Source organism: Rhinoraja longicauda, chromosome 14 (genome assembly GCF_053455715.1).
Source record: "Rhinoraja longicauda isolate Sanriku21f chromosome 14, sRhiLon1.1, whole genome shotgun sequence".
Classification (NCBI taxonomy): domain Eukaryota; kingdom Metazoa; phylum Chordata; class Chondrichthyes; order Rajiformes; family Arhynchobatidae; genus Rhinoraja; species Rhinoraja longicauda.
In genome coordinates, this window is record NC_135966.1 from 43111093 (window position 1) to 43251985 (window position 140893).

At 43.1% G+C, this 140893-nt stretch overlaps 1 protein-coding gene across 1 annotated transcript; it reads left to right on the top strand.

Moving 5' to 3' along the window:
- Positions 1–8201: 8201 nt before the first annotated feature.
- Positions 8202–113598, top strand: lcp2a (lymphocyte cytosolic protein 2a). The gene is made up of 22 exons (XM_078411225.1): positions 8202–8517; positions 14132–14194; positions 29603–29649; positions 36428–36493; positions 45210–45241; positions 49566–49609; positions 49724–49928; positions 55296–55393; positions 60309–60390; positions 63005–63076; positions 67253–67278; positions 74707–74726; positions 81910–82017; positions 86955–86982; positions 87131–87143; positions 92188–92247; positions 94302–94437; positions 95885–95925; positions 98933–99033; positions 101249–101323; positions 108111–108266; positions 112742–113598. The coding sequence occupies exons 1-22, from the start codon at positions 8395–8397 to the stop codon at positions 112865–112867; spliced, it is 1722 nt and encodes a 573-aa protein (XP_078267351.1). The 5' UTR covers positions 8202–8394; the 3' UTR covers positions 112868–113598.
- Positions 113599–140893: the final 27295 nt, after the last annotated feature.

A 140893-nucleotide genomic window follows, 5' to 3' on the forward strand; every position in this document is an offset into this window, starting at 1 on the left:
AATAATAACTCATGAATTCTTTAGTGCTGTTCGGTTCATCTATGTCATGCATGAGCAACAACCTACCCTGCTGAGAGCCAAGAATGAAGGAGAACTTACCAGGGACAGCGAGGCTTTCAACAGCCACTGGAGTGAGCAGCTTAAAGATCTACTCAACCAAGATTCAGTCTCAGATGTGTGTGTTCTTTACTGCATCCCACAGCACACTATTTGCTATTATGTCAGCAAACTGCAGCCCAACAAAATGTTAAATCACTGTAGAACAACAAGCCTATGAGCCTGACAAACTCATTGCTAAAATACTAAAACATGGCCAAAAGACACTGTCTGAAATCATAACTTCCCCCTCCCGAATCTAGGATGAGCATGCCAATGGATTTCAGATGTTAGAATTGTCACCATATTCAAGAAAGGAGAATAGTCCATTTTACGGTAGTTATGGTGGAAGCCCCTGACTGTTTGCTACAAAAAAGTCATGCGAGAATACCCTTCACCTCCCTTTCCCAGGGGCTAAGTAATCTTTCCAGAGTCTGTGGAAATTCTACGTTTCAGGAGGCAAAGTGGATATATCACCACAATGTGATATATCCCAGGAAGGTGTTGAAAACACCACAAACCATTACGCATGGCTTTTGTGACTTCCGATAAGGTCATCAACTCCATTAACATGAGAGGGAATATGGAGAATCCTTCTCAAATTTGGTTTTCCTCATTAACCCTCTACACTCTACCTGTTTAATGATGTAGAAATAAAGAACTGCAGATACAGGTTAATACACTAAAGGACACAAAGTGCTGGAAAAACTCAGTGGGTCAGACAGCATACCTGGAGAACATGGGCTAGTGACATTTCAGGTCAATACCATTCTTCAAAATGATTGTGGAGAGGGGAAGAAAAGTTGAAAAAGCAGTGAAGCATGACAAAGCGTGGCAGGTAATAGATCGACATAGGCAAGGTGGAGATTTTGACGAGTTATGGAGTGTAAAGCCGGAGGGAGGAAAGTTGGGGGGGGGGGGGGGGGGAGGGTGTAGTGATGGTGAGTGAAGAGGAGAAATAGCTCACGAGGCACAGGAGAGAAAAGTTAGTGTGGGAATGGGCAGGGTTCCCAAGGTTTCTTTGACACCATTTCCTAAATCCGAGAATTCTATGATCTGCATGGAAAACCAGTTTCGAAAATTCACCTCTAAATCACATACAATCCTGACTTGCAAATACATTGCCATCCATTCATTGTCATTGGATCTATATCCTTAAACAACCCACCCATTAGCACTGTGATTGCATAATTCTGACTGAAGAATCTTTAATTGCTCATGTATGTAAAATTGGGAAAACATTTTTCCTGCTCTTTATATGTAAATCTTGCATAAAAAAATGTTTTTCAGCGTCCATTTCCATAAAAAGTATCTGCCATTGAGAAATTCTTACTGACATGATTTACTTCAGCATAGATGTATTTTTTCCATTATATTCCATGCACATGATGATGCTATCAGAAATTGGATCAGGAGATCATCTCCCATGACCTCATGGATCACTTCACAGAGCAAGAAGCAAACCAGATAGTAACCAGAAAATTCATGATTTAAAGTAAAGTAAAGTGCAGCTGCCAAGAACCTTAGCAGCCAAGAATCTGCTGGGAATCCTGACAACTGTGCAGGACTGGCAGCTTTCTGTAGACCTGGTGAAACAGTTGAAGTTCCCACACCACATCGCCATGACCACCCTGAGGCCGGACATCCTCCTGGTCTCAGAGGCGACCAAAAACATCGTCTTGTTGGAACTGACAGTGCTGTGGGAGGACCGTCTGGAGGAGGCCCATGAGAGAAAAAAGACCAAATACGAAGAGCTGGTCATAGACTGTCATAAGCAGGGCTGGAAGGCAAGGTGTATGCCCATCGAGGTTGGCTCTAGAGGTTTTGCAGTGCAATCGCTCTACAAGGCCTTGAGTGCACTGGGCATCACCGGAATGAAGAGGAGAAGAGCCATCAAGAACACCACAGAGGCAGCGGAGAAAGCCTCGAGATGGCTCTGGATCAGGATAGGAGGTCCATGGGGAGGAGCGAATGCCACCTGAACACAAGTCGTGGTCCGATCAACCACTGCTGGGTCGCCCCGGCGAGGGTGTCTGATGTTGAAAGACCCAAAACACCCAATGACCCCAGGTTACATCACTGATGATGTGTTCAGTTGCATCAAGAGATGTATTTATCAATTAAATGATTTAAAGTAATCTCCATTGAGTTATCCTTTGAATGAAGACTGACCACCCAGACTGCAACAGGCAACACTGATATCCATGTCCCTCACTGTGAAGTAATGTTCATCTGTGATTGCTCTAGCAGTCAGCCTGCTGGCCCTGCCTTGTACCATGCGAGCTTCTTCACACAATACTGTGTGAATCACTGTGCCTTCCTCCTGATTTCCCTGCTCAATCCATTTTTCTCTCATCATTTGTGATGCCATCACGGAGAATACAGTTTAATAGTGTTAACAATCAATCTGAAGTTTGGCTTTTACAGCAAACCCAAATGGCTGCTTATGCATCAAAAAGATTTGAAAACCAACTTCTACACATCAATGTATGCAGCTCTAACAGAAGAGATCTTGAAAATTTGCCATGGTTAATTATAATCCTTTCCAAAAAAGGTCTTGAAATGCCACCACCGGGGGGAGATGCAATTGTGGCGTAATGAGTTTCTTCCTTAAATGTGCACATTGGAACTTATTGAAAAAATCAACAAGACATGCATATTGACAGAATGTTTTTGCACAGGGGGTGGTGAGTATCTGGATTTTTTGGATAGGAATATGAATATGGTGGAAATGTAGGGATATGGATTATGTGCAGATAGATAAGATATGGTCATGTTTGGTACAGACATTGTGGGCTGAAGGGCCTATTCTTTTGCTGTATTGTTCCCTGTTCTATGTTCTATGAGGATACCAGGAGTGGGAGACATTGCCCAGTCCATCCCAGGTACTGACCACCCCACCACCAAAGGGAACATATAGGAACGTATATATTCTTTTTATTCACAAAATGCTGGAGTAACTCAGCAGGTCAGGCAGCATCTCGGGAGAGAAGGAATGAGTGACGTTTCGGGTCGAGACCCTTCTTCAGACTCAGCATCTCCCGAGATGCTGCCTGACCTGCTGAGTTACTCCAGCATTTTGTGAATAAATCGATTTGTACCAGCATCTGCATCTCCCGAGATGCTGCCTGACCTGCTGAGTTACTCCAGCATTTTGTGAATAAATCGATTTGTACCAGCATCTGCAGTTATTTTCTTATGGAACGTATATTCTTGTTCAGTCTGAAGGGTCTAGACTCGAAACGTCACCCATTATTTTTCCAGCATTTTGTGTCTACCTTCGATTTAAACGAGCATCTACAGTTCTTTTCTACACACTAGGAACATATAGGAGGTGTGCCTCAAAAAGGCAGCTTCCTGGTCACATTGTCATTTTGCAACAATCATCGGGGTGTAGGTATTGAAGCCTAAAAACTGTGACCACCAGGTTCGAGAGCAGCTTGCAGCTCAGTGGCACTGTGGTAGAGTTGCTGCCTTACAGAGACAGAGACCCAGGGTTTGAACCTGACTATGGGTGCTGTCTGTAGGGAGTTTGTACATTCTCCCTGTGACTTCGCGGGTTTTTTCCGGGTGCTCCAGTTTCCTCCCACATTCCAAAGACATGCAAGTTTGGAGGTTAATTGTCTTCTGTAAATTGTCCCGTGTGTAGGATAGAACTAGTGTGAATGGGTGATTATTTGTCGGCACAGATTCTGTGGGCCAAAGGGCCTGTTAGAGTCATAGAGTGAGTGATACAGTGTGGAAACAGGCCTTTCGGCCCAACTCGCCCACACCAGCCAACAATGTCCCAGCTACACTAGTCCCATTTGCCTGCACTTGGTCCATATTCCTCAAAATCTGTCCTATCCATGTACCTGTCTACCCTTTCTTAAACGATGGGATAGTCCCACCCTCAACTACCTCCTCTGGCAGCTTGTTCCATACACCCACCACCCTTTGTGTGATAAAGTTACCCCTCGGATTCCTATTAAATCTTTTCCCCTTCACCTTGAACCAATGTCCTCGATTCCCCTACTCTGGGCAAAAGACTCTGTGTATTTACCCAATCTATTCCTCTCATGATTTCTCTCATATACCTCTATCAGATCTCCCCTCATCCTCCTGCGCTCCATGGAATAGAGACTCAGCGTACTCAACCTCTTCCTAGAGCACACGCCCTCTAGTCAAGAGCAACATCCTCGTAAATCTTTTCTGAACCCTTTCAAGCTTGACAATATCTTTCCTATAACATGGTGCCCAGAACTGAACACAATATTCTAAATGCGGTCTCATGAACGTCTTATACAACTGCAAAATGACTTCCCAACTTCTATACTCAATACTCTGACTGATGAAGGCCAAACGGCAAAAGCCTTTTTGACCACCTTATCTACCTGCATCTCGACCTTCAAGGAACCTTGTACCTAACTGCACCTGTTTCCTTACTGTATCTCTAAACTAAACTAAACTAAACTAAACTAAGCTTCTTCCAGCAACCAACAGGATCATTACACAACACTAACCACTACATCAGGCCTGTGATCTTCTGTGAACTGTATCTTTCGTTACATCATGGACTGTAGTTTTGCTGACAAAAACTATTATCAACATGGCGGAACGGAATTTAACTCAGGAAACCTTCCACAGACAGATTCCAAACAGGGAGCACAGTTCACAGAGAGGAAACATGCAAACTGCTAGAGATCCCACAGTGATACTGCATATCATACCTCTCCTGAGCTCAATGAGAATGGAACAAGCAATCAAAACCACATTAGCTAAGGTCCTATCATTGATTATTTACATCCCTGGAGAACATGGACAGGTGACATCAGTCCTATCATTGATTATTTACTGCCAGCAATCCTGATGAAATTGTGAGAGACCATAAAGCACACCTTGGGTCTCAAGCCCTATGAAATGATGACTGGACGGGCAATGCGACTCCCTTATGGAGTAAGTGCAGGTTGCTGTGAATGAGGAACATTCATAGAGGGATGAAATCAACATTATAGGGACAAAATGACCCATTATGTGAAGGATGCTTGTAACCAGCGTAACATTTTCAAGTCCTGAAAAAGACAGCAGCTACACCTTTCTGATCAGGACATAGACATTATGGAAGGATGCAAGAACCACGGGGTTGCTTTTAAAAATATTATAATGATATCTTAAATGTTTAAAATAATGGCTGAATAATGTTTGTCAAATCAAATTAAATGTTGTTCACTCATTCCTAAGCTGAAAACTACACTACTTGAATCTCAAGTGCAAAGCCATAAAAAATGACTGTGGCGTCAGAGATGTTCTCATTCTTCAGGAAACGGGGCTTCCCCTCCTCCATTATAGATGAGGCTCTCACTAGGGTCTCTTCTACATCCCTCAGCTTCCGCTCTTGCTCCCCCTCCCCCCACTCGCAACAAGGACAGAATCCCCCTCGTTCTCACCTTCCACCCCACCAGCCAACGGATCCAACAAATCATCCGCCAACATTTCCGTCACCTACAACGGGACCCCACCACTGGCCATATCTTCCCATCCCCTCCCCTCTCTGTGTTCCGCAGAGACCGTTCCCTCCATAACTCCCTGGTCCACTCGTCCCTTCCTACCCAAACCACCCCATCCCCGGGCACTTTCCCCTACAACCACACCAGATGCAACACCTGTCCCTTTACCTCCCCCCTTAACTCCATCCAAGGACCCAAACAGTCTTTCCAGGTGAGACAGAGGTTCACTTGCACCTCCACCAACCTCATCTATTGCATCCGCTGCTCCAGATGTCAACTTATTTACATCGGCGAAACCAAGCGCAGGCTCGGCGATCGCTTTGCTCAACACCTAGGCTTGGTCCGCGTTGGCCAAACTGGTCTCCCGGTGGACGAGCACTTCAACTCCCCCTCCTATTCCCAGTCTGACCTTTCTGTCATGGGCCTCCTCCAGTGCCATAGTGAGGCCCACCAGAAATTGGAGGAACAGCACCTCATATTTCGCCTGGGCAGCTTGCAGCCCAGTGGTATGAACATCGACTTCTCCCACTTTAGATAGTTCCTCTGTCCCTCTCTTCCCCTCCTCCTTCCCAGATCTCCCTCTATCTTCCTGTCTCCACCCATATCCTTCCTTTGTCCTGCCCCCCCTGACATCAGTATGAAGAAGGGTCTCGACCCGAAACGTCACCCATTCCTTCTCTCCTGAGATGCTTCCTGACCTGCTGAGTTACTCCAGCATTTTGTGAAATAAATACCTTCGATTTGTACCAGCATCTGCAGTTATTGTCTTATACAGGGCAGATGCTGGATTCTTGTGCAGAACGCAAAATGGTGGAGTGACTCGGCGAGTCAGGCAACATCTCCAGAGGACATGGATAGGCGCCGTTTTGGGTTGGAACCCTACTTCAGAACCAAAGACTTTGAAGAAAGGTCCTGACCCAAAATGTCACCTATTGATGTCCTTCGGGGATAGTGCCTGACCCGCTGAGTTACATCAGGACTTTGTGTTCTACACAAGCAATGCCTAGTACATTCTAAAATAAATTAGAGGAATCCTTCAAATGGAAGCTCATTTGCATCATATTCCTGTTATATATCCAGAGACCTGTGACATTTTAAGTAATTTGACTTTGGATGTGGAGATCACTAATTGTCTTGAACTTACTGCCCATCACAATTGAATATAGTTGTTGTTTCCTGGCCTTATAGAGTCATAAAGCAGGTTGGAAGTATAAAGATTGGATGAGTACATTGGCTTGGTGATAGGAACAGAGAGGTGTGTAGAAATGTCTTCTGACTAGAGGTTAGAGTGCTGGAGTACCACACGGATCAATCCCTTTGTCGTCTGTGATATTGCCAACTTGGAACGTATGAGGCATGATCAGTAAGCTTGTGGATGGTATGTAAATTGGTGTGCTATAGATAGGGAGGAAAGTTACCTGAGCCTACAGCAGGATTTTGATTAGATAGAAAGGCAGGTAGAATTTAATCCCAAGAAGTAGGGCGGCCAGTGCTGCAGCGGTAGAGTTGCTGCCTTACACCGAATGCAGCACCGGAGACCCGGTTCGATCCCAACTACGGATGCTGTCTGTACGGAGTTTGTACGTTCTCCCTGTGACCTGCGTGGGTTTTCTCTGAGATCTTCGGTTTCCTCCCACTCCAAAGATGTACAGGCTTGTAGGTTAATTGGCTTGGTAAATGTAAAAACTGTCCCTAGTGGGTGTAGGATAGTGTTAATGTGCAGGGATCGCTGGTCGGCGTGGACCCGGTGGGCCGAAGGGCCTGTTTCCGCGCTGTATCTCTAAACTAAACTAAACTAAGTATGATGTGATGCATTTTGGGAGATCAAATAGGTATAGGACATATACAGTAAATAATATGTAGACGCAAAGAACTGCAGATACTGGTTTACAAAAAAAAGACAAAAACTGCTGGAGTAACTCAGAGGATCAGGCAGCATCTCTGGAGGAGTGATGGATGATCTCTGCATGGGCTGCATTTCAGTTTGGGACCCCTCAGTAAATACAATAAATTGGACGTTACGGAATGTTGAAACAAGAGACCTAGGGGTTCAAGTCCATTAGTAAGCTGAAAATGACAAAACAAATCGATAAGGGTGTGAAGAAGGTATGTGCTTGCTTGCCTTCATAGGTGAAGGCATAAAATATAAAAGTTGGAAATCAATTTCTCAATTTCCCCAGTTCCAATAAGAGCTCATTGAACTAAAATGTTTACCCTTGTTTCTCTCTCCACAGCTTCTGACTGATTTTCCCAGTATTTCCAGCAATTTTTGTTTTAATTTTAACTTTCCAGCAACTGCAGTAATCATTAAATGTAATCATTTGTTGAATCAAGAATAATCCCTTGTATTTATTCTTGCTGGACGTTGATCATTTTATGTTTTGTGCAAGTGGTTGAAATGTCCAACTACCACATTTTGTTCAGCCAAATATATTCAGTTCAAAATCAATAACCACTGAATTAATCAGTTTCTCAAAGCAAGGACACTGTGCTTTTGAAAAAATGAAAAAGGACAGTTTCTGATAAACTTCCTCATGATTTCCACAGAATATGAAGAGGAAGTAACAAAGGAAATTAGTCATCCATTTCTACAAATAAGTCTTTTAAATAACATGACAGAGGACAGCGTACAGTTCCACTGAATTTTTTTTTTGCTGTATCTTATTATTTTAAAGAGAAGCAAACGTTTACCATACTGAGAGCCCTATTTGGTTTATTCATCTATTGGCACGCTACACACTTCCGTTCTAGATTCTGTGAAGGTTGTGGTGTATGACAGGAAGAGAAAAGGCCAGCTATTTTTCTCAGCTGTATGCTACAATATGAAATCAAGCAAAAAATAACCAGCCCAGCAAAAATGGCTTTAAGGAAAATTCCAAATCGTAATGATGCACTTCAATGGTCCTCAGCTTATTTGGCTAATTACTTCAGAATGGTAGGTAGAACCAAACAAAAGATTTTCTTCTCTCTCTCTTTCACTTTCTCTACCTGCCTCTTTGTCAATTTCCGTGTAACAATCTGCTTTCAGACTTTTAGACTGGATATCTAGCTGAAAAGTAATATCAAAATGAATATTGTTTAACCATGTGGGATCAGTTCCTTAAAACTTAATTTTAAAAATATTGCCCCCTTGGTATAATGTGATGTGGTTATCTACAAATTTTATGTAAATGCCTTCCATTATCATTTGTAAAAAGTATTTGTGAAGAGCGGCATTGATACTCATAATCCATTTCCTTTGAGAAGATGGTGGGACCTCCTTCTACAGTCCTTGTGTTAGAAGAATACACAGGACAGTTGGGTCAAAAACTCCAGGATTTTGATCCAGCAATGATGTCAGATTAACTAAATGGTTAATACTTTGAGTGGAGAAGTTAGAATCTCATATTACAACTGTACAAGACATTGGTAATGACACAATTAGAGTACTATGTACTGTTCTGATCGCCCTGCTACAGGAAGGATGTCATTAAAATGGAAGGAATACAGCAAAGATTTACGAGGATATTTTGGAGGGTTTGAGTTATAAGGGGAGGATAAATGTTCCGGAAGATTTGAGTTATAAGGAGAGGCTCGATATGCTGGGTTATTTTTCCCTAGAACATTAGAGGGTACAGGATGACCATATAGACATATATGTGCAGATGAGGTGAATAGCCAGTCTTTACCTAAGGGTCGGCAGTCTAAAGCTAGAAGGTATTGGTTTAAAGTGAGAGAAGGAAGATTTGAAGGGGACATAATCCTTTTTCACACAGAGGATGGTACATATGTGGAATAAGCTGCTAGAGAAAGTGGTAGGGGCAGATACAATTAAAATATTTTAAAGACACATAAGGTCATAAGTGACAGGAGCAGAATTAGGCCATTCGGTCCATCAAGTCTACTCTGCCATTCAATCATGGCTGATCTATCTCTCCCTCCTATCCTCATTCTCCTGCCTTCTCCCCATTCCCCTGACACCAGTACTAATCAAGAATTTATCTATCTCTGCCTTAAAAATATCCATTGACTTGACCTCCACAGCTTTCTGTGGCAAAGAATTCCACAGGTTCACCACCCTCTGACTAAAGAAATTCCCCCCTCATCTCCTTCTTAAAGGAATGCCCTTTAAATCTGGGGCTATGACCTCTAGTCCTAGACTCTTCCACTAGTGGAAACATCCTCCTCATCCACTCTATCCAAGCCTTTCATTATTCGGTAAGTTTCAATGAGGTCCCCCCTCATCCTTTTAAACTCCAGCGCGTACAGGCCCAGTGTCGGCAAACGCTCGCCATATGTCAACCCACTCATTCCTGGAATCATTCTTGTAAACCTCCTCTGGTCCCTTTCCAGAGCTGACACATCCTTTTGCAGATATGGTGCCCGAAATTGCTCACAATACTCTAAATGCTGCCTGACCAGTGTCTTATTACATTGCATTATTACACAGCATTACATCCCTGTTTTTGTATTCTAGCCCTCTTGAAATAAATGCTAGCATTGCGTTTGCCTTCCTTACTACCGATTCTACTTGCAAATGAACTTTTTGGGAACCTGCACCAGCACTCCCAAGTCCCATTGCACCTCCGATTTCTGGATTCTCTCCCCATTTAGAAAATAGTCTATGCCTTTATTCCAAGTATCAAAATGCATGACTCCACACTTTGCTACACTATATTCCATCTGCCACGTCTCTGCCCACTCTCCCAACCTGTCCAAATCCCTCTACAGAGTCCCTGCTGCTTCTACACTATCGGCCCCTCCACTTATTTTCATATCATCTGCAAACTTGGCCATAAAGCCTTCAATCCCCTCATCCAAATCATTAATATACACTGAAGAGTAGCGGCCCCAGCTCTGACCCCTGCAGAACTCCGCTACTCACTGGCAGCCAACCAGTAAAAGCCCCCTTTATTGGCTTTTAATTGTCTTTTAAATGATGTGATAGTGCCTGCCTCAACCACACCCCCTGTGCAAAAATGTTGCCCCTCAGGTCCCTATTAAATCTTGCCCCTCCCCCCCCTCACCTTAAATCCATGTCTTCTGGTTCTTGATTCCTCTACTCTGGGTAAAAGACTGAATTTACCCTATCTAATTCCCTCATGATCTTATACAGCTCTATAAGATCACTCCTCATCCTTCTACGCTCCAAGGAATAAAGTCCTAGCCTGCTCATCCTTTCCCTCTCGTTCAAGCCCTCGAGTCCTGGCAACAGCCTTGTAAATGTATAATATATATTTGAAAGGTTGACAGAATCAGAAAATGGAGACTAATTGCCCCAAAACATTAAAATTCTATTTGTCAGGCAATTACCACAAATACTTTTTAGTGAACTTACATTGATGCCTTTCATATAAACTTAGATATAGAAAAATCTGACGTATGCGCAACTTATTTCTAACCAATGGACTGGGTCAAAGATTCAGCTCTCAAAATTATTTGGACCAGGCCTAACACAGGCTCAATTATAAACTAGCCAGTGCTTGAGGCAGAAAGGGAGGGGAGTCAGTCTACCCCGCGACAGGAGGGGGAGGAGTTGTACAATTTGATATGGAACGAACAGTTAGAGAACATAGTTCAGACAGGTATTATAAAGGCATTTAAAAGACATTTGGACAGGTACATGAATGGGGAGGATTTAGAGGGAAATGGGACAAATGCAGGCAAATGGGACTATCTGAGATGGGACATCTTGGTCAGCATGGATGAGTGGGGCTGAAGGGCATGTTTCTATGCTGTATGACTCTGTGATTCTATGACTTTATGTTAAGCTAAACAGTCAGAACCTTTTTCCCAGGGTAGAAATGTCAAAGGTTAGAGGATATACCGTTAAGGTGAGAGGGGTAAGATTTTTAAACAGAGGTGGGTTACTGGAACATGCTGCTAGGTGTGATTGTGGAGGCAGATACGATAGTGGCATTCAAGGGGCTACAGGAATATATAGGGAATGGAGGCATCTGGATCCCTTGGCATCAAGTTTAACTTGGCATCATGTTCAGCACAGACAAAGTGGGCCGAAGGGCCTGTTCCTGTGCAGTACTGCTCAATGTTCTAATGTCTAATGTTCTAATTTTTACGGTAAGACCAAAACTGTACACAATACTCTTGGTGTGGTTTCAAACTTCCAAATTTGATAATTAAGCCCTCTCAAAATAAGACAAGTTGAGGCCAGTTCATTGGCTATATTTAAGAGGGAGTTAGATGTGGCCCTTGTGGCTAAAGGGATCAGGGGGTATGGAGAGAAGGCAGGTACAGGATACTGAGTTGGATGATCAGCCATGATCATAATGAATGGCGGTGCAGGCTCGAAGGGTCGAATGGCCTACACCTGCACCTATTTTCTATGTTTCTATGTTTCTATGACTAATTAACCATTTCCTCTCCTAATCTCCATCTATCTCTGCATGCTGTTTTTCAGTGTCTTGTGCACCCTTGCACCTAGATCACTTTCAACATTAACACTACCCAATCATTATTTAACAAATATTCCACTTTCCAAAGTAAATAAGCACACATCTTTCCATATTATACTCCATCTGACATGCCCTACTCAGCATTCCCCTATCCCCTTAAATAATCCTTACATTCTCTTGTTTCTTCACAATACCACCTGGATTAGTATCAGCAGAAAACCTGGAAATATATCCCCGTGATGCATTTTAGTACTAATGAGGCTAGGACATCCACCATAAATGGTAGTCCTCGGAAGTATTGAGCAGTAGAGGAGCCTTAATGTACAAATTCATAGATTCTTGAAGGTGTAGCGCAGATAGACAAAAGCCGGAGGTTATGCTCTAACTTTATAAAACAGTGATCAGACCTCATCTGGAATAGTGCATACATTTCTAATCTCCAACAAAGGAAAGATGTGATAACACTGGAGAGGGTGGAATGAAGGTTCACCGGGATGTTGCCTGGAATGGAGTGTTTCATTTATGAGGAGAGACTGGAGATGTTAGGCCTGTTTTACCAGCAGTGGAGGAGGTTAAGCGTGGACATGATTGAGGTGCATAAAATTATGAGATACCCCTGGTGGGTCACTGCATTTCCCCTCTATTCAAGATAGATAAAACTAGAAGACAAGAGGGCAAAGGTTGAAGATGAGGAGAAAGAGATTTAGAGGAGATCTGAGGGGACTCTCAAAATACACCACCTGAAAGAATGACGGAAGCAGTCTTAAGAAGCTTTTGGCTGCAGATCTGAATTGCCTATTTGGCCCACATTTTGAAGGCTGTGGGCCAAATAGAAACATAGAAAATAGGTGCAGGAGTAGGCTATTCGGCCCTTTGATCCAGCACCGCCATTCAAAATGTTCATGGCTGATCATCCAAAATCAGTACCCTGTTCCTGCTTTCTCCCCATATCCCTTGATTCTGTTAGCCCCAAGAGCTATATCTAACTCTCTCTTCAATATATCCAGTGAATTGGCCTCCACTACCTTCTTTGGCCGAGAATTCCACAGATTCATAACTCTCTGCGTGAAAAGGTTTTTCCTCTTCTCAGTCCTAAATGGCCTACCCCTTATTCTTAAACTGTGAACCCTGGTTCTGGACTCCCCCAACATCGGGAACATTTTTCTTGCATCTAACCTGTCCAGTCTCTTAACAATTGTATGTGTTTTATATGTTGGAAAGTAGAATTAATACGGATGAGACCCCACTATGTATGCTAAATGGAATGGTCTGTTTCCATGCTGTATGACTATGATAGTAAATCATTGATTGAGATTGGAGCAAAAGTATTAGTTATGCAGCATCCCACTCATCACAGCCTGCCAATTTGTGAACGAGCCATTTATTCTGCTTTCAATAACAATTTTCAGTTTATGCTGGTACATTAGCCCCCATTCCATTTACACTAACTTTACTACCCAACTTCCTTTTTGGGACATTATTGAAAGCCTTCCAGAAATCCAAATATGCCGCATTCATTGATTTTCTCTAGTCCACTGGTTGCATCCTTAAATAAATTCTACAAGGTAGTCAAACATGAATTTCCTTTCATAATTCCATGCTGACTCTGCTCAATCCAATTATTATTTTTAATGTATTTTAGAAAATAGGTGCAGGAGTAGGCCATTCGGCCCTTCGAGCCTGCACCGCCATTCAATATGATCATGGCTGATCATCCAGCTCAGTAGCCTGTACCTGCCTTCTCTCCATACCCCCTGATCCCTTTAGCAAAAAGGGCCACATCTAACTCCCTCTTAAATATAGCCAATGAACTGGCCTCAACTACCTTCTGTGGCAGAGAATTCCACCCTTGCATCCTTCATTATATATTCACCTATTAATCAATTTTGACAACATTGTGAAAAGTGATAGTGATTGATTTTCTTAACTTAATTAGTGCATAACTATCCACTATTCATTGCATTTTGTTGGGTAATTACTAGATCCTGCCTTTATTGAGAGAGATTGGTGCAGTTCCTCTGCTCTTTAAAGAAGCTTTCCCTCTGAACAAATTATCTTTGCTGCACAATAGATTGCTGTGAGCCATCGACCTGATGCAATGTTCTCAATACATTGAAATGCCTGAAAGCTAATTTTATTATTGTTTGTGCTCAATAGCTGGACTGGAAAGATTGTGAAAAAGTTATAAAAAAGAACAATATCAATGGGCAGAGGTTTTTGGTAAGTAATCAATTTACTTTTAGAGCAGATTGGAAATTTTAATTGCAAAATTAATTTTGTCAGGGGGGAAATCCCCAGACTGAACATGACCTTTGGTGGCATCCTCACAACACCAGCATAACCTGTGACAAAGATAGCGGACTGGTATGTACCAGGCCAGTGAAGATTTCCATTGAGTCGGAGGCTATCCTTACGTCAACAACTAGATTCAAACCCTCCATCCCCCAACTCCATTCCATAAGCTTTCTCCAATATTCAAATATAGAATGCAGGAAGTGATGTGGAAAGCATGGAGAAGCGAGTTGGAATATAATACAGGACATCACTCTCGTTGCTGCACTAGCAATACTCCGTTCTCAATACTACACTAGCAATACTGGAATGAATATACGAACATTAAAAAAAGTTGTTTGTCCAAATTGTAATGGAATAGCCTTGAAGAAGGCCCTGAATGAAAGACTGGATGCTTTAAGTCTTGCCCACAATAAAGCCCAACAGAAAAAGGGCTTAGAGAAAGCAGTACAATCAATTCTCCCACCTTCTTACATTATCTGCTGCAAGCATGGAGAGAAATTTAGCTCAACTACACTGGGTGATGCTCAACGTGGAGTTGACCACAATATCTCCCAAGGGACAGAAGCTGCCACCAAAATATTGGAATTACAGTTTGAAGTAAAATCTTGCATGAGCCATTGTGTTAGGCAGGTACATGCATATGAAAGGTTGAGATGGATATGGACCAACCGCAGGTAGGTGGGACTAGTTTAGATGGGGCATCTTGGTTGGTGTTGGCAAGTTGGGCCAAAAGGCCTATTTCCATGTGATATGACTATTTAATGTTGATGAAGGCTGGATCGAGCTTTGCGTGATAGATTTGTATGTGGGATGCTGAATGAGCGAATTCAATCAAAATTACTGAACACACCAGCCCTTATCTTTCATTTGGCATGCAAAACTGCTTTGGCCATGGAGATGGCATGTCAAAGTGCACATGAGTTTCGACCAACACGTGCTGGCATAGTCAGCAGTTAAAAGACAGTTCCAAAACACAAGCATGACAAGACAGGGAAAAGGTCTTCACAGCAAAGTTCTGGGAAAAGCACAGATATGTGCTATCGATGCAATGGTCAACACAAAGCAAATAAGTGCCAGTTCAAGGACTCCAAGTGCTACAAATACCAAAAGAAAGGCCATATTGCATCAGCATGTAGAGCCATCACAGGACAAAGCAAAACCAAATGCGTGGGATTCACAACCTTGAAGAACAATCAGAGAGTAATGAACTTGGGAATGTATGGCATCTATACTACGAATGGTGGGTCTGGAAAGGAAGGCTTTTAGACAAGGGTCAAAGTGAACAATCAATACATTACTATGTATTGATACCCCTGCTGAGTACACAATTATAAGCAAAGACACCTATGAATCCAAGTTTAGCAACATGCCTATCACATAAACAAACGTTCAGCTGAAAACGTGCTCTGGAGAAGTATTGGGGACATGTGGAGAGATAGTTTGTGATGTACAACACAAAGGCAAGACTTTGAAGTTGCCAATAGTTGTCGCAAGTTATGTCAATAGGCCAACGTTGATGGAAAAAAATTGGCTCCGCTTACTGAAACTGGACTGGAATTCTGTATTCCAAGACGAAGTGCAAACACAACTGGATCATTTGTTGCAGAAATATCATGCTATGTTCAATGACAGCTACGCTGGCATAAAGGGTGAGCAAGCACACATCAAGATTCGACCCGATGTGGAACCTGTCTGTTGTAGATCGTGACCAGTGATTCGCTGAAAAGTAAAGTGGAAGCTGAAATCAAACAGTTGGAACAAAACGGTGTACTGGTTAAAACAGATTGCAGTGATTGGGCTAGTAGTGTTTCCGAAAGTGGACAACGCAGTGAGATTGTGTGGAGACTACAAAGTGACCATCAACCAGACAGTAGATGATGAACACTATGCACTACCAACCTCACAAGATTTATATACTGAACTTGCTGGTTCCAACGTATTCTCTAAGCTAGATCTGTCACATGCATATGCTCAGCTAAATGTTGATCGTAAGATGCCTGAGCTGCACCCATATAGCCTCACTAGACAAACCGTCCATAATGTCACCTTCAGCTATTGCCTTGACATCCTCCTTAACCAACAATACACCATCTTTTACCATCTCTCCTGAAGCACCTGTATCCCAGAACATTGAGCTGCCAGTCCTGCCCCTCTCTTAACCAGGTTTCAGTTATGACTACAACGTCCCAGTCGCACGTATCTATCCATGCCCTAAGCTCATCTTCCTTACCCATCAGGTCTCTTGCATTAAAATATGTGCAGTTTAAACCAACCTTCCTTCCTCGCTCTCTGCCTTTCTCCTGGCTATTCGCACGCACCTATCCAGATGGGCTGATTAGTACATTTACAGACAAAATGGGTGGTGTTTCGGATAATGAGAAAGGTTGTCAAAGTATACCGTGGGATACAGATCAACTGCAGAAATAGGTGGAAAAATGGGAGGTAGAGTTTAATCTGAGGAGTGCAAGGTGTTGCATTTAGAGAGGTTCTATGCAAGAGGCAAGTATACAGTTAATGGCAAGACCCTCAACAGCATTGATGTTCAGAAAGATTTTGGAGTCCAAGTCCATTGCTCCCTGAAAAAGGCAAGACAAATAGCTAGAGTGGTGAAGAAAGTGAATGGTATTCTTGTCTTCATTGGTTGGGGCATTGAGTACAAGAGTCAGGAAGTTATATTGCACCTTTATAGGACTTTGGTTTCACCACATTTGGACTATTGTGTGGAGTTCTAGTCACCTCATCACAGGAAGGATGTAGAGGCTTTGTAGAGAGTACAGAAGACGTTTACCAGAATGCTGCCTAGAATAGAAGGTAATAGCTATAAGGAGAGTTTGGACAAATTTAGATTTTTTTCTCTGGAACATCAGAGTCTGAGGGAGTTCCGATAGAAATATATAAAATTATGAGAGGCATAGGTAGACACTCAAACCTTTTTTTCCTAGGATGGAAAAATCAAAGATTAGAGGGCATAGCTTTAAGGTGAGAGGAGCAAAGTTTAAAGAAAACGTGCAGGGCAAGTATTCTATACAGAAAGTGGTGGGTGCCTGGATCATGCTGCCAGGGGCGGTGGTTTCGGCAGACAAAACAGTGGCATTTAAGAGGCTTTTAGCTAGGGACATGGGTAGGCAGGGAATGGAGAGATATGGATTACATACAGAAAGAGGAGACTAATCTAGTTTAGAGATACAGCCTGGAAACTAGCCCTATGGCCCACTGAGTCCGCACTGACCAACGATCACTCCGTACACTACAGTAGTTCTATCCTCCACACTAGGGCAATTTACAGAAGCCAATTAACTTACAAACCTGAACATCTTTGGAATGTCGGAGGAAACCAGAGCATTCGGCGAAAACCCATGCAGTCACAGGGAAATATACAAACCACCGTAGTCAGAATTGAACTGGGGCTCTGGAACTGTAAGGCAGCATGCCAGCTGTCCTACTTTGCTGCTAATTTGACATCATTTTCCGCAAGGACATTATGGGCCAAAGGACTTGGCCCTGTGCTGTACTGTTCTTTATTCTATATTGAAGAAAGCCAATTTCAAAAGAAAAAGAATGCTTAAGTAAATTGGATCCACAATTTAACAGGCAAACCGCTGCTTTTAAGGAAGAAATGGTTCAGGTTTAAGGAAAAAATGTTTCAGGTATAATTAAAGCACTTTCATTTGAGGGGCAAAGAAAGAACAAAAAACCCTGAGTTCTTTGGATGACAGAACACATTCAGGGGCTGTTTTGCATAAGTATCAAGTTGTAATTTACAATTAAAACACAAAGTACGTGCTATATCTCCAGGTTAAGCGCACAACTAAGAAAACCTAGCCCAAAGCCAAAGTATTATCCAACTATCTAACTGAATATGCCAACTTATGCTAAGGACAATAACAAACTCCATATACAATAAACAGCTACCTACGTGTTAACTAGCTCATTAAAAAAAATAAAAAATCCTATAGATGCAAGTATATCATTGGAGTTATCAAGTGGGCACCTCCCTTCACACGTGTTTCATTGAGTTAGGCCCACGACACCTCGGGAAGGCTCAACAACTAGTTCTGGCATCTCACCACCGATGCCACCAGTATCAGCTAAATAAAGGAGGCTGCAGCCAATTAACTCACTCTAACAAATGCTAAACGCCTGCATCCTATCTTCCACTTATCCTAGCCCATCATTAAATTTGTAACACCACAAATATCACCCTTGCATAAAACCGGGATATACTTGCACAGACTACATTTACCAAGAAATACACATACTTCATGTAATACCTTTCCTTTCTGCCCTAAACTGTCACTATTTCTTCTCCACCAAATCCACCTACTGCCTTGCTCTGCTGCCTCTGACATCTGCTTTACAGCCTGACGCAAACTCTGTCGACAAATTCCTAGCTCTCCAAATAGTGACGTGGTCGATCTCGCTATGAAACCTCTACAACCCACCTCTACCGGACATACTCTTGCTTCCCATTCTCGCTGCTCAACTCTGCTGCCAACTCTACATATCTACGCTTTTTCCTTTCATAAGCCTCATCCACTAAGTTCTCCCAAGGCACCATCAGTTCTATAAAATACACTATCTGCTAACTAACTGACCATAACACTATATCAGACCTCAAATAGTACTAATTATTTCCTGCGGAACACCAAGCTTTCCTTCCAAATCTACCTGCTTCTCCCAATATACTCATACATCGGCGAGACCAAACGCAGACTGGGCGATCGTTTCGCGGAACACCTTCACTCAGCTGAACCAACCTGATCTCCTGGTTGGACACTTTAATTCTCCTTCCCATTTCTACACAGACCTTTCTGTCCTCGGTCTCCTCCTTTGTCAAGAGTGAGGCTAAATGCAATTGGAGGAACAGTTTCTCATATTTCACTTGGGCAGCTTACACTCCAGTGGTATGAATATTGATCTCTCTCAGTTCAGGTAGCCCCGGCATTCCCTCTCTCTCTATCCCTCCCCCACCCAAGTCACACTAACTTCTTAATTTCACCCTACAAACAGCTTACAATGGCCTGTTTCCTTTATCATCATTACTTTTTTGCATATCTTTCATTCATTTGCCTTTATCTCTCCACCTATATCTCTCGTTTCCCTTATCCCTAACCCGTCTGAAGAAGGGTCTTAACCTGAAACGTCACCCATTCCATCTCTCCAGAGATGCTGCCTGTCCCGTTGAGTTACTCCAGCTTTTTGTATCTATTCCCCAATCATTGGTTCCCCGTAACTGGCCTAACTCATACCTGTCTGAAAACTTCCCTCCTCTACCTTTCTCTCCCTCACGGACAAAATGAATTGCTACATTCTCAGTCCTGATACCTACTGAATTCACCTGTGCTCTTCTCTCAATTGCTGCAGCTATAGATAGAGCTCTTAAGGACAGCTGAGTCAGGGGGTATGGGGAGAAGGCAGGAACGGGGTACTGATTGAGAATGATCAGCCATGATCACATTGAAGGGCTCGAAGGGCCGAATGGCCTACTCCTGCACCTATTGTCTATACAATAGACAATAGACAATAGACAATAGGTGCAGGAGTAGGCCATTCAGCCCTTCGAGCCAGCACCGCCATTCAATGCGATCATGGCTGATCACTCTCAATCAGTACCCCGTTCCCGCCTTCTCCCCATACCCCCTCACTCCGCTATCCTTAAGAGCTCTATCCAGCTCTCTCTTGAAAGCATCCAACGAACTGGCCTCCACTGCCTTCTGAGGCAGAGAATTCCACACCTTCACCACCCTCTGACTGAAAAAGTTCTTCCTCATCTCCGTTCTAAATGGCCTACCCCTTATTCTCAAACTGTGGCCCCTTGTTCTGGACTCCCCCAACATTGGGAACATGTTATCTGCCTCTAATGTGTCCAATCCCCTAATTATCTTATATGTTTCAATAAGATCCCCCCTCATCCTTCTAAATTCCAGTGTATACAAGCCCAATCGCTCCAGCCTTTCAACATACGACAGTCCCGCCATTCCGGGAATTAACCTAGTGAACCTACGCTGCACGCCCTCCATAGCAAGAATATCCTTCCTCAAATTTGGAGACCAAAACTGCACACAGTACTCCAGGTGCGGTCTCACCAGGGCCCGGTACAACTGTAGAAGGACCTCTTTGCTCCTATACTCAACTCCTCTTGTTACGAAGGCCAACATTCCATTGGCTTTCTTCACTGCCTGCTGAACCTGCATGCTTCCTTTCATTGACTGATGCACTAGGACACCCAGATCTCGTTGAACTCCCCCTCCTCCTAACTTGACACCATTCAGATAATAATCTGCCTTTCTATTCTTACTTCCAAAGTGAATAACCTCACACTTACCTACATTAAACTGCATCTGCCATGTATCCGCCCACTCACACAACCTGTCCAAGTCACCCTGCAGCGTTATTGCATCTTCCTCACAATTCACACTACCCCCCAACTTAGTATCATCTGCAAATTTGCTAATGGTACTTTTAATCCCTTCGTCTAAGTCATTAATGTATATCGTAAATAGCTGGGGTCCCAGCACCGAACCTTGCGGTACCCCACTGGTCACTGCCTGCCATTCCGAAAGGGACCCATTTATCCCCACTCTTTGCTTTCTGTCTGTCAACCAATTTTCTATCCATGTCAGTACCCTACCCCCAATACCATGTGCCCTAATTTTGCCCACTAATCTCCTATGTGGGACCTTGTCGAAGGCTTTCTGAAAGTCGAGGTACACCACATCCACTGACTCTCCCTTGTCAATTTTCCTAGTTACATCCTCAAAAAATTCCAGTAGATTTGTCAAGCATGATTTCCCCTTCGTAAATCCATGCTGACTCGGAATGATCCCGTTACTGCTATCCAAATGCTCAGCAATTTCGTCTTTTATAATTGACTCCAGCATCTTCCCCACCACTGATGTCAGACTAACTGGTCTATAATTACCCGTTTTCTCTCTCCCTCCTTTCTTAAAAAGTGGGATAACATTTGCTATCCTCCAAGACCTTCAATACACTTCAAGACCTGGTTATGCTGTCCGGTATACCGACCCTGAGAAAGACTAGTCCTACATCCTGACAAAATATGCCTCAACATTGCCACCTCTGAACACAGGGGACATGGCACATCCCCACCTACCCATTGTTTGAGGTTCTGCGGTGATGGCAGCACATCATAAATAGCCCTTAGAAGTAAACTTACATGACCCACCTCCATGCACCACAGGTCCCTCCAGCTAAACCTCCTCTTTTCTACACTTTCCCAGTTCACTGTCCCTGCGTAATCTGGGCTACTGCCCTTATACATCTCACTGCTTCCTCTTGCCGACATACCTGCAATTTCCTCCTCTCTGTTGGACCTGCCTGACTCCACACTGGTTTCTCTGTGCTGAGCCACAAGTCTCCTTTCCCTTGCTGCACCCTACCAATAATGTCTAAGTGCTGCTTGTGCTTCTTGTACTGCCTGCTTAGAGTTCCACTTCCTCTCTCTAGTTACACTTGGCACCAGATTACTACCCAAGGTATCCTTGCTCCCTGATAATTGCAACTCCAACCTCACCTCAGCACACTTAAACTCCTCTGTTAGGCTAGACAATGGTAAATGGAGAATACCTTTCCCATATAAACCCACATTACTAAGGCACTGTGGAACTCCTAACCATTTCCTAATATATGAACTAACCAATCTCTCTAACCTTTTCACCTTCGAAATTGGCACCTCATGTACAGTCAATGGCCACATTAACCTCGGGAATAGCCCAAACTGCAACTTGCCTGGAAGCCCTGACTTCTCTATCCTTTCTAACCCTTCAATAACATATTTTCCACATTGCTGAACCAGTTCAGTGTCATCCAACTTCCTGTTATATCACCGACCCGAACTTTTAACTGGTTTCTCCATTATAGACGGGATTTCTTCTTCATCTACATAAAACCTCTTTTCAACTATTTTACGGCTTGCCAAAGAAATACTCCATGATTTTCTAGGCTTAATCTTCAATAATGCCCATTTAAGATTATCATTTATCTTCTCTAATAACTTTCTTGGGCAAGCTATTGTTGTGGCCACCAAGGTCATTATCATCCATATAGGCCTTGATTGGAAAAAAGCGCAGTCCGTCCTGCTGTCTTTCCTCGCCAACTACCCACCGTGATGCTCTAATCACTAGTTGCATCACCATTTTTAAAGCTAACGGGGAAATAGTACCCTGCCAGAATGCCTATCTCTAGTCTCTGCCATGCTGTCGTGAAGTCTGCTGTACTAAACCACATTCAGAAATCTTGGAACTAAATTTACTATCGATCCTGGAACTCTAAAGAAATCAAAAGCACTCCAAATAAGACTGTGCGGAACAGACCAAAGACATTTGCCGGGTCCAAAAACACTACATGCAAATCTCTTCTCTCAAGCTTGGCTGTCTGAATCTGGTGCCATATTACACTACCAACCTGCATAACCTGGGATACCTACTTTCTGCAGTGGTAGCTATTAACCTGTTTCTTTCTAAATAACTTGCCAGCTTCTGTGCCACTATGTTAAGCTGACAGGGGATATATAGGCCTAAACTGACTTAACTCTGAAGACTCTTTCTCCTTGGGAATGAAAATTCCCCCTGCTCTACACAAACCCTTGGTTTGACCTGCTTCTCCCAAACTATTCACAGGAGCCTCCACAAAAATCTAAGCACATCAGGTACACCTTTATATATCCAGAAGGAACTCCATTCCGCCCTGGAGCCGAAAAAGCCTTTGCATACCTTATTACTGCTTCCACTTTGGTGGCAAAATATCTAACTTATGCTTTATCTATATCTGGAGGGAAACCCATTCCCCTTTTATTTTCTGGATCTGAATATGTCCTTTTTAAATATTCCTCTAACTCTTCATTTGAAGCTTTGAGCTTTCCACTCTTTTCCTGACTAAACATTCTTTTAACAAATTTAAATGGATCCCTATAAAATGCTGACCTGACTCACTCCTTCTTTTCCTCCTAAGGTCTTCTGCCCTCCTTAACATCACCAAACGATTTCTTAACTCTTCCTGCAAAACATTAATTCCTTCTCTCTTATCAACTGTAGCCTTTCTCCACTTTTTTTTTTCTTAACTGTCTCCTCACCTTCACTAATCTCTCAATTTCTTTCTCTCGTCTAGATCAAACTACCTGCAGAGCCTGCACCTTTTCAATAACACCAAACCTGTCTGCACCATATTGATAAATAATCTCTTCCATCTTATCTAACTTGTTTTCCACTGTCCCTTTCTCCTTTACCAAATCTATATTAACAGTTTCCCATTCCTTCCTTTCTCTTGCCCTGGCCCATTTAACTCTGGGTTTCAGCCCACCGCTCTACTCCCTGACTGGCAGATTAACCTCACAACCACCTACATCCCCCTCTACAGCACTTGTTTCCTCCTCATCAGTGATGGGGGTAATGATATCCTGCAAAAAGTGGTTTTCTACCCATCACTGGACTTCACTCGACTGACTTCTCAAGAAGTACTGCTCAATGCGATTTCCCTGTACTCCCTCTAAGCACTTCTTCTTTCCCTGATGTATTCTGCCCTTTGCTGTTGTTACTTTCTGCCAACCACAAGAACACACCTGTACCACTGAGCCACTGTCCTTCATTGAGGTGCTAATGCTACTCATAGGTTTTTTCCTTTCCATGGTCTGTAGCCAGGTAATCCACCCGAGTCTTCTTCTGCTCCTGTTCTCGTAGACTCTAGGGGTATCTTTCTATTATTTGTTGTAGCTTTCTGGGGTGCAGCGAGACTGTTTACAATCTACACCACTACTGCAATGAGGTGCATAACAGCTCCAGCAGGGTCTATTCCCTCCTGTCAGCTGTCTTTCCAAGCTGTCACATGGACTTTCCCTAGTTGTCAGCTACTCTGATCACAGCAGTCACTAGCTGGGCTAGATGTTAAATTACTTTTAAAACACAAAGTACTTGTGCTATAATTCCAGGATAAGCACTCAACTAAGAAAACCAAAGCCAAAGTATTATCTAACCATCTAACTGAATATGCAAACTTACGCCAAGGACAATAACTAACCCCATATACAGTAAACAGCTACCTAAATGTCAACCAGCTCATTTAAAAAAAACCAAATCCTGTAGATGCAAGTATATCATTGGGGTTATTAAGTTGGCACCTCCCTTTGCTGGTGTTTCATTGAATTAGGCCCACGACACCTCAGGACGTCTCAAAAATTAATTCTGGCAACCGACACCAATCCACTCCAGCTCTCAATAGACAATAGACAATAGGTGCAGGAGTAGGCCATTCAGCCCTTCGAGCCAGCACCGCCATTCAATGCGATCATGGCTGATCACTCTCAATCAGTACCCCGTTCCTGCCTTCTCCCCATACCCCCTCACTCCGCTATCCCTAAGAGCTCTATCCAGCTCTCTCTTGAAAGCATCCAACGAACTGGCCTCCACTGCCTTCTGAGGCAGAGAATTCCACACCTTCACCACTCTCTGACTGAAAAAGTTCTTCCTCATCTCCGTTCTAAATGGCCTACCCCTTATTCTTAAACTGTGGCCCCTTGTTCTGGACTCCCCCAACATCGGGAACATGTTTCCATCTCCGTCAGGATAGTTTGTCTGTTTGTTTTTATGTTATGACTGTTTTTGTAAAGCGCTATATAAAATAAATGCTTATTATTATTATTATTATTATTATAATGTGTCCAATCCCCTAATTATCTTATATGTTTCAATAAGATCCCCCCTCATCCTTCTAAATTCCAGTGTATACAAGCCTAATTGCTCCAGCCTTTCAACATACGACAGTCCCGCCATTCCGGGAATTAACCTAGTGAACCTACGTTGCACGCCCTCAATAGCAAGAATATCCTTCCTCAAATTTGGAGACCAAAACTGCACACAGTACTCCAGGTGCGGTCTCACCAGGGCCCGGTACAACTGTAGAAGGACCTCTTTGCTCCTATACTCAACTCCTCTTGTTATGAAGGCCAACATTCCATTGGCTTTCTTCACTGCCTGCTGTACCTGCATGCTTCCTTTCAGTGACTGATGCACTAGGACACCCAGATCTCGTTGAACATCCCCTCTTCCTAACTTGACACCATTCAGATAATAATCTGCCTTTCTATTCTTACTTCCAACGTGAATAACCTCACACTTATCTACATTAAACTGCATCTGCCATGTATCCGCCCACTCACACAACCTGTCCAAGTCACCCTGCAGCCTTATTGCATCTTCCTCACAATTCACACTACCCCCCAGCTTAGTATCATCTGCAAATTTGCTAATGGTACTTTTAATCCCTTCATCTAAGTCATTAATGTATATCGTAAATAGCTGGGGTCCCAGCACCGAACCTTGCGGTACCCCACTGGTCACTGCCTGCCATTCTGAAAGGGACCCATTTATCCCCACTCTTTGCTTTCTGTCTGTCAACCAATTTTCTATCCATGTCAGTACCCTACCCCCAATACCATGTGCTCTAATTTTGCCCACTAATCTCCTATGTGGGAACTTGTCGAAGGCTTTCTGAAAGTTGAGGTACACCACATCCACTGACTCTCCCCTGTCAATTTTCCTAGTTACATCCTCAAAAAATTCCAGTAGATTTGTCAAGCATGATTTCCCCTTCGTAAATCCATGCTGACTCGGAATGATCCTGTTACTGCTATCCAAATGCTCAGCAATTTCGTCTTTTATAATTGACTCCAGCATCTTCCCCACCACTGATGTCAGACTAACTGGTCTATAATTACCCGTTTTCTCTCTCCCTCCTTTCTTAAAAAGTGGGATAACATTTGCTATCCTCCAATCCACAGGAACTGATCCTGAATCTATAGAACATTGAAAAATGACCTCCAATGCTTCCACTATTTCTAGAGCCACCTCCTTAAGTACCCTGGGATGCAGACCATCAGGCCCTGGGGATTTATTAGCCTTCAGTCCCATCAGTCTACCCAAAACCATTTCCTGCCTAATGTGGATTTCCTTCAGTTCCTCCATCACCCTAGGTTCTCCGGCCCCTAGAACATTTGGGAGATTGTGTGTATCTTCCTCAGTGAAGACAGATCCAAAGTAACGGTTTAACTCGTCTGCCATTTCTTTGTTCCCCATAATAAATTCCCCTGCTTCTGTCTTCAAGGGACCCACATTTGCCTTGACTATTTTTTTCCTCTTCACGTACCTAAAAAAACTTTTGCTATCCTCCTTTATATTATTGGCTAGTTTACCCTCGTACCTCATCTTTTCTCCCCGTATTGCCTTTTTAGTTAACTTTTGTTGCTCTTTAAAAGAGTCCCAATCCTCTTGTCTTCCCACTCTTCTTTGCTATGTTATACTTCCTCTCCTTAATTTTTATGCTGTCCTTGACTTCCCTCATCAGCCACAGGTGTCTCTTACTCCCCTTAGAGTCTTTCCGCCTCTTTGGGATAAATTGATCCTGCAACCTCTGCATTATTCCCAGGAATACCTGCCATTGCTGTTCTACCGTCTTCCCTGCTAGGGCCTCCTTCCAGTCAATTTTGGCCAGCTCCTGCCTCATGCCTCTGTAATCCCCTTTGCTATACTGTAATACTGACACTTCCGATTTTCCCTTCTGCCTTTCCATTTGCAGAGTAAAACTTATCATGTTGTGATCACTGCCTCCTAATGGCTCTTTTACCTCTAGTCCCCTTATCAGATCAGGATCATTACACAACACTAAATCCAGAATTGCCTTCTCCCTGGTAGGCTCCAGTACAAGCTGTTCTAAGAATCCATCTCGAAGGCACTCTACAAACTCTCTTTCCTGGGGTCCATTTCCAACCTGATTTTCCCAGTCTACCTGCATGTTGAAATCTCCCATAACCACCGTAGCATTACATTTGTGACACGCCAATTTTATCTCCTGATTCAACTTGCACCCTATGTCGAGGCTACTGTTTGGGGGCCTATAGATAACTCCCATTAGGGTCTTTTTACCCTTACAATTCCTCATTTCTATCCATGCTGATTCAACATCTCCTGATTCCATGTCACCCTTATGCTATCAGTATCTGGTGAATAAAGGAAGCTGCAGCCAATTAACTCACTCAACAAATGCTAAACACCTGCATCCTATCTTACACTTAGAAAATAGGTGCAGGAGGAGGCCATTCGGCCCTTCAAGCCAGCACAGCACTTATTCTAGCCCATCATTAAACTTGTAACACCACAAATCTCACCCTTGTATAAAACTGCGATACAGTTACACAGACTACAATTACTAAGAAGTACACATACTGCATATCATACGTTTTTTTTCTGTCCCCAACTGACACTATTTCATCTCCACTTCTACAACCCACCTCTACTGGACGTACACTAGATACCACCTATAACCAGGCCCATTGTAAAAGAATCAGGAGGAAGCAAAGCGAAAAGAAGCCAAGAGAGCTAATGAGAAATAATTGATTTCCAATGTAACTTAGAATTAATAATAAAATGGTAGTAAATTGAAAAATAAGGCCTGTGAAGGACAGAAATGGAAACTTGTACATGGATACCGATGGCACCCACATTTGGCTGTTGGTACGACTGTACTTTCTTTTACAAACCTTACCCTTTTCTTGAAACACAATTTTAATGTAAATATTTAAGAATGGAAATGCGCATATAAACATTTATAATAATAGAAATTAAAACTCAACAGAACCCTAAAGGCTGACTTCACTCTTGCTACTTCAGCCGCATCCTGAGAGATCCTGGAGTGCATTAAGTCCATTAACATACATATGGTATGTATTGTTGTGCTGCTGCTGCAAGCAATATTGAAGCTCACTTGCAGCATTAGCAGGAAGTAACAACACATAGAGTGATAGAGTCAGACAACATGGAAACAGGCCCTTCCCCCCAACTTCCCATGCCAACCAACATGCCCCATCTGCACTAGTCCCACCTGCCTGCATTTGGTCCAGTTCCCTCTAAACCTATCCTTTCCACGTACCTGTCTAAATGTTTCTTAAACGTTGCGATAGTACTTGCCACAGAAAATGAAATTGCCATTTAGACAGAATTACATAAATATAGAGTCCAGAAATATGTTACATGGCATATTCGAATGGATGAAAGTACGCAATGCATCATCCATCATGTTCATCTCGTGTGTGTTCATCATCCTGTTACCGTTTTCCTTTTCCTTAATGTCTTTTTTTGTTTGTCTACCAGATACCTATGGTATATTAAAAGGATGATTGTGGGGTAGTGGTGGGTATGGATTTCACATCCGGAGCATTTGGTACATTGAGAAGGATTCTAATCAACTCAAGAGACTTGTTTATAACTGCAATAAACCGCAATGGGTATAATGGTTGTAAGTACAACAGTAGGATCCAGTACAAAGAGGTAGTACTTAACTGGTACAGCTGCTGCCTCACAGAGCCAGAGATCTGGGTTCAATCCTAACCTGCTGTCTGTGTGGAGTTTGCATGTTCTCCCTGTGATTATGTGGGTTTCCCCTGGATGCTCCGGTTTCCTCCCCTATCCCAAAGATGTGCTGGTTTATAGGTTAATTGGCTGCTGTAAAATTTTCCCTAGGAAGTGTTTGAGAAAGTGGGATAACATAGAACTTGTGCGAACAGGTGATCAAAGATCGGCATGGATTCAGTGGCATGCCGTATATCTAAGCTAAAGACGATGCCTGTCTTAACCCTTCGGAAGCTTACACTTAGAGTGACTGCAGGTAACTGCTAGTTTTTAAGAGTTATATTACTCTATTCTCAAAAATGTGTTTCCTTGGTTCTCTCTGTAACTTACTAAGTGTTCTGGCCCTCGGTGAACTATTACTATTATTCATTGGCATGTTCCTGATAGATTGAGTGTAATTGAACTGTTCTAAACATCATTCTTTTACAGTGCTTTGTTTGTAGTTGATATTATTTCTGACCATAATAGCATTATGAAGTGTTTTTTGACATGATGCCATTTTAGTAGAGCATGAATGCATGTTATAATTACTTTAACAATTTTTGCAACACTATCCCATATAGCAAAATGATTAAAACACTTTTTAAAGAAAATTATTAAAACACATCAGGAACATTTTAAAATAGGCTTACATATTTACAATATTTTAGCGCTTTGCTTACAGTGGGTTTTGTTTGGTGTGTGATGAGCTTTTACCATTTTACAATTTGATGAATGTGATAGATTTGATGGAACAGGCAACTTTTCCAGGTTGTCATTTATTTGTAAATTATACATTAATGATACTAGTTTCAGTTGCAAATAATGCATATGATTTTCTATGTGTACGCATTTGATTCCTTTGTTTGATTACAATTGGTTACTTGTAAGTCTATACACTAATTACATCTAAATTAAACCGACTTTTTCTTTTTTACAGAACATGTCAGAAAATGACATTCAAAGGTTTCCTACTCTTCGGGTGCCGTAAGTAGTTCTGGAGAACGTTGTAATGTGTGAAACGAACAACATGGGAGGGAGTATAATTCATGCAGGTTATATTTTCAGTCCAAAGTGTACATAATGTTGCATGTTCCTGCAAGGAGAAGGTAGGTGGGAGTAAGAAAGCCTGGATGATGAAAGGAATTGAGACGATGGTCAGGAAAAAGAAGGAGACATGGAACAGTTATAGATAGCTGGGATCAATTGTATCCCTGGAGGAGTTTAGGGAACTGGGGAGCACACTTAAAAAGGAAATTAGGAGGGCAAAAGGGGAGCAAATGATAGCTCTAGTAGATAATAATAAGGAAAATCCAAAGAGATTTTATGTCAATTAAGGGAAAGAGGGTTATTAGTAAGAGAAAAAGGTCACTTAGAAACCAAAGTGGTTTTCTCCATTGGAGGTGCAGGAGATGGATAAGGTTCTCAATTAATATTTCTCCTCTGTTTTTACCGTGGAGAACTGCATGGAGAATTTAGGACAGTTAATGGAGGTGTCTTGATGACAATGCATATTACAGTTGAGGAGGTGCTGGACATCCTAAGGCATCCAGGGGCTGGTCAGATATATCCGTGGACACGATCGCAAGATAGAGAAGAAATTACAGAAGCCCTGGATGAGATATATGAATCATTCTTCTGCACGGGTGAGGTTCTGGAGGACAGGAGGGTGGCTAATGATGTGCCTCAGTTTAAGAAGAGCTGCAAGGAAAAGCATGAGAACTATAGCCTAAACATCTGTGGTGGGAAAGAGAGTATTCTGAAGGATAGGATATATATGTATTTGGATGGACAGGGGCTGATTAGGTATAGTTAGCATGGTTTTGTATGTGGGAGATTGTGTCTTACAAATCTGGTTGAGTTTTCTGAAGAAGTCACCAAAAAGGTTGACAAGGGAAAAGCTGTAGAAGTTGTCTAGATTCCAGCAAGGCATTTGATAACGTTCTGCATGATAGGATGCTCAGGAAGGTTAGATCGCATAGAATCTGGGGAGAGCTAGCTGACTGGGGAGAGAATTGGCTTCATGAAAGGAATCAGAAGGTGATGGTAGAGGTGAGTTTTCCGATTGGAGGCCTGTGACAAGTGGTGTGTTTCAGGGATCGATGCTGTGGTTTATTGGTGTTTGTGGTTTATTTCAATAATTTGGATGGGAATGTGCAAGGTATGATTAGTAAGTTTAAAGTGGGTGGTATTGGAGATAGCAAAGATGGTTATCAAAAGTTACAGCAGGATCTTGATCAGCTGGGCAAAAGGGAGCTGAAGAATGGCTAAGGAGTTTAAGGGAATCATTATGGAGTTCAATGCGGATAAGTGCAAAATGTCACATTTTGTGAAGTCAAACCAGGGCAGGACATTGACAGTGAATGGCAGGGCACTGGGGAGTGAGAGCAGAGGAATCTAGGAGTGCATGTACATAGTTCTTCAAAGTGGCGTCACAAAGAAGGCTTTTGGTACATTGGCCTTCATACTTCAGTCAGGGTATTGATTTTAGGAGTTAGGATGCTATGTCACAATTGTACAAGACGTTGGTGAGGCCACATTTGGAATATTGTGTTCAGTTTTGGACACTGTTATAGAAAGGATGTTGTTAACCTGGAAAGAATTTAGAGAAGATTTATGAGGATATTACCAGGACTTGAGGGCCTGAGCTATATATAGAGGTTGGGCAGGCTAGGACTTTATTCCTTGGAGCACAGGAATCTGAGGGGTGATCTTATAGAGGTGCATAAAATCAAGAGTGGGATAGATTGGTTGAATGCACAGTTTTTTACCTAAAGTAGGGGAATCGAGAACCAGGGACATACGTTTAAGGTGGGAGGGGAAAGATTTAATAGGAACCCGAGGTGCAACTTTTTCACACAGAGGGTGGTGCAATGAGCTATCAGAGGAGGTAGTGGCGGCCGGTCAATTATAAGACATTTGGATAGGAGCATGGATAGTAAAGGTTGAGAAAGGTATGGGTGAAATGTGAGCAGGTGGGACTGGCATGGATGGGAAATTTGGTCAGCCTGGGCAAGTTGGGTTAACAGCCTGTGTCCGTGCTGTATGAGTCTAAGACTGAGTATGAATGAACATCTTACAAGTAACTGTCAGGATAGCTATATTTGCCACTGCGGTCTTTACAATAGATCAGTTTGAGCTTATTGGGCAGCAATAGAAGTAAAATCTTATTTGTATGGGAAGTCAATAATTGTTGCCCCATTCACTGACCTAATGGTGTTAAAAATTGAACAGAAAGCTTGAAAATACTACATCATAACATAATGTTGGGAAGTTATTGGCAACTGTAAATAAGCACTTGTTTCAGCAGTTGTTGGGAGAATCAGGTTAATGGATTAACATGTCAATATGGGAGAGATATTACAAAGGAAATAAATGGGAAAATGGGTTTGATCAGATTGGTCTGAGAGCTGGCATGGACTTGTGGGTCAAAAAAGGTCTCCTTCTGTGTCAGATTGATATGATAAATATGCCTGGCAGAATTTTACTGAAAGACTAAAGGAGATCAGAAAAGTTTAGCGGGATATGGGCCAAACACAGGCACATGGGATTAGCTTAAATGGAGCATCAAAGTCAATGTGAACAAGTTGGGCTGTAAGGTCTGTTTGACTTTACTGTATGACTCCATGACTATCCTAGATTGGTTGATGAGGATTGATGAGGGCAGAGCTGTAGATGTTGTATTTATGAACTTCAGCAAATGATTCAACAAGGTTCCACATGGTAGGCTGCTCTGGAAGATTAGATCGCATGTGATCCAAGGAGAGATAGCTGAATGGATAGAAAATTAGCTTCATGGAAGGAAGCAGAGGGTGATGTTGGAAGGTTGCCTCTCGGACTGGAGGCCTGTGCCTCAGGGTTCGGTCCTGTTTGTCATCTATATCAATGATTTGGATGAGAACTTACATGGCAAGATTAGCAAGTTTCCTCTCATGATTTTGGATGCTTTTAGAAGATCACCCATCCTAGGAAAGAGTCATACCCTGCTTAACCTCTCTCTATAGCTCAGGCCCTCGAGTCTTGGCAACATCTTCATAAATCTCTGCACCTTTTTCAGCTTGACATCTTTCCTATAACATGGTGCCAAGAACTGAACACAATACTCTAAATGCAGCCTCACCAACATCTTCAAATGCCTTTTTGACCACCCTATCTACTATCACTCCCCAGAGCCCTTCCATTGTGCTGGTTCTGCCCATGTGAGTCTTCCCAAAATGCAACACTTCACATTTCTCTGTATTAAATTCCATCAATCATTCCTCAGCCCAGCTGATCAAGATTCTGCTGCAATTTTCGACATCCTTCTTCACTATCTACACCACCCACTTTAATGTCAACTGCAAACTTGCTAATCATGTCACATACGTTCTCATCCAAATCATTTTTATAGATGACAAACAGCAATGGGCCCAAAACTATCCCTCAGAATTCTCTCTAGTAACTTTCTGACCACTGATGTTAATCTCATTGGCCTTTAGTTCCTAGCCTTTCCCCTGCAACCCTTCTCGAACAGAGGCACAACATTTGCCACGCTCCAGTCTTCCGGCACCTCGCCTGTATTTAATGACAACTCATAATTCTTCAATAAAACTCAATTACATTGGTGTGTAGGAAAGAACTGCAGATGCTGGTTTAAATCGAAGGTAGATACAAAATGCTGGAGTAACTCAGCAGGACAGACAGCATCTCTGGAGAGAAGGAATGGTGACGTTTCGGGTCTGAAGAAGGGTCTCGACCCGAAACGTCACCCATTCTTTCTCTCCAATGATGCTGCCTGACCCGCTCAATTACACTGGTTGTATACAATCTCTCACCAATAAATCTGGGCTGATTTATTACAAATCAAACTCTGCCTCTTCAAGTGTATATTAATGCTGTCTCTGAGTTTTTTTTCTAATAATTTACCTACAACTACTTCCTAATTTCCAAGTGCATCATTCCCAAAATGAAGGTTCAGCAAATAAATAGGAAAGCCAACAACATTTTGATTTATTGACGGGGGAATTGAATTGTGCTGTAAAGCAAGAATATCTGCAGTATATTTCAAAAATCATGATGGTGCTTAATTATATGGATTTCCATTTTAAAGCTTGAGAATATATTTAGCTTGAGAATATATTTTAGAGGCCTTCATGAGATTGTGGTGTGAGTGTTTACCTCAGCAGGCGACATTGCAAAGCTTACCTAGGTTAAATTCCTGTAGGAAATGACTTTTTGTCCACAAAACTGAAACTATAAATAACAGCTGGGAGCAAGAGAAAATGAATATCAGAGAGAGTGGAAAGGGGAATAATAAACCAAAGGGAATATCTGATGGGGATTTCAAATTTGCATGCCGATGAGCTGTAGATGATGTCATTCAGTTTGCAAAAGCAGAACTGGAGGGTGAACAAAATTTCATTCAGTACAAGCAAATACACTTGATAATTTGGAAGGGATTATGCTGCACCCAGTTGACGGAATTACGAGATTGCCGCAATATATAAATATATTGCAGAGATGAGTGGTGTCGGTGGTGGCGAAGACTTTTTTGAAGACGTGACCAAAATGGTCGTTGAGGGCAGGGCTGTAGATGTTTTAAATATGGACTTCAGCAAAGCATTCGACAAGGTTCCGCATGGTAGGCTGCTCTGGAAGGTTAGATCACATGGGATCCAAGGAGAGATAGCTGAATGGATAGAAAATTGGCATCATGGAAGGAAGCAGAGGGTGATGGTGGAAGGTTGCTTCTCGGACTGGAGGCCTGTGACTAGTGGTGTGCCTCAGCATTCGGTGCTGGGCCCGTTACTGTTTGTCATGATTTGGATGCAAACATTCAGGGCAAGATTAGCAAGTTTGCAGATGATACAAAAGTAGGTGGTTTTGCAGATAGTGAAGATGGTTGTGAAAAATTGCAGCAGGATCTTGATCGATTGGCCAGGTGGGCTGAGGAATGGTTAATATAGAGAAATGTGAGGTGTTGCATTTTGGGAAATCTAACATGGGCAGGGCCTACACAGTGAATAATAGGGCTCTGCGGAGTATTGTGGAGCAGACGGATCTAGGAGTGCAGGTGCATGGTTCCTTGAAGGTGGATTCACAGGTAGATAAGTTGGTCAAAAAGGCACATTGGTGCATTGGCCTTCATCTGTCAGAGTATTGAGTATAGAAGTTGGGAAGTCATATTGCAGTTGTACAAAGACATTGGTGAGGCCGCATTTAGAATATTGTGTTCAGTTCTGGGCACCATGTTTCTCGGAAAGATGTCAAACTGGAAAGGATACAGAGAAACTTTACAAGGATGTTGCCAGGGCTAGATGATCTCAGCTATAGGGAGAGGTTGAGTAGGCTGGGACTCTATTCTTTGGGGGACAGGAGGATGAGGGGGTGATCTTATAGAAGTGTATAAAATCATGAGAGGAATAGATCAGATAGATACACAGAGTCTCTTGCCCAGAGTAGGTGAATCGAGGACCAGAGGACATAGGTTTAAGGGAATGGGAAAAATATTTAATAGGAATTCGAGGGGTAACTTTTTCACACAAAGGGTGATGGGTGTATGGAACAAGCTGCCAGAGGAGATAGTTGAGGCTGGGACTATCTCAACATTTAAGAAACAGTTAGACAGGTACATGGATCGGACAGGTTTGGAGGAATATGAACCTAACGCGGACAGGTGGGACCTGTGTAGCTGAGACATTTAGGCCGGTGTGGACAAGTTGGGCCGAAGGGCCTGTTTCCACACTGTATCACTCTACGACTCTAAATCTATGTACACATAAAAATGACTGAATCACACATTTTATCCTTTAAATGCAGTAATCATTTTTGAAACCATTTATGTAAATTGGCTGCCTGCTGTGTGACATTACAACTACTATAAAATAGAGAGCGGGGTTTCACAATGGAGAGTCATCCTTTTAACACAGCTACACACTATGATTTCAAAACCTTTCACTGTTTGGGTCAATAGAGTCAATGGAAGTATCTCAGTCTTGTTCATATCAGTGATTACGTTATTAACTACATGCCTTCTGATTATGCTTTGTTGTTCCCTATCATACGATAACTTTGTGAGCAAATTTGGGCCCCATATCTTAGGAAGGATGTGCTGGCTCTGGAGAGGGCCATAAGGTCATAAGGAATAGGAGTAGAATTAGGCCATCAAGTCTACTCTGCCATTTAGTCATGGCTAATCTATCTCTCCCTCCTAACCCCATTCTCATGCCTTCTCCCCATAACCTCTGACACCTGTACTAATCAAGAATCTATCTCTGCCTTAAAAATATCCACTGACTTGGCCTCCACAGCCTTCTGTAGCACAGAATTCCACAGATTCACCACCCTCTGACTAAATACATTTCTCCTCATCTCCTTCCTAAAAGAACGTCCTTTAATCCTGAGGTTATGACCTCTAGTACTAGACTCTCCCACTAGTGGAAATATCCTCTCCATATCCACTCTATCCAAGCCTTTCTATACAATCCAAACTATACAAGCCTGTATGTTTCAATGAGGTTGTATAATAGTTTATTGTTTGTCTTGTATTATGGTGATGGGTTCTGTTTTGGTTTTATTGTATTGTGTATATTATTTTAATATTTAAATAAATATTTTTGATTAATAAAAAGAAAGTAGAGATAAAGTTTACTATAAAAAAACTTTATGATGATTTCAGCAATGGAGAGAGCAATTTGAATAGTTTGTGTGCTTTGTTGAAATAGGGATGATAACCTTTGAGAACCAGTTCGTTCATTGATGTGGTGTTTCATTTTCTGCTTTATAGACAGATTTATCAGCTGTGTCAAGAAATCAACAAAAGGGATGATAAAAAGAGCTTCTTCCAGAAGAGGTAAAGGAACAAAACTAATATGACAAAAGTAAATACTCAAAAACATGTTGGGAAGATTGAAATACTGAATAAATTAATAAGTATTTGAAAGGAATACAGGGTGGATGGGCTCCAATTTCAGGCATACTGACTGAAGCGCTAATCATTACGAGTCCCACTTGATATGTCAACTTCTAGCTGGTGCTTTTAACTTACATTGTCAACTCCTGTCATTTTCTGTCCATGCACTTTGAAATTATGATGCCTCAGACATTACACTGAAAAGTACCAAGAAAACAGAAGGACGTTAAGGGCATTGAACTTCTAGCTTGATTTTCCACTCCATATCTGAATTACACCTCTTCTGAAAAAATCAGCTGCTGGGCACAGTGTACAATTTAAAAAAAATCATTGATTAGAGTGGTGTCTATAGTAATCCTAATGAAGCTACACAACCTCCATTGCCAATGCTTTCATTTCTCATCTTTGATGGGAATTAATTACACAGGGTGTTAGATCCAGGTTCAGAAAGGGCAGGAACTAGATAATAATTGGAGCACACCGCTTACTATCATGGTCTCACCGATCTATCCTGATTCTTGAGAGTAGGTTGATAGGCAACCAGGATCCCATCCCAAAATAGTAATCTGTGTATATATTTGTCAGAGTTCTTGCCATATGCAAGATCCTCCTGATGATCCACCCACTGCATCTTTGGAATTCAGTGCCCCAGAGGGTTGTGGAAGGTCATTCAGCATAGAGATTGATAGATTAAGAAAATTAAGAGAATCAAGGGATATGGTGATACATTATCTCTGCTTCTCTACTACAGATAGGGTCACACAGTGTGGAAACATGCCCTTTGGCCCAACTTGCCCACACCGACCAATATGTCCCATCTACACTAGTCCCATGTCTGCATTCGGCCCATATCCCTCCAAACCTGTCCTATCCATGTACCCATCTAATTGCTTCTTATACGTTGTGATAGTCCCCGCCTCAACTACCTCCTCTGGGAGCTTATTCCATACACCCCACATTTGTCATGAAAAAATTACTCCTCAGTTTCCTATAAGATATTTCCCTCTTCACCTTAAACCTATGCCCTCTGGTTCTCGATTCCCCCACTCTGGGCAAGAGAATCTGTGCTTCCACCCGATCTATTCCTCTCGTGATTTTATACACCTCTATAAGATCACCCTTGATTCTCCTGTGCTCCAGGGTATAGTCCCACCCTGCTCAACCTCTCCCTATAGCTCAGACCCTCGAGTCCTGGCAACATCCTTGTAAATCTTCTCTGCACCCTTTCCAACTTAACAACATCTTTATATAACTGCCTCACCAACATCTTATGTAACTGCAACATGACCTCCCAACTTCTATACTCAATTCTCTGACTGATGAAGGCCAATATGCCACAAGACTTTTTGACCACCCCATCTACTTGTAATGCCACCTTCAAAGAACTATGAACCAGCACTCCAGATCCCTCTGCTCTCCAATACTTCCCAGACCCCTACCATTCATTTTGTTGGTCCTGCCCAAGTTAGGCTTTCCAAAATGCAACACCTCACATTTTTCTATTAAATTCCATCAACCATTCCTCAGCCCACCTGGCCAACCAATCTAGATCCTGCTGCAATTGTTGACAACCATCTTCATAATCTGTAACACCACCCACTTGGGTGGTATGCAAACGTGCTAATCATGCCATGTACATTCTCATCCAAATCATTAATATAGATGACAAACAGTAATGAGCCCAGCACCGAACCCTGAGGCACACCGCTAGTCATAGGCCTCCAGTCAGAAAAGCAACCTTCCATCATCACCCTCTGCTTACTTTCATGAAACCAATGGTCTATCCATTCAGCTATTTCTCCTTGGATCTCATGCAATCTAACCTTCCAGAACAGTCTACCTTGTGGAACCTTGTTGAATGTTTTGCTGAAATCCACATGCACATCTACAGTTCTGACTTCATCATCCTTTTTGGTCACATCCTCAGAAAACTCAGATTCATGACACACGATCTCCCATACAAAACCATGCTGCCTATCCCTAATCAGCTCTTGTCCGTCTAAATGCATTATATCCTACCTCTCAGAATACTCACCAGTAACTTTCCAACTACAGATGTTAAGCTCACTTGCCTATAGTTCCCAGCCCTTTCCCTGCAACCCTTCTTGAATAGAGGAACAATATTTGCCACCCACCAGTCTTCTGGTACCTCACCCGTATTTAATGACGACTCAAATTTCAGCTAGGCCCCCGCAACTTCCTATCCAGTTTCCCACAATGTCCTTGGATATATCTGATCAGGCCCTGGAGATTTGTCTTCTTTCATATGCGGCAGGTCTTTCAGCACCTCTTTGACCATAATACTGACTGTTCTCGATACTTCCCGTGACTGACCCAAGTTCCTCAGTCCTCCTGTCTTTCTCCATGGTGGAAACAGAGGAGAAATACTCAGAGGATCTTGCCCGTGTCCTGTGCCACCTCACAGAGTTGACCACTTTGATTCCTGAGAGGTTCCACTCTCTCTAGCTACACTTTTTCCCTTTATGCACTTCTAAACTCTTTTGGAATTATCCCTAATGCTATTTTGCCAGAGCTATCTCCTGTCCCTTTTTGTTTTTTTGTTTTACTATTTTAGCTTGCTCCTTAGTTCCCGAAACTCCTCCAGGGATACACTTGGTCCCAGCTGCCTTTACCTGTCCCATACCTTCTTCTTACTCTTGACCAAAGCGTCAATTTCCCCCGTCATCCAAGCTTCCTCATGTTTGCCTGTCTTGCCCTTCACTCGAACAAGGCTGTGCATGTCCTGAGCTCTAGTTAGCACACTTTTACAAACATCCCACTTCGTTCCTTTTCCTTCAAACAACCTACTCCAATTAACTTGTGACTTTCCAAGACTAAATCATGCATTGCCGTCTCTCATGTAGGGCCCTCTACATATTGCTGGAGGAAATTCTCCTGAACACCTTTAGGAAATTGCACCCGTCCAAACCTTTCATGTTATGAGCTCTTATTTTCCCCGCATGGTCCCGAGGTCATCCAGCTGTTGCTCCAGTTCCTTAACGCAGTCTTTTAGGAGCTGTACCTGGACACTCTTCCCACTGGTGTGGTCATCAAGGTTACCAGCAGTTTTCCTGACTTTCCGCATCCTGCAGGAGGAGCACCCCAACAACTTCCCTGCCATCACCACAGTAAGCTAAATCAATCGTCACACGAGCAGACTGAATCTTTTCCGCCTCTGTGATAGCCTCCTTGCCTCAATATTTACTCAAGCTAAATGCAGAACAATATAAAGGCACAGAGTCATAAAGCCACACAGCACAGCAATGGGCCTTTTGGCCCAACTCATCCATGCCAATCCTGATGCCCAGCTAACCTGATCTCATTGGCCTGAATTAGGGCAATATCTCTCTCCTCCTTTATAACATTGTAATTACATTTGCCTCCTCCACCCACTTTGGGAGCTCATTCAAGATATTCAGATATCCAGATAGGTGTAAACTTTTCTGTTAAGTTCTCCTTTAAATTTCTCTCCTCTTGCCTTAAATCTCTAGTTTTCGACTCCCTTACTCTGGGGAAGAAAATACTTTCTATCCTATTAATGCCATGCAGTGATACAGTGGCGCAGCTTGTAGAGCTAATGCTCACAGCGCCAGAGACCTGGGCTCGATCCTGTCCGTGCAGAGTTTGCACGTTCTCCAGGTGACCGTGTGGGTTTCCTCCAGGAGTTCTGGTTTTCTCCCACATCCCAAAGATGTGTGGGTTTGTAGGTTAATTGGCCTCTTCAAATTGCGTCGAGTGTGTAGGAAGTGGATGTGAAAGTGGGATAACATAGAACTGATGTGAAAGGGTGACTGATGATCTGTGTGGACTTGATGGGCTGAAGGCCCCGTTTCCATGCTGTGTTTTTAAACTAATTCATAATTTTGTGAATTTTTGTAAGGGCACCCCTTAACCGTCTAAGTTTTATTGAGAACAAATCCAGCCTATCCAATTCTTCTTCAATTCTCAGCTCCATCTTGATGAATCTCACACTAACCTCACTGCTGATATCTTTTGCGGTCCTGTTAGGATATCTGAAACATCCCATCCCCTCCGGGCATCTTGAGATGCCCAAGCTTGTGAGTGGCAAAATACAAAGTGCTGGAAGAACGGGGGCTGGTCTCTGGAGGGAAATGGAGAGATGTTTCTGATCTGGACCCTTCTTCAGACTGATTTGAGAAGTTGGGTGATGGGGGGAATGCTGGAAAAGAGAGGTATGGGTGGGGCAAGTGATAGGTGGATACTGATGAAGGGAGGTTGATTTGCAGATGGGTGGAGTAAGTTACAAAGGCTCAAGGTGAAACTGAGACAAAAGGGTGTCAGATAAGGAAAGAAGGTGATGAGTGAAATGTAAAGATAAAGGGAAATGTCTGGGTGGAAGGGTGCAAGGGGAAGGAAATGAGTTTACAGAGGAGGATGACTGTGATGGTGAGAGATGTCCACCACTGGAGTGGTGGTGTGGAGTTGGGGGCTTATTACTTGAAAATTGAGAATAAAATATTCATACTGTTGTGTTGTAAACAGCCCAAGCAAAATATGAGGAGCTGTTTTTCCAGTGTGCATGTGGCCTCAATCTGGCATGGAGGATGCCAAGATCAGAAAAGTCAGTATGAGAATGTGAAGTGTAGTTAAAATGGTTAGCACTCGAGAGTTCCAGCAGGCCTTGACGGACAGGGCGCAAGTGTTTGGCAATTTTTGCGACTGGCAGCGGTCTCAGTTTAATCTTGTATCTAATCATTGCCACCCTCCCTCCCACATCTTGACTATATTATACATCCAAACCTTCCATTCACCACCAACTATGATGCCCCATCTCCTGGGCCTCAACTCAACTTCTTTAGGTATGTGAAGGGGAAAAAAAATAGTTAAGACAAATGTGGGTCCCCTGATGACAGAAACAGGTGAATTTATTATGGGGAACAAGGAAATGGCAGACAGGTTGAACAGGTATTTTGGATCTGTCTTCACTAAGGAAGACACAAACAATCTCCCAGATGTACTAGTGGTCAGAGGATCTAGGGTGACAGAGGAACTGAAGGAAATTCACATTAGGCAGGAAATGGTGTCGGGTAGACTGATGGGACTGAAGGCTGATAAATCCACAGGGCCTGATGGTCTGCATCCCAGGGTACTTAAGGAGATGGCTCTAGAAATCGTGGACGCATTGGTGATCATTTTCCAATGTTCTATAGATTTAGGATCAGTTCCTGTGGATTGGAGGGTAGCTAATGTTATCCCACTTTTTAAGAAAGGAGGGAGAGAGAAAACAGTTAGAGAATTATCGACCAATTAGCCTGATATAGGTGGTGGGGAAGATGCTGGAGTCAATTATAAAAGATGAAATAGCAGCACCTTTGGATAGCAGTAACAGGATCGGTCTGTGTGAGCATGGATTTACAAAGGGGAAGTCATGCTTGACTAATCTTCTGGGATTTTTTGCGGATGTTACTAGAAAAATAGACAAGGGAGAGCCGGTGGATGTAGTGTACCTGGACTTTCAGAAAGCCTTTGATAAGGTCCCACATAAGAGATTAGTGGACAAAATTAGAGCCAATGGTATTGGGGGTAGGGTACTGACATGGATAGAAAATTGGTTGGCAGACAGGAAACAAAGAGTAGGGATTAACGGGTCCCTTTCAGAATGGCAGGCAGTGACTAGTGGGGTATCGCAAGGCTCGGTGCTGGGACCGCAGCTATTTACAATATACATTAATGACTTAAATGAAGAGATTAAAAGTAACATTAGCAAATTTGCGGATGACACAAAGCTGGGTGGCAGTGTGAACTGTGAGGAGGATGCTACGAGGATGCAGGGTGACTTGGACAGGTTGGGTGAGTGGGCAGATGCGTGACAGATGCAGTTTAATGTGGATAAATGTGAGGTTATCCACTTTGGTGGCAAGAACAGGAAGGCAGATTAATATCTGAATGGTGTCAAGTTAGGAAAAGGGGAAGTACAACGAGAACTGGGTGTCCTTGTACATCAGTCACTGAAAGTAAGCATGCAGGTACAGTGGGCAGTGAAGAAAGCTAATGACATGTTGGCCTTCATAACGAGAGGAACTAAGTATAGGAGCAAAGAGGTCCTTCTGCAGTTGTACAGGGCCCTGGAGTATTGTGTGCAGTTTTGATCCCCAAATTTAAGGAAGGACATTCTTGCTATTGAGGGAGTGCAGCGTAGGTTCACAAGGTTAATTCCTGGGATGGCGGGACTGTCATATGTTGAAAGAATGGAGTGACTGGGCTTGTAAACACTGGAATTTAGAAGGATGAGAGGGGATCTTATTGAAACATTAGGTTATTAAAGGATTGGACCCGCTAGAGGCAGGAAACATGTTCCCGGTGTTGCGGGAGTTCAGAACCAGGGGCCACAGTTTAAGAATAAGGGGTAGGCCATTTAGAACGGAGATGAGGAGAACCTTTTTCACCCAGAGAGTTATGAATCTGTGGAATTCTCTGCCTCCGAAGGCAGCGGAGGCTGACTCTCTGGATGTTTAAGACATAGATAGAGCTCTTAAAGAACAGAGTCAAGGGACATGGGGAGAAGGCAGAAACGAGGTACTGATTGTGGATGATCAGCCATGATCACAGTGAATGGCGGTGCTGGCTCGAAGGGCTTACTCCTGCACCTATTTTCTATTGTCAACTTGTTTTATCTACCCTTAAAGAAACGTGGCTTGAACTAGTATACAACGATAACCATCCTTGCCCTCCTCAACAGCCAGTGATGGATAATACTCAATCCCACAACGTTACTGAACATCATCTCTCTCCTCCCTACACAAACCTTTCCAATTCCACCTCCGGTCTTTCCTTTCCCTCCATCCTGGCTGTGATGCATAACCTGCCCGAGTATCTTCATGAACACTAATATACCTGGAGATAAAAAGCCCATTGGACATGCCTCCAGGCTCACTCCTATCATGCGCAGTGTCATGGGCCTCTTCACAATACAATTTTGAAACCAGTGTTATGCACAAAATTGCGACAGGTTTCCCAGGCATGACTTTAACATTCCACTTCTCGCATAGAAGAATGTCTAGATTGTGGTCGATTTGCATATCTGCAGAAGTGGTTACACAGATTGACCTATTTTATATGCAGTGGAATTTGGAAAATTGTTGAGTCAGCAGATCTGACACATTTCAGGAGTCACACTCTCACCTCTGAGTAAGAAGGCCAAGGGTTGAATCTGTACTCCTTAAGCATGCAGTCCAGCCTTCAAAGTGAGACAGTGCTTTTACATCAGAGCTAAGCTTTCTAATGAGACATCACACTGAAACATTAAACTTATTTTTCTTACTGTAAGGAAGTATGTGGGATCTGTAATATTGAGATTATATTTTTCTCTTTTTATATAGATGGTCAGGCCAAAGAAAATACACTTTTGGAGTCTGGGAATGATAACAAACTTGCATAGAGTTAGCTGGAAAGACAATCTGGTAGGATATAGAAAGGCTGGTGAAATGAGCAGAGCTGTAGCATCCACAATTTAATAGAGCTAAGAGGATGTTTAACCATCAGAGAAATGTGAGGTGTTGCATTTTGGGAAGTCTACCATGGGCAGGACCTACACAGTGAATGGTAGGGCTCTGGGGAGTGTTGTAGAGCAGAGGGATCTAGGATGGTTCACAGTGCATGGTTCCTTGAAGGTGGATTCACAGGTAGATAGCATGGTCAAAATGGCTTTTGGACCTTCGGCCTTCATCAGCTAGAGTATTGATTATAGAAGTTGGGAGGTCATGTTGCAGTTGTATAAGACGTTGGTGAGGCCACATTTAGAGTATTGTGTTCTGTTCTGGGCACCGTGTTATAGGAAAGATGTTGTCAAGCTGGAAAGGATAGAGAAGATTTACAAGGATCTTGCCAAGCCGAGAGAGTCTGAGCTATAGGGAGAGGTTGTGTAGGCGGGCACTCTATTCCTTGGAGCACAGGAGGACGAGGGGTGATCTTATAGAGCTGTATAAGATCATGGGAGGAATAGCTGTATAAGATCATGAGAGGAATAGATCAGGTAGATGCACAGAGTCTCTTGCCCAGAGGAGGTGAATCGAGGACTAGAAGACATAGGTTTAAGGTGAAGGGTAAAAGATTTAATAGAAATCCGAGGGATAACTTTTTCACACAAAAGGTGGTGGGTGCATGGTACAAGCTGCCAGAGGAGGTGGTTGAGGCAGGAACTATCCCAACATTTAAGAAACAGTTATACAGGTACATGGATAGGACAGGTTTGGAGGGATATGCACCAAATGCAGGCAGGTGGGACTAGTGTACAGGGACATGTGTTGGCAAGTTGGGCCGAAGAGCCTGTTTCCACACTGTATCACTCTATGACTCTGTCACACAGAAAAATGTCAAAGCCTTGGAAAGGGTAAGAAAGTGATTTATCCAGAAAACATTAGGGATGCTTTGTAGGGATTATACACTTGGCCTTGTTAGTACACAAACACGTTACAGTTAACTTTTCACTCTTGTTTTACACACCACACATTCAGTAACCTATGCTTTGCCTAATCCACCTTTTACATGAATCAAGGACAGAGTGCATAATGGCCAGGATGTCTAAATGAAATGCTCAGTAAATAATCAACCACTTTGCACCACCAGCAACATTGACCATCACTCCGAGTACACTTGGTTTCAGACTCTTCATAATTTAAACTTTTTTTGTGCTTAGGAATCAGAATGCCATAATCCAGGAATCTCCAGGTAAGACATTATAAAGGAGGGTAATCTCTTCTATTATCCATATTGATAACCTTTTTTTGAATTTAATATTTAATAATAGTTGAAATATATGCATTTAAAATGTGCTATTAACACGAGCCAAATGTTTTCCATGTATCCACTAATACTGAAATATATTCTCTAAATTGGACATTACACCTTTTCAGTACAGCATATGGGTTCTACATAAAATGCTAATACCAAATTGAAACTCGCAAAATAAATTGTGAAATAGGCACTTTCTATATTATTTTGTTACTGTGGTTTGCCCCACCCCCCCAAATACTCTCCAATAAGTGGTGAGTATTTAGCCTGTTTATGATTATTTTCATGTAAAAATTACATTCCAGGAGATTGGTCACCATTTCATACATTCTTCACAACTTGCAATGTGATGTAGAATTTTTATGAAGGCGATAAGTGAGATTCTTTTAATCAATTTCCATCATTAAGTAGTTAAAACTAGGTGCATATGCTGATGACACCAACATCTGTGCAAAATAGAATTGAATGAAACCACATGAGGGCAAATTGCAACAGGAAGTGGCTAATCCAGTTTGATTGCAAACAATTCAAAACAAGCTAAAAATGCATAAAAACGGGTGCAAATAAGTCTATTTTTCTATGCAATAGCAGGCTACGTAATGCAGGTAAAAGCAACAACCATTTTCTACATAGCAAGGTCTAGAGCAATGAGATAATTACTAAAGGATCTGGTTTTTGAATATTGGCTGATTGTTGCTTCTGGCTGAGAAATGGATAACACAGCGATGAAAAGTGCAAGCTATGAAATGTGTAGGACTGCTCAGCTATAAATCAATAAATTCTCCATCATTGATGGTGAATGGCCAGTTAGGCAGATGGTGGCTGTTGATGAGGAATCAAAAATGTATATAAAGGAGAGGTCAGAAAAAAGAAAGCAATTCAGACTAATATTATTTTCCAGCTTTTGACTTGTAGCCTTGTAGGTTTCTGCATTTCAATGCTCATCCAGAGTTTTTAGTGCAGGGAGAGTGTTTCTATCTCAATCACAGTACCGACAGGGACATTTGGATGCTCCACGACTATTCGCTAGAGAAAACCTAATCTCAATTTCATATTTATTACCAGAAATCTTTATCTCCCAGCCATAGACTTCCCTGCCAGGAAAAATAGGTCCTTCCTGTTCACTCAAAGTTTTCAATTTATATTTTAATTGCCTTGATTAAATCTCTCCCCAGACTTCCCTGTTTACAGAAAATAACCTCAACCTCGTCAGACTTTCTTTGTGATTGAATCACTCTATCCTGGCAAAATTCACCATCTCCCCAAAACCCTCTCTGCAAAAAAAGTGTGGAGGCAATGCTGCCTTGTTGAAAAAAGGATTTCAATTGAGAAGTTTTCTCTTGCAGACCCTTTGGTTAATTCAAACATAAAATGGAGATGAATTTGTGTGGGCAGTCGAATTTATGGAGGGAGTTGGCAAAGCCAAGACCTGAAAGGGGATAAAATTATTGGATAGCCATGGTGCGTGTAGCATGGACAAAGACTGTGGCTTTGGTCTTACCATTGGTTAACATAAAATTACTGGGTTTATTCTGCTGGAGCAGAGGGGTACAATTAATTGAAGTAATCTCTTGGCCACTGATTAGCTCCTCAATTATTATTGGCTGAAAACAAACTGTTGTCAATGTATACAATCTTAGGAATAGGCTGATTTATTAACTAACTTCAATGGAATCTGACTGCATTTAACACATACAAGAGTATGTCCTATGTCCTTGTGTTTCATGGTACGTTCAATGACATCAGGATTGGAGAAAGATTTAAAGAGGACCCGAGAGATAACTTTAAAACAATCGAGGGTGGTGGGTATGTGCCTAAGGAAGTAGTAGAGGCAGATGCAATTATAACAATTTAAAGATATTTGGAGAGGTACATAGAAGGTTTTAGAGGGACAAGGGGGCCATATGTAGAGAAAAGTGACTAGCTTAGATAGGCAAATTGGTTGTCATGGACAAGTTGGGCCAAAGAGCCTTTTTCATGCTGCTTAACTATTTAAAAAAGGCATTTAGACAGGAACATGGACATGTAGGGAGTAAAAAGATGTGGACATGTTCAGGCAGATGGGACTAGTTTAGAGAAAAAGATAGAGTGCTGGATTAGCACAGCAGGTTAGGCAGCATCTCAGGAGAACTCGGATAGGCAGTGTCTGGTTGGGACCAGACTCATTGTAGGGGAAGGAATGAGGGGGGGGGCGGGGAGGAGGAGGGGGGGGGGGGGGGAGTTGGAAGAGAGGACGGGTAGGATGAAGCTGGAAGAGAGGACGGGCAGGATGAAGCCTGACAGGTAATAGGGCAACATGGGTGAGGAGGGTTATTTGAAAGGCAGATGGTTGGACACAGGCCAGAGAATGAAAAGACAGTTGGTGTGAGACAAAGGGATAGAAGAGTTATGAAACTATAGGAAGGAATGTAGGTGGAAGTGGAGGGGGAAGGGAGAAGTAGATAAGGTGGGGCAGGGCATAGGGGAGGGGGTATATGGGGGAAGAAGAGAGAGGGGGGTATGTAGTTTAAAAAAATCAATATTCATACCACTGGATTGTAAGCTACCCAAGCAAAATTTAAGGTGTTCCTCCAGTTTGCATGTGGCCTCACTGTGGCAATGAAGGAGGCCCAGGACAGAAAGGTCAGTAGGAGAATGGGGAGAGGAGTTAAAATTAAGAGTGACTGGGAGATCCTGCAGGTTTTGACTGACCGAATGCATGTTCAGCAAAACGATTGCCAAGTCAATGATTGGTCTCCCCATTGTACAGGAGGCCCCACACCACCCTGGCCACACACTCGTTTCACTCCTGCCATTGGAAAGAAGATATAAGAGCCTGAAAACTGTAATGTGCAGGTTCAGGAACAGCTTCTTCCCTACAATTAACTTTTTTTTTCTTGTTTACTGTATTATTTACAGAGTACTATGTTTACATATTTTGTTGTGCTGCTGCATGTAAGAATTTCATTGTTCTAGCTGGGACATATGATAGTAAAATGCTCTTGACTCAAAATGGATTAGTTTATTTAGGCATCATTAGCACCGACATTATGGACATTATAAAGAGCTTGTTCGTGTGCTGTATTGTTCTATGTTCTATGATGCTATGTGCCAGAGCACTTTGCCATCACTTAAAGGTTTGATGGAGATATTAAAGCCAATGAAGTTCCTTTGTTTTTAAAATAATAAAGTTCTCACTGATTTTCAACAATGATTAGTCTTTCTTATTCCAGCCATTTCTCTTGAAAGCCTTGACATCCAGCAAAGTACTTCTCATTTATGGTCATTGTTCTAGTGTAGGAAATATAGCTGTCAACTTACCCACAACAAAATTTGTCCATCTGGGAGGATCAAGAGGACTCGTTCAATGGGCTGCAACCTGCCTGGCTCTCCACTCCTCTGCTGGCCTCATGGTAACCTGTGCAATCTTGAGGTTCTGTTGCAGCGAACAGAATGGACACAGACCTCCAGGCATCACATCCCATTTTCCTGCTCTCATCACTGCCCTGAAAACCTTTGATAGCTCAATGCCTACCTCATTCTTTCTCTGGGCTTAAAAAAGAAAAAAGTATGAAATATTAAATTTATTTGAATACAATAATTAATTTGAATTCAAACTATATTTAATGTGAAATAAAGAAAACATAAATTTAACTGAGCTTATCTTTTTAATTTGCATTCAGTAGCCATATTGTATTGAATGGAGTCACACAAGATGCATGGAATGATGCCATTTTAGGCTGGGGTAAACCTAACAGGACCAGATAAAGTTTATCTGATGCCATGGCTCAGGGCATGAGATTACAAACCTAGATTCAATGGCATGCCCAGGGACAGGATAAGAGGTTGGACTTCTAGCATGTTCTATAATTCTGTTCAGCTGTGCACAGAAGTATAGACCACACCTATGTAGATGTTACAACTTGCCTACAGTTCTCTACAGAACAACTGGCTCGCCATCAACACAAGCCAGCCACTGTCACCTCTGAGCAGCATTTTGACCGGGACGCAGTTGCTTGTGCAGGTTACTAGAATAGGGCATCGGTCCTGACACAAGAAGATTCCACATCTAATTGTTGGATTGCCTGAGCTTAGACATTGCTAAATTTTATTTATCTGCCCTAGTGACTCTTTACTCAGCTCAGCATCTGACTATTACTCCAGTGAAGTCAGTTTTACTGTGTTGAAAGCACTATGTACTAGAAATGCCATCCCAGGGCTGCAATCTTGTTTCAGCTGAGATGTCATGTCGCATGTTTGTTTATTTTACTCTGTTTTATAGATCACAAACAAAATGAAGACCTTGGATGGGATTCAGATGAATTTGTAAGACATCATAAATGCCTTTTTATAATAAGATTAACTAAAAATAGCAGCTGAAATATTTTCATTGATGTTTCTGGTAGTCTTTTGATGTTAAACCTAAGTGATGTGCTTTAGACGGAGGATGATGATGATGACTACGAGGATCCAGACCAAGGAAAGGTGTCTGAGGATGATGGTGGCGATTATGAATCCCCAAATGAAGATGGGCAAGGGCACAACAGTGACAATGATTATGAACCCCCGCCTTCAAATGATGAAGAAGCGCATCAGTCCAAAATATTTGCAGCAAAACCCATCTCCAATGACTCAGATTATGCAGGTACCATTCTAAAATCGGCACTTGGATTCAAGTTAGAATAACTGTGTGTCACAAATAGCAGAGAATTGAAGTCGCAGATTTTACAGGATCAGAAGATTTATCATGATACTTGATTTGTACAAATTTAAAGAAATTTAGGCGAAAGCTTTTCAAAGAAATAAAGAAAGACAGGAGCTGGACTAGTCCATGTAGTCATTTAAGCCTGTTCCGTCATCCTGTCATTGTGTGGAACTGGTAAACCGACTAGGATGGAGGAAGAGGGTAAGGGGGAGGGGAGGGGAGTAAGTAGAAGTTACTTAATATTAAAGAATTGAATGTTCATACCGCTGGGTTGTAAGCTACCCAAGCAAAATATAAGGTACCTTTGACAATCTGCTTCTCTATCCACAACCGTAACTTTTATGTCATTCACAAACTTACTAATCATACATACTGCATTCACATCCAGGTCATTAATATATATCACACGCAATAATGGTTTCATCACCAATTCCTGGGCATAGATATTCAATTAAAAAAACATCATTCCACCACTGCTCTCTGCTTCCTATTACAAAATAAAATTTGGATCCTATTAGCCAACTTGTTTTAGCCTTCTGGACCAGCCTGCCACGTAGGATCTTTCAAATGCCTTACAAGTCTATGTAGATAACAGATCCAGGATCCTAGAGCAGTGAAGCAGCTGTGGTACCTGCTGTGTCCCCTTGTTACGCCATACCTCCTGTCTCCACCTGTCATCTTTTATGGCAGTGTCTGGTATCCATATTAACAGAAGGAGTAGTTTAGTGTAAAAAAATCATGACAAATGAACCAAAGCTGAGAGGTTTTAACCATGAACAACCATTGAACTGATGTGACTTCAGTTTATAGTCTAAATGAAATGATGTCTACAACAATCTTGCATTTCGTTAGAACATAAAATAGACAATGTCTGTGCCGACCATGAAGCCGGGACTTATCCACCTGCACGTAACCCATATCCCTCCATTCCCTGCATATCCATATGCTTATCCAAACGTCTTTCAAATATCACTGACGTATCTGCTTCAACCGCCATCCCCGGCAGCCCGTTCCAGGCAATCACCACTCTACAAATAAAAAACTTGCCCTGCACATACTCATTAAACTTTGTCCTTCTCACCATAAAGCTGTGCCCACTTGTATTTGATTTTTCTATCCTGGAAAAAAAGATTCTAACTGTCTACCCTATCTATACCCTATTTAGTACTCAAACACCTGGATTATTTGCTGAATTATGTAAAAAATGAATCCTTTGACTCAGATATCAAAGCTCCCCCAAATTAACCAAATCGAATGCTTGGTTGGTTTCAGAATGGAGATGTCAAACTATTGTTGCTCTGAGCTAAAGCTGTGGAAAGTTGGTTGGGCAGAATAGAGGGTGTTTGTTATACAGTGTACCTGATTTTTACCATAGCTACTCTGTACCAAAAACTGCAAGCACTGGAAATCTGAAATAAAAATAGAAATTGTTGGAAACATTTAGCATATCAGTCAACAAGTGTGGAGAGGAGTAAATATTTCACGCCATGATGGAAGGCAAGAAGGACCTTTTATTTATTTTTTAATTGTAGGGCATAAAATTAATCTCATTTTAGAACCGTCTATCTACAATATCTGTGCCGAACATGATGCCAAGTTAAACAAATAACCTCTGCCTGCACATGATATCACTCGAACAGTACAGCATAGGAACCTAGTACAGCATAGTACAGCATGTTTGTGATAGACATGATGCCAAGCTGAACTGATCTCATTTACCTGCACTTGATTCATATCCCTCTATTCCCTGCACTTCCATGTGCCTATCCAAAAGCCTCTTAAACACCACTGCCTCCACCACCACCCTGGCAATGCATTCCAGGCCCCCACCATCCACTGTAAAAGATTTGCCCCACACATCTCCATTAACCTTTCCCCTTCCCATCTTACAGCTATGTCCTCTAGTGTTGCATACATCCACGTTGGCAAAAAGTTTCCGACTGTCTACTCTATCTATGCCTCTCATAATTTTATATATTTCTACCATGTCTCCCCTCAACCTCCAATGTTCCAAAGAAAACAATCAAAGTCTATCAAACCTCTCCCTGTACTGAAACCCTCTAATTCAGGCAGCATTCTGGTAATAGACAAGATGCACCCTCTCCAAAGCTTTCATATCTTTTCTGTAATGGAGCGACCAGAACTGCATGTAACACTCTAAATACAGCCTAACCAAAGTCATATAGAGCTGCATCATGACATCCCCTTATGTCCAATGTCCCTAGCAATTAATTCAAGCATAGCATAGGCCTTCTTTACCACCCTGTCTACTTGCACTGCCACCTTTACTGAGCTATGAGCTTAGACTCCAAGATCTCTCTGCTCATCATTGCTGTAAATTGCTATTAACTATATACTTTCTCCTTACATTCAACCTCCCAAAGTGCAACACGTCACACTTGCTTGGATAAACTCCATCTGCCATTTCTCCACCCATTTCTGCAGCTGATCTATATTCTGCGGTATCTTCTAACAGTCTTCCTCACTGTCAACAACTCCAATTTTGGTGCCATCAGTAAACTTACTCACTAACCATCAACTTTTACTTCAGATCATTTATATACATCACAAACAGTAGAGGTCCCAGCACAGATCTCTGCGGAACATCACTGGTCACAGACCTGCCAAATTCATATGACCAAGTCATCGTAAATCCCATACATCCATAAGGAATCTTACCAAAAGCCTTACTAAGATCCATGTATACAACATCCATCACCACCACACCTTCATCAATCTCCTTTGTCACCTCGTCAAAAACCCCCATCATGTTAATGAGACACGACCTGCCGCGTACAAAGCCATGCTGGCTATCATTAATTAGCCCATTCTCTTCTAAATGGGAGTAAATCCTATCTCAAAGAATTCTCTCCAATAGTTTCCCTACCACTGATGTGAGGCTCATCGGCCTATAATGCCCTGGATTCTCTCGACTTCCTTTCTTAAACAAAGGAACAACATTAGCCACTGTTAAGTACTGTGGAACCTTGCCCGTGGCTAGAGAACAAAAATCCTCGTCAAGACCCCACAATCTTCTCTCTTGCCTTCCTCAATAACCTAGGATAGATCCCATCAGGCTCTGGGTACTTATTCACCTTAATGTTCTTTAAGAGCTTTGGGACCACCTCCTTCTCAAACTCAAACTGCCTAAGTATATTTGTATTCTACACACTGATCCTGCTGCCCTCCAAGTCTTTCTCCTCGGTGAATACAGACACAAAGTACTCATTTAGTACCTCACCTCCATCCTCCAATTTCAAGTATAGATCCCCTCCTTTATCTTTGAGTAGTCTTAACTTTTCCTCTATTTCTTATTTTTAACTTTTGTATAAAAAGCCTTGGGATTTTCCTTAATCTTATTTGCCAATGACATTCCATGGCCCCTTCTAGCCCATCTAATCGCATGGTTGAGTTATTTCCTACTCACTTTATATACCTCATAATCCCAGTCTGATGACACCTTCTTAAACCTGACATATACACTTCCTTTTTTCTTCCTGACCAAGTCTACAACCTCCTTGGTCATCCACGGTTCCCATACTTTGCCGTCCTTATCCCTCCCCCTTACTGGAACATGCTGATCCCGCACTTTGATCAGCTGGCATTTAAACGACTCCCACATGCCCTTTGTGGACTTATGCAATAACAACTGAACCCAATCTACTCTCCTGCCTAATTACATTGTATTCTGCCTTTCCACAACATCCAGACTCATCCCTATTCAAAGCAAACTTAAAACTTATGGAGTTGTGATCACTTTCCTAAATTCCTCTTCCACCGCATCAATAGTCACCTGGCCAGGATAATTTCCCAATACAATATCCAGTATGGCCACTCTCGAGTCAAACTATCCACATACTGTTCAAGGAAACCTTCTTGGATCCACCTAACAAATTCTGTCCCATCTAATCCTTTTGCCCTGAGTAAGTCTCAGTCAATATTGGGGAAGTTAAAGTCACCCACTACAACAACATGATATTTGATTCTCTATCTCCCGCTGGCTATTGGCTAGCCTATAACATAATCCCATTAGAGTAATTGCTCCTTTCTTATTTTTGAGCTCAACCCATAATGCCTCCGTAGATGTGTGCTCCAGTATGTTCTCGCTGACTACCACTGTGACATTTTCCCTAATTAACCAAGAAGCTCCTCCACCTATTTCACCCCTCCCCCCATCTCATCTGAAACATCGAAACCCAGACACGCTGAGCTGCCTGTAATGTCCCTCTCACAACCAGGTTTCCGTAATGACTAGAACATCATAATTCTAAGCACTTGAATTGAAGTAAACACACTTCAGCCCTTCATTATCCCCATATTCATGAACCTCTCCCTGCCTGTCCTTCCCCTGAGACTTATTATACACTCCACTTTCTCATCACGCCTTCCATTTGCTAACCTGCTGCTCTGCTTCTCATCCCCCTGTCATTCAAGTTCACCCCCTCCTGAGTAGCGCTATCAAACCTTCCTGCATGGGTGTTGGTGCCCCTTCAGTGAAGGTGCAATCCATCCCAAATTATCATATCCTTCCATTCCCTCCATAGCCATGTGTCTCTTAAATACCGCTATCATATCTGCCTCCACCACCACCCCTCAGAGCATTCCAGGCATCCACCACTGTTTAAACAAAACATGCCCCTCATGTCAGTGCCATCTATCTGTATTAATCCCATTTTCCAGCACTCAGCTCATAACCTTGTGCCATAATATTTCAAGTATTTTTTAAAGGTTGTGAGAATGCTCCTTTCACACATCAAAAATCACATTATCATATGAAATTTGATGCTTAGTTATAAACGAGATGCGAGAATAGGTGGTCAGAATTTTGATCAAAGAATTGGATTTTAAGATCTATATTAAGGAGGAGATGCAGGAGTTGGAGGGGTGTAGGAAGGGCTTAAGCAGCTGAAGGCACAGCCGCCAATGATGGAACAATGCAACTCCAGGAAGCGTTAAAGCATAAGATTGGACGGAGAAGCTCAGAGATCTTGACGGCTTGTGGAGCTTGAAAAGATTGCAGAGAGAGGGAGAGATAAATGAATAGAGGGATTTGAGAGCAAGGATGAGAATTTAAATACTGCGTCATTGTTTAACCATTGGCCAATTTAGATCAGATATTACAGGGACCTGGTATGAGTTGGATTTAGAGCAAGTTAGAAAGTAAATAGCAGAATGTTGGATCATCTCAAGAGTAAATGGGATAGTAGATGGGTAGCTGTGTAAAGAAGCTTTAGAAGCGGCTAAATCAGCTGAAAATTAATTCATAAAGTATAAACATGAAAGTAACATTTTATTCTTGCTTTTTAGATAAACGAACCACTTTAAAAGCTGAAAGCCAGCCACCCCTTCCCCCTCAACGACCCGGATCAGTGCCGATCGTACCGGCTGGAAACAAGCGCAGTATTGTAAGTGAATATTGAGTTATAGGGTAATACAGTATGGTAGGCAGAAACATTCAGTGACATAATTCATTTGTCTTTATCATTTTATTTCCTGTTTTTTGGTAAATAGTTGAATTATTGAGTGAAATTAAAGGGTGGGACGCAAAACCTAACATTAAAAACATATCTGAAAATGCAATATGGAAGCAAAGAGTTAAACATTCTCCTTATCCCAACTCTCTATTGTGGGCGAGAGAGAGACATAAAATGCTGGAGTAACTCAGCCGCACAGGCAACATCCCTGGAGAGAAGGAATGGGTGACATTTTGGGTTGAGACCCTTCTTCAGATTAGTCAGGGGAAAGGGAAACAAGAGGTATGGACAGTGATGTAGAGGAGACATAGAACAAATGAATGAAAGAAATGCAAAAAAGTAATGATGATAAAAGAAATAGGCCATTGTCAGTTGTTTGCAAGGTGAGAACGGGAACCTGGTGTGACTTGGGTGGGGGAGGGATGGGGAGAGAGGGAATGCAGGTGTGGGGAGAGAGGGAATAAAGTCCTAGCCTGCAGAACCTCTCCCTATAGGTCAGGCTCTGAAGTCCCGCCAACATCCCCATAAATCTTCTCTATACTCTTTGTAGCTTAGCAACATATTTCCTGTACAAGAGACCAAAACTGAACACAACTGAAGACTGTGACTTCACCAACGTCTTGTACAATTGTAACATAACATCCCACCTTTTATGCAACAACCCTGACTTGGTCATCAAACCCGCGGACTAAGGGAGTTGCTGTGGTAGTCTGGTGTGCTGACCTCTACCGGACCGAGGCCAGACGACAGCTCTCAGACACCTTCTCCTACTTATCCTTGGACCATGACCCCACCGACGAGCACCAGACCTTAATCATCAACACCATCACTGGTGTAAAATGTGGAAACAGGTCCTTCGGTCTACCGCGTCCGCGCCGACTAGGGGTCACCCATTCAGTAGTTCTATCCTACAGACTAGGGACAATTTACTAAAGCCAGTTAACCTGCAAACCTGCACATTCTTGGTATGTGGGATGAAACCAGAGTACCCGAAGGTAACCCACGCGGTCATAGGGTGAACATACAAACTCTATACAGACAGCACCCATAGTCAGGATAAAACCCTGATCTCTGCCATTGTAAGGTAACAACTCTACCACTACACCATTGTGCCACCCTTCTTCAAAAAAATCAGATTTGTGAGACAATCTCACCGCGTACAAACACAGGCAGACTATCCCTAATCATCGGCTGACTATCCAAATGCATGTATATGTTTTCTCTCAGAATACTCTCCAGTAAAACCGTGCCAATGCAGATGTTAGGCTCACTGATCTATAGTTCCCAGGATTTTCCTGGCAGCCCATCTTAAATAGGGGCTAAACATTAGCCACCCTCCAGTTTCCTGGTACGAAACCATATCTTATGATGATTCATATATCTCTGCCAGAGTGCCAGCTATTTCTTCACTATCTTCCCACAGTGTCCTCAGATATATCTGATCAAGCCCAGGAGATATGGGCCTTTCATTTGGGTTAGGATGTTAAGGACCTCCTCGACCGTAATACTGACAGTCCTCAAGACGCTTGCATAACTGTCCCAAATTCCCTAGTCTTCATGTCTTTCCTCAAAGTAAAATCAGAGGAGACACATTTATTAAGGACCTTTCCCAGCTCCAGTAGCTCTACGCAGATATGACCCGTATGATTTCTGAGGTGCTCTATTCTATCTCTTATTATCCTTTTTCCCTTAATGTACATCAAATCCCTTTGGATTTCCCCTAATATTACCTGCCAGAGCTATCTCCTGCCACTTTTTGCTCTCCTGATTTCCTTCTTAAGTACACTCCTTAGTTCCCAAAGCTCCTGGGGATACACTTGATCCCAGCTGCCTACACCAGTCATATGCCTCCTTTTTCCTGACGAGAGCCTCAATTTCTCTCGTCAGCCAAGTTTCCTTACGCCCACCTGTCTTGTCCTTCACTAACATTCTTTGCATGCCCTGAAATTTTGTCATTACATTTCTAAAAGCATCCCACTTTCCAGACGTTCCTTTGCCTGCAAACAATCAACTCTAATCTACTTCAGCAAGTTCCTGTCTAATACCATCAAAGTTTGCCATGTCCCAATTCAAAATTTTAACTTGAGAGCCCACCCCGTCTTTATCAATAACTATGTTAAAGCTAATAGAACAGTTATCGCTGGTCCCATAAGGCTCACGTAAGGATAGTTTAGTCATGTGCCTTTCCCAATATCTGAAGAGTAGGTCAAGCTTTGCCCTCTCCCATGTAGAGCTCTCTACATATTGCCTGAAGAAACTTTCCTGAACACATTTGTCTAAATTCAGTAGGTTTCTAATAGTCAGTCCTGGTGAATTTGGGGGCAGAATGGAAGTTAGTGATCCCACCACAAGTCATATCTTCCTGTCTCCACCCTTTTCTGCCTTCCACTGGTTTCCAACTCAAAACATCACCAATTCCTTTTCTCCAGAAATGCCACCTGACCCGTTGTGGTACTCCAGCACTTTGTATCTATCTTCAAATATAAACCAAGATCTGCAGTTCGTTCCTACACTTGTGCCAACATGCACAACGACTTACCCTCCATGATGAGAATGTCATGCAACCGTTTAGAGACATCTTGGACCCTGGCACCAGTGAATTTAAAGAGCTCTGGGGATTGACGTAGAACAGAGGGATCTGGGAGTGCAGGTGCATGGTTCCTTAAAGGTAGAGTCGCAGGTAGATAGGGTGAGCAAAAAGGCTTTTGGCACATTGGCCTTCATTAGTCAGAGTATTGAGTATAGAAATTGAGTGGTCATATTGCAATTGTGTAAGATGTTGGTGAGGCCACATTTAGAGTATTGTGTTCAGTTCTGGGCACCATGTGATAGGAAAGATGTTGTCAAGCTCTCGCCCATAGGTGAATCGAGGACTAGAGGACATAGGCTTAAGGTGAAGTGGAAAAGATTTAATAAGAATCTGAGGGGTAACTTTTTCACAGGAAGATAGTGGGTGTATGGAACAAGCTGCCAGATGAGATAGTTGAGGCAGGGACTATCCCAACATTTATAAAACAGTTAGACAGGTACATGGATAGGACAGGTTTGGAAGGATATGGACCAAACACAGGCAGGTGGGACTATGACCAGGAAGGCAGCACACTGTCATGGAGTCTTGATCGCTCCCACAAAATCTCCTATCTGCCCCCCTAACCAAGGAGAATACTACCACTATGGCGCTGCCTGACATTACTCTTCTCCACTATGCCTCACAGCCCTGCCTGCTTCTTCTGATCACCCCCGACAGGTCATCCCCTACAACTGTATCCAAAAGTGTATACCTGTTTAAAAATGAATGGCCAGAGGGGTCACCTCCATTCTTGGTCTACTCTCTTTCCTTGTGGTCACCCACCTACTCATTTCCTGTTCCTTAGTTGTGACCACCTCACTATAACACCTCTCCATGAAGTTCTCATTCTCCCCAATGATCTTGAGGTCATCCAGTTACTGCTCCAGTTCCCGAACATGGTCTGTAAGGAACTGCACCTGGACACAGTTCCCACAGGTGTAGTCACCAGGGACACCAGCAGTTTCCCTGATTTCCTTCAGGAGAAGCATTGCACCATTATACCTGCCATCTCTACTGCAGTAAACAAAGAAACAAAAAGCACAAGAATCACATGCAACAACAGACTATACCTTTACCTCCTGTCCTCCTCTGCTCAGACTCCTCGCCAAGGCCTCTTGAGCCAACAACGTGCACTTTCTCACAGCACTTATGAATCTTGAGCCAATGACTCACATTTACCCTCCACACAACCTCTCTCCCAATTTGGCTGCTTCCTTTGGGTCACTCAGCTAATTTATTAGTTGCTCAATTAGTCAATTTTGATCTCCCAACCAATCCAACAGCCAGCTTTTCAATATCTCCCTTTCCAGCTCTGACACTGAAATTAACTCACTACCCTGATTCACGGGCTAGCTTTTTAATTCTCCCACTCCTGTTCCAACACGAAAATTTACTGGCTCCACCAATCCAAGGGCCAGCTTTTAAATTCTCCTGCACCTGCTTCAACACTGGAATCAACAGTGGTGATGGAAGAAGGGCAGTGAAGGCTTGTCAATCTTTCACCCACCATCACCTCACTTTTATGAAATGTACAAGAAAAATTAGACTTCTGGATTCTTGGTCCTTCATGCTACTTCACAACAAAGAGAGGGTAGTTATAATGCTAGAGACTTTTCTCAAATTTTGCACCAATCAGGGAGAAATTTCTACTGAGAGGTTATACTGAAAACCCCATCATCCAGAAGTTGAAATGCTTATTTTTATTATTTCTTGCTGTGTGACCATCCCTGATAATTTATTTTAAATCCTTTGGTTATCTGGAAAGGGATATATAAATTACTTGCTCAGCAAAGTACCCTCTCTTCAACAATCAGCACCCTGCACCCATGATTCTGAGATTCACCAGTTAAAGTATAATGCATCGAGGCATGTGATTCATGTTTGGTGGAATCCCTTGAAGAACCCCCAGCATCCTCGGTTTCAAGTGGGTCCACATTGTATATTAGAGGAACTCTATTCCTTAATGTTAAAAAGGCCGATTGCGTAAACCAGGTGTGCATTTTTAAACAATCCAGCCAATAGGCCCTTTTCAAACTGAGTTCTGCCATATTACAATACATGTACAAATGAGGCAATAAAACTTACAACTTCATGTGTGGTCCAATAACACCAGGCAAAGTTGTGGAAATTAACTCCTCTTGATGCATACATAATATTTTTTGCACTAATATTATTTAGTTATTAAGTTTAAAAACAAACACACATTACAACAGATCAGGAACAAGGACTCCAATAGATGTAACAGCAGTATTTTTTAATATGCTTTCTCTTTTCCAGCCAAATATGTTCTCCAATCTATCAGTCAATGAAGATCCAGGACACAACAAGGATCGAGGCTTTACAACCCCTGCTTTCATGGGTACTATCATATTTATAGGGTTTTCTTCTAAAATCCATATATTCTGAACATTTCGTTTCTTTTAAGTTAATATCAAAATTATTATGAAGCCTTAACACTTTTTTTGAGTTATTGTGAAATTCCTGAATTTTAAAACCATGGTATCAGTGGTAGACGCAAAATGCTGGAGTAACTCAGCAGGTCAGGCAGCATCTCGGGAGAGAAGGAATGGGTGACGTTTCGGGTCGAGACCCTGCTTCAGTCTGAAGGCCTTGTATATTCTTGGTATTGGTATTGGTATTAGGCTTGGTATTCAGGCCTTGCCACAGTCGATGGATGCCCAAATAATTATACTGGGACTCAAGTTTGACCTGGTATTATTTTTTGCCATTCCTGATGGCTTTGTGAAGATCGTAGAGAGATTTCTTGTACCGCTCAGGATCGTTTGATGTAAGCAGTGGTCTTCACCTGGGAATAGACCTCACGGTACATCCATGGTTTCCCGTTGGGGAACATTTGGATTGTCTTCTTCGGCGTGCATTCCTCTATGCACTTACTGATGATGTCTGGTTGGCCACAGATTCCCTGAATATGGGCAAGAGTAGGGACACTTTGTTGAAAGAATACAAAACTAAAGACTATTTAAACATAGTTACACCATATTTGGATTAATTTGCATAGATCTAGTGATAGTTATAGGGCCAGTGCGGAAAAGATTCACCAGGATGTTGCCTGGAATAGAGGCCTGTAAGTATAGGCCGAGATTGGATATGCTGTATTTATTTTCACAGCAACATGGCAGACTGAGGAGTCTAGAACGAGATGTTTGAAGGGAGAAAAGTTTAAATGATATTTGTCACGCTGTGAAAACGGAGAGGATGAGACGGAGTTTCTTCCCACAAGCCATCAGGACTGTCAACTTTTATAACTCCAGAGACTAAATTTTTGTCTACACTATAGTAATTTATTAACTTTATTTATATGCTGTAAACTGTAATTCTTTTTTTGTGCACAATCCGCAGGCATTGCCACTTTCATTTCACTGCACATCGTGGATGTGTATGTGACAAATAAACTTGACTTGACTTGACTTGAGGGGTTGGTATCTCACACAAAGGATTGTGGTTATCTGAAGTGAACTACCAGAGGAGGTGGTAGAGGGAGATACAATTCAAGCATTTACAAGGCATTTGGATAGTTATGTAGATAGAAAAGGCATAGATTGATAGAGGCAAATGGGATTAGTGTAGGTAGAGATCGCCAACATGATCGGTGTGGAAAAGGTGGGTCGAAAGAGCCCATGCCAGTGCTATATGATTCTATGATTTTATCTATAAGCACAGGAAAGATAGCATCAATTTATTCACAAAATGCTGGAGTAACTCAGCAGGTCAGGCAGCATCTCGGGAGAGAAGGAATGGGTGACGTTTCGGGTCGAGACCCTTCTTCAGACTGATGTCAGAGGGGCGGGACAAAGGAAGGATATAGGTGAAGTCAGGAAGATAGAGGGAGATCTGGGAAGGAGGAGGGGAAGGGAGGGACAGAGGAACTATCTAAAGTTGAAGAAGTCGATGTTCATACCACTGGGCTGCAAGCTGCCCAGGCGAAATACGAGGTGCTGTTCCTCCAATTTCCGGTGGGCCTCACTATGGCACTGGAGGAGGCCCATGACAGAAAGGTCAGACTGGGAATGGGAGGGGGAGTTGAAGTGCTTGGCCACCGGGAGATCAGTTTGGTTAATGCGGACCGAGCGCAGGTGTTCAGCGAAGCGATCGCCGAGCCTGCGCTTGGTTTCGCCGATGTAAATAAGTTGACATCTAGAGCAGCGGATGCAATAGATGAGGTTGAAGGAGGTGCAGGTGAACCATTGTCTCACCTGGAAAGACTGTTTGGGTCCTTGGATGGAGTTGAGGGGGGAGGCTGGAGGTAATTACAGGGGAAGACAACCTTACTAAGTCAAGCAATGCAGTGTATATGGAGATATTCTATCCCACTGTCCTGCAACTTCTTTCTCCTCCATGCCAGCTGATGTTTCTATCCAGCTGCTGTGGACCATGTACCTTTGTAGATTGACATAAAATACTGGAGTAACTCAGCAAGACAAGCAGCATCTCTGGAGAGAAGGAATGGGTAATGTTTCGGGTCAAGACCCTTCTTCAGAAGAAGACCCTTCGTCTAAAGAAGGAATGCGTGATGTTTCAGGTCGAGACCCTTCTTCAGATGTGGGGTCTTCTTCTGAAGAAGGGTCTCGGCCCGAAACATCACCCACTTCTTTTTCTCCAGAAATGCTGCCTGTCTCACTGAGTTATTCAAGCATTTTGTGTCTATCTTCGGTTTAAACCAGCACCAGCAGTTCCTTCCTATACCTTTGCAGATTACTGTGCAGCATCATCTGCAGCAAACTGCACAGTGTCACTTCCTATCTGGTGAACACCCTATCACTGTATCTAAATTATGTTAACCACTCTTGCTTTTTATGAGAAATTCTCAAAACAGCCTTCATAATAAACACCAAGAATTGTCATGATAATTAGTGCACCATGACGAGTCCAATCCAATATTTATGCACCACTGTTTGCTTTAAGTATTTGTCAGTTTCATCAGTTTATAACTCTTGTAAATTACTTCCTTGTAGGTCCCAAAGTCGACAGGAGCAGGAAACCTGCTTTAGATCAGCCAGGCAGTGAAAGAGACTCCCCTTCAATGCGTAAGTGGAATTTCCGAACAATCGTCTTAAATCTTCAGCTGCTTCAATCTAGGACTGCACTTCTGTTACAATACTGCTGAAGGCTTTTGATTCCATAGTCTCCACATTAAATGTTTAAACTCCTTTGACCATTCTACCTTGCCACCTCCCATTCATACATTTCTCTGATAAGTTTGATCACTTGTTTTAAAGTCAATGTAGCTCAGTGTCATCTTTAATCTGAATAAGCTGCTCCAAAGCACTACATTAGAGATGCTTCCTAAACCTGTCTATTTCAGTGTTGAAGCAGCAGCGGGAGATTTCAAAAGGCATCATTCTGACTGATCAAATTTGGCTAATTGCGCAGCCAATATAATTAAGGCATAGTTGAGCAGAGTGGCCATTTTGGGAAGGAGGCTGTAGGGTGGGTAAATGTGACGCTTTGGCTCTAGAGGCTTCAGTGAGGAGGCTGAGCAGATGAGGGCGGGAGGTAAAGATACAGTCTGCTGTTTCTCGCGTGCAATTGTTGTGCTTTATTTCCTCTTGGTTTTCATGCAGTAGTGATGGCAAGTAGAATGGTACAATGTTCCTCCTGTAGGATGTGGGAAATCAGGGAAACTGCTGTTAACCCTGATAACCTCATCCGTGGGAATTGTGTCCAGCTGCAGCTCGCTGCATACTATGTTAGGGAACTGGATCTCTAGCTGGATGATCATCCAGGAGAATGAGAGCTTCATAGATTGGAGTTATAGTGAGATGGTTATAGTAAGTCCAGGACGAGAGTAGACAGGTGACCACATAAAAGGGAATAGGCAGAAAGTGTGGGAGAACCCTCTGGCTATTCATCTTGAAAACAGGCGTACCCTTTTAGATGTCGTTGAGGGGGTGGATACCAGTAGCTGTCAGGTCCGTGGCACTAAGCTGGGCTCTGAGGCACAGCAGGAAAGGGATAGTGGGCAGAAAAAGTGGGCAGGAAAGGGATAGTGGACAGGCAGAGTCATAGTGGGAAGAGGCTCATTATGGGCGCAGACATGCGATTCTGAGGCAGCAATCAAGACTCCATGATGACAGGATCAGGATGTCTCTGAACTGCTGCATGAGATTCTCAAGGGGTGAGCAACCAGAAGTTGTTGTGCATATTGGTACAAATGGCCGAGGTAGGAGGTGAGGTCCTACAAAATCAATATAGGGAGATAGGCAAAAGGTTAAAAAGCAGGACTGCTGCAGTAGGATCTCCAGATTACTCCCGGTGCCATGTGCTAGTGAGGGTAGGAAGAGAGAGAGAGGGCAGATGAATGTGTGAAGTTGGTTGCTGTGGGCAGGGGTTCAGATTTTTGGACCATTACGATCTCTTCTGGGGCAGAGGTGACCTGTCCAAATAGGATGGGTTGCACCTGAACTGGAGAGGAACCAAGCAAACCAGGCAGGTTTGCTAGTGCTACACGAGCGGGTTTAATCTAGATTGGCACGGTGGGAGGGGGAGGGAATCCAATGCAGGATTCAGGCAGGTAAGAAGCTGATAGTTGGTTTGGCACTTAATGAACGAAAGTACAGTGGACACAATAGGCAGGAGCAAGGATTGTTGCATTAAATTTCATTTATTTAAATGCAAGTGGCTTGATGGATAAGACAATGAACTCAAGACGTGCTACTAGAACATTGTAGTCGTTACATAAACCTGGCTAAGAGAGGGATAGGACTGGAAGCTTCATGTTCCAGGATATAGGAGCTAAAGGAGACAGAGGTGGGAATGAAGGGTGATGTGGTGGTGCTCTATTGATTAAAGAGAATGCCACAGCAATAATCTGAGAAGACATAATTGATGGCTTATCCAATTAGCCTATATGGGTGGGGCTGAGAAATTAAAAAAATTAAAAGAGGATGATCACTTTGTTGGGAGTGTACTACAGCTTCCCAAATAGTCAACTGGAATTAGAAAAGCAAATTTGCCAGGAGATTGCAGGCAGCTGCAAGACTAATAAGGTTGTCACAGTAGGAGATTTTAATTTTCCTAAAATAGACTGTGGAATTAATTAAACGGCCCCAGAACTCCTCAAGCAACATGTAGAGGGCCCTACAAGGGAGAGAGGAAAGTTTGATCTACTCTTAGAAAATTGGGAAGAGCAGGTGACTGAAATATCCATGGGTGAACCTTAAGTGTGGGCCTGCAAGTTAAGATTTTGACCTGGGTCAGGGCTAATTTTAATGGTATTATTAGAAAGGAACTTACTAAAGCTGATTGGAGTGGGTTGTTTATGGGCAAAGGAACATCCAGAGAGTGGGATGTTTTAAAAAGTGTGATGACAAGAGTTCAGGGTATGAATGTTCCTGTCATTATTTTGTAAGTTTCAATGAGATTCCCCCCTAATCCTTCTAAACTCTAGAGAGTACAGACCGAGAGCTGTCAAATGCTCATCATACATGAACCCAGTCATCCCTTGAATCATTTTCCAAGGAGGCAGGAGATAGCTCTGGCAGATAATAAAGGAAATCCAAAGACATTTTGTAAGTACATTAGGGAAAGAGAGGAATTAAAAGGAGAATATGGTCCCTCAGAAACCAACGTGATCATCTCTGTGTGGTGCCACAAGAGATGGGAAAGGTCCTCAATGATTATTTCTCCTCTGTTTTTACCATGGAGAAATACATGAAGACAAGGGAACGTGGAACAGTTAGTGGAAGTGTCTTGTGGATGGACAGTCTGTTTTATGGCCAAGAAGGTACTGGACGTTCAGGGGTGTATGAAGGTAGATAAACCCACTGGGGTGGATCAGATATATTCAAGGACACTGTGGGAAGCTAGATAAGAAATTTCAGGCATGCTGCCTAAGATGTCTAAATCATCATTAGACACAGGTGAGGTGCCAGACACTGGAGGGTGGCTACTGCTGAGCCTCCATTTGAGAAGAACTGCAAAGAAAAGCTTGGGAATTATAGACCTGTGAGCCTAACATCTGTTGTAGGCAAGTTACTGGAGTAGATTCTGAGGGATAAGATATACATGCATTTGGATAGATGGGTAAATCAAGGATAGTCGGCATGATTTTGTTCATTGGAGATCCTATCTTATTACTCTGAGGTTTCTGCAGAAGTAACCAAAAAGGTTGATAAGCCAAAGCCATAGACATTGACAAGATAGACATTGCCGACTGCCTTGATCAGCGCACACTGGATGGAATATAATGTGGAAAATGTGAGGTCATCCACTTAGTGCACAAAATTAAATGGTGAGTTTATGAAATGGTGAGCGATTAGTTCAAGTTAACATTCAAAGGGCCTTGTACACAAGTTATTGAAAGCCAGTCAGGGACCTCGGCAAAACATGTCCAAGGCAAAGAGCCCTCGGACATTCCTCCCCAACCACTTTGATGACCAATATACTCGCACTTGCAGGTTTTCCGAATCAATCCCAAGGATTTGTGTAAAGGGCTCACATTGATAATCCTGTTCTTTTTATGACTAGGAAAGTCCCACTTTCCAAAGATACACACAAAAAGCTGAAGTAACTCAGCGGGATAGGCAGCGTCTCTGGAGAGAAGGAATGAGTGACGTTTCGGGTTGAGACCCTTCTTCAGACTGGTGAGGGATAAGGGAAACAAGAGATATAGATGGTGATGTGGAGAGATAATCACAGAGGGGGAACTGTGAGAGAGGATATTGCAGAACTCTTGTCAGAGAGAGAGGAAGAGAACTTCTTCAAAGTAGACGTACCTTGAGGAGACTTCGCAGTGGAGCAGACGAAATGTGTAAGAAGGAACTGCAGATGCAGGTTTAAACCAAAGATAGACACAAAAAGCTGGAGTAACTCAGCGGGACAGGCAGCATCTCACTTTCCAACAGGATTCCAAAATGTAGTAGATGCCCATTGATACCATAATAAGAATTACAAATTTTATGCATGCTGAATGTAATTTGTGATCATTTTCCTTTCTATGAACAAGCAGCATGAATATATAGTGAACTCTGAACTCCTGAATACTGGGCAGTTCTCTAACATTATAATATCTACTTTGAATCTATGAGTTATACAGCATGGAAACAAGCCGTTCAGCACATGCTGAACAAGATGTCTATCTGAGCTGGTCCCATTTGCCTGTGCCTGGCCTATAAAACCTTGCGTGATACACAAGATTTTGTGATCAGTAATTTGTATATCTTGTGGATTATTGATATGTCTTATTTATGAATATTTTTCAGTGAAGAAATCTCCATTTCCAGATAAGGTAAGAGAACATTTTATTCCATTCTTCATGAAAACACCTCAAATTGTCTTTCTTGCATGTTTGACTTTGATGTGAAGCAGAGTAGTTATGTAGTCAAATTAATTTATGGTATGTTTGGCTTTTGTAAAGATGATTCAGAAAAGAATCCTTGTACTCGAGGAATCCTCTGAAATAAGGGATGGCCACTATTCATTACTGTCAGAAAACTTCTCAGCAAATACCTAAACATTATATTTTCCCAGTTTGCTTTGCATAAAACAATCAAATGATGTAAAATCATCTTAATGGTGAAAGAGTGTTGAGTTATTGTATACTGCCTCAGCATTGAAAAATGTGAATGTCATTTTCTATTGTGATAATGAAAAATTGGACGTGATTTGGGACATTCACATTCTTACATAAGGATAAGTGCAACAAAGTATGTTGCATACTGACACACTTTCTCACTGTCAGCATCTTCTACAAACTTAATAAACAACATCTACATTTACATCCAAATCATCCATGTGTGTGTGTATATATCACAAGCAACAGAAACCTCAGAACAGATCCCTGTGGAACTCCACTAGTCACAGGCCTCCAGCTAAAATAATACTTCCATCACAACCCTCTATCTTCAATGAATAAGCCAGTTCTGAATCCAAACGACCAAGTCATTTTGGATCCCATGCATCTTAATCTTCTGTATTAGCCTACCATGAATCAATGCCATATTTAAATCCATATAGATTTACATACACTGCCTCGTCAATTACCTTTATCACCTCCTCATGGAACTCAATCAAGCACACGAGACTTGAGCCGCCACAGGCAAAGCCATGCTGACTCTCTCTAATTAGCCCAAAATGGGAATAAATCCTATCCTGAAGAATTCTCACGAATTGCTTCCCAATCTGATTTGAGGCTCAAAGGTCTATAATTTCTCGGATTTTCTCTACTTCCTTTCTTAAACAAAGAAACAACATCGGCTCTCTCCAGTCCTCTGAGACCTAGCCTGTGGTTTGGGAAGATCTTTGTCAAGGGCCCAGTAATCTCCCTTGTGTCTCTCAAAGGATAGATTCCATCAGGTCCTGGAGATTTATCCATGTTAATGATCTTCAAGAGTCCCAACATCACCTCCTTCTCGATTGCATATTGCCGTGGAATATTAGTATTCCCCACACTGACCTCTCTCTGTCCTCCATATCATTATCCTTGATGAATTAAGGTGCAAAGAATTAATTTAGCACCTTACCTACATCCTCTGGCCATTCCTTTGGGATACTGTTGAGGAGGATGACTGTTCAAGGGAGAGAAGCAGCAGCCAGGTTTGTGGTACCGGGCCTTGCTCTGAGGCACAGTGTGGGTGAAGTCAGGCAGAGCAATAGTGATAGGAGGCTTAATAATTAGGGGGATAGACAGGAGATTCTGTGGCAGCAAACAGGACTCCAGGATGGTCTGTTGCTTCCCTGGTTCCAGGGTCCAGGATGTATCGGAGCGGCTGCAGAACAATCTTAAGGGGGAGAGAGAGCAGCCAGGAATCAATGTGCACTCCAGCCTGCAAAGAGTGGCCCCTCCTCTACCACCGATCCCCTCCTTGCTGCCCAACATCAGCCTGGCTCCTTCCCCATCACTGACAAAAGAAATGAGGAGGTGCAAAAGCTATTAAGGATACAGAAAAGCCGGAAATCTCCAGGGCCAGACAATGTTTCCCCTCTACCCTCAGGCACTGTGCCGAAAAACAGGTACCAGTCAACACAGACATTTTCAATCAGTCCCTGCAATTCTGCACAATCCCTGCCTGCTTCAAAGTCACCACTATTGTTCCCGTACCCAAAATGCCAAGGATAACTGGTCTTGACAACTATGGGCCTGTCGCACTGGCCTCTGTAATCATGAAAACCCTTGAAAGACGTGCTGGCCGACCTGAAAAGTATCACAAGCCCTAGCTGGACACCCTGCAGTTTTCATGCCGGGCCTTTCTCTTTTTCTTCTTCTTGAGTTTGAGGCAGCAGAAATTATGCAACGCCCTCCAGGCGCTGTAGCTAGTGCAATGCGCTGTTGACGAGGGCCGCGAGGTCTACCCCTCCACCAGGGGGACGGAGGACAGTGCAGTCGAAAATGACGTGCTGCGCTGTTTGCTGGTCTGCTTTACACACGCAGGCTGCTAATGGACGCAACCCCCAACGATGCATGTTGGCGTTGAACCGGCCGACCCCTGTACGGAGCCGGTTCAGGGCAACCCACTCTTTGCGGGGCCTGTCCGAGCCGGGTGGGGCTGTGGTGTTCGGTGCGACAGTGAATTGAGGAGGTCGCGATGTCTGTTCCCAGCTGGTTCTCCATGCTCCTCGTATGTTGAAACCGGAGCCCCAGAGGGTCGCTGCATGACGGGAGAAAGGGTGACGAAATGACAGGCGTTGAGGTCCCAGTTGGTGTGAATCCTGGGCGAGGTGGTGCAAAGGATGTTTGGCATCCGATGGGGCCTTGCACACCAGCCTATGAGTGAAGAACTCTCTGCGAAGCTTGGCGGGTGTGATACCTGCGAGCACCGGTAGGAGATCCGTCGGAGTAGGGCGAAGGCAGCGAGTGGTGATCCGCATGGTGTCGTTGAGGGTGGCGTCTAGTTTGCTAGTATGAGCGCTGCGGCACCATGCTGGGGAGCGTACTCAGCGGCACTGTACACGAGTGCAAGAGCACTGGTTCGACGAGTAGATGTCCTGGCGCCCCATGACGATCCGGCCAAGCAACGCAGGAGGTTGTACCGTGCCGAGACTTTAGCAAGGAGAGCTTCAAGGTGTTGCTTGTAGGTCAGCTGCCAATCTAATTTCACCCCAAGGTATGTAGGAAATGGATTGTAGGGTAGGGGTGACCCATTGAGGGTGACGGTTAGCTGGCGTTGAGCTTCCTTGTTGTTCAGGTGAAAGGCCGTTGTGGTGGTTTTTGCCACACTCAGTTTTAGTCTCCAGGTCTTAAGGTAGCCCGCGACAAGTTCCATATCCGCCAAGAGCACATCGATTGCCGGGCCTATAAATCTGTGGATGACATTGTCAACTTAGGCCTGCATTTCATCCTCCCGCACCTAGACTGCCAGGGGACCTATGCAAGGATTCTGTTTGTGGATTTTAGTTCTGCATTGAACACCATTGTGCCAGAGCTAATGCACTCCAAACTCTCCCAGTTGACTGTACCTGAACCCCTCTGTCAGTGGATCATCAACTTCCTGTCAGACAGGAAACAGCATGTGAGGCTGGGAAAGTACATCTCAGACTCACTGACCCTCAGTATAGGAGCTCCACAAGGCTGTGTACTCTCCCCTCTCCTTTACTCTCTCTACACCCACTGTACCTCCACAGACCCCTCTGTCAAGCTTCTCAAGTTTGCGGACGACACAACCCTGATTGAACTGATCCACGATGGGGAGGAATCTGCCTACAGACGGGAAGTGACACAGTTGGCATCCTGGTGCCATCGCAACAACCTGGAGCTCAATGCTCTTAAGATGATGGAATTGATTGTAGACTTTAGGAGAGCTCCCCCTCCCCTCCCCCACTCACCATTAACAGCACTACAGTCACAATTGTGGAGACATTTAAGTTCCTCTGAACCATCATCTCCAGGGACCTTAAATGTGAGGCCATCGTTGACTCCACAGTCAAAAAGGCCCAACGGAGGATGTACTTTAAAAAAAATTATTTAATTTTCCTTCCATTTATTTTATTTTATTTTATTTTTTCCCAGTCAATACAATACAACAGATTGACCATACAGCTTTGAAAGTTAAATAGTGCAAAAAAAAAATTGTATCAAAAAATAAAACAATATAATCACACATATTTTCTGACCGAAAAAAAAAAAGTGTAGGCAGAAGCCAAAGCTTATTATGCCTACCCATAATACTTAACAAAATATAATTTAAAAAAAACACAACATGATAGGTCAGAAGCAGATAAACAAAACATAGAAAGAAACACACATATAGTCAAGAACCATCATTTCTATCATATCAGTCATTTCTCAGTGCTGATCACATATTTTGTATCTTTCAAATATAATATTTTTGAACATTTTCTTGAATTTACACATATTACTACACTCTTTTAATTCATTGTTGCAACTATTCCATAAATTTACCCCTTTAACAGTCACATATCTATTTTTCACATTTGTTCTAAACCTAATTTTTTCAAATATATAATTACCCCTGAGTGGATACCTGCTCTCCCTCACTGAAAACAAACCTTGGATACACTCAGGAAGTGTTCTTTCTTTTGCTCGAAACATTATTTGTAAAGTTTTAAAGTCTACTAAGTCCATAAAGTTTAAGGCATATGATTTCATAAATAATGGGTTGGTTGTGTCATTATAACCATCCTTATTGACTATTCTTATAGCTCCTTTTTGCAATATAAAGATTGAATTAGTGCTAGTTTTGTAGGTGTTTCCCCATACCTCTACACAGTATGTAATATATGGAATAATGAGTGAGCAATATAATGTAAATAGTGAATTTTGATTCAAGATGGCCTTAGTTTTGTGCAGTATTGCAATGGATTTAGTCAGTTTTGATTTGATATGTTTTATGTGAGGTTTCCAACAGAGTTTATGATCTATTATCACTCCCAAGAATTTATTTTTATACACTCTTTCAATTTCTACATCATTAATCATAAGTGTTACATCCGAATTTATTTATCGATTCCCAAACACAATAAATTTTGTTTTACTTAGATTTAATGACAATGTATTAGTATCAAACCACTTCTTTAGGGTTACCAATTCTCCTTTAACTGTGTCCAAAAGTTGCTTCATGTTTTTCCCTGAACAAAATAAATTTGTGCCATCCGCAAATATAACTAAATGTAACAATTTTGACACCATACAAATATCATTTATATAGAGTATAAAGAGCTTTGGGCCCAGAACCAAACCTTGCGGAACCCCACAGGTAACCTTCATAAGTTCCGAATCAAAATTATTTACTTGAACATACTGATATCTGTATTCAAGGTAGCTTCTTAACCAGGAGTATGTTACTCCGCTAATACCATATTTTTCTAGCTTATTCATCAGTAAACCATGATCTATGGTATCAAATGCTTTTTTGAGATCTATAAATACTCCCACAGTATATTCTTTATTATCAATTGCAGTTGAAATATTCTCTACTAGTTCCATTAGCGCTAGTGAGGTAGACCTTTTAGCTTGAAATCCATACTGGTGATCACTTAGTATGTTATATTTATCAATAAAGATTTCAAGTCTTTGTACAAATAATTTTTCTAATATTTTTGAGAATTGAGGAAGCAGAGATTTCGGCCAGTAATTTGAAAATAAATGTCTGTCTCCATTCTTGTAGACAGGAATGACTTTCGCTATTTTCATTTTGTTGGGAAATGTGCCTGTGAGGAAGGATTGATTACATATATGTGCCAACGGTTTTACTATAAATTCAATAATATTTTTGACTAGTGTCATATCAATGGAATTGCAATCAGTAGACTTTTTGTTACTGAATTTTTTAACAATATCAATGACTTCATTTTTGTGTACTCCACTGAGGAACATGGAGTGAGCATTTCTGTCAGAGCTCTCATGTTCTGGACCTTCCTTGCTACTCGGTTTAGTAATCTCATTTGCTAGGGTAGGCCCAACTTTTACAAAGTAGTCATTAAATTCATCAGCAACCTCTTTTATGTTATTTATAGTTATATTATGATTTTTAACAAAGTAGCTAGGGTAATCTGCTTTCCCAATACCTGTTTTAATTATGTTATTAATCACTTTCCATGTTCTTTATCTATTGTCTATTCCCTGAATATTACTTCTATTTTTTTCCAACAATTTGCTATAGTACTCCTTCTTGTTACATCTCATAATGCTTATCAATTTATTTTTGTATCTCATATTTATTTTCATTTTCTTTTGTTCTACATTTTAAGAATTTCCTGTAGAGTACATTTTTCTTCTTGCATGTATTCAGCAGTCCCCTTGTGATCCATGGCTTATCTACATATTTATGCTTCTCACTGGATTTTTTTTAATGGGCAATTTTTTTCATAGAGTTCTGTTAATATAGCCAGGGATGCATTGTAGGCTTTGTCTGGTTCATCAATATAAACGTCTTTCCAGTCTGCAAAACAGTCACCTAGTCTACACTGAGAACATAGAACCGCACAAGAACATTCCCTTCAGCATGAGTGCACAAGAACATTCCTCTTCAGCATGCAATGTCTATGCTGAACATGATGCTAATTCCATCTCTTAATTACCTGAGCATATCCCTCCATTCCCTGCATATCCATGCACTTATCTGAAAGTCTCTTAAATGTCACCATCATACCTGCCTCGACCATCACCACCAGCAGTGTGTTCCAGGCACTCACCACCCTCTGTAAAAATAAAACTATCGCCTTTAAACACTGCCTCGCTCATCTTAAAGCTATGCCCCTAAGTATTTGATTTTTCCATCCTGGTTAAAAGAGACTGTCAACTCTATCTAAGCCTCTCATAATTTTATAAACTTCTTTCAGGTGTCCCCAAAACTTCTGGTGTTGCAGAGAAGTAGGCTCGCTCTCAAGGATGTAAAGGAGGCCACATTGAGTGCACCGAAACAATAAATGAGATTGAAAGAAATGCAAGCGAACCTCTGTCTCACCTGGAAGTGACACTTTTGCATCCCTGATTAGAAGTGAGAGTGGAAGTGTAGGGACAGCTGCTACATCTCTTGCAGTTGTCGGAGAAAGTGCACAGGGAGGGGTGGCCAATGATGGAGATACAGACATGGTGGTCTCGGTAGAAAGTAAAAAGGATAACTAGTGGTGGGAACACGTTGAAGTGGCGGAAATAGAACATAGAAGTATAGCACAGGAAAAGTTAATGCACAGAGCCTGTTACCCAGAGTAGGGGGAACAAGAACCAGAGGATGTAAGAAAATAACTGCAGATGCTGGTACAAATCAAAGGTATTTATTCACAAAATGCTGGAGTAACTCTGCAGGTCAGGCAGCATCTCAGGAGAGAAGGAATGGGTGACGTTTCGGGTCGGGACCCTTCTTCAGACTGAAGTAGGGTCTCGACCCCAAACGTCACCCATTCCTTCTCTCCTGAGATGCTGTCTGACCTGCTGAGTTACTCCAGCATTTTGTGAATAAGAACTAGAGGATGCTGGTTAGTGAGAGGGAAAAGATTTAATAGGAACTGGAGGGGCAACTTCTTTCCACAAAAAGGGCAGAAGTTTGGAATGAGCTGCCAGAAGAGGTAGCCGAGGTGGATACTATTTTAACGTTTAAAAACTATTTGAACAAGTACATTGATCGAATATCTTTAGAAGGAAATGGGCAAACACAAGCAGGTTTCGAGCAATATTTCCGTCATGCATCACTTCATGTATTAAATATTTAATTACAGGTATTTATGTTAACATTAACATCAATAAATTTTTTTTCTGCAGCTTTCCGTGCAGCCACCCAGGTAAGCAATGTTTCAGATATATCTTTTCACCCTGACTTCTTCTTCCCTTCCCCACACATATGAGGTCCACATGAACCTGATGGTCCAGATTCAGTTCATGGCCTTGGTTCATGAGTTCCCCAAGAAGAGATTTCCATCCTTTCTTTTTACCTGGGAACTCAGTTTGTCCTCTGAGCAAAAGAAAGGTAATTTCACCAGGTTACTTGCCAATCACTTCATTTAATTTCTGTGAAAGAGAACATTAATCTTCCACAAGCTTGTTCAGGGTAAAATGTTACAAGGGACAGCAGGGATGTGGAATTGATCTAACAAATCAGATCAGACATGATCTTCTTGAATGGTGTCATGGATCTGAGGGGTCAAGTGGTCCATTCCTGCTTTTAATTCATATGTTTGTATCTATACATGTATGACCTGCACCTCTACTCAATAATCAGCATCAGTTGCTGCAAGTACATAGACAAGATGGCTATCAAAATACAGCAAGTTCTTGATCAACTAGGCAAGTGGTCTGAAGAATGTCTAATGTAGCTCAATGCGGACAAATGTGGTGTTGCGCATTGGGAATTAAAATCAGTGAATGGTAGGGCTCTGGGAATGTTGTGGAGCAAAGGGATCTAGGAGTACAGGTGCAAAATTCCCTGCAAGTGGCGAGGCAGCTAGGTAGGGAAGCAAAGAAAGCTTTAGGTATATTGGCCGTCATCAGTCAGGGTAATGAGTACAGAAGTTGGGATGTTATGTTACAGTTGTACAAGATGTTGGTGAGGCATCAGATTGGAAGAAGGAAAAGTGATAACACTGCTTCACCTAGAAACACTGTTTGGATTCCTGATGATGCTTGGAAGAAGTAAAAGGGGGGGACAAGTGGTTGTGTGGGAAAGTGTTAAACGACTTGGGTAGTAAACAGGGGCAGAACAGAGCAAAGAGTTGGAAATTAAGGCTGGTCCTCAAGTTAATGTTCTAACCTTCAAAATCGAGGCATGGCCAACATTGATGGTGTTGTATTATCATATTTTGAAACTCTTATTGTGACATGCTATTTTTAAGTGTTACACACTTGGAGCTCTGCATTGACATCATGTGAGCAGAGCAGAGCAGAGCAGAAAACATTAGACATAAGGTGTTGCTTCTGTTCCATTTATTTGGACTTCGCAACCACAAAGCATAACATTGTGGCAATGGTTATGATTCTTACAATGACCCACAAGTGCTAAACATACTGTAACCATTTACTGAAGGCTCAAGTGTTCAACAAAAGACTGACTTTGTTTTGTCACTATGTGCCAATGAAAAGAGTGAGTAACCACACTGTAGACTTAAACGTATGTAACCGATTTGAATTTCCTTTTTCCGCTCATGCACGTTTGGAATTTCAAGGCTGCACACATCGCGTCAGACATGACTGCGATGAATATGTCCGTTCTTACACCACTAATGGGCTAGGAAACCGCAGATATAATGAATGCCTTCCCTACATTTTGGGCAAATGTGGCCTGATGTTAAAGGATGTTAGTCAATGTGAGAAATTTAGCTACCTGCTTTTCTGGACAGGAGAGAAAGAACTAGAGTTGTACAACAGCTGGACATTTGAGCAAGGGGAGAATAGGGAGAAGATGAAGGTTCTTTAAGTTTGAACAACATCTCAAATCAAAGACCCACCATCGCATACACTGCTACACTTTTCAAGCGCTAACTTGAGTGTGATTCTCAAGTTGCATCAAAATGTACATTCAGAGATAGGTGAGAGGTGAATGACTGGGTGTATGATCAAGTCATGTGGGGCACAATCCACAAAGATATCCAGAAGTCTCTCATTGGAGGCATGAGAAATTGAACCTCTGAGATGTCATTGACATAGCACAAAGGCATGAAACTACAAACAGGCAAATACCTCTTACAGGCAAGAAAGTGGATGTATTGAAGGCCCATACACAATCTAGACCCAAACATCCAAGATCTGAGAAGTAATCTCAAACAACATCCAAGGCTAAACGGCAAAAATGCAGGAATTGTGGCTGATCACATATTTTCAGGGATAAAACCGACAGCCCAGTCTTTGGAACTACTTGTAGGCAGTGTGGACAGCAGACCCACTGGCAGTCAGTCTGCAGAGCTGGATACAAACCACAGCAAACCAAAAAAAGAAAGAATGAGTACTCACAAGAACCACACAATGAGGAGTTCCTCAATCTCTGTGTTGAGGTAATTCAAATTCATAAGTAGGATGATCAATACCATCATGAAATCTTCACAACGATCCGTGTTCAGAGGAACAACACAAAGATCAACCTGAGACGCAAGGTTGACAGCGCATTCTAACACCAGCTAAAATAAAATACACCAATATCCACGAGAACATATCAACAAAAATAATCTCTGTTCAGCACCAGCCAGGCTAAAAGACTCCTCATGGGGTTTCAAAGCTATGAAATCACCATGAGGTATAAACTCCTCAAGGTTCCAGAGCAACGATTTCATGGTTGAAGAAATTATGGTTGCCAATGCTTTATCTCGCCTATCACCAAACGAGAAGCACAAGATGGAAGATCTTAATGTCAAAATTCATCACGTCGTAATTGTGAGGCCTACAATGCTCAGCCAGATCAGAGATGAAACCAGCAGAAATGAGGAGTTGCAACTGCTCACTCAACAAATGATCCAAGGATGGCCTGAGAGAATCAAACAAGCCCAGTCAGAAGGAAGATACGTCCGTAAGAGATGACATAGAAGATGGTGTCTTGCTGGCTGGATCAAGAATCATTGTGCCAAAATCAATGCAGCAAGAACTTCTCCAGAAGATCCCTGAAGGCCAGATGGGAATGGAGAAATGCAGGCTGAGGACAAAATCAGCTGTCTACTGGGTGAACATGTAGAAAACAATTTTAAAAATGGTGTCTGGATGTGGTGTGTGCCTGAAATACAGAAATACATAACAGAAAGACGACATGATGCCCAGTGAAATGCCACCAAGGCCATGGCATACCTTGGGTATGAATTTGTTCACCTACAACCAAGAATTGTACTTGATTTGTGTAGGAAGGAACCGCAGGTGCTGGTTTAAACCGAAGATAGACACAAAAAACTGGAGTAACTCAGCGGGGCAGGCAGCATCTCTGGAGAGAAGGAATGGGTGACGTTTTGTGTTGAGACCCTTCTTCAGATTGAAAGTCACGGAAATGGGAAATGAGAGATGTAGAAGATGCTGTAGAAAGATAAAGAACAATGAATGAAAGATATGCAAAAAAGTAACGATGATAATGGGAAGACGCCATTGTTAGCTGTTTGTTGGGTGAAAATGAGCACCTGGTTATGACTTGGGTGGGGGAGGGATAGAGAGAGAGGGAATGCCGGGGTTACTTGAAGTTGGAGAAATCAATATTCATACCATTGGGTTGTAAGCTGCCCAAGCGAAATATGAGATGCTGTTCATCCAATTTGCATTTAGCTTCACTCTGACAATGGAGGAGACCTAGGACAGAAAGGTCAGTGTGGGAATGGGCAGGAGAATGAAAGTGTTTAGCAACCGGGAGATCAGGTTGTTTCAGGCGGACTGAGCGAAGGTGTTCAGCGAAATGATCGCCCAGTCTACGTTTGGTCTCGCCGATGTATATGAATCCATATCTTGAACAACGGATGCAGTAGATGAGGTTGGAGGAGATACAAGTGAACCTTTGTATCACCTGAAAGGACTGTCGGGGTCCCTGGACAGAGTCAAAGGAGGATGTATAGCGACAGGTGTTGCATCTTCTGCGGTTGCAGGGGAAGGTACCTGCAGAGGGAGTGGTTTGGGTGGAAAGGGATGAGTTAACCATGGAGTTGCAGAGGGAACAGTCTCTGGGGAAGGCAAAAAGGGGTGGAGATGGGAAGGTGTAACTAGTGGGATCCCGTTGGAAGTGGCAAAAATTTCAAAGGATTATATGTTGTATGCAACGGCTGAAGGGGTGAAAGGTAAGGACTAGCGGGACTCTGTCTCTGTTGCGACTAGGGGGAGGGAGAGCAAGGGTGGAGCTGCGGAATATTAAGGAGACACAAGTGAGGGCCTCATCTACGATGGGAGAGGGGAATCCCCGTTTCCTAAAGAATGAGGACATCACGGATGTATGGAATCCTCATATTGGGCTCAGATGATGTGTAGACTGAGGAATTGGGAGTATGGGATATAGTCTGCAGGAAGCAGGGTGAGAAGAAGTGTAGGCGAGATAGTTGTGGGAGTCAGTGGGTCGTCTATTTCCTGCAGAAACGGAGATGGAGACTGAGATCAAGAAAGGGGAGGGAGGTGTCGGAGATGGTCCAAGGAAATTTGAGAGCAGGATGGAAATTGATGGTGAAGTTAATGAAGTCCATGAGTTCTGCAGGGGTGCAGGAGGTAGCACCAATGCAGTCATCAATGTAATGGAGATAGAGTTTGAGGATAGGGCCAGTGTACACTGGGACAGTGATTGTTCAACGTACCCTACAAAGAGGCAGGCATAGCTGGGGACAACACGGGTGCCCATAGCTACGTGTTGGACTTGGAGGAAATGGGAGGAATTGAAGGAGAAGTTGTCAAGGGTGAGGATCAGCTCCTCTAGGTGGAGTAGAATAATAGTAGTGTGAAATTGGATGGTTCTGCAGTACTTGATTGCAGCCTGCTACTACTCAAAGTTCCCATTCATCAGATGTATGAAAGACCTGAAGGCATTAACAATATCTGCAGTTGTACGGATCCTGTTTGCTGAGCAAGGGATATGTCAGAAGATGATTTGTGATCAAGAACCCACTACAGGTTCTTTCTCACCAACCCATTTCTGCACTATCCGAGGGAACACAGGTCTGTAGCGAGAGAGGTCCAGACAGTGAAGAAAATGCTCATAAAATACCGAGAGACAAAGGAAGATCCCAACAATGCCTTGTTATCACACAGAACAACACCACAAGAGCTGACATGAAGTCACCAGCAGAGCTACTGAATGGCAGTAAGTACAAAACAACCCTGCCAAGCAAAATACATCCTCCACAAGTGCAGGCAGAGGTATGACAACGACTGACTGATGCTCAAACTGGAAGAAGCCAATACTTCAACAGACATGCCTAAACATTGCCAGAACTGCTGAGAGGACCGCATGTTTATGCCCAGGATCCAGTCCTAAAAACATGAACACCTGCAAATATTGTTGGAAAAGCTGAGACTCCCAGATCATACATCGTTGAGATGGAGACTGGGGGACTGGGAAACAGGGGCCACATCTGACCAACACCTGACCTGGTAAACCAGAGATGTTTGCCATCAACACCTGCAACCACATTGACAACATGGGGCATAACACTAACATCGCCACAAACCACACAATCTTTGATGTAACCAGATGTCAAAACAAAGCAGTTAAAAGATGCTGAACACAGAGCTGGCATGAATATCAGATCTACAAGAAGCAGAAAGAACAAAACCACCAGCCAGATACTGTGATGCTGGCATACCCTTAAAAGTATCATCGTGAGAATTCATGTCTGCCTGTTCCTGTTAGATTGAAGGGCAAGGCAGGTAGGAGTAAGGAGACTGGATGGTGAGATAAATTCTGGTCAGGAAAAAGCAACTATGGATTAGGTATAGGCATCTAGGATCAATTGTGTTCCCGGAGGAGGGGTTTGAGGAGCACACTGAAGATGGATACCAGGAAAGCAGATAGCCCTGGCAGATAAGATTAAGCAGAATCCAAAGAGATTTTATAAATAGATTAAGAGAAAAAGGTAACTGGAGAGAGAATAGGGCCCTTCAGAAATAAAAATAGCCATCTGTGCATGGCGCCACAGTAGATTGGCAAGGTCCTCCTCAATTAATATTTCTCCTCTGGTTTCATTACAGAGAAAGACGTAAAGACGAAGGAACTTGAGAATGAGAAAGTTAATGAGACATCTTGTTACTGTTAAGGGAGTGTTGGATATCCTAATATCTGATCATGTATATATAAGGACACTGTGGGAAACTAAGGATAACATTGTGGGAGTCTTGCTTGAGATATATGATTCATTGTTGGACACAGGTGAGGAGCCAGGCGACTGAAGGGTGGCTAATGTTGTGCCTCTATTTAAGAAGGGCCAAAGAACCATAGACCAGTAATCCAAACATCCATGGCAGGGAAGTTACTGAAGAGGATTCTGAGGGATGAGATATATAGGTATTTGGAAAGATAGGGTTGATTAGGGATGGACAGCATCTTTTTATGCATGGGAAGCCATGTCTCATGAACATTTTTTTGAAGAAGTAACTAAGAAGGCCATAGATATAGTCTTTATGAACTGCAGCAAGGCCTTTAACATTCCGTATGCTAGGCTGCTCTTGAAGTTTAGTTCGCATGGGAAAGCTAGCTCATTTTTCAAAGCAAGGAGTATTGTGGAAGAAGCAGATTAACCTGGAGCCTGGATCGGTGCTTGGGACTATGATGCTGTGGCCATTATGGAAACGTGGTTGTGAGAGGGTCGTGACTGGCAGCTCAACATTCTAGGGTTTCAATGTTTCAGATATGATTGAGAGGGAGGCAAAAGAGGTGGAGGAGTGGCACTACTAATCAGGAAAACTGTCATGGCGACACTCAGAGAGGACATACTGGAGGGTTAGTTCACTGAGGTGATGTGGGTAGACCGTAGAAATATAAAAGGTGCAAGCACACCCATAGGATTGTACTATAGGCCCTCCAATAGCAAGCAGGACATGGAGGAACAGATATGTGAACAGATTACCAAAAGATAGCAAAGCAATAGGACTGTCTTGGTGGGTGACTTTAAGTTCCCCAATATTGACTGGGATTTGCTCAATGCAAAAGGCTAGATGGGGCAGTATTTGTTGAATAGGAAGAAGGCTGGACCTTGTGGTAATATTATGATTTGGAACATGGGATTGGTGACCTGTGAATCAGTTTTACCTATCCAGACACCTCTTTGTCCTTTTTCAGTTACTGCATTAACTCTTTTATGTTTACCCGAATGGGAAATTAGGATTTAGTTTAGCACCTAACAAAGTAACCACAGGCTTTGCTTCATTTCAGTACAATGTTGGAGCATCAGGGTAATGAGACTGAAGGCATGAGAAGAGGACTGCAACTGAGCCAGATTGCCACAGTGACAATAACTATGTTTTTAAGTTACATTTCTTCTGTAAATTATCGTTCAATTTGAAAATGATTTAGTGATTTCCTTTCATGTGCAGACCTCCGTTTGGCAATAGACCACCCGATCCTATCTCTCGAATGCCAAAAGCAACGATACCAGTTGACAGGGAGAATTCATCATTGGGAAGGAAGCAGCCATCTCCAAGGTATGAGTTTTATCAAGTTTCCAAAGTAAACAGTCAATGACACAGTACATGTTATAAAAAATAAATTCTGCCATTATCTACAAAGAGGGAATGGGTTTCAGGTCATTGCCTTTCATCGGTTATGGTGTGATTAAAACATTTTTCTTAATGTATTTCAAGATTTTATCATTTGTAAATATGGCCCTTTCCCCAATTTCCTTCAACTTTCTCAAAATCAGTCTTTGATTACTAACAATAGCAATTGGGGAGGTGGAGAAGCTATTCAGGAGACAGAAAAGCCGGGAAATCTCCAGGACAGGACAATGTTTCCCCCTCTACCCTCAAGATCTGTGCCGAACAACTGGCACCAGACTCTACAGACATTTTCAACCAGTCCCTGCAACTCTGCACTGTCCCTGCCTGCTTCAAAGTCTCCACTATTGTTCCCGTACCCAAAGAGCCAAGGATTACTGGTCTTAATGTCTACAGGCCTGTTGCACTGACCTCTGTAATCATGAAGACCCTTGAAAGACGTGCTGGTTCACCTGAAAAATATCACAAACCCCCTGCTGGACCCCTTACAGTTTGCATACCGGGAAAATAGATCAGTGGATGACACAGTCAACCTAGGCCTGCACTTCATCCTCCAGCACCTAGACCACCAGGGGACCTATGCAAGGATTTGTTTGTGGATTTTAGCTCTGCATTCAACACCATTGTGCCAGAGCTACTACACTCCAAACTCTCCCAGTTGACTGTGCCTGAACCCCTCTGTCAGTGGATCACCAACTTCCTGATGGATAGGAAGCAGCATGTGAGGCTGGGAAAGCACATCTCGGACCAGCTGACCCTCAGCATAGGATCACTTCAAGGCTGCGTACTCTCCCCTCTCCTTTACTCTCTCTACACCAACGACTGCACCTCCACAGACACCTCTGTCAAGTTTCTCAAGTTTGCGAATGACACAACCCTGATTGGATTAATCCAGGATGGGGAGGAATCTGCCTACAGACAGGAAGTGACATGGCTGGCATCCTGGTGCCATCGCAACAACCTGGAGCTCAACGATCTTCAGACAGTGGAATTGATTGTAGACTTTCGGAGAGCTCCCCCTCCCCTCCCCCCACTCACCATCAACAACACCACAGTCACATCTGTGGAGTCATTTAAGTTCCTTGGAACCATCATCTCCAGGGACCTTAAATGGGAGGCCACCATCGACTCCAGTCAAAAAGGCCCAACAGAGGATGTATTTCCTGCGGCAGCTGAGAAAACACAATCTGCCCCAGGCAATGATGGTCCAGTTTTATACTGCCATCATTGAGTCTGTCCTCACCTTCTCCATCATGGTCTGGTTTGGCTCAGCCACCAAGCACGACATCCGGAGGCTGCAGCGCATCGTTCGATCAGTCGAGAAGGTTGTTGGCTGCAACCTTCCCCCATACACTGCAAGGGCCAGGAAGAGAGCGGATAAGATAATCTCTGACCCCTCTCACCCTGGTCACAAATTCTTTGAAGCATTTTCCTCTGGAAGACGACTCCGGACTGTCAAAGCCACCACAGACATAAAAACAGTTTTTTTCCCACGAGCAGTAGCTCTACTCAACAGCCAAAAGTTTGCAGCCTCCTTTTGCTCTGGTATTTTATTTCATTCTTCACATGTTTAAATTATAATGTTTTATTTTTAATTGTCTACCGTATATGGTGTTGTTACTTGCGAGCAAAGCACCAAGGCAAATTCCTTGTATGTATACATGACTAATACCATTTATTCAATTCAATTCAATTCAATGCCTAACTTATATTTCTGGTATTAATTCTAAAATAATCTTCAACCAGGTTGCAGCATGGAATGTCAGTACAAAAGATGTAGGTTTGTTTGATTCCTCATGGTATAATTTCCTAGTTTCAGGGATCAAGGGAGGTTTAGTTTTAGTTTAGAGATACAGCACAGAAACAAGCCCTTCAGCCCATCGAGTCCACGCCGACCAGCGATCCCTGCACACAACATTATCCTACACACTATGGAAAATGTACAATTTTTATCGAACCAATAACCTACATACCTCAGGGCTCGTACAGTCCTGGAATTTCCTGGAAAGTCCTGGAATATGAAACTCTGTTTTTCAAGGCCTTGAAAGTCCTTGGATTTATCATAGGTCCTTGAAAGTCCTTGAATTCACTTTTTATGATAAAAGTATTAATTCATGCAGAGTAATGTGGTGTTTTTTTCATCGTTTATAATGAGTATTTTTTATTAAAACTCGGGAAACATTGTTAGACATGTTTGTCTTTGTTGCCTATTTATATATTCTCTTACCTGCTTTGTTGCTGAGAATAAAGACATTGAAGAAGCAGGAATGTGTGTCTTGTCTGGTATTCATTTATGACCCAGAGCCGGGACAAGGTGAGAGATCGCAGTGCCCCCTCGCAAACAACAAACTCAAGGAAACTTCCCTCCTCTCCGCCGCCGCTCACCCCGGGGCATCTGAACAACAACGACAACACTTGTGTTTTTTCTTATTTCGCTGCATTAGAGGGAGACGGCGCCGGGGAAGAGAGTGGAGGAGCGGTGCAGATATCACACAGAGAGAGAGAGAGAGAGAGAGAGAGAGACCTCTGACACCCTCCCCCTCTCCGCCTCTCTCTCTCCCCCTCTCTCTCCCCTCTCTCTCTCTCTCTCTCGCAGCGCCAGCGAGATCTGCGGCGCTCCTCCACTCCGGCGCCCCGGGGTGAGTGGCGGCAGCGGCGAGGAGGGAAGTTTCCTTGGGTTTGTTGTTTGCGAGGGGGCACTGCGATGTCTCGCCTTGTCCCGTCTCTGGGTCGGTGGTGATTCACTCTCCCGTGAACCTTCGCCGGCAGCTTCTGCTTCCAGTCCCCGCAGCTGCCGCCGCGGTTCCACGGCTCCGGGACAAGTTAAAGAATCGGGGAGAGTTGAGGGGAACTTGCCGCATAAAGCAAAAAATCCTTAAATCACCGTTGTTTTACTAATTAAACATATAAATACCAAATTAACCGTTTTCTTACCTATACGGAGAAAAACAGGGAAAAACCATCAGTTTGCTGGATTTTGATCCTTGAAAATAGGATTTTTGGACCTTGAAAGTCCTTGAATTTATAGCTGTTCCGTGTCTACGAACCCTGATACCTGTAATATCTTTGGAGTGTGGGAGGAAACTGCAGCACCTGAAGATATCTCACGCAGGTCATGGGGAGAACGTACAAACTCATCATTGGACAGCACCCATAGTCAAGATGGAACTCGGCTCTTTGGCACTGTAAGGCAGCAACTCTAGGCTTTACATTACATTAGCACTCGGGAGGTTAGGGTGCTTCTATCTGTGATACTCCGAATAACCTTTTCATCTACAACATTTTGAATGGAGACGCAATGTATTTTGGTCCCTCATTTTAGGATGCCTAATATAAAAGAACACTAAATAAAAAACACAGATGCTGGAAATTTCAAGTGCAAACAGAAAATGCTGGTCAGGCAACATCTGTGGAGTGACAAAACAGAATCAGTATTGCAGGTTAAAAACACTGATTTCAACCTGAAATAATTCTGTTCCCTTGGTAGACACAGAATGCTGGAGTAACTCAGTCTGAGGAAGGGTCTTGACCCAAAACATCACCCATTCCTTCTCTCCAGAGATGCTGCCTGACCTGCTGAGTTACTCCAGCATTTTGTGTCTACCTTCGATTTAAACCAGCATCTGCAGTCCTTTCCAGCACATTCTGTTCCCTTGATTGTTAGCCTGAATCATTGATTGGTATTAATCTGTCCAACGGATGCTACCTGACGAGATAAGTGTTTTCAAGGTTAACAAATAATTTTATGAACAAGTCAAATTTAATTAATAAATACATTCATCTTGAATTAACAACTGATGTAGTTTAGTTTTATATTGCTGGGGAAAATCATCATAATACATTTAAAGACAAATAAAAAATGGTCAATTTTTTTGTGTTTGTGTTTATCTTGGCTAGTTACTGGATTAACACAATTAAATCAATACAGAATCTATTGAACCTTTTTAACTAGCCTTGTTTAAATTTGGTTTGGATTAAAACCCACATTCCAGAGGGTAAAAGTCATTGACTCATTCTGAAGAGATTCCATCCAGAAGATCGTGGACAAGTGTGAGGTGTTGCACTTTGGGAGGTGAATGTCAGGGGACAGTATACAGTTAATGGAAAGACACTTAACAGCATTGATGTGCAGAGGGTTGTGGAGTCCAAGTTCATATTTCACCGAAGGAAGCAACACAAGTAGATAGGGTGGTAAAGGCGGCTTTTGGTATGCTTGCCTTCATTGGCTGGAGCATTGAGCGTAAATCAGAAAGTCACGTTACAGCTCGAGAGGACTCTGGTTGGGCCACATTTGGAGTATTGCGTGCTATTATGGTTGCCTCATTACAGTAAGGATATGCAGGCTTTGCAGAGGGTACAGAGGAGGTTTACGAGAATGTTGCCTGGGTTAGAGGGTTTCAGCTGCAAGGACAGGTCGAATAAACTGATTGCTTTCTCTGGAACGTTGGAGGTTGAGGAGAGAATTGAGGTATATGGAATTATGAGAGGCATGGATATGATAGATAGTCAGAATCTTTTTCCTAGGGTTCTGGGAAAACACGAGAGGGCAATGCTATAAGGTGAGAGGGGGAAAAGTTTATTCGAGATGACAGGGCACATTTTTTATACCAGGAGTGGTGGGGGCCTGGGGTGGTGATGGAGGCAGATACAAAGGTGGGGTTTAAGAAGATTTTAGTTAGGCACATGAAAGTGCAAGGAATAGAGGGATACGGATCATGTACAGGCAGATGAGATCAGTTTAGCTTGGCATTGTGCTTGGCACAAACGTTATGGGCTGAAGGAACTGTTCCTGTGCTGTCCTGGTCTATGTTCTATTTGTTTCAATTGCATTAAAGTATTAATCTCAATGTGTTTGCTTTTCTTAGACCATGTATACCAGACAGAACGCTTGAGGTAAGAATGGATATTTTAAAATTGTTTTCAAGAACAAATTAAAATAATGAATAATTAAATAAGCAGATGTACATAAATCCAAAATATTATTTCTGAAAGAAAACAAGAATGCTCTATAAACGCTATCAATCTTTATTTATATTCTCAGGAAGAAGATGATGGTAAGTAAACAATTATTAAATAACTTTCTTGCTAAATGTCTGTATTTATGTTGCATAATCCATTTTAGGATGATTATGGAATCTTAATTATGAAATAGGGTCATGTAAATGGACAGACACAAGGTACTGCAAATGCTGGAGGAACTCAACAGGTCAGGCAGCGTTCATGCAGGAAATAGTCACGCAACGCTTTGGGTCAGGACCCTTCATCAGACTCATTGGAGCAGAGTCATAGAGTGATACAGTGTGGAAACAGGCCCTTCAGCCCAACTTGCCCACACCGGCCAACAATGTCCCGACTACACTAGTCCCACTTGCCCACTTGGTCCATATCCCTCCAAACCTGTCCTATCCATGTACCTGTCTAACTATTTCTTAAACGATGGGATAGCCCCAGCCTCAACTACCTCCTCTGGCAGCTTGTTCCATGCACCCACCACTCTTTGTGTGAAAAAGTTACCCCTTGGATTTTTATTCAATCTTTTCCCCTTCACCTTGAACCCATGTCCTCTGGTCCTCTGGTCCTCGATTCCCCTACTCTGGGCAAAAGACTCTGTGCACCTACCCAATCTATTCCTCTCATGATTTTGTACACCTCTAAAAGATTACCCCTCATCCTCCTGCACTCCAATTGAATAGAGACCCAGCCTACCCAACCTCTCCCTATAGCTCACACCCTCTAGTCCTGGCAACAACATAAATCTTTTCTGAACCCTTTCAAGCTTGACAATATCTTTCATATAACATGGTGCCCAGAACTGAACACAATATTCTAAATGCGGTCTCACCAACGTCTTATACAATTGCAACATGATCTCCCAACTTCTATACTCAAACTCCGACTGATGAAGACTAAAGTGCCAAAAGCCTTTTTGACCACCCTGTCTACCTTTGATGCCACCTTCAAGGAACCATGCACCTGTACTCCTAGATCCCTCTGCTCCACAACACTACCCAGAGGCCTACCATTCATCGTGTAGCCCCTGCCCATGTTAGACTTCCCAAAATGCAACACCTCACATTTCTCTATAATAAATTCCATCAACCATTCCTCCGCCCACTTGGCCAATCGATCTAGATCCTGCTGCAATCTTTCACAACCATCTTCACTGTCTGCAAAAGCACTCACTTTTATATCATCAGCAAACTGGCTAATCTTGCCCTGTATGTTCTCATCCAAATCATTAATGTAGATGACAAACAATAACAGGCCCAGCACTGAACCCTGAGGCACACCACTAGTTACAGGCCTCCAGTCCGTTAAGCAACCTTCCACCATCACCCTCTGCTTCCTTCCATGGAGCCAATTTGCTATCCATTCAGCTATCTCTCCTTGGATCCCATGCAATCTAACCTTCCAGAGCAGCCTACCATGCGGAATCTTGTCAAATGCCTTACTGAAGTCCATGTACACAACATCTACAGCTCTGCCATCATCGACCATTTTTGGTCATGTATTCAAAAAATCAATCAGATTTGTGAGACACAACCTCCCACGTACAAAACCATGCTGACTATCCCTAATCAGCCCTTGCCCATCCGAATATCTGTATAACCTACCCTCAGAATACTCTCGAGTAACTTTCCAAGTACAGATGTTAAGCTCACTGGCCTATAGTTCCCAGCATTTTCCCTGCAGCCCTTCTTGAAAAGAGGCACAACATTTGCCACCCTCCAGTTGTCTGGCACTCTCCTGTATTTAAGGATTACTCATAAATTTCAACCAGGGCTCCTGCAATTTCCTCTCTAGTTTCCCGCAATGTCCTCAGATACATCTGATCAGGCCCTGGAGATTTTTCTACCTTCATACACCAAATACCTTCAGTACTTCTTCAATGGGAACACTGACTGCTCTCAAGACACTTCCATTGACTGCCCCAAGTTCCTCTGTCCTACTGTCTTTCTCCTCGGTAAATACAGCAGAGAAATAATTGAGGATCTTGCCCATCTCCTTTGATTCCCGAGAGGTCTCACTCTCTCTTTTCCCCCTTATGTATTTATAATATCCTTTGGGATTGCCCTTAATGCTACCCGCCAGAGCTGTCTGGCCCCATTTTGCTCTTCTGATCTTTTTCAGTTTACTCCTTAGCTCTCGAAACTCCTCCAGAGATGCACTTGATCCTAGCTGCCTATACCTGTCCCATGCATCCTTCTTGTTTTTCACCAATGCCTCTATTTCACTTATCAGCCAAGCTTCTTATGTTTGCCTGCTTTGCCCTTCACGCTAACGGGGACTTGCATATCCTGAGCTTTCGTGACCACACTTTTAAAAACATCCCACTTGGCCGATGTTCCTTTTCCCTCAAATAACTTTCTCCAGTCAACTTGAGCGAGACCTTCTCTCATAGCCTCAAAGTTAGCCTTACCCAAGTTGAGCATTTTAACATGTGGACCCTCTCCGTCCTTATCGAACTGTAGACACTGGTCCCAGAAGGCTCCTCCACAAACACTTCATTAACTTTCACTTCCTAATTTCCCAATACTAGATCCAGCGTTGCCCTCTCACGTGTGGGAGCCTCTACATGCTGCCTAAGAAAACTCTCCTGAACACTTTTGAGGAAATGCACCCCATTTAAACCCTTCACACTATGATTTTCCCAGTCTATATTGGGAAAGTCAAAATCCCCCACTACACCAACCTTATTTGACCTGCAGCTGGCTGCAATCTCCTGGCACATTTGTTCTTCTAATTCCCGTTGACTATTCAGGGGTCTGTAGTGCACCCCCAACAAGGTGACCATCCTTTTCTTGTTCTTCAGCAGCACCCATTTAGCCTCACTAGAAGAACCGTCTGTAATGTCACCTCTGATCACTGCCGTGACATCCTTCTTAACCAACAATGCAAACCCCCCTCCTCTTTTTCCCAAACCCCTGTTTCTCCTGAAGGTCCCGTACCCCGGAACATTGAGCTGCCAGTCCTGCCCCTCCCTTAACCAGGTTTCAGTCATGGCTACAACATCCCAGTCGCTCGTACCTATCCATGCCCGAAGTTCATAGAAACATAGAAAATAGGTGCAGGAGTAGGCCATTCGGCCTTTCGAGCCTGCACTGCCATTCAATATGATCATGGCTGATCATCCAACTCAGTATCCCGCACCTGCCTTCTCTCCATACCCCCTGATCCCTTTAGCCGCAAGGGCCACATCTAACTCCCTCTTAAATATAGCCAATGAACTGGCCTCAACTACCTTCTGTGGCAGAGAATTCCACAGATTCACCACTCTCTGTGAAAAAAACCTCTCATCTCAGTCCTAAAAGACTTCCCCCTTATCCTTAAACTGTGACCCCTTGTTCTGGACTTCCCCAACATCGGGAACAATCTTCCTGCATCTAGCCTGTCCAACACCTTAAGAATTTTGTAAGTTTCCATAAGATCCCCCCTCAATCTTCTAAATTCCAGCGAGTACAAGCCGAGTCTATCCAGTCTTTCTTCATATGAAAGTCCTGCCATCCCAGGAATCAATCTGGTGAACCTTCTCTGTACTCCCTCTATGGCAAGAATGTCTTTCCTCAGACTAGGAGACCAAAACTGTACGCAACACTCCAGGTGTGGTCTCACCAATGCCCTGTACAACTGCAGCAGAACCTCCCTGCTCCTATACTCAAATCCCCTCGCTATGAATGCCAACATACCATTCATCTGCCTTACCCGTCAGGCCCCTTGCATTAAAATACGTGCAGTTTAAACCAACCCTCCTTCCTCACTCTCCGCCTTTCACCTGCCTATTTTTGTCCACTAACCTTTAACACACCACCCTCCCTACCAACTTCTAACCTCTCACATGCCTCTGTCCTGCACGAGATCCCACCCCCTTGCCAATCTAGTTTAAACCCTCCTGTGTAGCATTCGCAAACCTGCCCGCTCGGTTGTTGGTCCCCCTCCTGTTCAGGTGCAACACGTCCCTTTTGTACAGGTCATCCCTGCCCCAGAAGAGATCCCAATGATCCAGAAATATAAAACTCCCTGGCCCCCTGCACCAAAGCCACACATTCATTTCCCCATATCTTCCTGTTCATACCTTCACTAGCACGAGGTACTGGAAGCAATCCTGAGATCACTACCCTGCAGGTCCTGCTTTTCAGTCTTCTACCCAATTCCATAAACTCGTTTTGCAGAACCTCCTTCCTCTTCCTACCTATGTCATTCATGCCAACATGCACAACAACCTCCGGCTGCTCCCCCTCACTCTTGAGGATGCCTTGCAGCCACTCCAAGACATCCTGGACCCTGGCACCAGGGAGGCAACCACCATCCTGGAGTCTCGCCTGCTGCCGCAGAATCTCCTGTCCGCACTTCTGACTATCGAGTCCCTCACCACTACGGCTCTGCCTGACGTCACTCTTCCCCGTTGTGACTCAGCACCAGGGTTGGAGTCACAGCCACTCAATCTTGTCGTGTTGTCCGCTCCGACAGCTCCTAAAGGGGTATACCTGTTTTCAATGGGTACAGCCATCGGGGGGCTCTTGCACTCCACGTTTACTTCTCTTCCTCGTTGTCACCCACCTTCACTCTTCCTGTATCGTCAGTGTGACAACCTCACTGGAGGTCTTGTCCAGGAAACTCTCGTTTTCCCGGATGGTCCTGAGGTCATGCAGCTGCTGTTCCAGTTCCCTAACACGTTCATTCAGGAGCTGCACCTTGACATAATTTCTGCAGGTGTAGTTGCCAGAGGCACCAGTAGTGTCACTGACTTCCCACATCCTGCAGGAGACACTGTAACAACTTGCCTGCCATTACTTCAGTGGACAAAATTACAAATGAGACACACTCAGATTTGAGTGAAACCTATTCCCTTCTCTGCTGCCAATAGCCTCCTTCTGTACTCAATAAGTCACAAGTTTAAATATCAGACACATGCAGAACCAGTTCAAATGTAGCCTCCTTGCCTCAGCCTCATCGCCAAAGACTCTTGAGCCAACGACACGCCCTTCACCTCAACAATGCCGCTCCCAACAGGCTGCTCCCCTAGATCAAGCCCTACTTTTATTTGCTGATCAATTAACTAATTTACTAATTAACTAACTTACCAATGAACTCATTTAGCTTTTGCAGCCAATCCCCGCACTCGCTCTTTCAACTGTCGCTCCTCTGCCAACCTTGAAGGTATGTGTAGCAGGCCGGCCCTGACTGGTTCTTAAATGTCCCACACTAACAAAACAGTGACAAACTCACCAAGGGTTTACCTTTCTGCAGCCAAGTGGGGGGAAGAAAGCTGGAAAAGAGAGATATGGGTGGGACAAGGCATAACAGGTGACAGGTAGATTACAGATGAAGGGGAATAGGTTGGCAGATGGGTGAAATAAATGACAAAGGAGAAAAAAGGGTGTTGGATAGGGAGAGAAGAGGAGTGAAATGTAAATCTAGAGGGAGGTGGATGGAGGCAGGAGGATAAAGGAGAAATAAGGGACTCAAACGGGAAATGAGCGAGTCAGGATGGGAGACAAGTGTACACATGAGGGAAAGGGAGCATGTGGTGATTGGGAGGGTGGTATTGAACTTCAAAACAGGAAGAGGATGATCACTTTGTATTATAGGCCATCCCAATAGTCAGCGGGAATTAGGGGAGCAGATGCGTAGGGAGTTTGCAGATAGCTGTAAAAATAATAGGGTGGTATTAGTGGGAGAATTTAACTAATTTAATGTGACTGAGTCTCCCAAAATGTAAAGTGCTCAGTAACGATGGAATATGTTAAATGTGTCCAAGAAAACTTCCTTAATATATAGAGGGCTGCACTAGAGAACGTGCAAAACACTGAACCTCTTCTTAAGGAACAAGGAAGGGTCTGAAATGTCAGTGGGGAGCACTTTGGGACCAGTGACCATTGTTCTATTACTTTTAAAGTAATTAGGGAGGTGGATAAGGACTTAATTCAGGGAGGTGAATCAAGGTCCTCAGTTGGGGTAAGGCCGATTTAGGAGGCATTAGTTGGGAAGTTGCCGAGGCCCATTGGGAGAGCATATTTGCTGGTAAGGAGCGGCTGGCAAGTGGGGGGCTTTCAAAAGTGGGATCGCAAATGTGTGAGGCGGCATGTTTCTGCTTGGTTTTCTGTCCGAGATCCTTTTATCAGATTTTAATCGTGACTGCAGGTCAAAGTAGTGGCCTTGAATCAAACTTAATAGACAATAGACAATAGACAATAGGTGCAGGAGTAGGCCATTCAGCCCTTCGAGCCAGCACCGCCATTCAATGCGATCATGGCTGATCACTCTCAATCAGTACCCCGTTCCTGCCTTCTCCCCATACCCCCTCACTCCGCTATCCTTAAGAGCTCTATCAAGGAAAGAATTTGAGTTTGAAAATTGTCAATGTAATCTTTGAGAGGATCCTGATTTGAGTCCAATGGGCTGGGAGAGATAAACTATTGTTAAACATGAGCAGTAATCCTTTGATTGATGCAAGTTATGGATAAAGAAAGGGCAGGCCCATGTTAAAATTCTGAATTGAGGCAAGGGCAACTTTGATGGTACTGGACAGGAACTTTGATGGTATTGGACAGGTCCCTTCCCTGGGGTAGGGGAGTCTCAAATTAGAGGGCATAAGTTTAAGGTGACTGGGAAAATTTTAAAAGGGACCTGAGGGGCATCATTTTCATACCGAAGGTGGTGTGTACATGGGATGAGCTGACAGAGGAAGTACTAGAGGTGGCTACAGTTATAACATTTAAAATACACTGGGACAGATACATGGATAGGACATGTTTAGAGGGATATGAGCCATGCACAGGCAAATGGGACCAGCTCAGTTAGGCAACTTGGTCAGCTTGGTCATATTGGTCAAAGGGCCTATTTCTGTGCTGAATTGTACTATGACTCTGTCTCAATTATTCTAGAGTAATGAATTCACGACTCGCCATGAGATCAGGGAAATTTAAATCCAGGTAATTTAAAATCTGAAATAAAAGCTAATATCAAGGAGGATTACCACAAAGCTGTCTGAACACTCAGTTCAGTGGGTCGGGGATCGGCAATGAGAGTGTGAAACACACCCACATCCTGTGAATGAACAAATACAAAAATATAATTTAGCCTTTCCTTATTTTCGGTGAATACAGACATTAAAGGCAAATACATTGTTGGAAATGAAATAATTTGAACAGTCTGTTTGAAGTAATGTTAACTTGTTGAAATGAAAGCCATTTAATATAATTCTCTTTCAGGTTTTTCATCCAGATCCTTTCCCCGGCCAGTGGACTCTGCTCTGAATGCCAACACTTTTCCATATAGATCTTCCAGACCCGGACCAAAGCCCAGTTTCTCTGGAGGGAGCCAACTGCCACTATCAAATGCAGAAAGGTACTTTTCCTAACAAGCTTACAATTTCATCTGCTGTAGAAATTGGGTTGTTATTGTCATGATTGCAGTGCTGTGTGAGAAATGAAGTGTAAAACAAAAAGCAGGTATCAAGGGAGCAAAGGGGCATTTAATTGCCAAATGTACTAGAAATTGAAGAATTACCTTTTTCCATGCTGCAGCTTTTACAGGCACATTAATGTAGTGACAACAAATAAATATAAATAATACAATAAATTATCAGTTACCAGCAACCAGACTATAACAGTTCAGCCTGATATAGATTAGAAATACAGCATGGAAACGGACCCATAAGCCCAGTGAGTCTGTGCCGACCATTGATCACCCGTTCGCACTGGTTCTATGTTATCCCACTTTCTCACCTACTCCCTACACACTCGGGTGCAATTTTAGAGGCTAATTAACTTACAGACCCACACGTTTTTGGTATGTGGGAAGAAAACAGAGTATTCAGAGGAAACCCACGTGGTCACAGAGAGAATGTGCAAACTCCACAGTTGCAGCACCCAAGGTCAGGATCAAACTCAGGTTTCTGGCGCTGTGAGGCAGCAAATCTACCAACTGAGCCACTGTGCCAATGGGACCATGTTGATGGGAAGAACTTGTTCTTGAACCTACAGCTGACAATTCTCAGGCTCATGTAGCTTCTTCCCAATGGTAGCAGCAAGATGAGACCATGGCCTGGGTGGTGGGGGTCTTTGGTGGGGAGAGCACCAGTGCTGCTTGTGTATGTTTGGGGAAGTTTCATCACATGGTATTCTGCTCAGTCAAACAGCATTTTTCCAGTACCAGACAGTATAATTTCCATTTCATCCCATCGAATCCATGAGTACATGCATCCTTAAACCTCAATGTTCAGTTAGTAAGACTAATTTTAAAGCAGTCTGGAGTCATGAGGTATGAATCAAGTAAATTGCTCTAGATTAAGAATGAATAGTCAGTTTAAAATAGGAGATTAAAGCTGATATCACATAAATATCAAGAGAGAGCTAGATAGAGCTCTTAAGGATAGCGGAGTCAGGGGGTATGGGGAGAAGGTAGGAACGGGGTACTGATTGAGAATGATCAGCCATGATCACATTGAATGGTGGTGCTGGCTCGAAGGGCCGAATGGCCTACTCCTGCACCTAATGTCTATTGTCTATTGTCTAAATACATTTCAAGATGAAATTATATTACAAACCACATACAGCAAAATTGACAATGAGAGAGTCTGGATTTTCTTAACTCAAGCAATTAAGCTGAGAATCACTCTTAACTTCATTAGTCTCTTTGCTCATATTCATTGCTTTGCTGTTTTTACTTTTCAAAGTGAAAAATCAACAATTTTTTCTGATCATTTTGTTGTTCACACAATGTCATATTGGTCATTTCTTTTCATCCTATTAACATTCTTCATTTCCTTTCCCCATCCCATCCTCTATAACAGTCTCTCATCAAGTGGGTCCTTGCCACCACGTTTTCAACAAGGTATGGCACCGGTTGTCAGTTTATTTTATTCGCACTTCTTGTGTAAAATGTTCCTTGCCTAATGACTAAATTTATTTCAGGTTTATTTGTTGAGACCTTGTTGCACTGTTGGAGGTGCTTTCTTTCACATGAGCTGTTTAAACCGAGGATCTGTCTTCTCTCTCAAATGAATGTGGAAGATTCCACAGCATTATTTCAAAGAAAATAAAAGAATTGTCCCCGTTTTCTGGCTGTTTATCCCTCATATCTGATGCCATATATTTATTTTGAATTAGCAACATATGTACAAGAGTATCATGTATGTTGTGAAGTTCCTTTGAATATCCTACAGATTGGAAAGACATTATTTCTTAAGTCCAAGAGACTTCAGGATTCAAAATTTAAGCTAATATAATTTGATTTAGTGCTTCAAACATCTGTTTGAGGCGAAATTCATTTCTTTTGAACTCTTTTATTGTGCATAGCTGAAATTTGCTATTCAGAGTAAATGTTACCAGAAGATTTAGGATTAAATGCCTGGAGCAATTTTACTATTTTGGGAGATGTGCAACGGAAAATATTTAAGACAAATTTAAACAGTTGTAAATTATTGCAAAATTCCTGACCAGTCATATTTATGAAACCTTGGTTGATCGTTATCTAGAAAATCCTTACTGGCTGTGCAACTGTCAATATTGTGGGGGTAGAGTCAAACCTATCTATGATGCTTTATGTTGTCAAATGGTCTGCTCTTCCTCGGGAGTTAAGAGTGTTTTACTGTCATATGTTCTGAAACGGAAAAATGAAATTACTACTTGCAGCAGCACAGCCGATATGTAAACATAATATTCTTTAAACACCATAATCTAAAAACAACAAAAGAAGCAGTATACAGCATATATACATAAATAAATAAAAACAAACAATAATAGTGCAAAGACAAAATCAGTGCCCCAAAATCTATGTGTTCAGAGCTTATTTGGTGGTTGTAATGCTAATAGCCTGATGGTTGTAGAGAAGAAGCTGCTCCTGAACCTGGACCTTACAGTTTTGAGGCTCCTCTACCTTCTTCCCGATGGCAGATTGCAATGTTAGTGTGCCTGGGTGGTGTGGATCTCTGATTGATGCTGGCTGTCTTTTTAAGGCAGATCCCTTCGATGATAGGAAGGTCAGTACTCATGATGGACTGGGCAGTGTTCACCACTTTTTGTTCAACACTTTTTGCAATCTTCTTTGCTCTTGGTCGTTCGAATTGCCAAACCAGGCCTTGACGCAACCAGTCAATATCTTCTCCAATGTACACCTGTAGAAGTTCAAGAGAAAATTCTCTGGTCAAAAGGAAAAGTGAGACAAAGCTTTCTGTCTTTCTTTGTTTTGGGTCACCTCATCAAACATCAAATTGGAAAATATGACAGAAAACCACAGCTGCAACCTAGACTGAAAGTTGTCAGTGAAGATGAATTTATTTGAGAACATTCCACGTTGAAAAAACAGGTTGTATTTGCGACTGCAACAGATTACAGATCTCAGTGAGGAATGATTTCCTGATCCACAATGGCATGCTTAGATTGGTCATCATTCCAACTCTCATCCACACTGGGAGCAAGAATCTCAGACCTGTTAGACAAGCTCAAGAGCTGAGGCTCCTCCAATACTGCTTCTAGGATGCCCCATCCTGCCTCATTTGCAGTCACACCCCCTTCCTCCTAACCACAGACTGAAATGGAAGTATTGTCTGCCTCCAGAAATACAGCATTCAAGTAATTCTCCCCATCCCTGATGCATCACGGAGTTTGAAGCTCAGACATCAACTTTGAGCCCGAGTTCCTCAAGCAACCAACACTTGCTGCAGATGTGATTACTAGGAACCACTATGGGATTCACCAGTTCCCACATTATGTTGCTACAGCATATCACATGATCCTGCATCCCTACTTTATTTATTCCCAACAGCCCCTTTATAAACTTGCCACTGCTGCACCTCCAGGCCTGCAACTGACTCCCTTGCTAGCTCAGCACTCCTGTCCTCAGCCCTTCTCTACCAAGCAGTTCTGCACAATACCTCACCATGCCCATTCCCAATAGACCACGCTGCTTAACATTCCCATCTTTTATTGGCCGCTCTGTCTCTTCAGCCAATCAAACATCTGCTTCTTCAAATGTCCTGTATAGTCAATCAAAAAAGCATTCTCTCTCTCTATTCTGCCTATTTTTAAAATTTGATTTATCTACTCAAAATGGCTGCTTTCCCACTCTCGCCTTGACTTTTGACAGTAGAAAAATTCTCACAATTCTGTTTCTTTCCTTCCTCTTATTGGCTGCTGCATCTCTTCCTCAACCAATCAAACACCTGCTCTTTAAATGTCCCACCTATTCATTCAAAAAAACATCTCTTGACCCTCCTGCCATTTTTGAAAATTGATTTTTTTTAAATCAGAGAAATCAATTTTCAAATCAAGAGAGAAATCAATTTTCAAATCAAATCAATTTTCAATCAAGTCTCGCCTTGACTTTTGAAGGTAGAAAAAAATCTGATGTGAGAGGAAATGGGAGCATTTGGAGGAAATTTGTGGAAACTCCACCCAGACTGCACCAGAAATCAAGAATAAATTGACACTGTGAGGCAGAAGCTTTACTCCCTCTGGCACTCTGCTGCCCTGCCACTCTGATTTAAACCAAATTCAGCTGTATGACACTATTTTCTTGGCACAGTGGGGATGAATTTCTAGGCTCGACTGCATTGCCTGAAAAGCTGGTGGAAGTAGATTTGATAATGATTTTATGAGAATTAGATACAGTATATACTTGAAAACAAAAAAAGAGAGCACAGAAGGGGACATAATTAAATAACGTTTTCAGAGCTGATGAAGACACATTGGGCCAAATCGCTGTACGATTACATAATTCTTTGGAAAAAGCATGTAAAGAGATGATCTGGTGTGCAAACGTTGCTGGATCATCAAGAAGAGGTGAGGTGTAATGTTTTTGTGTAACTATCAATTCAGTTGACTATGCTTTTTATACACAGAGGTCAAGCAGTCTTTCTCAAGAGGCCCTAGTGATTCCAGACCTCCCCAACCTCTACCAATCAACAAGGCCCGACCTCCACCAGCGGCACTACCAGAAGAGGTATAGGAATACTGCACATTCATCGCATTCAGTACATCCATTCAAAGCAACACCAACATCCGGCCCTTACTAGCTTATTTTAGTATGTGGATTCAATCTAATGCACTGATGGGAGTGACATTCATTGGATAAGTTTTAAAACATAATTTTCTTGAGAGCTGATTCAAATTATCCTTTACACAAATTTGAAAAGTGGGTAACTTCTTCCCTAGTCAATATTTGTTTACCTATAAGTATCATTAAACACTAATGGCCTGGTTTGTTATTCAATTAAGTCCCCTTCTATGCTCTTTTTTTTTGTTTTCAAGTATATATCTAATGTTTGATAAAGAAATGATATTTTGATTCACCTCGAGATCTATATAGAGCACCTCATTAGAGCAGGATCAACATGACCGGTGGCTTCAAAGCAGCTAAACAATGCAATCAGGTTCCAGTTCTCAGACTAACGAGTAGCACCTCTGCAAAAAATAACCAATAATGTAAAAGAAAAGCATTCATATGGTGCCTTTCACAATTTTAGTGAGTCCCAAAGTGAACTGCAACCAGTGAAGTTTAATTTTTTTATCTTGGGCCTAGCAGTTTCCAACAAACGACACTGGGATCAAAGTTCAGATCAACTGCTTAAGTGATATTGATTGAGTGATATGCATTGGCCATGACACCAATGGCACCTCTGCAACTCTTCCTTGAATCTTGCTACAATTGTATCCATCTGTGGCAGTAGACAAGTCTCAGTTTAATGCCTCATTTGAAACGAGACATTGATGACATTGCAGCCCTCACTTGGTTTGTTCTCATATCTCTAGAGTGGAGCTTAAACTGAAAGTTGTTTGACACAGAGTTGAGAGTGTGGATATCAAGACCGCCTCATAGACCCAAGCCCCTTATGTGGTCAGGAGCAAGATCACAATGTTGGGAGGGATCAGTGCCATATTGTGGGATAGTCCCATAACATCAAAAGAAAGTACGGGACATTATGGGGTCTCAAGGTGAATACCTTGAAATACCGAAAATCAAGCATTCCTGCAACAACCCAAGAAACCTGCCCACCAGAATGCCCCAGAAAGGTTAATGTAGGAAACATTATGAGATAAATCATGTCATACGTAGATGGGTGTCGTGTTGAATTTCCAATGTGATGAGGAAAAGCAATGGTTATCAATCAGAAAAAAAAAATGATTGAGCATTGCTTAGAAAACAGTATTTAGGCAATCATAATTACAGGTAATAACTTAAATCGTTAGTGACTTGCATCCTCCTCTACCTGCTGAGCTGCAGTGCTGTGTCAAAAGAGGATCCCACAATGCAGTTACGTTCACTGAACAGCTTTTGTGTCCCAGACTGCCTAGTTCTTTTAGTGGTTATACATTGCTGAGGCTCAGTGGCAGTATTCTCTCTCATCCCTTGAGAGAATCGTAAAACCTACAAGCTTGTGGGATTTAGGATTGCTGAGGCTTGCAAAATCTAGACTGATGTTTCAGCACACTACTGAAAGAACCACCTTGGTAATATAGGCATTCCCTTTCTCTTTTCACAATCTCCTGAGAAATAGCATGATTGGAAGATTGCCATCTTTTGGAAGATTGCTATCTGAACAATTAGGCATGGTGTGGAAACCGGCCCTTCGGCCGAACTAGCCCACACTGGCCAATAATGTCCCAGCTACATTCGTCCCACCTGCCTGTGTTTGGCCCATATCCCTCCAAACCTGTCCTAACCATGTACCTGTCTAACTATTTCTTAAATGGTGGGATAGTCCCAGCCTCAACGACCTCCTCTGGCAGCTTGCTCCACACACCCACCATCCTTTGTGTGAAAAGGTTATCCCTCAGATTCCTATTAAACCCTTTCCCCTTCACCTTGAACCCATGTCCTGGGAGATACAATCTGATGCTGGCAGCATTGTTCAAGGATGACTTCTGCTCATGCCCTTTAATCAGACATCCTCATTTATCACTGGCAAAACCAGCCATGCAGAATTGAAAGTAATTGCCTTATGGTGAAGTAAGTACGCATGTATCCCAGTTACTGGACTGTGAGTCTTTTGCATCTGAAGGCAGTGTCCTGATGCTCTCTGAACTAACATTTGATTGAGTAATTTTGTTCATGCTGGCATTTTATCAATTTCCTGACTATGATTTTTATGACATGTCTTTAACTGAACAACCATCAGCCATAGAAAATATTTCTTAGCGAAATGTTTCTGTTTCAGTGTCTGTCCAGGGAATGGTATGCAGGTTGCATCAGTCGATCAGAAGCTGAATCATCTCTTCGAAATATTAATGAGGTACTGAAAGCCACTGTTTCTTTAATCAGAACTATCTAACACAATAATTATTATCTGGTTCTTACTTGTGTCTTCAAAAATAAAATTCATGAAGAGACAAACATGCATTTCAGCCCAAATATATATATATAGGGAATTAATCTCCAAGAGAGCAGATAATTCCAATCACATTTACCTACCATAATCCAAGATTTATTTTCCTTCATCCACCTAGTCAACCTGGTCATAAATGTTAACTCAGTTTCTTCTTTAGCCACAAAAGCTGGAGGTGACTCCACTGCCTCAAAATTCTGCAGAGGTTTCTCTTGATTGTTCTTAATCTTCTACATTTACTCCAGAACTTTGAGCTCTCCGAGCTTCAAAAGATGCAATTGCTCTGTTGCCATCAATATAATTTGTTTTTAAATACTTTCATATTGTCACCCCATAATCTGCCATCATGAGCTCTTTTTTTGTGCTTGTTTAGTCCTTCTGTTGTCTTTTAACTCAAACTAATTGTTGTCTCCCAAACTGTGCTAATTTTACCCAGAACCATTACTCAAATGTATCCAGTCATGTTTCTGCCTCTGCTACAACATTGAAACAGCTTTCATCAATCTCACAAATTCCACCCTTTATGACTATGTCTTTATTAAACAACTACTTCACCATCTTGACCTGTTTTGCAGATGTTTATTTTTTTAAATAATTATTATTTCAGAATATGGGCATCACTGGCAATGCCATTATTTATTGTCCATCCCTAACAGCCCTTGTACTGACTGGTTTGCCAGACCATTTTAGGTGAATTAGAGTCACAGGTTGTGAGAGCAGATTTGCTCCTCAAAGGACATCAATGATCCAAATGAGTTTAGTCCAGTAATTTAAGCATCATCATTACTACTAAATAGTATCTCTTTTAAATTCCAGATTATGGTCCGAATTTAAACTCCACAAATGCTATGTGAACTCTGGTCTCTGCATTGTTAACTTTTACCTCTGAAATACTAGTCCAGTAACAGTGGATCACCACCCTACACTGATCACAAAGTTTCCTCTTGTACCTCTCCTCCTTAATCTAGCTGCTCGCATTTAGTTCTATTCTTAACTATCTTTTGTGGGAAAATTATATGTGATCGCAACTCGTCCCATTCATGGACTCATGGAGTATCCTCCCAGGATCTGCTATTGGCTCCTTCTTAATTCTCTCTAGATCTCATTCTATCTAGATCCTCAGTGACATCGACCAAAAATACATTCACACTCTATGTGTATGCTGCTGATATTCAGTTCTACGTTCACAACTACCTGCCCAATTGCTTCAATAAATTTAAATCAACGGATTGCCTGCCCAATTGGGTGAGCAGAGACAAGCCCCAGGAAAACATTTAAAGGTCTTTGCTCTTGGCCACTTTCAGAAACTCTGTTGCCTGGCTGCTAATCATTTTTTCTGCTTGGCAAATATCCGAGGATAAAACAGATTATTCATAATTTGGATGCCATAGCTGACACAGAAGTTAACTTCTGAGCACATGTGTTTACTTTCATTAAGGCCACCTATTTCCACCTCCATAATACTGGCCATCTTTCTCACGTCTTATACCCTGCTGACCTCCTCATCCATGTCGTTATCATCTCCCACTATGCCTTTGCTCTCCTGGGTCTAACCCAGTGCCTAACCTATTACTTATCTGCGTAAAATTGAGCATCCAAAACTCCATGTATTTCTCAACAAACACCGTTCTTTTCTCCTATTGCGCCGCTGAGCAATGTTTTGTTTTTAAACATATATATTTTTTGTTTTGAAGTAGTCCCCTTGGCCTCAGACCCTCCAGACCTACAATAATCTAAGATCCCCACACCACTGACTTCTGGTTCTAGGAAATCTTAGAATGTAATTGCCCTATCTTTGTCACTGATCTTCCTGATGCTGTAGTCTGCTGGAATCCTTTCCAAGCCATCCATTTCTGTATCTTATTGTCATGACGATGTCATGATAATGATATGCAAATATCATGACCTTTTGTATCAGGTGACTTGAGAGTTGGAAGGTGTGCAAGCTGTGTACTGCAAGGCCGGAGGCTGCAGTCGGGAGAGACAATAAACATAGAAACTAAGTAATGTAACTTATAAAGATTGTGTCTGCATCATTATTCCACATCAGAAGCGGAGATGTGACATTGGTGACGAGGATATTTTGGATATTCTGGATTTTGGATTTGGATATTTTGGATTCTGAATCCGTGGCTACGTGCTAGGAAAAGGTTCGAAAAAGGTCATAATGGCGGTCACTGGAGCTGATTTCTTAGCGCTTCGCAGAGTTCCACACTTCAATCCGACGGGTGATACGAGTACCGTCAGCGTGAAGTGGAAAGCGTGCCTGGGGGAATTCGAGGCCTACGCCGACAATCGCGGGCTTTTTCTTGATGAGAGTATGCCAGGGCAGAAGGCGCAGCGTTGCTTCTCTTCACCGCGGGGCCAGCGGTTCGAGAAATGTTTAAAACACTCCCTGAAGTGTTACAGTGCTAGTGATTATAGATTCTGGTAGCGACTGCAACATAATTGACAGATCACTTTGGGAATGCTTGAAACAGCAGAAAATCAAGTGCACATCAAGGAGGTGTAGTAGGAAGTTATATCCATACACTGCAACTGAACCGTTGCAGACTATTGGATGTTTCACGGATAAAGTAGAAGTCAGAGATAGAAAAACTGATGTAGAATTTGTGGTGATAAAGGAGAAAGAACCCCTGCTCAGTAGAAGTACAGCTCGAGGGCTGGGAGTGCTTCATATCGGAGTGCGTGTCAATTCAGTGCAGTCATATGTTGACATGAGGCAGGAATTTCACTCAGTATTCCAAGGGGTTGGAAAATTGAAAGGCCAGCAAGTGAAGTTAGCCATTGATGAAACTGTTAAGCTGAGAGCACAACCAGTGCAGTGAACGCCATTTGGACTTCGTGGAAAAGTAGAAGCTAAAATCAGGGAGCTGATTGATCAGGACATTATTGAGCCAGTTGAACATTCAACACCATGGGTGAGTCCAGTAGTGATAGTGCCAAAACCCAATAATGATATCAGACTGTGTGGGGACATGAGGAGAGCCAATGAAGCAATAATCAGAGAAAGACACCCAATTCCGACGATCGATGAGGTGCTACAAGAGTTATCAACTAGTAAAGTGTTCTCCGAAATTGATCTCAAGTGGGGATATCACGAATTGGAATTACATCCAGTCAAGAGAGGTGACAACATTTGTCACTCACTGCAGATTATACCGGTACAAAAGACTGATGTCTGGAATCAATGCTGCCCCTGAGATTTATCTGTACGAAATCCACAGAGTGATTCAAGGTGTACCAGGAGCAGCAAACATATCTGATGACATCATCGTCCATGCATCAATTCGTGAAGAGCATGTCAGGAGATTGAAGCTAGTGTTGACTAAACGTCAAGAAGAAGGACTCATTGTGAATGGAGACAAGTGCAAGTTTGGCGTCTCTGAGATGGATTTCATGGGACACAGACTCACAAGTGAAGGGCTGAACCCGGCTAAGGCTAAAGTGAAAGCTGTTGCGGATGCACCTGAACCTCAGAATGCAACCGAGATGAGGAGCAACCTACCAGAACCAATTAGATGTACAAAGTTGCCAACAGGACAATGGGTTGACGCAGCTGTTGACTTTCTTGGACCACTTCCAACAGGTGAATCATTTATGGTAGTGGTAGACTGCTATAGCAGATACTACGCGTATGCAGTGATGAATTCAACTACGACAGAAAAGACTGTACAGGCATTAGCAGAGATTTTTGCCAGACAAGGGTTGCCTGTTACATTGTACTCCGACAATGGGCCACGGTTTGTTTCTGAGACGTTTGCTGAGTACATGAGAACCACAGGTATTCATCATCACAAGGTGACTCCTAAATGGTCACAAGCTAACGGAGAAGTAGAGAGACAAAACTAGTCCATAGAGAAGAGGATACGAATCGCCCATGCCTAAGGGAAAAACTGGAAGGAGGCACTGCTAGCATACGTAGCTGCATATCGGGTGACCACTCACTCAATGACAGGGAAAAGCCCAGCAGAAGCCTTGTTTGGAAGGAAAATTCACACTAAAATGCCAGAAGTGCAAAAGATCACGGAAGACCAGGAGCTGAGAGACCGTGATGCCAAAAGGAAAGGTGCAGCAAAATGGTATGCTGACTTGAAACGAGGAGCCAGGCACTCAGAAATAATGCCAGGTGATGATGTACTTGTGAGGCGAGATGATGGTGGTAAGATGGACACTCTTTACCATTGCCAGCCATACAATGTTGTATCGAGGAGCGGCAGCAGTGTGACAGTCAAGTCTCCATATTTCATATTTCATATTTCAGATACAGCGCGGAAACAGGCCTTTTCGGCCCACCAAGTCCGCGCCGCCCAGCGATCCCCGCACATTAACACTATCCTACACACACTAAGGACAATTTTTACATTCACCCAGTCAATTAACCTACATCTTTGGAGTGTGGGAGGAAACCGAAGATCTCGGAGAAAACCCACGCAGGTCACGGGGAGAACGTACAAATTACTTAATTGGGGGAAAGAACACAATAATTTAAAGTTTAATTCGAGGGATGTCATGACGATGAGTCATGATGATAATATGCAAATATCGTGACCTTTTGTATCAGGTGACTTGAGAGTTGGAAGGTGTGCGAGCTGTGTACTGCAAGGCCGGAGGCTGCAGTCGGGAGAGACAATAAACATAGAAACTAAGTAATGTAACTTATAAAGATTGTGTCTGCATCATTATTCCACATCTGAAGTGGAGATGTGACACTTATCACCTGAGAGTCTCCTTAAAACTCACCAAGCTTTTGGTCATCTGTCTTAAAATTGTCAAAGTTAGTTAGATAACATTGTGACACACTTTGAAGCATCAATTTTTCTGCATTCACATTTCAATATAAATTGAAACTTGCTGCAATTGTATTTCTTATGTCATTTAATTTATTGTGCTCTCCTCTTATACAATTTCTCCCAATCCCCATCCACAGTTTTCTAAAGTTCCAAACTTGCTTAAAACTGATTGCATCTGTACATTGTTAATTCTGATGAATTCTCATGTTAGGCTTAATTCTAACCCTGCACAATGGGCAAAAGAGATTTCTCGTGGTGAGGCCAAATTCAATTAATTTTTTTAGTCCCAGTCTGCCACTAGTACACTTCCTTTTGGCGTTAAAAAAAAATTGCTGGAGTAACTGACTGGGTCAGGCAGCATTCGTGGAAGGAATGGGCAGACAATGTCACCCATCCATTTTCTCCACAAATGCTGCCTGACCCACTGATGTACTCTAACACTTGGCATTTTGCTCAAGATGCCAGCACCTGCCGTTCCTTCTGTCTTTCTCTTTGGTGTAACTGTGGCGTGTTTGTTGCCAGCTGAACAAACCACTCTAAAAAAGCGAAAATGACGATTATAATATTTAACTCTGAGTCTTCATGCCTCAGATATAGTGACTGTGGGCATGTTTCCCAGGCTTGGAGAAATTTAACAGCTGAAGTGCAGCTGAAAGCAAGGCGTTGCTGGATCCTGTAGCTCAGTGTCACCCCAGCACCATGGGTCATCGGGAATTGGAGAGCTGCCTGGTCTCCCTAGAGCATCGGCTGGACCCTCTGTAACGTTCAATTGTCACAGGGCCATAGAATAAACATAACAATTAATCAGAAAAATCCCTGCCTTTCATCATGTCTGCCTTTCCCAGCTTCTGCCAGGCCAACTAATTTCCTTCCCATAAATATCTGTACTTTGGTTTTCTTTCTACAGTTGCTCCCTGACCTTGAATCCAGTATTTTGTTTTAATTATGTATGTATGTGTATGTGTATGTATATTCAAACTATTAACTAGATATTGTTGCAAAATAAATAATGAGCAGAGTTAATGACAGGTAAAATACTCATTGATTTGTTAAGATTTTGTGGCATTTTTGTGCATTTTTGTATAAAATTATGTTTGCAAAAGATACAAATAATTTATTAACCAAGTATGTAAGAACTTACAAGGAATTTGATTTACCATACAGTCATACCAAAAAAGCAGCAAGACACACAACTACATAAAAAACAACAAAAACATCCACTGTGATGGAAGGCAATAAAATGTCATGAAGTGATTCATACATTGAAATAATACTCAGAAACAACAGTCACATATTAGAATTAGAAAAAGAAACATCATTTATGGAAATGGGAAGTCTGTTTCAAAGACGAGCAGGGGAATCTCTCGAACATCCTCTCCAATAATTAGCTCTCACCAATATAAATTATTTGTAATGTAATTCATTGCTGTTGGCTGCAAACCTGCTGCCATATTTCCTGTATTGCAGTAGTGACTACAATTCAGAAGTATTGAGATGACAGTGGAGCAATTTAGGATATCCTGAGGTTATGAAAAGCATTCATGAATGCATGCTGCACGTGAGGAAGGAATATAAGAATACTCACTATTATACGGAAAGAGACTTGAAATCAAGCGGAGTTTATTGCCATGTGCACGTATGGTGAAGTAGAAGTAAAATGATAAATCTTGCTTCCAGCAACATGAGATTTCTATGGACTTCCACCCGCATCGAAGTAGTATAGAGAAAATGTTAAAGTATTTGCATTCGGCAAGCCTGTTATGCATTTATACCATGATTTGCAATGATGCTTACTGATGAACACTCTTGAGCACTGCAACAAATAGTCACAGCCTTTTGTCAAGAGTAGATGAAACGCTCTCCCAGCATTACTAACTTGCAGTTCATGTGTTGCTTTTCAGGATGGGACATTCTTGGTAAGAGACAGCTCACGGCGCAATAGTGAACACCCTTTTGTCCTAATGGTACTGTACGGGGACAAGGTATACAACATTCAAATCCGTTATCAGCATGACATCGCTATGTACTTATTGGGAACTGGACTGCGAGGAAAGGAAGTGAGTTTAGAAATTCTTCAACTTACATGGTTTTTCTTCCTTATTATAAAGAATGTCAGAGAAAATACAGCATAGAAATAGGCCAGATGGTCCAGCCAGTCATCACCAACGTTTTGTACAACAGTTAATGATCATCTCATCCTTATCCAATCAACAAAATCTATTTTATCATGCATGCTTACCTACCCCTAAATATATCAAAATGACTCGCCTCAAACATCCCCCAGTGGTTCAAAGTTACATTCATTCTAGAAAGCTTCCCACAATTTGGAAGATGGAAAATGAAATCCCACAAGTTAAAAGAGGAAGTGGACAAAGGGTGACATACTGTACACACCATTTAGCCTGACAGAAGGAAAAAAAATGCCGGAATCCTTTTTAAGGAATAGGTAATAACAGAACACTTAGAAAATAACACGGATTAAGCAGGTTCAACATGAATTCATGAAAAGAAGGTTGTGTTTAACATCTGTTAGAGCTTTTGAGATTGTACTAGTAGAATTGACACATAGATACATAGACAATAGGTGCAGGAGTAGACCATTCGTCCCTTTGAGCCAGCACCACCATTCAATGGGATCATGGCTGATCATCCACAATCAGTACACCGTTCCTGCCTTCCCCCCCATACCCCTTGATTCCGCTAGTCCTAAGAGCTCTATCTAACTCTCTTTTGAATGCATCCAGTGAATCGGCCTCCACTGCCTTCTGAGGCAGAGAATTCCACAAATTCACAACTCTGTGTGAAAACGTTTTTCCTCATCTCAGTTCTAAATGGCCGACCCCTTATTCTTAAACTGTGACCTCTGGTTCTGGATTCCCCCAACATCGGGAACATATTTTCTGCATCTCGTGTGTCCAATCCCTTAATAATTTTATACGTTTCTATAAGATCCCCTCTCATCCTTCTAAATTCCAGTGAATACAAGCCCAGTTGCCCCATTCTTTCATCATATGACAGTCCCACCATCCCAGGAATTAACCTGATTAACCTACGCTGCACTCCCTCAATAGCAAGAATGCCCTTCCTCAAATTAGGAGACCGAAACTGTACACAATACTCCAGGTGTGGTCTCACCAGGGCCCTATACAACTGCAGAAGGACCTCCTTGTTCCTATACTCAACTCCTCTCGTTATGAAGGCCAACATGCCATTAGCTTTCTTCACTGCCTGTTGTACCTGCATGCTTACTTTCAGTGACGGATGTACAAGGACACCCAGATCTCGTTGTACTTCCCCTTTTACTAACCTGACACCATTCAGATAATAATCTGCCTTCCCGTTCTTGCCACCAAAGTGGATAACCTCACATTTATCCACATTATACTGCATCTGCCATGCATCTCCCCACTCACCCAACCTGTCTAAGTCACCCTGCATCCTCATAGCATCCTCTTCACAGTTCACACTGCCACTCAGCTTTGTGTCATCTGCAAATTTGTAAATGTTACTTTTAATTCCTTCATCTAAATCATTATATTGTAAATAGCTGCGGTCCCAGCACCAGGCCTTGCGGTACCCCATTAGTCACTGCCTGCCATTCTGAAAGGGACTCGTTAATCTCTACTCTTTGTTTCCTGCTTGCCAACCAATTTTCTAACCAACAGAAATGGCATACTTTGATTTCCAGAAAAACTTTGATAATATACCATTAAAGATCTTATTGAACAAAATTAGAACACATTTTATGGCATGAATTAAAAATTAGATAAGTAAAACAGAGAGCAGGAATAAACTTTCAGTTGGGGGCTGACCACAGATTGCCTCAGAGATGTTGGGGTCCAGCAGTTCACAACCTATGATAACATCAGGGAACTTAAGGGCCTGTCCCACTTAGGTGATTTTTTAGGCGACTGCCGGCGACTGTCAAAGTCGTAGCAGATCGCCGAAATTTTTTTACCCTACGACAATGCCGAGTCAGATCGAGATTACACCGTCTTCAGGAACATTGCGAAATTCCCACACTGTCAATGCTTCTCCAGCGTCCTAATTTTCGCTGAAATCACTGATAAGTCGGTAAGTACTTGAGAGTTTTGAAATATAACATCTTGCAAACCAAGCTTCACGGTAACAAGGCATAAACTGGATTGTTTACTAATAGCAGTATTAAGAAATTTAATTTTAAAAGTGGTTAAATGGATTTTTGTGCGGAGTGTGGGCGTTCTTTGAAAATGTACGGGAGATGCATATCTGGTTTCCCGGTTGCATATCTGGGTTGGGAGCCTACTTTAAATGTAATCGCTGATGGCCATAAACATTGCGAAAATTCCCACGCTTACCTGACCGTCAAACTGTCGTCTCCAATCTACCTGTCAAATGTCCTGACGGTAAATAAATTGGTTAAACACAAGTATTTTATGGTATCTTCAAATGACTTTACTTAATTTAATATTATGTGCTTCTAAATGCTTCTAAGAGAACCTAGCAAATCTGGGGACAGCATGCGACAGCGCCCGCAATTAGTTACGATACTTGGCGACAAGCCAGCTGTCACCGAGAAATTTCACTCTGGTTGATTTCTCAGCGGTGCGCTGAGATCCACTACGATTCTTGGAAGACTCCTCACGATCATGCCCGCGACACCCCGGCGAACTGTCGGCGACAGCCTAGTCGCCGGCAGTCGCCTTAAAATCGCCTAAGTGGGACATGCCCTTAAGTGTAATGTAGCCAAATCTGCTGAAGACACAAACCTGGCTGGTAGCATGGGAGGGGCTTTGTAGGATGCAGAGTGTTTTGGGGGAGATAAAAATTGGTTAACCGATTGGCCAAGAATATGGCCAAATTAGTATAATGTGTAAATAGGTGCGATCATCCAGTTACATCCAGTTTGAAGCGATCATCAAACTTACTAATCTTACCTTCCGCATTTTCATCCATATCATTGATATGAACCACAAACTGTAATGTGCTTTGCACTGATCCCTCAGGGACACCACTAGTCACACACCTCTGGTCCAAAAAACAACCTTCCACAATCACCCTCCGCTTCAATTTTGTATCCAGTCAGTTAGCTCTCCCTGGAACCCATAGATATATCTGATCAGGCCCAGGAGATGTATCTACATTCAAAAGGCCTTAGGATATTTAGCACCTCTTCGACCATAATAAGAACAGTCCTCAAGAAATTGCCATTAACTATCCCAAGTTCCCTGGTCTTCATGTCTTTGTCCAGGGTAAAATGGAGAAGAAATACTTATTGAATACTTTGCCCATTTTCTGTGGCTTCATACATACATGATTGCTTTGGATTTTGAGTGATCCTATTTCCCCTGCAGTTATCCTCTTTTCCTTAATGTACTAATAACATCTCTTTGGATTTTCCTTACTTGTATGTGCCAGACCTATGTCCTATCCCCTTTTTGCCCTCTAGATGTCCTTATTATGTATGCACCTCAGTCCCCTAAACTCTTCCATGGATGCACTTGATCCCAGATGCCTATATCTGGCCAATGCATCCTACTTTTTCCTGCCCAGAGCCTAAATTTCTTGTCATCCAGTCTTTGTTACTCCCATTTTCCTTGCTCTTCATTCTAACAGGAACATGCACAGTCTAATCGCTCACCATCACACTTCTAAGAGCATCCCACTTTCCAGATGATGCATTGCCTGCAAACATCCTACTCCAATGAACTTTATCATGTTCCTCATCCTTGGCATATTCCGGCCTATCCTGTAAAGTGTACTTGGTTTCATCGCCTTCCATACTGACATCATGCATCACACCAGCCTCACTTCTGCATTGGAACCCATCCCCCTGCCAATCTAGTTTAAATGCTCCTGAGTAGCTCCAGCAAACCTGCCCCTCAGGATATTGGTTCCCGTTCAGTTCAGGTGTAATCCATCCCTCTTGTACAGGTCACCTCTGCGCCAATGGTCCCAATGGTCCCAATGGTCCAAAACTCTAAATCTCTGTCCACGACACCAAACCCACACGCATGAATTTACTTGTCCTATCTTATTGTTCCTAGCCCCTCTAATACATGGCATTAGGAGCCATGTGGCGATATCTACCCTTGAGCTGCTGCTTTTTAACCATTTATTTAACTCCCTGGATTCACTTTGTAGGACCTCAACCCTTTTCCTACTATGTCATTTGTGCTGACATGCACAACAACGTCTGGTTGCTCACCCTCCCCCTTGAGATTGTTCTCAAATATACATCCATTAGTTATTAACCTTCTGACCACTTTCAAATATCTTAAAACAATTCATAATTTTAACAACTACTTAAAATCTCCCCTTAATATTCCATGCTCAAATGCCCAGCTTGTCCAGCGGTAAACTGTGCCCATAACTTAACATCCCTGCTTTCTCTTAGTAAATTTCTGCACCTTCAAGGGCTAAAATGAGGGAGAAAATTGCAGAACACTCCAGCGGAGGGCAAAACAATGATTTTTACAAAGCCATTTGAATCCAAGTTGCTCAATACAAAAACGTTTGCCTGGTATTCAACTTGTTTTGATTCTTCCTGCAGAACTTCAGTTCGGTGACAGAGCTTGTGGAGTACCATACACAGACTGCGCTCATGCTAATTGATGGAAAAGATCAAGGAGGAACCCAAAGGAAGCAGTGCACTCTGATATATCCTGCAGCTCCGTAGACACAGCAAATTGACCACCAAAGTTCACAGCAGCCATTTGGTGCTCATAGACCTTTTAAACGAGAAGCAAAATGTTTGCACCCGTGTACATGTGCCCTGATATTCTCTGTCCAGTGCAAAGAGTTTTAAAATATCTTTAACCACATTTTCTATATCTTTGTGAGTAGCGCAATGGCACCATGGAAGGAAGGGCTGTGATCAATCCTTAGAGATATGACACTGTTCATTCATACTGTCCCTCATACCATCATCCAAGACAGTCCCCACTCTGTTCCCCCCCTCACTGTTCCCTCCCCCCGCTGTCACCCTGCTCTCCCTCAATGTCTCCCCCTCCTCCCAACTGTCCATACCCCCTCCCCCCTCCTCATCAACTGATCTCGTCATTAGACCTCCATTCCAAAACCCCCTTTAAATGACCCACCAAAATACCTTCTGCAAAATCCCCAATGAATTATCCATCCATCATGCTGCCTCGTTCACCTTTCCCCAGCATCTGTTGCCGTCGCGATGTTCTCAGATTTGTTTGTTACTCTGTGTACCAAGTAGCATCGTCACAGTTAAACACTGGTGAAAACAGCATGGTGAATCATTGGTATCCTCCTCATCATTTTAACCTTATGCAACCCTTACTTCATTACCAATATTATACTCAGGGTTGTAAATATTGCTTTATCAACAAACAAACAAAAATATGATAGCAAGTGAATTCAGCTCATCGCATTTAGGTTGTTGCATCACAATAAATATAATTTCTGGTTTAAACTTTGTACCAAGTGTTTTTTAAATTATTCAAATGTAATGGGGTGTTTCTGAAGAGCAAAAATCTGCAGATACTGAAGATCTGAAATAAAAGCAAATAATGCAGGAGACACTAAGCAGGACAGGTGTTCTGTGCAGTTAGGTTGTTGAATCTTGCCGAAAATCTTTCATAAAGCCAAGCATTTGAACTGAGTTTATGGCCAGAATAGTCTTTACTTTAGTTGCTAAACTAGTGACATGGTTTCCAAGTGCTGCTCATCCCACTAGACTGTGTGGCTGATGAACATAAAAATCAACTAAAACACTATGGAATAGGTTGTGTGCAATCTGGTGATATTGCACGCATTAGACTTGGATGGATTTGTCTCACTATTGTCACTTTTCTCAACAGAATAATTCTAAGATATAATTATAACAGTCTTTGCAACTGCAACATGTTTGTACAAAAATAGACTATGTAAGCTTTCATCTGAACTGATAACCATCTCTGGTTAGCTCTGCAAATGTATGCAAGTAAATTCCTAATTTTTATTATAAACGCAAGTTAGTCGTTGAGCCTTACAGCATGGGAACAGGCCATTTGGCCCATTGAGTCAACACTGACCAGTGGGCACCCATCCACATTAATCCCATCTTCCACCATCAGGTTTGGGTGATTCAAGTGTTATCCAGACACTTCTTAAATGCTGTCAGTGACTGCCTCCACCACTCTCTCATGTAATACATGCCAGGTACTGACCATTCTCTGGATGGAAAATATTCCCCTTAGATCCCCTCTAAAATCTCTTAGCCCTCACGCTAAATCTATATCCTCTACTTTTATCTATCTCTGATATGGGGAAGTTATACTTGCAGTCTACTCTATCCTTTATAAATTTATATACCTCAATCATGTCCTCTCTTAACCTCCTCTGCTCCTGTGAAAACTGAACTAGGATATCCAGCCTCTCTTAACTGAAACAGTTCCATCCAAGCAACATCCAGGTGAATCTCTTCCAACCTCCTCCAACCACAGTGGTGCAGCGGGGGAGTTGCTGCCTTACAGTGCCGGAGACCCAGGTTCGATCCTCACCTTGGGTGCTGTCTGCTCGGACGGAGTTAGTACATTCTCCCCATGACCTGTATGAGTTTTATCTGGATACACCGATTTCCTCCCACACTACAAAAATGTACAGGTTTGTAGGTTAATTGGCTTCGGTAAATTATAAATTGTGCCTCGTGTGTTTAGGATAGTGTTAATGTGTGGAGATAGCTGGTCGGTGCAGACTCGGTGGAATGAAGGGCCTGTTCCCGCACTCTAAACAATACTAAATGTCAGCTACTGTATCTGTTCTCTGTGTGGATTCCTATGTATCAGCGAAAGTGAAAACTGAGTGATCGTTTTGCTGAACACTTACACTCAGTTCGCCTTGGCCTACACGATCTCCCAGTTGCTAAACATTTTAACTCCCCTTCTTATTCGCATACTGACTTTTCTGTACTAGGTCTCCTCCACTGTCAGAGTGAGGCCACACGCAAATTGGAAGAACAGCACCTCATATTTCACTTGGGCAACACAACGCAACCGTACGAATATTGATTTCTCTCATTTCAAGTAACTCCTGAATTCCCTCTCTCACCCCCTCCTCCACCCTAGTCATACTACTAGTTCCCACTGTTCACATACTTGTATTCCTTTATTATCACCTCATCTCCAGCCAACAATGGGCATTTATGGTTTCCATCCTTCCTTGGTCATATTTCCTGCCCTGATTTGTTCTGGCCTTTTACTCTTTCCAGTTTCCTCTCCTCAACTTTCAGTCTGAAGAATGGTTCTGACCCAAAATTTTATCCATCCTTGTTCTCCACAGATGCCGCCTGACCCGCTGAGTTAGCCCAGCAGTTTGTGCCTATCCTGGTGAATCTTCTCCATACCCTCTTCAGCTCTGTGACATCTTTCATATGGTGTAGTGGCCAAAACTGCTCGCAGTACTCCAGCTGCGGTTTGACCAAGGTTTTATAAAGTGGGAGCATAGCATCCAGCTCTTGGATTCAATGACCCAATTCATGTAGCCCAGTACTCCATATGCCTTCTTAACCACATTATCCACCTCTGCTACCACCTTGAAGGATCTTTGGACTTGTAGCTCAAGGAGCCTCCGTTCCTCAACCCCATAATTTATGGTATATGTCCCAGTAACAGTAGTGTTTCCAAGCTGCAATGCTTTATATTTTTCTATCTCCAGTTCCCTCCCCTCTACTTTCAGACTGGAGAAGGGTTCCAATCCAAAATGTCACTTGTCAAACATCAGGATCCGAAGAAGCATCTCCATCCGAAACGTCACCTATTCCTTTTTTCCAGCGATGCTGCCTGACCTGCTGAGTTACTCCAGCATTTTGTATCCATGCTTCACATTTACCTAGATTAAATACTATCTGTCATTTCTCAGCCCACTTCATCAATGCATCTATACTAAGACTGCCCTCCACACTATCAGCAACTCCAGTATTCTTAGTCATCTGCAAATTACCGATCATGCTTCCTACTTTCACATTCAAGTCATACATGAATATTACAAACAGCATGGGTCCCGGTACCAATCCCTGTGGAACAGCACATGTCACAGGTATCTAATCATGAAACAACCCCCACCATCACCCTCTCCTATTGCCAAGCCAATTTTGGATCCAGTTTGTCAGTTGCCCTAGATTCCATCAGCCCCAATCTATTGCACCAATCTCCTGTGCGGGAGACACGAGACTGCAAGTGCTGGAATCTTGAGCAAAACACAAAGTGCAGGAGGAACCCAGCAGGCTAGGCAGTATCCATGACGGGAAATGGACAGATGATGTTTCGGATGGAGATCCTTCCGTGTGGAACGTTGTCAAAAACCTGACTGAAGGTCTCACAAGAAAAGGTGGATTTTTGTTCCCAAGGCTATATTTCACTTATATAAATCACTTGGGATCCTGGAAGAGCTAGCTAACTTGATACTGAATACCCCTGCTTCCTTTCCCTGTGCCCAACCTGGAATCACACTTCTTTTCCCCTCCCTCTCCACCTACATTCCTTCCTATGGCTTCACAATTCGTAACTCTTCACACCTTAGAATCGTAAAGTCATAAAGTATGGAAACAGGTACCTCAACCCAATTTGTCCACGCTAACCAAGATGCCCCATCTACCTGCATTTGGCCCATATCACTCTAAACCTTTCCTATCCATGTAGATGTTGTTGTAGTACATGCCTCAACCACCTCAGGTATCTCATTCCATATACCCACCACCCTCTGTGAAAACATTGCCCCTCAGGTTCCTATTAAATCATTCTCCTCTGACCTTTAACCTATATCCTCTGGTTCTTGATTCCCAATTCTGACTAAAAGACTGTGCATCTGCCCAGTCTATTCCTCTCATGTTCTTTGGAAAATAAGGGGTGATCTTTATTCTATGGAGCACCTCTATAAGATCACCCCTTATTTTCTTGTGCTCCATAGAATAAAGTCCTAGCCTCCTCAACCTCTCCCTAAAGCTCAGACCCTTGAGTCCTAACTACATCCCGCCAAGCTTAACCATCTCATCTGCATGTACATAGTCTATATCCTTCTATTCTCTGCATTTCCATGTGCCTATCTAAAAGCCTCTTAAATGCCACTATTGTAACTGCCTCCACCACCACCCCTGCCAATGCTACCCTCTGTATAGGCAGTACCCCACACGTCTCCATTAAACTTTCCCCCTCTTATCTTATAGCTTTAGTATTGGACATCTCCACATTGGGAAAAAAGTTCTGATTGTCTTTCCTATCAATGTCTCCCAATATTTTATATTCTTATATCAAGTCTCCCCTCAACCTCCAACGTTCCAGATAAACCAATCCAAGTTCACCGAACCTCTCCCTGTGGCTCAAAACCTCTAATCCAGGCAGCATTCTGGTAAACCTCCTGTGCACCCTCTCCAAAGCATCCACATCTTTCCTGTAATATGACACGATACAATTGTATTTATCCCAGGAGGGAAATTAGTCTGCTACTAATACAGTCACATAACACAAGATACATGAAACATGAAATTAAATTGACGAGTGGAAAGGATTGGGAATGTGCAAAGATTGGGGAGGGTGACGGGAGGGGAGGGGGTAGGGAGGGAGGGGAGGAGGGAGGGAGGGGGAGGTAGGGAGGGGAGGGGGAGGGAGGGGAGGGGGAGGGGGGAGAGGGGGAGGGAGGGGAGGGGGAGGGAGGGGAGGGGGAGGGAGGGGAGGGGGAGGGGGGGAAGGGACGGAGGGGAGGGACGGAGGGGGTAGAGACGGACGGAGGGGAGGGGGGGAGGGAGTGGAGGGGGAAGGGAGGGGAGGGGAGGGGGTAGGGAGGGAGGGGAGGGGGTAGGGAGGGAGGGGAGGGGAGGGGAGGGGAGGGGAGGGGGGAGGGAGTGAGAAGAGGGGGAGCAGCAGAGCCTTCTCAAAAAGTACAGCTGGCTCTGTCCCTTGGTCTAGGGCCTGAGCGTTCCTGGGCCAGTCCAGTTTACTGTCCAGGTACACTCGAAGGTACTTGTACTCCTTGGTAAACTGCACATCCACACCATTGATGGAGACAAGGGACAGGGGTGTTCCTCTCCTCTTAAAGTCCACCACTAGCTCCTTAGTCATGTCGGTGTTGAGCTGCTGGTGATTCAGCTTCCCTCCTCTCACTGATGCAGCCCACAATTGCAGAGTCATCTGAAAACTTCTGCAGGTGGCAGTAGACAGAGTTATATCTGAAGTCCAAGACAGGAAGGGAGAGGGGACGGTCCCCAGTGGGGTGTCTGTGTTGCCCACTACCATGTCCGAGACACAGTTTCGGTAGCCTGACATACTGTGGTCATCCAGTCAGGTAGTCGGTGATCCAGGACACCAATGGAGCATCCACCTGCATCTTCGTCAGTTTGCTCCCTAGCAGTGCAGGCCGGATGGTGTTAAAAGCACTGGAGAAGTCAAAAGACATGTGTTTCACAATGCTTCCTGGCTTATCCATGTGAGCACAGGAAAGATGGAGCAGGTGGATGATGGCGTCCTCAACCCCCATCTTTGGTAAGTGAACTGCAGGGGGTCCAGGTAGGGTTTAACCAGGGGTCGCAGATGAGTGAGCACCAGCCTCTCCAGGGACTTCGCTCAAAAGACGTACAGGTTTGTAGGTTAATTGGTTTGTTATAAGTGTAAATTGTCCCTGGTGTGTGTAGGATAGTGTTAACTTGCTGCTCCACTGCGATTTCTCCTCAAGGTATGTCTACTTTGAAGAAGTTCTCCTCCACATCAGTTTGAAGACGGGTCTCGACCTGAAACGTCACCCATTCCTTCTCTCCAGAGATGTTGCGTGATCCGCTGAGATACTCCAGCATTTTGAGATACCTAGGATAGCGTTAATGTGCGGTGATCGCTGGTCGGTGTGGACTCTGTGGGCCGAAGGCCCTGTTTCCGCCCTGTATCTCTAAACTAAACTAAACGCCAGCGGCTTGTGGCCGATTCGGAGTCTGTGTGGGCGAGCCGGACCTACTGGTGGGTCCTTCTTCCTCTCACCACAGCGGGCGATCCCTCGTCAGCGGTGAGCTCTGTCGTCAGTCAGTGGCGGCGGGCCAGGCCTGCCCACTACTCACTGGGATATACCCAGCTCACATTGGTAACATTCGCACCCCTGAGTCAGACAGTTCCAGGTTTAAATCCTACTTCGGACATTTTCTGATTTGATGCTCAACCAAGGTTCCTTCTGTGGGATCTGGAAGATTTCATTACACTATTTCGAAAAAGGCTAAGAGTTAACATCACAAAACTGATTGTGTGTTAATGACCACATTGATGATGGTGAAATTGTTCTGGAGACAAATTTCCTGCAACATTTTGTACATTACAGCAATAACCATATTCCAAACATATTCTACTGGCCACAAAGCGCCTGAAGTATCTATAGTTGTTAAAGAAGCTGTATAAAAATAGATACAATATGTACAAAAGATAGACACAAAATGCTGGAGTAAGTCAGCGGGTCAGGCAGCATCTCTGGAGAAAAAGGATGGGTGTCATTTCGCATTGGAATCCTTCTTCAGACTGAGAGTAGTGGGGGGTGGGGGAGTGGGACCATGCAGGACCAATCTGGGCCAGCCACAAATTACCTCTGGCAGGGCGGTGACTGGTAAGCCCATTGTTGGCTCAGGAACATATGATCTCCAAAGATCTTCCACATGGTGGAAGGTTGCTTCTCGGACTGGAGGCCTGTTACTAATGGTGTGCGTCAGGGTTTGGTGCTGGGCCCGTTACTGTTTGTCATCTACATCAATGATTAGGATGAGAACATACAGGGCAAGATTTGCAAGTTTGCTGATGATACTAAAGTTAGTAGTTTTGCAGATAGTGAAGATGATTGTGAAAGATTGCTGCAGGAGCTGGATCGATTAGCCAGGCGGGCAGAGGAATGGTTGATGGAATTTAATGCAGAGAGGTGTGAGGCATTGCATTTTTGGACATCAAACAAGGGCAGGACCTACACAGTAAATGGTAGGCCTCTGGGTAATGTTGTAGAACACAGGGATCTAGGAGTACAGGTGCATGGTTCCTTGAAGGTCAAGTCGCAGTTAGATAAGGTGGTCAAAAAGAATTTTGGCACTTTGGCCTTCATCAGTCAGAGTATTGAGAATAGAAGTTGGGTGGTCATGTTGTAGTTGTATAAGACGTTGGTGAGACCACATTTAGTATATTGTGTTCAGTTCTGAACACCATGTTATAGGAAAGATATTGTCTAGCTTTAAAGTCTGCCTGTCTTTTCGTCTTTTTTGTTATTTTAGTGTGTTTTTAAAGTTTGTGTTAATGTTCTCTGGTTTGTTTTATGTGGGGAGTGGGGGATGGGGTTGGGGGAAGCTTTTTTCAATCTCTTGCCTTGTCGGAGATGCGCTTTTTTTCCAGATCATATCTCCGGTCACTGTGGGGTATCATCGTGGAGCTTGAGGCCTTGCTCGAGACTGACTTTGAGCCCATCGCTGGGCTGTGGACTTACCATCAGAGCCTGCGATCCCTTGCCCGGGATCGACACTCCAATCGCGGCCTGTGGATTTCACCATTGAGAAGCTCGCAGTCTCGGTTAGGGACTGATGTCGGGAAGCTCCAAACCACAGGAAGTTTGACGAGCCCCGACCCGGGGTCCGATCACCTGGTGTGGGGAGCTGAGATCCCCCGATGTGGGAGCTTGATCGCCCCGAGGCGGAGAGCTCGACTGCCGGCTGCGGGAGCCAAGATCGTCCCATCAAAAGGTTCGAGTGCCCCAACTGCGGCAGAACAAAGAAGGGAAGTAGATTGAACTTTTTTTGCCTTCCTTCACAGTGAGGAATGTGGGGGAGTCGCTGTGGTGGATGTTCATGTTAAAAATTTAGACTGAAGAAGGGTCTCGACCCGAAACGTCACCCATTCCTTCTCTCCTGAGATGCTGCCTGACCTGCTGAGTTACTCCAGCATTTTGTGAAATAAATACCTTCGATTTGTACCAGCATCTGCAGTTATTTTCTTACTCTTCCTTCACCCTAGTCATTTTACCAGTTCCACATTGGTTTCCTCTTGAGATCGCACCTTCCCCACCCAACAAAGGGCTTACTCATCACCAAACATCACCCATCCTTTTTCGCCTGAGATGTTGCCTGACCCAGAGTTACTCCAGCACTTTGTGTCTAGCTTTGGTATAAACCAGCATCTGCAGTTCCTTGTTCTAGATATCTAGATGTGATACCTGTAGATTTTTACATCTGAACATGCATTGGCTATACCGTATAGTTACATAAATTTGTGCATCCCATTAATACTGCAGTGATGGTGATGAAATAAACACAGTGTATCTCAGGTACAATCAGCAAGAAGTACAAAACACAATACATCTCAGGTCAGCTCTTTGATCTTCCCACTAAATACATTCATTTACTTTGCAGTTTGGTCTCAGTCCCTGACTATTGCTCAATTAGCAAGGGTATGTTCTCTTTAAAATTAGGTGTCTTTATTTACATAAAAAGCCTCATAATCTGATAATAATTCTCTCTGCACAGATTAAAACAAGAGGAATGAGGAACAATTTGTCACCTGCATCCTGCTGGTCTCAACTGGCTGAACTTCTCAGCTAAACCAGCAGGTGGTGGCACAAGACCATTCTCAGCTGCAATGAGCAGCACTTATTCTATTCCAACTGCGTCTATTCCAACTCGCACATTCACACCGAATAACATTTACCACAGTTTGATAGAGGAAATGACAACAAGAAAAGCTGTTTCTCATCACAATCCAGTGACCTGCGTAATAGTTCATAAATTCATAAATGATAGAAGCAAAATTAGGCCATTCGGCCTATCAAGTCTACTCCGCCATTCAATCATGGCTGATCTATCTTTCTCTCTCAACCCGATTCTCCTGCCTTCTCCCCATAACCCCTGACACCCGTACTAATCAAGAATCTATCTCTACCTTAAAAATATCCATTGACTTAGCCTCAACAGTCTTCTGCGGCAAAGAACTCCACAGATTCACCACCCTCCGACTAAAGAAATTCCTCCTCATCTCTTTGCTAAATATTCTTTAATTCTGAGGCTATGCCCTCTGGTTGTTGGCTCTCCCACTGGTGAAAACATCCTCTCCACATCCACTCTATCCAAGCCTTTCTCTATTCGGTAAGTTTCAATGAAGTCCTCCCTCATCCTTCTAAACTCCAGCGAGTGCAGGCCCAGTGCTGTCAAACGCTCATCATACGTTAACCCACTCATTCCTGCGATCATTCTCGTAAACTTCCTCTGGACCCTCTCCAGAGCCAGCACATGCTCAGATATGGGGCCCAAAATTGCTCACAATACTCCAAATGTGGTCTGACCAGCACCTTATAGACCCTCAGCATTACATCCCTGTGTCTGTATTCTAGCCCGCCTGAAATAAATACCAGCATAATGCTAGCACAAGCACGTTTGATTAGGTTAAGTTAGCAGATAAAACAACAGCTGACAATCACTCTCCGTGAGATGCTGGCTTCTTCACTTCTTTCCTCTTCCCTCTCTATCATGCACCTTTTTTAGTTTAGTTTAGCGATACAGCGTGGAAACAGGACTTTTGGCTCAGCAAGTCCATGTCTACCAGCGATCAGTCTATTTGTATGGAGTTTGTACATTCTCACTGTGACAACATGGATGTTTTCCGGGTGCTCCGGTTACCTCCCACACTCCAAAGACATACAGGCTTGATGGTTAATTGGCTTTGGTAAAATTGTCCATTGTGTGTAGGATAGTCTTAGGGTACAGGATGATCGCTGATCGGCGTGGACTCGGTGGGCCGAAGAGCTTGTTGTGATGTATCTCTAAAGTCTAGACTCGGCAACACACCTGAATGCTACAGTTGTTACCGACTTCATAAGGAGATTTATGGAGGAGTGTGTACCTACGAAAACCATCTGAGTGTTCCCCAACCAGAAGCCTTGGATGAACCAAATCTGCCAATGCAGTTTCATACAAAAAGTTCAAATTCGACCTTGATAGGGCCATAAAAAATAATTAAAAAGTGCTTTCACTCTAAACTGGAGGATGAGATGGTTGGTCACAGCTGTGGCAGGGCTTGCACATCATCACTTTCTACAAGGTGAAACCAGGGGGCAGTTCTACCAACAGCGAAGCATCACTTCCAGATCAATGCCTCCATTGGACACCTTGATAGGGAGAACACTGATGTGCCTTCCCTGGCCCCCACAGCCTCCGATGATATTACAGTCACCGTCACAGAGGCCGATGACATAAGATCCTTCAGGGGGGTGAACCCTCGAAAAGTGGCTGGGCTTGATGGTGTACCTGGTTGCATTCTTAAAACCTGTGGCAGAACAATGGCATAACGGTAAAGTTGCTGCCTTGTAGTGCCAGAGAACCGGGTACGATCCTGACTACAGGTGCTATCTGTACAGAGTTTGTACATTCTCCCCATGACAGCGTGAGTTTTCTCCTGGTGCTCCGATTCTCTAACACACTCCAAAGATGCACAGGTTTGTAGGTTAATTGGCTTCGGTAAAATTGTGTTGACCCTGGTGTGTAGGATAGTGCTAGTGATCAGTCAGCAAAAAGACAAAACATGAATACAATCGAGCCATCCACAGTGTACAGATACATGATAAGGGAATAACGTTCAGTGCAGGGTAAAGCCAGCAAAGTCTGATCAAGGATAGTCCGTGGGTCACCAATGAGGTAGATAATAGTTCAGGACTGCTCTGATGTGGTTGTGGTAGGACGATTCAGTTGCCTGATAACAGCTGGGAAGAAACTGTCCCTAAATCTGGAGGTGTGCGTTTTCACACATCTATACCTGTTACCTGATGGGAGAGGGGAAAAGAGGATATGGCCAGGGTACGACTCGTCCTTGATTATGCTGCTGGCCTTGCCGAGGCAGAGTAGGTATAAACGGAGTCAATGGAAGGAGGGAAGGTTGGTTTGTGTGATGGTCTGGGCTGCGTCCACAATTCGCTGCAATTTCTTGCAGTCTTGGATGGATCTGTTCCCAAACCATGCTGTGATGCTTCCTGATAAAATGATTTCTATGGTGCATTTGTAGAAATTGGTGAGAGTTGATGGGGACATGCCGAGCTTTCTCAGCCTTCTAAGGAAGTAGAGGCGTTGGTGTGTACAGGGTGATTGCTGGTTGACGTTGACTTGATTTGCCGAAGGGCCTGTTTCCGTGCTGTATCTCTAAAGTCTAAAGACTTGGCAACAGACCTGAATGAATAAGTCACTAAAGTCACTGTGCAGACCAACTGGCTGGAGGTTTTGCAGACATTTTCAACCTCTCATTACTGAGGTCTGAGGTTCCCACCTGCTTTAAGAGGGCATCAATAAGAGTAAGGTGACGTGCCTCAACGACTATCAACCAGTGGCACTAACGTCAGTGGTGATGATGTGCTTTGACACGTTGGTTATGGTGCATATCAATTCCTAACTCAACAAGAAACTGGTCGCACTACAACTTGTCTAGAGCCACAACAGGTCAACGGAGGATATGATCTCACTGGCTCTCCACTCTGCACTGGACCACTTGGACAGTAAAAACACAATGATCAGGCTGTTGTTCATAGACTACAGCTCGGCATTCAATACCATCATCCCCTCTATTATTACCAGGCTCACAGAACTGTCTCTGCGCATCTCTCTGCAAATGGTTCCTCGACTTCCTCATCAACAGAACAGAATCAGTGCAAATTGGCAGCAACACTTCCTCCTCGATAACCATCAGCACAGGAGCACCTCAAGGCTGTAGCAGTGTGCTCAGCCCTCTGCTCTACTCACTCTATACCCATAACTGTGTAGCTGGACAAATTTCCAACTCCATCTTCAAATTCGCTAATGACACCACTATTATTGGATGAATTACAGATGATGGTGAGTCAGAGTATAATAGGGTGATGGATCGACTGACTGAATGGTGCCAGAATAACAACCTTGCTCTCAATGTCATAAAACCAAGGAACTGATTGTTGACTTTGGAAGAGGAAGGCCATGGATCAACTTTTTATATCAATTTGGATGAGAATGTATAAGGCATGATTAACAAGTTTGCAGATGGCATGAAAGTGGGTGGCATTGTACAGAGCGAAGACGGTTATATAAAATTGCAGCAGGATCGTGATCGGTTGGGCTGGTGGGCTGAGGAATATCTCATGGATTTTAATACAGATAAGCGTGAGGTGTTGCATTTTCGGAAGTCTGACCAGGGCAGGACCTACACAGTGAATGGCAGAGCTTTGAGAAGTGTTCTGGAGCAGAGAGATCTAGGAGTGCAGGTACGTAGTTCCTTTGAAGTGGCATCACAGCTAGATAGGGTGGTCATGAAGGCTTTTGGCACATTGGCCTTCTTCAGTCAGAGTATTGTATAGAGGTTGTGAGGTTATGTTACGGTTGTACATGACATTTAATGAGGCCACATTTGGAGTATTGTGTTCAGTTTTGGTCACCCTGTTATAGGAAAGTTGTTGTTAGGCTGGAATGGGCGGTGAGAAGATTAATGAGGATTTTTACAGGACTCAAGGGCCTGAGGTATAGGGAGAGGTTGAGTAGGCTAGGACTTTATTCCTTGGAGTGCAGGAGGATGAGGGATGATTTTATAGTGTATAAAATCATGAGAAGAATAGATAGATAGAATAGATGCACATAATATTTAACCCAAAACAGGCAAATCAAGAATCAGAGGACATTGTTTTTAAGTGAGGGGGGAAAAAATTTAATAGGAACCTGAGAGGTAACCTTTCTACCCAAATGGTGGTGGATATGTGGAACAAGCTGCCAGAGGAGGTAGTTGAGGCAGGTACTATGTTTAACAGACATTTAGAAAGATACATGGATAGGATAGGTTTAGAAGGATATGGGCCAAACGCAGGCAGGTGGGATTAGTATAGATGGGGCATGTTGCTGGACATGGGCAAGTAGTGCTGATGGGCCTAATTCCACGATGTATAACTCTATGATCCACAAGCCTGTATTCATTGATGGGATGGTGGTAGAAAGAGTCAAAAACTTCAAATTGCTGGGTGTGCATATCTCTGAAGATCTGTCCTGGACTCATCTGTCCTGGACATTGATGCAATCACAAAGAAAGCCTATCAACGCCTCTACTTCCTAAGAAGATTGAAATTCGGTATGTCAATGAATACGTGCTTCAACTTCTATAGGTATACAGTTGAGAGCATATTGACTGGTTGCATCATGGCCAGGTTCAGCAACTCGAATGCCCAGGAATGAAGATGCAAAACATGGTGAAGGCTGCCCAGTCCTTCATGGGAACTAACCTCCCCACCATCAAAGGGATGTACAAGAATCGCTGCCTCAAATAGGCAGCCAGCATCGTCAGAGTTCCAGACCACCCATTTTATTCCTGCTACTCCTGTTCTCAGCCCCCTTCTTTACTCCTAGTACAGGAAGGAGATTGAGAACCTTATGTCCTTGTGTTGAGACACCAACCTTTCTCTCAATGTCAGCAAGACAAATGAAATAGTGATCAACTTCAGGAAGTGAATACATACCCCAGTGTGCATTGACGGCACCGAAGTAGAGATGGTTGAAAGCTTCAAATTCCTAGGAGTCAATATCACCAACAACTTCTCCTGGACCACTCATATTGAAGCAATGACCAAGAAAGCTCACCAATGCCTCTACTTCCTTAAAAGGCTTAGGAAGTTTAGCATGTCCCCAACAACTCTCCCCAACTTTTACAGATGCTCCATACAAAGCATTTTATCCATTTGCGTCACAGCTAGGTTTGGGAACAGCTCCATCCAAGTCCGCAAGAAATTGCAGTGAATCGTGGACACAGCATAGACCATCACACAAACCAACCTCTCTTCCATTGGATAGATTCCATTCCATATTTACGTTATTCCCTTTGTCTTGTATCCGTACACTATAAATAGATTGATTGTAATCATGTATTGTCTTTCCGCTGACTGGTTAGCACACAACAAAAGCTTTTCACTGTACATCGGTACTCATGATAATAAACTAAACTGAACTGAAGGTACAGGAGCCTAAAAGCTGTAATGTCCAGATTCAGCAGCAGTATTTTCCCAACAACCAACAGGCAATTAAACACTACAACTTTCACATAAGCTCCAAACTACATACACTTGGAGATTGGGATTGGGACATTGGGAGACATTGTTTGTAATCTTTGCAGACCAGGTACACCCCTTCATGGCAATGGTATTCCCTGATGGCAGTGGTCAGGGCCGTTTTTACAGCATTATGGCCCCCCGGGCAAAGCAGTTTACTGGGGCCCCTACCGTTACTCTCCCCCACCCCCTTTTCCCTACCAGCCCCCCCCCCCCGTCGTGCCGGCGAAAAGCACTTACCGAAAAGCACTTAGCGATGGACTTAGGGTGCTACATTGTTGCGAAAAGCACTTACAGATCGCTGTGAGAAGCACTTAGTGACCGAAAATGTTGCTAAAAAAGCACTTATTGAACCTACATTTTTAAAGTAGTATTTATTTATTGCAAGTCACTTAACATACACAGATCAGCATGGGGCCCCTATGCTCGTGGGGCCCCGGGCAAGTGCCCATCAGGCCCATGCGTTAAGACGGCCCTGGCAGTGGTCTCTTGCAGCAGGATAATGCGCACTGCCACACTGCACACATTGTTTTGGAATAGTTTGAGGAACATGATGAAGTGTTCACGGTGTTGCCCTGGCCTCCAAATTGTCCAGATTTCAATCCGATTGAGCATCTGTGGGATGTGCTGGATCGACAAGTCCGATCCACGGCGGCTCCACCTCGCAACTTACAGAACTTGAAGGACCTGCTGCTAATGTTTTGGTGACAGATACCACAGGACACCTTCAGGGGTCTTGTAGAGTCCATGCCTCGGGGGGTCTGTACACGGAGGACCAACAGAATATTAGGCAGGTGGTCATAATGTTTTGGCTGATCGGTGTGTGTTGGACACTGACCGTGGGCAAACACAGCATCTTTACCTCCCCCTCGTAGAGAGAAAGGGTGGCTCATTTTGCATTTCTCTTTGGCCTCTCCCAGTGGGATGGGTAAGTTTCAATTCTCATTGCACCCGTCCAGTGGAATGAAGGAAGAATTTGGGTAGATTTTATAATTGGACTTTTCCCCACCCAGCCGATGTTGAGGAAGAGAGCATACTCCTTTTATGTAGCAGCCTTACCTTTCCCAGTGAAAAGAGGGACAACTATATGTTTTGGACCACTATAGTTTGCTTGGGTTAAACACTTCATGTTGCACCCATACCTTTGAAGTAGAGGGAAGCACTCTCATTTCATGTTGGACCATTACATACATTGGAAATAGAAACAGAAGAGATCCAATCAAATCTGCGTCATCATTCAACAAAATGATGGCTGATCCAGATTTGGCCTCCACATAACTTTCCATTCTCCCTTGCATCCAAATATCCGTCAACCTTTGCAATGAAAATATACAAACTCTGCCTAGGCTTAAAATTCCAATGATTCACAACCTTCTGAGAGAGGAAATCCCTCTTCAATGCCATTGTAATGCATGATTACCGTCTTAGTCTGAAATTACGTGCTCTTACTCTAGATATTTCTCCTAGGGGGTTTTTATTCGTTGCTATTTCTTTATTTCCATCATTACTACCCCATTTTCACCCTTCAGTGGACCACATGTACTTGCTCTCTGGTTTTCAGTTGCTAGATTACTCTCATACCCTTATCTTCTCACTCATTTTAGTTTACAACCGTTTCCAAAAAATGTTCAATCCTTTGGCTGACAACTGATTTTCTCCGCATTTCTAAAGATAGACACAAAAAGCTGGAGTAACTCAGCGGGACAGGCAGCATCTCTGAGAGAAGGAATGGGTGACACTTCAGGTCAAGACCCTTCTTCAGCCTGGTTAGGGATAAGGGAAATGAGAGATATAGACAGTGATGTGGAGAGATAAAGAACAATGAAAGAAAGATATGCAAAAAAGTAACAATGATAAAGGAAACAGGCCAATGTTAGCTGTTTGTAGGGTGAAATGAGAAGCTGGTGCGACCTGGGTGGGGGAGGGATCAGAATAACTTTTATTGTCATCCAAAAAAACAAGTCTTTTGGACGAAATTCAGTTACCCACAGTCCAACAAAAAAAGCAATAAAAATAAGCAATAACACACACAATCCCAAACCAACACAAACCAAAAAAAAGAAACATCCATCACAGTGAGTCTCCTCCAGTCACCTGCTCACTGTGATGGAAGGCCAAAATGTCTTTTCCCTTCACTGCCCTCTTCTCCCGCAGTCAGGCTGTTGAAGTTGCCACGTCGGGGCAGTCGGGGCTCCCGACATTGAAGCCCCCGCTGGGCGGAGAAAAATCCCACGGCCTATTTCAGGCCGCGCTGGATGGTGAAAGGTCCGCAGCGGGCCGACCCAAGCCCCGCGATTCGGGGCGGGTGAAGACGCTGCCGCTGCCGTAACTCCTGACGTCGGCCCCCACCCAGGGGCCTACGGGCTTCCAATGTCCACACGGCCCGCGGCCCACGCCGAAGCCACCGGAGCCTCCGAAGGCGAGTCACGGCCGCACTCGCAGCGCCACCACGGCCTCCGAAGGCAGCCAGCTCCGCATATGGTAAATCCGGTCCGCAGGCTCTGCAAACCAGAGCCCCAGGTGGTCCCAGCTGGAGGCCGCCAGCTCCAGGTGTTTGGCCGATGGTAGGCCGCAGCGTGACCAGAGACACGACCCAGAAAAAAAGGTCGGGTCTCCGTTCAGAAGAGACAATTTTACAGTTCCCCCCCCCCTCACACACAGTACACAACCACAAAAAACACTACCTCATATCTAAACACTACAATTAAGACAAAAAACAACAACAACCACACGACAAACGGACTGCAGGTGAGCCGCAGCTGCTGCGCAGCGCCGCCACTTCCTGATAGAGAGAGAGGGAATGCCGGAGCTCCTGAAGTGAGAGAAATCAATATTCCTACCATTGGGCTGTAAGTTGCCCAAGCGAAATATGAGATGCTGTTCCTCCAATTTGCGCGTGGCCTTACTCTGACAATGGAGGAGATCTAAGACAGAAAGGTCTGTGTAGGATTGGAAAGGAGAATTGAAGTGTCCAGCAACTGGGAGATCAGGTAGGTTCAGGCGTGCTGAGCGAAGGTGTTCCGCGAAATGATCGCCCAGTCTGCGTTTGGTCTCGCCGATGTATAAGAGTCCACATCTTGAACAACAGATACAGTAGATGAGGTTGAAGGAGGTGCAAGTGAACCCCTGCCTAACCTGAAAGGACTGTCGGGGTCCCTGGCCAGAGTCGAGGGAGGAGGTACAGCAACAGGTGTTGCATCTTCTGCGTTGCAGCAGAAGGTACCTGGGGAGGCGGTGGTTTGGCTGGGAAGGGATGAGTTAATCAGGGAGTTGCGGAGGGAACGGTCTCTGCAGAAGTCGGAAATGTTTCCATGTTGATCCCATTCTTAACATTCTTAGATAACCATGGATGGTGCATACTCCTTAAATCTCTGCCAATTGTATCCTCACATTTGTATCTATTTTCCAATTCCTGTCACAAAGTGGGATCTAATTTTATGTAGAGCCATACTTTTCCTCATTGAGGATCATGTTTTAGGTTGTTCACATACATCTCCCACCCAGAGGAAAACATTCGTGGCACTTCCTGATGGAAATGGATTGGGATAAAGACCCCAAACCACACAAGGCCTGATTCAGGTGGTGTCTGAAAAATGGTCAAAATCATTGATGCTTGAGGAAGCTTTAAACAGGGAAGAGGTATGTGCTGGAAGAAGGGCCACATGAAGCTGAGCACTCTTGGAATGAACTTTGCAGAAATCCCAAGTAAAGGATCCTCATTACAGTGGACATAACATGAAATACAGCAGTGAAGAGATGTCATCCTACAACCAGTTTACCATTCTCATTCTGTTGGATTAGTTGTATTAGTTTTGTGGTCTGATGTGTCACAAATCTGTCTAACTTGGCTCCAGGGTCTAGAGCAGGCAGCTCTTTAAGTTAATTAGGTTACTGCTTGTATAATGGAACCTGGACAGAGAAACTGTTCTCTTCAGTAAATAAATTAAAGTTGTGATAAACACAAATAAACTCTTCCACGATTCACATCATCGATAGGTCATTGAATTTATTTAGGGAGTACTGGCGATGCTTTGGTTGGGGGTGCTGACTCTCAGCTTTATTGAATAAAGGAATCAAACAGGAAGGTGACTGGGGAGTTACAATTAGTCCACGTGCTCTGAAAAAGAGAAAAACCCAGTGAGCTTTCACATTTCTAATCGCCCCCTTACCTCCTTGGAAAGTTGGGAGGTGTAATCGCTGAGTGGGGTTGGGCTGTCAGATAAGTCATAGTGGGACCTTTCCTGGCAATGCTGACTGCAGGCTCACTCATTATTCCTCTACCCTCTGGGGTATGTCAGAGGAAGCCAAACCTCAACAACTGAGGAGCAAAACAATTGGCAAGTCACGGGAACCTAAATGTAATTTATTCTATGGCATGAAGAGAAATTGTGCCGAAGAATAAGCCACATGGAACTAAGATCCAGTTACAGAAGTGTATATCTGCCATAGGTCACGATGCCAAATAGGACGTGTGTCCATAGACAGGCTGCCCTGGCCACAGGGTGATGGGTGCAGTAATGTATTTGATAGTGGATTAATAATCTAGCGAATTTAAATACAAATCGAATACATTCCGAGTGATAAAATAAATAGCATCGACATCTATGAGCATAAATTGTTAGATTGCCATTAAATGTCCACGTTGTTAGTTCTGGCCTGCACATATTTGGACTCAAACACCTACATTGCTCTGCCACTCCTGAGGAAGAGTTGGGATGGATCACTGGCATTGCCTCTCCTCAAACCCCAGTGATCTTCTCCCTGGTCGCAGCCACTGCCTCAGTCTGTCTGCTGCAGAGTATTTGCCGATGTCCTCCTCCACTGTGGGTCTCTGTGAATTCCCCCCACTCCACTCCCACCTACAATCATGGCAACTGTCCCCCAACAGAGCTTCCACCCTAACCCATCCACCTCTTTTAAGGTGCTACTGGCATCTTTAATTCACCTAATTAAAGCATCTATCTTTGGCCTTCCAATAGATAGACGCAAAATGTTGGACTAACTCAGCGGGATAGGCAGCATCTCTGGATAGAAGATTTCTTCATTCTGAAGAAGGATCCTGACCCGAAACATCACCCATTCCTTCTCTCCTGAGGTGCTGCCTGACCCGCTGAGTTACTCCAGCATTTTGTGTCTACCCAGGATTATAGGTTGATTGACTTCTGTAAATTGTCCTTAATGTGTAAAATAGTGCAAGTTTACAGAGTGATCGCTGGTCGGCATGGACTTGGTGGGCCAAAGGGCCTGTTTCCATGCTGTATCAATAAAGTCTAAAGTAACATAGAACTGTACAGCACAGGAACAGGCCCTTCAGCCCACGATGTTTATGCTGAACATGATGCCACGTTAAGCTGATCTCATCAGCCGGGAGCTGATCGATATCCCTCTATTTCCTGCACTTCCGTGTGTCTATCTGAAAGCATCTTGAACACCACTATTGTATCTAGTACTTAATGTAGTACTCAGATGTCAGAAACAAAATGCTGGAGTAACTCAGTGGGTTAGACAGCATCACTGCAAGAACATGATAATAGACAATAGACAATAGACAATAGGTGCAGGAGTAGGCCATTCAGCCCTTCGAGCCAGCACCGCCATTCAATGCGATCATGGCTGATCACTCCCAATCAGTACCCCGTTCCTGCCTTCTCCCCATACCCCCTCACTCCGCTATCCTTAAGAGCTCTATCCAGCTCTCTCTTGAAAGCATCCAACGAACTGGCCTCCACTGCCTTCTGAGGCAGAGAATTCCACACCTTCACCACTCTCTGACTGAAAAAGTTCTTCCTCATCTCCGTTCTAAATGGCCTACCCCTTATTCTTAAACTGTGGCCCCTTGTTCTGGACTCCCCCAACATTGGGAACATGTTTCCTGCCTCTAATGTGTCCAATCCCCTAATTTTTTTATATGTTTCAATAAGATCCCCCCTCATCCTTCTAAATTCCAGTGTATACAAGCCTAATTGCTCCAGCCTTTCGACATACGACAGTCCCGCCATTCCGGGAATTAACCTAGTTTCGGGTCAGGACCCTTCTTTAGACTGATTGCAGCGATGAAAAAAAAATTGTAGGGTCTCACAGAACTCCTATTCGAGAGAGGGGGAAAACTTCTTCAAAGTATGCTTACCAGGACTGCAGTGGAACAGTCAAAATGTAGAAACAAGGAACTGCAGATGCTAGTTTACTAAGGAAAGACACAAAGTGCTGGAGTACCCTAGCGGGTCAGGCAGCATCCTGGAGAATATGTATAGGTGATATTTCAGGTCGGGATCCTTCTGGAGACTAATTGCAGGGTCCGGGTCCCGATGAAACATCACCCATAATGAAAATCATAGTGGTTATTTCCTTTTGAACGATGAAGGTTGAGAGGAGGTACGATGGAGGGAGGAGAGGGTATGAGGTTTAGAGAGGGTTGAAGGGAGCTGTTCCCTTTCTCAGCTGGCTCAGGGACCAGGAACACATATTTAAAGTTTAGGATGAAAGTTACAGGGGTGTCCGAATGGAATGAAGGGTTGTGGCTGGGTGCGTGCATGGGGGGATGAGGAGGTTGTGGGTTTGTGGAACAATAAGAAAAGCGGTGATGATCTGGAGCTTGCTGGCTTCAGGGATTGTGTAAACAGTCACTCAGGGTTTCAGAAGGGAATATCACATGTATTGTCGGGAATTGTATTGTGTGGAAGATGCTGTAGAATGTGACAGATGAAGTTTCTGTACTCAAAAGCACACAAGGTTCTGGAGTCACTCAGCTGGTCAGGCAGCATGTCCGGAGAACATGTATAGGTCGAGACTCTTGTTCAGTCTCTCAACCCCTAAACGTCACCTATCCATGTTACTCCAACATTTTCTGATTTTTTGTGTATTAACCAGCACATGCAGTTCTTTGTTTCTACATTTTGAAGTTTCTGTACGATAGCTGGACAGACTCAGTGGGCTGAGAGGTGTTCTATGTCATGTCGTGATCTTATGATTCAAACTGTCCCAGGCCTGGTACGGCACAGACACAGAATACACCGACACCCACATCCATCAAGCATTCCAGGCATTGCACGGATTAAAAGCAGAGTTCAGCCCTTCTTCCACTGCTTCACCAGGCACCCCACGAGCAGGCAGAGACAGCAGACGTTGGCAGGGAATAAAGCCACGACCACACAACCTCATTAAACATTCTCAGACTGCAGTCAGCACAGATTAGACGTGGGGAGAATTGTCTTCAACAATATGGGATCAAACATCCCAGGAAGCACTAAATCACAGATAATGCAGAATATAAAAAACTTATCATGACTTTCACATCCATGCAGTCTAATCCATGCCAAAGCTGCACATGTATACAAAAGTTTTACTTTATTATAGGAATTTAGGGACTAGAGTACTTAACTCTGTACCTCCCTCAGCTTCTGTACTTGAGTACTGCAGATCTGTGTCTCAACTCAGTTTCGCTGTGTCTTTTGAATATCAGCTAAAGTCCAGCAGTTATTTGTTATTCTCAGTCAAAATTTGCTGTAGTGATCTGGTTTTGATAGTGATAGACTTGAATTCCTTTGCACGAAAAATTCTGACATGGCCACACCAGCTTATACTTGATCACCAAGGCCAATTGTGAAAGTATTAGGTGGAAAGGTTGATTGGGAGAGTCGGTGTACAGGTAGGGGGATGGCTAGCAAGTGGGAGGCTTTCAAAGTTGTGAGAACGAGAGTACAAGGGCAGCATAGAGTCATAGAGTGATACAGCGAGGAAACAGGCCCTTCAGCCCAACTTGCCCACACTGGCCAACATGTCCGAGTTACACTAGTCCCACCTGCCCGCGTTTGGTCCATATCCCTCCAAGCTTGCCCTATCCATGTACAGTACCTGTCTAACTGTTTCTTAAACATAAATGTTCCTATTGGCGTGAAGGGCAAGGCTGGCAAGTTTAGGGAATCCTGGTGGATGAGAGATGTGGATTCCTGGACAGAAAAAAGAAGGCAGACAATAGACAATAGAGTGTAGGTGCAGGAGGAGGCCATTCGGCCCTTCGAACCAGCACCGCCATTCAATGTGATCATGGCTGATCAATCTCAATCAGTACCCCGTTCCTGCCTTCTCCCCATACCCCCTGACTCCGCTATCCTTAAGAGCTCTATCTAGCTCTCTCTTGAATGCATTCAGAGAATTGGCCTCCACTACCTTCTGAGGCAGAGAATACCACAGATTCACAACTCTCTGACTGAAAAAGTTTTTCCTCATCTCAGTTCTAAATGGCCTACCCCTTATTCTTGAACTGTGGCCCCTTGTTCTGGACTCCCCCAACATTGGGAACATGGTTCCTGTCTCTAACGTGTCCAACCCCTTAATAATCTTATACGTTTCGATAAGATCTCCTCTCATCATTCTAAATTCCAGTGTATACAAGCCTAGTCGCTCCAGTCTTTCAACATTAGACATCAGAATCATCTACGTATAAGTGTAGGGATACACTTAAGAAGACAATCACGAGGGCAATAAAAGGGCAGGACATGGATCTGGCAGCCAAAGTAAAGGATAAGAGATTCTGAAGGTATATTAAGAATAAAAGGATGGCAAGGGAAAGAATAGGTCCCTTTAAAGATCAGTTTAGTTCAGTTCAGTTCAGTTTAGTTTATTGTCATTATTGTCATGTGTATCGAGGTACAGTGAAAAAACATTTGTTCCGTGCTAACCAGCCAGATCTGCATAGCTATCTTTGTGTAGACATGGGGGAGATGTAAAAAATAATATTTCTCATCCATTTTTACTGAGGAGAAGATCATGGACACTAAGGAATTCAGGCATAAGGAGTTATGTCTTAGTTCGTATACAAATTATCCAGCTACGGAAAGGATGTCATTAAGTTGGAAAGGCTGCAGAAGAGGTTCACCAGGATGTTATCTGGACTTGTGGGCTCGAATTTTAGGAAGAGGTTGGATAGGGTGGAACTTTTTTCTTTGGAACGTAGAAGACCTTATTGAGATGTACAAGGTCATGAAGGGCATGGATAAATTGAACAGTCACAGTCTCTTTCCCAGGGTAAAGGTTTCTATAACTAGAGGGGGCATGGAATTAAAGTGATTGGGAAGATATTTAAGAGGAACCTCAGGGGCAACCTTTCCACTCAGGGGGTAACCCATATATGGAATGAGCTGCCATTGGAAGCAATAAAAGCAGGTATAATTATGACTTTTAAAAGATATTCGGACAAATATATGGATAGGAAATAGTCATAGAGCCATGGAGTCATAATGTCAACCAAGATACCCCATCTCCATTCGTCCCGACTGACCTAGTTTGGCCCATATCCCTCTAAATCTTGTCCGAATGCCTTTTAAATCTTGTTATAGTACCTGTCTCAACAACCCGCTCTGGCAGCTCAGTCCATTAACCAATGAACCTGTGTGAAAATGTTGGCCCTCTGGTTTCTATTAATTTTCTATCCTCTCTCCTTAAATCTATGCCCTCTGGTTGCTGATGTTCCCACTCTGGGTAAAAGACAGTGCATCTGCCCTATTCATTCCCCTCATGTTAAGAGGGCTATGGGACAAATGCAGATAAATGAGACTGGCTCAATATTCCAAATTGGTTGACCCATGGACAAGGTGGGCCGAAGGTCCTGTTTCTGCATTTTATAGCTCTATTACGTTACAATTCTAAGACAATAAAATATATTATTTAACGTACAGGTATGTAGGTTAATTGGCTGGGTAAATGTAAAAATTGTCCCTAGTGGGTGTAGGATAGTGTTAATGTACGGGGATCACTGGGCGGCACGGACTTGGAGGGCCGAAAAGGCCTGTTTCCGGCTGTAGATATATGATATGATATGATAAAGAGTCTGCTAATAATTAGAGCTCAGAATGACCAATGATGCCAAAATTCCCTTTTGGAACATATGTAGAAACAAGGCTTCAGCTGGTTCCAGGAATATTGGCTTGAGCAAATATTGCGGTCAGATTAATTTAAGATCAATTTCTGCCAATCTTAGTTTCAATATTTATGTACAGAAATTGGCTCAAAGTTTTTCCCTATTCACCAGTACCAGAGGTAGATAATCGACTAATCCTGACTGGACAGAAGCAAGGGAGCTTAAATCTAATGATACAATGCAGTCATCAATGTAATGGAGATAGAGTTCAGGGATGGGGTCAGTGTATACCTGGAACAGGGATTGTTCAATTTCTCTCACTTCACGTTGCCCCGGCATTCCCTCTCTCTCTATCCCTCCCCCACCCAAGTCACACTAGCTTCTCATTTTCACCCTACAAACAGCTAACAATGGCCTGTATCATCATTACTGTTTTGCATATCTTTCATTCATTGTTCTTTATCTCTCCACATCACCGTCTATATCTCTCGTTTCCCTTATTCCTAACCAGTCTTAAGGGTCTCGACCCGAAACGTCACCCATTCCTTCTCCCTAGAGATGCTGCCTGTCCCGCTGAGTTACTCCAGCTTTTTGTGTCTTTCTGTGGTCACACTTAAACCTATTGTAAACCATTAAATCCACTGCTCACACATTAATGTTCTGCTGGACACATTTCTCACGCATCAGCCGGTTGCTCTCAGCTGCACCTTTTGCTGATAGATAAACTGACAGCTCACAACTCACCCTAATGCTATGATAAGAGACTGAGATTTACTGGAAAATAGTGAATGGTTTTGACTTATTCAGTCAGGCAAATAATGCAGAAAATCAGTCCAGTTAAAACATGAGAAGTGTTTACCTCATCGGGAAATTACTGAAGCTGTTTAATGCTGCGGGTTGCATAAGTTTGTGTTTTAAAATTGTTGATCTTACAATAGTTTTGACCTGTGGACTCTGCACGCCACTCTACTGTGGATTCACGAGGAGTCAACCGATCACCCAGGGCTGGGAGCTCTGGACTTTGACAGAGTACAGATTGCATGACGTGGAGCCACATGCAGGGATTGTGTTCAGTGCTGGCATAAGCATATTCCTGAACTCAGCAACTCATTGCCAGAGTCCGTATCTGCCTGCATGTGATGTGTAGGCATCACCCACGTTAGCTTGATTGTTTGGATGGGGTTGTTCAGACTTTGCACACTCCACACCTTCCATGATCAGACTGCAGCTCATCCTCATTAGTCCAGTGAAGAGAGATGGGACTCAGAGACCGAGGAAGATCTGTGTTTTTCTTCCTGTATCCCCAGACTCCCCTTCCACCATGTGCATTTAACTGAGGACGGAGTCGACTCCCCATCTGCTGTGACAAACTGCAGCTGCCACCTCCACTCCCTTTTTATCACCTTTCCCAAAGTTGCATTGCAGACTCCATCATTAAATCATTTAAGTGAAATCATTAAATATCTTAAATATATTGTTGTTATACATTACGTCCAGTTGTGGAGCAAGGAAAGGATATGACTGCAATCTTATATCCGTTCAAAGGTTGCTGCTGTGGATCAACTTACTTGTTTTGGTTGATTGAACTTGCTCAGAGCTGTCCAGAAGTTACACGAGCTTTATTTCAAATGGTAGTTTACTTCTCTTTTTCCTTTCACTGTTTCCTCCTTTTTCTTTGGATCTCTTGAGGACAGAACAGAAGAGTTTTTAGTTTAGAGATACAGCACGAAAACAGGCCCTTCAGCCCAACGAGTCCATGCCGACCAGCAATCCCCACGCATTAACACTATCCTACACATACTAAGGACAATTTATAATTTTACCAAGCCAATTACCCAACAAACTTGTATGTCTTTAGAGTGTGGGGCAAACTGGAGCAACTGGAGAAAACCCACACAGGTCACGGGAGAACGTACAAACTCCATACACACTGCACCCATAGCCAGGATCGAACCTGCATCTCTGGTGCTATAAGGCAGAAACTCTACCACTCCACCCAGGGTGATTACGGCAAACCTGTGGTATGGCATCCAATAGTAGGCCCCAATATTCTACTGGAAAATAAGTTAAAAATCTCATCACGGTAATGTGAATTTAAAGGTTAGTCTCAGTAAATGAGACCACTGAGCTATTGAAATATCATACTGACTCACATCAGTAACTTCCTTCAGGGATAAAAACTTACAAGTCCGTGGTTTGCTTGACTCCTGCCTCATGATAGTGTGATAGAACCCACGGCAAACTACTTGAAAGAATGACACAGCTGCTGTGGATTAAGATTCCTGGGGAATTACAGTGGACAATCACTACTGGCCTTGCCAACAATATCTACATCCTGAGGATCCTAAGGGATTTATAAATTATTTCTGTAGGCTTCCTAGAATGGAAAGGGGAGTAGTTAGGAGTAGGGGGCTATCAAACTTCCCCTTTAATCTAAACACTGCATTTTTGAAAAGCTTGAACGTTAGTCTTGAACATAAGAAATAGAAACTAGAGTGGTCCATTGAGCCCCTCAAACCTGCTCTGCCATCCAATGAGATCGACTTTATCCCTAACTCCACCTTCCTCCCTGGCCTTATACGCTCAACCTCCTTTACATCAAATATAAGTCTTGGTTATGAATATATTCAGTGACTCTGCCTCTGTAGCTCTCCAGGGTAAAGAATTCCAATGATTCATGATCCTGTCTCATTATTCTGAAACATCTTAGGTCCTGGCTCTCATACCTCCTTGACAGGAAATGTCTGACCATCACCAAAGACATACAGGTTGGTAGGTTGGCTTGGTATAATTGTAAATTGTCTCGAGTGTGTGGGATAGTGTTAATGTGCAGGGATCGCTGGTCGTGTGAACCCGGTGGGCCGAATGGCCTGTTTCCATGCTGTATCTCTAAACTAAACTAAACTAAATCGCCAAATGTCATTATTCTGAATAAAGCCTCAGGACTTTGAGGCGTGTGGGATCAGCTGAAGGAGTGATGTGGATGGGATGGTCTTTCTCCTGGTCTGCCTCATATATTCTGGGATGAGTAGTGTGGCTGCAGGATCCACTGTGATTCAAGGCTAGGATCCACTGCAGAAACCTCTGGATTTCTGCAGTCATAAGTGATAGGAGAAGAATTAGGCCACTCGGCCCATCAAGTCTACTCCACCGTTCAATCATGGCTGATCTATCTCTCCCTCCTAACCCATTCTCCTGCCTTCTCCCCATAACCTCCGACAGTCATGGCACACAGAGCAATTGACAGGGGCTGGCCGGTGTGGAGGGAAGGTGCCCCCTGGACCTGGGTCAGCCATTGGTGGTGACACCTGATGACCAGAGCCCTTCAACCCTTCACACACTAATGAGGGCCAAATTTAAAAAAAATAATGTTTCTTAAATATGGTCAGAAACTTTGGATAATATTAAACAATCAATAAACCACCCATTCATGTTCAAAGTGATGTCATCCAAACCATTTTTTGCATTCAGTATCAGACATCAATGTCCCTTTTAGAGGACACGGGATAACTGTTTCCATTCTGACAAATTCAAGCCTGGGAATCCTTGCCATGTAAAAACCAAAGAAAGTTTGATGTTTCTATCTCAGCAAATTCCATCTGGCAGCTTTAGCTGCAAGCTATTTTCCTGTGACTGGATATGAGCTTGCTGCGTGTGTGAGTTCGAGAGATTTGGCAGGCAGACAACACTTCATAAAGTGGAATAAAGAAGGAGAAATTGTGCTGCAGATGAACAAGGTCTGCTGCATGTTCAGCAGCCAGTCCCTGCTCCACAGCCTCTTCATGCATTTCCCCACTTGCTCTGTGGCATTTC

What these genes read in the sequence shown, in the direction of transcription:
- lcp2a (XM_078411225.1), top strand. Translation starts at nt 8,395, where the DNA reads ATGCTACAATATGAAATCAAGCAAAAAATAACCAGCCCAGCAAAAATG. An exon ending in GATGGGATTCAGATGAATTT is followed by an intron (nt 49,610 to 49,723) that starts GTAAGACATCAT and finishes GATGTGCTTTAG; the next exon opens with ACGGAGGATGATGATGATGA. An exon ending in CCACTATCAAATGCAGAAAG is followed by an intron (nt 94,438 to 95,884) that starts GTACTTTTCCTA and finishes CCTCTATAACAG; the next exon opens with TCTCTCATCAAGTGGGTCCT.